Source organism: Marmota monax, unplaced genomic scaffold, assembly GCF_021218885.2.
Source record: "Marmota monax isolate L192 unplaced genomic scaffold, Marmota_monax_Labrador192_F-V1.1 WCK01_AAM20220418_F8-fsc00024, whole genome shotgun sequence".
Lineage (NCBI taxonomy): Eukaryota > Metazoa > Chordata > Mammalia > Rodentia > Sciuridae > Marmota > Marmota monax.
In genome coordinates, this window is record NW_026695224.1 from 36389649 (window position 1) to 36529264 (window position 139616).

A 139616-nucleotide genomic window follows, 5' to 3' on the forward strand; every position below is an offset into this window, starting at 1 on the left:
GTTGGGGGTTTAGCTCAGTGGTAGAGTGACCCTGAATTCAGTCCAAAGTACTGAAATCAATCAGCCATGCCACTTTACCAGACTCTTCCAGCAGAGACAATGACCACAGTGATGTTAAAGACACTGAGGGTGACCAGATGCCAGTAAGAATGTGCAATGGCATGACCACCATGAGAGGGTTTTAAGTTTTTTAGAAAATTGATCACACTCCGTATGATCTACCTATTCTGCTGCTGAGTATTTTGCCTAGGAGAAATAAAGGCGTATGTCCACACAAAGACTTGCACACAAATGTTCTAGCAGTTTTATTTGTAATATCAAACAGTGGCAACAGCCCAGATGTTTATCAATAGCAATAAAAAGAGTCAACAACTGCTCCCTGCACAACATGAATGAGTCTCAACACATCCCTGATTAGTTTGCTTCTTTGCTTAGTGTCTGTCTGCCCTCCTGGGTGCTGGGATCTTGTCTGTCTTCTCAGCACCATATTTTGGTGCTCAGTCAGAACATGGTACACAGTTGGTGCTCAATAAATGCATTGTTTTTTAAAAAAATATTTATTTATTTATTTTAGTTCTCGGCAGACACAACATCTTTGTTTGTATGTGGTGCTGAGGATCGAACCCGGGCCGCACGCATGCCAGGCGAGCGTGCTACCGCTTGAGCCACATCCCCAGCCCAGTAATAAATGCATTGTTGAATGAGTGGAGATATGGTCATGACATATACCAGTTAGAGAGAGGCGGACCTTAAATTGTGAGTCAAGTATGGGGTTATCTGGCTCTCCTTGGAGCTGGACCAGGACTCACTACTTGCACAAGTGCAGGCTCAGGTCGACAGTTGGTACTGACATGTGCTAAGCGCACGGTCTTCCTCTCAGCCCTGGCCTTGCCTGGGCATTCAACCCTTCTTCAGTCCATGAAACTAGTGGTCTGTGTCCAGGGCCCAGGACCAGTGAAGGAAGACAACAGATAGCTCACCTGCAGCTCCTAGCTTCTGGTGGTAGTGGGAAGACAGACAATAAGTGAAAACATACAAGATGGGGGGCACCAGACAGTGCTCAAGCTGAGCGTGAGGGAAGGATCACCACAACCAGTGCAGGAGGAAGCCGTGGAGGAGACTGGGGAGCAAGGGCTGAGGGTGCGGCCTGGCCTGTTGGGAACCAAGGAGAGAGACTGGCGAGGGAGCCCTGAGGTGGAGTCTGCAACAGGCTTCTTTCTCCCAGGATGGCTGTGGCTGCTGAGCTGAGAGTGGACTTGGGAGGAAAGGGGTTGGGGACAGGTGCAGCTGCCATTCAGGGTGGTACAGCTTTGAAGAGGCTGAGTGCCCACTTGGACATGTTGAGTGTGAATGGCTGATCAGACATCCCAGGGGTGATGTCAAGAAGAGCGCCGGATGTCAGCCTCCGAGTCATGAGGAGTGAGTGAGGCAGCACTGGGGAGCCATTGACAGAGTTGTTTCTCAGAGTCACCTGCCTGAAGGCATCCAGAAAAGGAGTGAGCAAGGACAGAGGGGTAAAAGGGTCCAGGGCACAGTCAGAGCACTACAGGGTCCAGAAGCAGGAGACCTGAAGGAGCAGCTGGTGGGGTGGCTGAGCAGGAAAAGGTGCCCCCTGAAGGCCTCTCTGTTCATTCTCCTTGGTTGTGGCCCAGTCCTGGGCTTGCCAGAAGACCACAAGGGCAGGCAGGAGAGAAGCAGGGAGAAGGGCCAGGTGGAAAAGAGTCTTCAGGACAGGGGCCAGGGAGGGACAATCAGACCATCAGACCAGCAGCCTGAGAATCCCAGCTCAGTGAATTCCCCTCCAGTATGAACAGGTCTGGAGAGGATGAGCACCAGGCACCAAGTCACCCAGAGCGGGGTTGCAATCTTGCTTCACTCCTTATTGGTGATGTGATCTTTGTGAAGTTGATGGGCCACCCCACCTGTAGACCACCCACCTCCAGGCTTGGATAGGGTTAAAAGAGGTGGTCTGGAGTTCCCACTTGCGAGCCCCCAGTTATAGGCTCTATCATCATGGTGCCCTCTTTGAGCAAAGTGGCCATTTCCAGAGTCTTTCCACAGAGACCAGAACCAGGGGCACCATGCCCCACAGCTGCCCTCCTCGGTCTCAGTTCCTCCCGGCAGGGATAAAGCTCATCCCTGAGCTGGGGGGCAGGACTGTGAGCTGGAGCAACCCTGCTTCTGTCTACAAACTACCGGAAAGCAGTAGTAACTCCAGCCTCCGCGGCAGAGGCTGCTCCCACTGCTGCTGCACTGAACAACCCCAGCCTCCCTGGGTGGAGGGTGGACTTGCGAGGGAACTGGGGTAGATGAGTGAAGCTACCTGCTCTCCACGGAGAAGACCGACGAGGTCCAGCACAACGTCTGCTGCCTGTAAGGCCGTTCTCGCTTTTCCTCATCCGAGAGGGGTCCCCGCCCCAGGCCGGGTCTTGCAGTATTGCCCAGGCTCCAACTCCTGCTCCTCTGGAGTCATTCCGGAGTGACTGGGACTACAGGCTTGCCCCTCACACACACTCTTCTTTTTTCTCTTTTCTTGTCTTTTCTTTCTTTCTTTCTTTTTTTTTTGAGAGAGAGAGAGAGAGAGAGGGAGAGAGAGAGAGAATATTATTTAATGTTTATTTTTCAGTTTTGGGTGGGCACAACATCTTCATTTTATGTGGTGCTCAGGATCGAACCCAGCGCCCCGCGCAGGCCACGGGAGCGCGTTACCGCTTGAGCCACATCCCCAGTCCCACTTTTCTTTTTTAAAGGGATGTGGCTCGGTTTTTACCAGGACTTTTGCAGCCTCCGGACTTACCACGGTGAGCTGACGAGTAGCCCACTTCCCGGGGCGGGACGTGGGGGCCGCCGGGCGCCGGGCAGGGCGCGCCCCGGGGACCTGGTGTCATGAGCCTCCGGGCCGCAGGCGGCAGCAGCGCGCGGCGGGGCCGGACACCATGTAGCGGCCGAGGCGCGACGGGTTACAATGTAGCGGCGGCGGCGGCGGAGTTCTGGTGAGCGCAGAGCGGCCTCCGGGCGGCGGGCCCGGCCAGCGGGCGGGGAGCGGGAGCGCTGGGCCTCGGGCGCGCACGGCCCGCCCGGCAGGACCTCCTGAAGCCCGGCTTCGGACGCGGACGCCGGAGCGCAGAGCCGGCGGGAGGCCCCCGCGCGCCCGAGGCAGGGTTCGACTCGCGGCCCCAGCTGCCCACCCTCTGGTCCTCTCCCGGGAGCGCCAGGCACTTCCATCTGGCAGAGTTTAGGACCTAGACGGAGGGACCTTTCCACCCAGTTAACTGTCACCGTCAGGATGGGACCCTGGAGGCCCAAAGACCCGCATCACTGTGCCTTCCTCAGCGATGCTGGGTTGCTCTGAGCCTCCGGTTTCCCCTCTATGAAATGGGTGGGCGTGGGGCAGACTGAGCCCCACAAGGACCTGAGCATCCCCAGGGTGCCTTCGGGTGGTGGGTGAAGGTGGAGATACGGGTTGGGGGAGGTTTGTCTCTGCAGCCAGCTTCATTGGTGGACAGTCCTTAAAGGAATGGTAACCCTGTCCCCGGGCACACCTGGGTCCTGGCAGGCCTTGTTTAAGGTACAGATGAAGTGCACTTTGTCCCCCTCCAGGGTGAACTCTCAGGACCTCCAGATGACAGCTGGAATGGTAGCCAGGTGGGCAGGACATGGGGGGGTCTGATGCATGTATCCTGAAGATATCCTCAGCTTCAGCTCAGTGTCCCTCTGCCCCTGGGGCTCCTCTGGCTACACTCTGAGGTTTCTTTAATCGCTATGTTGGCAGTCACCTCCACTACAAGAGGGGAGATCTCTAGAGGGCAGAGGATAGAGAGTGGGGTTCTTTCCTCTCTCTCTCTCTCCCCTTTCTTGCCTGTTCCTTTCTAAGTTCAAGCCAGAATAATGGGTGCAGAGCTCTGTGGGGTGACTTTGAAGGGAATGGTTTGCTGGCTCTCTACTAAAGTCAGCAGCCGTACTCTTGCAGCCATGTGCTGGGACATCATCTATCTGCCCTCAGCAGACAGGGAAACTTGATTCCCTGACCAGTCAGGAGAGAAACTAGCACTGAGAGGTCAAATGACACCACTGCTTCATCCATGCACTGCCTCTGTGCCGGGCCTGGGGGGTGACAATGCCACTCAGGAGTTGAATAAAAGATGCTGTTTCCTCTGGAGATTGCAGCCCCAAGACAGTTGCTGGGAAGTGTAAAGATATTGAGTCTCAGGCTAAGGTTTGCAGGGAGAGCTCCTGGGGGTGGCTTCCAAGCCCTCTACTCCAATTCCTTTCTATTGGGCTCATTATCATGTGATAACGTGATAGTTTTCTCAGCAGCAACTTTGGGCTGCTGACTTTAATGTCTATATGAATATTTAACCTCTCATCCACTTAAGGAGGCATGTTCTCCCTGACTATAGGCAATGTGGTCCTGTAGCTCATCACTAGGAAAGCCAGAATTTAAATCAGAGTTGTCATTCTCAACAATAATGGTAACAATGATAATAACAAGTTGTATCTGGTACTTATCATGGGCATACTATGTGCTGGCCAGCACTTTCAGAACTTTGTATTAACCAATATTTACGATAGCCCCATATGGTACTATCATATCTTCATTTGAGAGATGAGAAGTTGGAAGTAGAGAAATGTGTAGGCTTTTACCCAAGTCATGTAGTGGGGAACTGGCGGAGCTGGGGTTTAAATTGGGCTTGCTCATCTTAACACCAAGAGGCAACTAGGGTGAAGAATCAGGTTTTGTTTGAGCTGCAAAAGACAGAACTCTATCCCCAATAACAGTGGTGTGAACGGAAGTTTGTGTCTGTCTCACTTGAAGGAACTTCGCAGTGAGTGCTCAGGGCTCAGATGGCGTCTCCTGCAATCTTGTCATTTGGCCATCGCATTGTGGCTTCTATGTCCCTGCCCAAGGTAGTTGCTCCAGCTCTACTCAGTACATCTTCACCCCAGACAGCAAAAGGGAGGAAGGAAGGACTGCAGAGGGGCAGCCCTCCCTTTAAGAACAATTCCCAGAAGTCTTGTGTGATCTTTTTGTTCATTTCCTATTGGTCAGAACATAGTCACATTACCATGTCTAGCTGCAGGAGAGACTGGGAAATCATGTGACAAGCCAAAAACCAAGACTCCCTACTCAAGATGAAGGCGTCAGTGAACACTGGGAGTGCATAATCTCTCCTGCTGTTCTCTGGGCGCTTGGGAGGTGGGTATCAGATGGCTGCCTCCGACTCTGGTGCCCAGTGTGAGCCACCCATAGTCACCAGGTGATAGTGAGAGGCCAGGCTTGAGCCACAGCACCTTCATCCTCTTCTGTACCTTCCCGTTTTGACCCAGGAGCTGCCTGTCAACAGGTGCTGGCTCCTGCCAGACTAGAACTCTGGCTGCCCAACCCATACTCCCCATCAGAGGCCTAACAAGCAGGACAGGATCCACAGGTGGTGTGGAGCTCCTGACTCCAGTGTAAGGACAGCATGGGGCTGGGGTGGGGCTGTTTAGCTGCCAGTGAGGTGACACTGTGACCCAGGGCAGGGCCTTTCCCTCTGGACTCAGTTCTCTTCCATTTCTTTTGGGTGAGGGAGCAGAGGAGAAGTCACAGGATTGTCTTCGTATTTGAGACTGTAACAGGTATGGAAGAAGCATAACCAGTACCCATGGACTTACTACACAGCTTTGAAAAATTATCTTTTGACTTCCTATGATAGTAAATCTTTTCTGTTTTTGTTTTTTTCTTTCTTTATACAATGGATTTAAACCAGGGTTGCTTTACCACTGAGCCACATCCCCAGCCCTACTTTGAGACAGGATCCCACTAAGTTGCTTAAGGCCTTGCTAAGTAGCTGAGGCTGGCCTTGAACTTGTGATCCTCTTGTCTCAGCCTTCTAAGCTGTGTGCGCCACTGTACCCTGCCTATAATAGTAAATCTTACCAAGAGCTTATTTTGTGCTCAACTTCTGTGAACCAATTTCACCTGGAAAGTGGCTGACTTGTGGATGATGGAATGGAGGCAGAGGGAGACTGTGGAGGGAACAGGGGCAGAGAGGTTGAGGAGTGTGACCCAGCTAATTAAGTGGGAGCCGTATTTGGCTGCCTGTGTTCCTGCCCAGCCAAAGCCCTTCCTTCCTGCCTTGAGTCCTTAGCCCGGTGTGTCCTTAGTTTGTTGAGTCCTGTGACGGGAAAGAACAGTTACTGATCCTTGACTAGGCACTTCCTTCTTGTTACCTTGGAGGACCAGGCACAGAGCTGGGGGATGTCCCAGGTCGTGTGGCTCTCAGCAGGACTGGAACCCAGACCTGAGAGGTGCCAGCATAGTCTAGAACCTGGAGGCCTTCCTGGAGCCGGGGGAAGGTGGGCCCTGCCAGTCACACAACAGACAGCAAAGCAGGGTGGGCCCGGCACTGGCTGCAGTTCCAGGAGTTGTGGTGGGAAAGGAGCGCTTAGGTTGGGATGGAGGATCCCAGTTGCAGGAGACATGTCTCAGGGAAGTGGGCCAACAGCAAGGGCATGGAGGACTTGGCCGAGTGAGGCCAGTTTAGACGTATGGGGGACCCCAGCGCTGGAGCCCTATAGTGTCTGGGGTAAAAAAAACCCTGAGCTGGGAGGGAAGACCTGGGTTCCAGAGCATCTGGCTGGGCACCCTTGGATAAGTCATATACATGACAGACATCAGAAGGGCCTGTCACTGTGGACTTCCCCAGGGGAGCCTGCCAAGGGGCCTGGAGGGGGTCTGGAGGTGGCTGAGGGAGAGTCTGAGGATGGAGGCTGTAGTGTGGGGATGCTTCCTGAAAGAGGCAGGGGTTTTCGGGAGTGGGAATGCTCCATGGTGAGGCTGGGACCTGGGTCCTCATCTCGCCCTGCCTGGCGTCCGCAGGTGGAATGCTATGGAATATGATGAGAAGCTGGCCCGGTTCCGGCAGGCCCACCTCAACCCCTTCAACAAGGAGCTGGGGCCAAGGCAGCATGAGCAGGGACCTAGTGAGCAGGCCCTGGACATTTCTTCTGAAGGTAGGTGCTGGGGGACTCTGTGGGCCCTCTGACCCTTCTCCCAGCCCACCACCTTTCCCCCCACTGCCCTCTCCAGCAGGCTGGCTTTCTCCCAGAGTGGGTTCCCCATGGCACAGTCCTTTCTGCCTGCTCTGCGGATTGCTTCTGCCTTCTTGCCAGCAGGAGCTTTTGAGGGCAGGGGTTTGTGTCTGGTGTGCCACTGCTGAATCCCAGGGCCTGGCACATAGTCCAGGCTCAGAGGACACTTGTGGAACGAACTCAGAGCCAAGACTGGTGGCGAGTTAGCAGGTGGAGCTTCCTGTGCAGAGGCCCCTGCTCACCTAGGGGTCAGGAGGGTATGAATCCAGGAACTGCCGAGGTGGCCTGAGTGCACACCAGAGTGTGGACTCTGTGTTATAACTGTTCAGTGGCTACACCACACACACACACACACACACTTCCTTTTTTTCAGAAATTCAGTTGCTTTTTTGGCTGTGTAGAATCAGTGCAGAGTCCATGTAGTTATACATGAGGTATCTGCTGTAGAAACTGAGATGTTTCTATAAAGCTATCTTGTTGGCCTCTTTTAGCACCATTGAATACCATTCCACCTCATCTTTTTTTTTTTAATATTTATTTTTCGGTTTTAGGTGGACATAATGTCTTTATTTTACATTTATGTGGTGCTGAGGATCGAACCCAGGCCCTTGCACGTTCTAGGCGAGCACTCTACCACTGAGCCACAGTCCCAGCCCCTCCACCTCATCTTTTTGAATTAAACCAAATGGGCGTGCAGAACTGAGCAGGCCCAGCTCCCCAGTGCCTCCTCCCTGTGTCTACCTGCGTCCCACTTCCCAGCTCCAGTGGCCCAGCTTCCTTCCTGGGGGTGAGGAGCTTGAGAGAGAGCAGGCTGACTTTCCTCCCTACCACCCTCCATGCCCACCCTCTCTTCCTCCAGAGGCCCTGCCTGAGCTGCCCCCTGGGGAGCCTGAGTTCCACTGCTCCGGGCGCGTGATGGATCTCGGCCTGTCTGAGGACCACTTCTCCCGCCCTGTGGTGAGGTTTGGGTCTGGGAGGGGAGAGGGGCTGGACCATGAGGTATGAGGTGTGCAGTCTTCCCTCCCCAGGGAACCACCATTTTCAGGTGTTGATAGTCCCCTTCTCAGCCAAGTCCCCTGGAGCTCGAATCGGAGCCTGTTGGAGAGCAGATGGAGAAAGCCTGGGTTTGCAGCTTGAGAACCTGGGCCTTCCGCCCTCCTCTAGGCTCCTAGTCCAGACTCTTGGGGAGCAAGTGTGAGGACTGGTTCCCTTGGGGGTCATCAGGGGTCTTGCAGATATGCAGTAGAGTGACGGTGGATGAGGGAAAGCAGGAGGCCTTCCCTGCCTCCCCAGCCGCCCAGCACTGAAGGGCCACTCTTGCTTGTTCTACATGAAGTTCTACAAAAGCGTTTCTTTGAATGAAAAGTGAATGTGGAAGAGCTGGAATTATTTTAAAAGTTAGAAAGCCTTTAGTTTTATGCAAACTAGCTCCAACTTTTATTTGAGAGAAACACAGTAAAATCAGAATGTAACTTAAAAAGATTTAGCCAGAAGTCACCCAATGCTGATTCATTTTTCATTTTGTATGTGGCCTTAAAACGTTGCCCATGCAGATACATGTCTTTATCTTTATCATAGCATTTTGAATACTTCCTTTTGGCCACAGACTTTCCAAGGAGAAGGGAAGGGTGCCATCTTTCTTTGCCTGGGTCTCTTAGAGCCCAGCATCCCGGTAGATGAGGAAGGCTCCTGAGTGTCAGCCCAACCTGTTCAGCTCCAGGAGCTGCCTCCCTGTGGTCTGTTCTGAGTCTGGGTCTTAGCAAATCCCAGCTAGTCTGGTGGTGGAGGACACCTCCAGGCTCCTTTACTGGCATTTGTCTGGGCTTGGCAATTGAGCCAAGTGGCCATTTCCTCTCCTTTATGACAACAAGTATCATTTCCCCAGCTTTCCTCTAAGGGGAAGTTCTTTTGAAGTAAGTTCTTTTGAAGTAAGTCAGCCACAGTGGTGCATACTTGTAATCCCAGTGACTTGGGAGGCCGAGGCAGGAGAATTGCAAGTTTAAGGCCAATTTTCTCAGCAACTTAGTGAGACCCTGTCTCAAAAAAAATACCACCACCACCAACAACAACAAACCAGCACTGAGGATGTAGGTCAGTGGTTAAGTGCCCCTGGATTCAACCCACAGTACAAACAAACAAACAAACAAACAAATAGTAAGTGAAACAGTAGAGTCAACAAAACAAAAAACAAACCCCAGTCAAATTTCTGGAAAAAAAAAGGAAGTTAGTGTGCTTGTGTGTGGAGGAGTGGGGACCACATCAGCTTCCAGCGTGTCAAGCAAGCCCTGTACACTGAGCGTCCATCCCAGCCCTTGGAAGTTGGATTTTGGAAAGCATCCTGAATTACTAGGTCTTCAGAAGTCTGTGGGTAGACTAGCCCCGTTGGGGGCAGGCCGTGCAGGATGGATTCTGACTGTGCTGCTAATTCTCCTGGGCTTTGAACAAGTCCTTATCTGGGGGAAGGGCTTGAGGTCTGCTCTGTGCCTAACTGTCCATGAGGACCAGTCTGGCCTCCAAGGGAGAGTCCGAGGAGTGGCCATCTGATGCTCCCCAACCCGGCAGGGTCTGTTCCTGGCCTCCGATGTCCAGCAGCTACAGCAGGCGATTGAGGAGTGCAGGCAGGTGATCCTGGAGCTGCCTGAGCAGTCGGAGAAGCAGAAGGACGCAGTGGTCAGGCTCATCCACCTGCGGCTGAAGCTGCAGGAGCTGCAGGTGGGTGCTGGCCGCCTGTGCCACAGAGGGAGCCTAGAGCCAGGGCGGTAGCAGTGGGGACAGGAGCACCAGGGTGGCCTCCAGTTCCCTCCCTGGTGTGTCTTTTTGGGCTCTGAGGGGCTGAGATATAGAGGCGTCTAGAAATGCAGAGTGAGAGATGGGCCCGTATCCCATGTGCAGGCGCTTCCCCTCTTGGTGGCAAGGCACAGAAACCTGACCTGAAGTCGCTTAAACGAGAAGGAACGTCCTGTCTTGTTAACCAACAGGTCCTCAGGAATCCTGCCCTCTTTTGTTCTGCTTTCCACGTTTGACCCCTCCTCGGTCGTCCGCAGACAGGTGATGCAGGCACGAGCCAGCAACGGCAGCCTGGCTTTGCGGCAGAGGAGAGCTTCCTTTACTTTTTGTTTTCTTTTTGGTGGTTCTGGGGATGGAACTAGGGCCTCCTGCCAGTGAGGCAAGTGCTCTACCACCGAGACCACTCCCAGTCTGAAGCTCCCCTTTGTTAGTGCTGAAGGCAGAAGTCAGTCCTGGGCCCTCCTGACCTCTGATGGGCTGGTCCTGCCACATGCCCATGCCTGAAACAAGCACAGCCGTGTGCCAGCTCTGGTCATGTGCCCCCCTGAAGCAAGTGAGTGGGGGCAATACCTCTTTGAGCCACCTCCTTGTATCTGGATGAGGAGGAGGAGTTTCCTGACAGGAGAACAGAAGGAGGTAATGAGTCCCAGAGTCCCAAATCCCTAGATGTCCACTGCAGGCCAGTTGTGTTCCTTGGCTTGGCTGTCAATGTGTGCCCTGCAGTGACCCACAATGTGTGTGTGGCCACAGCCTCACTGATTTCCTAATGAAGACTCCACATCAGGAGACCCTGGGGAATCAGTCAGGCTGTGGCCACACACACATCCCAAAATTCAGTGGTTTAAAGGAAGTTGGTGTGAGATTTTCCTCATGAACAATCCCCCAGGTAGTCCAGGCCCTGTGTGACAGGTCGTGGTGTTGAAGACCAAGTCGTCCTTTTCATGGCTCTGCCACTCCCTGGGGGAGTCCAAAAGGGCTGCACACCACGTCATTTTGGTCTGCACCCAGCCAGCAAAGGGAGAGCAAATCATTCCTGCTCACAGGGCAGACCCAGGTGGCAAGTGGCTGAAAGGGATGCCTGGAAATGGAGTGGGTGGTCTGTGATCTGCCCCTGACTGACCGTCTGTCTATTGCTAATGGGAACTCGCACTCCTGTAAGCAGTGCCTGGAAGAAATAAGTAGAGCGGCTAGAATAAAGGCAAGGAGTTGAGACCTACTCACTGGTGACCCTTTCCTGGCCCTTTGCCTGTAGGACCCCAATGAGGATGAGCCCAACATTAGGGTCCTTCTTGAGCACCGCTTCTACAAGGAGAAGAGCAAGAGTGTCAAGCAAGCCTGTGACAAGTGCAAGACCGTCATCTGGGGACTCCTTCAGACTTGGTACACCTGCACAGGTAGGCCGAGACTGAGACCCACTCCTGCTGGATAAGCAGGGCACAGAGGTGCCACGCTCTGCTTCCAGATGTGGGTCATGTTCAGGTGAATCCTCTGCAGTGCACACAGTGGACCAAGACCTACTGTGTGCTGGAGATACCAGGAACAGTTAGGGGCAAAGACCCTGCCTTCACTGGCTTGCATCCAGATCCAAGCTGTCCAGTCCAGTGCTCACTAACTGTACCTGGCCATCAAATTCAAATAGGAGTACATCAGTGGTACTGTCTACACGGCGAGTGCTCAATAGCCACCTGAGGCTGGTGGCCGCCACACTGGACAGAATAGAGAGGACATTTCCATCACTGCAGAAGGTTTCCTTGGTTGAAATATCAGACTAGTAAGTGACATGGTAGTAAAGAAAGAAGGGAAAGGGAATAGGGTGTATGGTGGGTAGAGTGGGTACCACTTCAGGGTGCCCATGTGACATTTAAGCAAATGCCTGGAGGTCAGGGAGCAAGGCAGGGATGTACCTAGGGAGAGGTGTTCTGGCTGAGGAAGCCATGTGATGAAGGGTCCCATGGCTGAAGTCTTCAAGGAGGAGCAGCAGACAGCGACCGGAGCGTCCTGTGTGAGGAGGTGTGGTGAAGTTGGCTCGTTTGTAGAGCCATAGGTGCTTGACTGCTTTAGACTCTGGCTGCTGAGTTGAGCAGGCGGAAGCAGGGGGCAAAGCCTGAAGGAGAGGTGAGTAGAAGGGGGAGGGTACGAAACTCTGATGGGTACGATGGAGTGACAGGTGGCTGAGGCCATGCCAGCTGGGGGTTTGGGTGTGCAGTGTAAAAGACAAGGGGAGTTGGCATAACTCATGGTGTCTGGGCTCAGCTGTGGATGGATGGAGCTGCTGAAAACCAGAGGGGAAACAGGACTGGGGATGGAACAGAAGAGTGAGAATTCCATTTGGAAAAGCTTGGGTTTGGTGGGTGGAAATGGCAGGTTGGCCCCAGGACATGTGTGTCTCGAGTTGAGAGATAAGGCTCAGGGAACTGTGAGGACCTTTAAGGCACTTCTGGGGCCATGCCACAATAAGGTCTTGGATTGATCTGGACACTGCAGCAGAAATGTGCAGGATGCAGACTGGTCCTGCTGAAGGTCAGCCTGTGCTGCAGGACCCTCCTCTCCACTTCTAAGAGGTCTGGTTGTTCCCACCCAGGGTGTTACTACCGCTGCCACAGCAAGTGCTTGAGCCTCATCTCCAAGCCCTGCGTGAGCTCCAAAGTTAGCCACCAGGCTGAGTATGAGCTGAACATCTGCCCTGAGACAGGGCTGGACAGCCAGGATTACCGCTGCGCGGAGTGCCGGGTGCCCATCTCTTTGCGTGAGTGGTGGCAGGGAGAAGAGGGTGAGGGAGCTGTCCCAGCATGGGTGGTGGAAGGGTTAAGTGAGGGTCTGGGGGTCAGTCCCTGCTCCCCGTCTTTGGGAAGTGACTGACAATTGCATTTCTGACTAAAAGCAAGCTGAGGTTCTAGCTATTTCCTGACTTGCCCACTTCTCTACATGGCTGTGACCAAAGCTCAGCTCTGTGGCCTCTGTCACAGGAAGCCCACCCAGGCAGGGACCAGGAGAACCACAGGCCAGCCACACAGAGTGGGTGTTTTGAGACTTACCAGCATTCATTCATGGGGTCCACGAGCGGTCCTATAGTGGGATCCTCCTGCCCTGTTTAAATGGTGATCAAACTGAGGGCATAAGCCCCTCAGCCTCATGGCTTAGGGATTGTAGGTGTGGTCTGGAGGGTGGGATCACTGACCCTGCTTTCTATTTTCTGTGGGCTGTGGGCTGGTGAGGCAGGCCGTGGCTGCCACAGTGACCTTGAATGGCTGATCCCCACAGGGGGCGTGCCCAGCGAGGCCCGTCAGTGCGACTACACAGGCCAGTACTACTGCAGCCACTGCCACTGGAATGACCTGGCCGTCATCCCTGCACGAGTGGTGCACAACTGGGACTTTGAGCCCCGCAAGGTGGGGGTTGGGGACAGGGAAGAGGGCCTGGGGAGGGAGAGCCAACTGGCAGGCAAGCGGTGGGTGTGTCCCATGGCCAGCAGGCACGTGAGGGCGGGATTTGGCTCCCTGGGCTGGCGTGGTCACTCCACCACCCCGCAGGTGTCTCGCTGCAGCATGCGCTACCTGGCGCTAATGGTGTCCCGGCCAGTGCTCCGACTCCGGGAGATCAACCCTCTGCTCTTCAACTACGTGGAGGAGCTGGTGGAGATCCGGGTGAGGCTAGGGGCGGGCAGGATGCTGTATCTGATGGATTCAGTTTTCTAGCCGTGGGGGGCCACAAAAGGTGTGCGCAGAGGACAGGTACTGCTGAGGTTCAACAGGCCCGCTTGGCTGCCCTGCAGATTGACAGTGCTGAAACTGTCCTGGAGCCATCTGATGCAGGCACGGAGGCAATTTTTTAATTTCTAGTAGTCTTTTTAAAAAAGTAAAAAGAAAAGGGTGAAGATGTTTACTAATATATTTTATGTAACCCAGTGTATCCAAAAGGTGATTTAAATGTGCAATCAATATGTAAAATTATTGATCTATTGTACCCTTTGTGTGTGCCACATCTGAGAATGTCAGTGTGTGTTGTATACTTAGTACAGACCAGCTACGTTCACGTGCTCTGCGCTATGTGGGCTGGTAGCCACTTTCAGCCACGAGGGAGAGCTGGGACTGAGGGCAGACTGAGGCTCTGTCCAGGTAGGAGGTGCCACATTGCCTCAGGCAAGGTGGGGGAAAGGGTTAGTTCCCATGTCACATGGGAGAGGACCAACAGAGCAGGTTGAGTTGCCAACGCCACAGGGCTGATGAGAGATGTGGGATCTCATTGGAATCTCAGTTCAGTGCTGGATGTGGACCAGTATTGCCCTGATGGGTGCATTGCATGCCTGGGGAGCTGGGATAAGCAGAGTGGTGGGGGATTCTGTGGGCGATAGTAAATGAACCTCACGATCCTGACGTGAGTGTGGCTGAAACTCTCGGATCTGGGACCATCCTGGGGAAACTGAGGGTACCTCCCCATTCCCTGCTCATCTTGTTGCCACGCAGACTGTAAACTGAGGCCACCTAGTGGACATGACCCCATAAAACCAGCACAGGGCCAGTCCCTTTGCCTTGCTGACGAGGTCATGGCGAGGGGCCATGACCATCTTTCTGGATCTATGTGCGCCTACTGTGTCCTATATGCCTCCCCTCTGCCCTAGCTGAGGAGTTAACCTGCTCCCTTGTCCACAGAAGCTGCGCCAGGACATTCTGCTCATGAAGCCATACTTCATCACTTGCAAGGAGGCCATGGAAGCTCGTCTGCTACTGCAGGTCAGACTATCAGAGGGACTGGCCCCAAAGAGCCAGGGTGATGCAATCACCTCACACTCGGAACTTTTCAGATAACTTGGTAGTTGTGTATGTTTAGCTTGTAGCAGTCTGGGCCTCCCAAACTGTACCGGAACACCAGGTTGATAATAAGCCATCAGGTAGTCTACCCACAGAAGTGTTCTTTGATTATTTCAGTTTTGGAAACAGATGAGTAAGATGTCCTTCAACCTTCATGTGAGTCTCCATGGAGGTGAACCTGGCCCAGATTCCTCCAACAGGAGGAACACAAGTTGTCTTTTTTTTTTTTTATCTTTAATTTTTATTTATACATTTTTATGTGGTACTTAGGATTGAACCCAGTGCCTCACACATGCTAGGTGAGCGCTCTACCAGTGAGCCACAACCCCAGCCCAAGAGGAACACAAGTTTTATTTTATTTTTTCATTTATTTTTTAGTTGTAGATGAACACAATATCTTTATTTTATTTTATGTGGTGCTGAGGATCGAACCCAGGGCCTCACACATGCTAGGCTAGTGCTCTACCGCTGAGTCACAACCCCATCCCAAACACAAGTTTTAAAATTCACCTGTTTGGGGCTGGGGATGTGGCTCAAGCGGTAGCGCGCTCACCTAGCATGTGTGCGGCCGGGGTTCGATCCTCAGCACCACATACAAACAAAGATGTTGTGTCCGCCGAAAACTAACTAAATAAATATTTAAAAAAACAAAAACAAAAACAAAAAACTCACCTGTTTAGGGGCTGGGCCTGTGGCTTAGTGGTAGAAGGCTTGCTTGGCCTTTGTGAGGCTCTAAGTCCCATCCTCAGCACCACATAAACATAAATGAATAAAACAAAGGTCTTGTGTTCAACTGCAACCAAAAGAAATATTTAGAATAAACCACCTGTTTATTCTTCAACCAACATTCATGACTCTGGTCTGGATTCTGAAAACAGTGAATAGGACAAGCAGGAGAGCTTTGCAGCCTTGGAGAGTGCCCATCAGTCAGGAATTCAAGGAAAATGAGGAGTCGTATGTCAGAGACAGGCACAGTGGGCAAGAGAAAGCAGGGAAGGGGACAGGGCGTGGGGCAGGTGCCAAGCAGGGGGACTGGGACCAGGAAGAGGGACAGCCAGAATTGGGAAGGACTGCAAGAGGGGAGTAGTGGGACCACCGCTGTGGCTGAAGGGGCATCAGAGGGGCAAGGAGAATAGGGGCATATAGACCCAGAAACATGGCCTGGGCTCCGAGACCCTCTCAGGCGTCCCCAGGCTCCTGGATTCTGTTCTTGAGCCCACACACAGGTCCCTTCCTCAGCACCCTGAGCCCTGGCAATGGGAGTGGCCTGGGTGGAGGGGAGGGCCCTTGCTCTGTGCTTGGGGTAACATCTTCTGGCTCGCAGCTCCAGGACCGGCAGCACTTTGTGGAGAACGATGAGATGTACTCCATCCAGGACCTGTTGGATGTCCACGTGGGCCGCCTGGGCTGCTCGCTCACTGAGACCCACACACTCTTCGCCAAGCACATCAAGCTGGACTGTGAGGTGGGTCTCCATAGCCCTCCATGGTTGGGGTCTGGACCAGAGGGACCATGAAGCTGCTCTTTGGCCCTCCAGACTCAAGAGCTGGGATTGGCAGAAGCAGCAGCTGGGTCCAGCATATCCGTGGCCCGAGCTGGCACCTACCTGCCCACCTTCAATTCCCACACTGTTTCCCCTTCCTACCAGCGGTGCCAGGCCAAGGGGTTCGTGTGTGAGCTCTGCAGAGAGGGCGATGTGCTGTTCCCATTCGACAGCCACACATCTGTGTGTGCCGACTGCTCAGCCGTCTTCCACAGGTGGGTGTGGCCTGGACCCAACTTCAAACTGGTTGCTGAACTCAGCTGTGGCTCTGTCTGCCCTCAGCTGTGGCTGGTCTGTGTGAGCCTCACTGCTGTCCCCGAGAGACAGGGAAACAGACCTCTGGGCCTTGGCCGCTTCTGAGATACGTAGTTAGATCCTGGTGTCTGACTAAATTAAAAATCCTATTAGGGATGAATGCCACAGAGCTGGGAAGGGACTGCTACAGCCCAGATGGCCCTGCACTTGCTCCCTTCTGCACCAGTGGCATTCACTCTTTCAGTCAGCACAGGCCAAATGTTCCCAAGCTTTAGTTCCTGAAACCCTTAGTGCCTCAGTTACTTAAACAAACAAACAAACAAACAAACAAACAAACTAACACTTTTGATTACTAAGTACCTATGTCCAAACAGTGTTAGAAGGATTTATGTCCTGAAGATTTATTTAGTGGCTGTTTGGAAAAATAATACACATAAATTAGAAGAAAAGCATTTTGAATTTTGTTATTCAATAAGTATCATTTTCTACTAATGATACATGTGTACATGCTGGGCCCTGAAGTCAAGTGGGACACTATTCCCCATGTTCTGCCCACACTGATTTTTGCTGGGCATCTGCTGTTTATCATAGTAACTGATGACATCTCAGCTCTACACAGCTAGGGAGTCACAAAATTCCCTTGAGCTAGTAGTCTGCATGTGCCTCACAGACTTCAGATATCGCTGTGTTCTCTTCAAAGAAGTAAATGTGCTTGTAGAGCCCCACACACTCTCTGCAGTGCCCTGGCATGCCTTGACACACAGTTTAGAACCATGGGTAGAAGCACCAGAGTGGCATGAACAGGTGGAGACAGTCAAGTTGCTACAAGTGTGGAGCCTAGGTGTGACTGCCTGGCTGAGCCCCACTAACTAGGAGCCTGCAGCGTTGGGTAATGTGCGGACCTTAGCAGAGGCACATTCGTGGGCCTCAAGGTTAGTGACTCCTGGATGAAGACCCTGCTCCTGTCCTGTGGTACTGAACATCTGTGAGCCTGTTTCTGTGTTTGTAGAGGGTTAATGGAAGCTAACTTAGGAGGCTGTGAGAGTCCCATGGTATAATTTTACATGCAGAGTCCAGCCTGTCTTTCTGCCCCCAGGGACTGCTACTACGACAACTCAACCACATGTCCCAAGTGTGCCCGGCTCAACTTGAGGAAGCAGTCACTCTTCCAGGAGCCCGATCCAGACTTGGATGCCTAGAACACTGGGCACACCACCTGCCTATCTGGCACCCACCCCACTGGCATTGTCAAAGCCAGGGTGCTGTTTCTGCCCTGAAGACCCTTTGGGTGCATCCTTTGGATGTCTTCACTCCTGCTGGGCCAGAAGTGGGTGAGCAGTACCCACCAGGACTGATGATCTCCAGGTGCTGGCTGGACTTGGGGCATCTGCACCTGGCTGTTAACTTGGTGTGCTGCTCTGAGGGGTCACAGTGTAGCCCCTACCCTCCACCCCCACTATAGGATTCCTTGGTCAGGGTGTGACTTTCTAGGGGGATAGGGAAGGACCTCTTACTTCCCCAGTGACACAGCATTCCCCAATCCCCTAGGGCCAAGGCTTCTGGGTTCTAGAGATGCCCCTCCCTGCTCCTGTCCAAGCCACTCTGCAACTGGTCAGGTAAAGACCCCCAGAGGGCTTGAGAGGAGTGGCCAGTGAGACCTGAGCATGCCAGCTGCATACACCCAGCCTTGGGCCTGTTCCACCTGCTCTGGCAGAGGCTTTAGATTCTACCTGAAGACCAACCCTTCTGGTCCCTTGCCTCTTTGGGAGCTTCTGATCATCCCTGGCTGGGGCTCGTCAAGGTTGTGTCCATGGCACCACCTGAGGTTCTTCTAAGTCATCCATGGGCCTCAGTCCATTGGGTCCCTGCCCTCCCTGAGCAGGAAAGGGAGGCTTCCTGCTGTGGCGCTTCTCCTTGTGGGTGCGCTTGCTGCTGCTCTTGCTCTGGCCCAGCCCCCTTATCCTGTGCTCTGAGATGAGTGGTGGTGGGCCTGGCCCAAGAAGGGTGTCCTGGCCTCCGGTGTGTAGCAGGAACTGGGTCCCTGGAGGAGGTTCCAGGTCAGGTAAAGGAGTTGGGTACAATAGGCCTGTGTGGCATTCCTTGGGATCACATTTGTCCCTGGAGCTTTGTCTTGCTGCCAGTCTTGAAGAGCTCCAGAGAGCTCAGAGATGACCATCCAGAAAGTTTTGGTTTGGGGCCCGAGGCCTGAGAAATGGGAATATTTGCTGGAGGAAGAATGAAGCAGGAGGTGTAGAGCTCATGCGGGAATGTCCAGACCTGGAAGGTGGATAGGACCCAAGGCTTTTCCGTGGGAAAGCCACTCCCAGCCTTGGGGTTTGCACTTTACAGGTCCTAGGAATGGGGATGTTGCAGGAGGGATGTCAGGACGTGGTCATCTGTCCCTGGACAGCTGGGGTTGCTTTTGTCTGTCCCTTTCCTCCCCACCCTAGACTGTGCTTGGCTTTGGACATACACAGGTGGTGGGCAGAGGGCAGGTGATGGCTATTCATCACCTGTGACTAAGCCCAAGAGACACTTCAGCCAGCAGGACACAGCCCAGCTTGCTGGCTCATTCTGGGGGTGGTGGGGGGGGGTGAAACAGCACCCTCCTTATCCGGCTGTGCCACCAGTTGGCTTGAGGCAAGGCGCTTGCTGTGTTTTGCCTCAGTTTCCCCATCTGGAAAATGGGGAAAGTGGTATTGACCTACCTCAGGGTGGAACAGTGACAAGGGGACACTGTTGAAATTCTTTAAGGAGTGTGACATGAGGTCAGGTCAGTGGTGGGTCCCTATCCTGCTTCCCCTTTCTCTTTGGGATTGAATGGGGGGGCGGCAAAGGCTAAGTGCCCTTTTCCTATACCCCTAAATCTGCATGTCTATCACTACTGCATCACATTTCTGTCACGTGGATATTGGTCATTCCTGAATCTCCTGTGTAGTCAACATCACGTTATTCTAGTTACAAAGTATTATGTCCTTAGAAAACATCTGTAGGCTGGCATTTGTTGGACAAAAGTTGGCTCCCCCTTTTTAGATATTCCCCACTCTTCCCACTACTACTGTGCTTTTTTTAAACTCACCTCTATACCTTGTCCCCTAACACCTCTTCTCTACCTTTCTGGATGACAGTCGTCTTTAATTAGAATCATGTGTGGGACCTTCTACTAGTCACAGCATGATAGGAAGAACCACAGCCAGAAGTTGATTTGCATGGCCAGCATCTTTTAGAAGACTACACCCAAAGATACCCATAGCGTGGAACACGGATGGCCTGAGGAAGGCCCAGTCACAGTAATGCCACCATCTGTGTCTCATTAAATGTGTTCTCTAGACTCTGGTGTGTGTGATGAATCTGGGATAAAGCAGAGTTGTTTGACATAAAAGCCAACATCAGGGGTAGGAAACCTCATGGCCTTCCCCTCCAGCAGGCTTAAATGTACCTGGTTTCGGGTGAAGTTGGAAGAATTGCTTAAGATGGGGCTGGGGTTGTGGCTCAGCAGCAGAAGGCTTGCCTAGCACTTGCGAGGCCCTGGTTCGATCCTCAGCACCACATAAAAATAAACAAATAAAATGAAGGTATTAAAAAAGAAGAAGAAGAAGTGCTTAAGATGGTGTCAGATCAAGACCTGAGCCTTCTCTGGTGGTGTGTGGAGAACTTGCACAGTTTATCTCAGCCTTCATTTTGATGAGCTGGGATGACCACTCAAATCTCCAGGAAGCATTTGGCACTGCGCCTTCCATGTAGAAAATGCTCTGTAAATAGCAGCTATGTTTCTCTGAAGTCCTCAGGACTGGCTCAACAACAAGCTGTGGTAGACTGGCCATCATATAATCATGACATGTTCATCCAGAGTCCCATTCTGGCTCTCAGGAACATCATCCATCTTCACAAGCCAAACCCATTAGAAAGGCCCTCACTGCAGCTCAAGGCCCTTGAATAGGGGTTATTAATGGATGGTCTTCATGAGATTTGTAAATCCCCTTCCAAATTAGATTGAAAACTCTAGGTATGCATTTTTTTTTTTTTTCTGCAGAGATGGGATCTACAGTTTTGAACAGGATCTCAAAGGGGCTATGATCCAGATGACACCAGGACTCTGCTTTAGGAAGTGTCTTTATACATCATCCATATGTAACTGCATCCAGATGGACTAGTATGCTGCAACTCTCTGCCCCAGAGAAGCCCAAGAGCACATCTACTTCTTTCCTTCTATTGGAGACCCTTAGAAGGGTAAGAGGAAGGGCTTCCCAGGGCAATTGTGGACTGGGATGCTGACTATGCCTCCAACAACTCAGTAGCTAAAGTTGCACTTGGGACATGAGATAGAGAGTGCAATTTTCCCCCTTTCAGAATATGCTTTTTTCTTTTTATGTTTTCACTTTGGCAAATTGAAATTTACAGGAAAGTTGTAAAAATCTCCCCATTTGCCACCTCCTGGATTCTCTAAATGTTAACATCTGGCGCCACATGCTATTCTCTTCCTTCACACATTCCGCTCTGAGACATTGGACATCAAGCTGCAAACAGCTTGCTTCTATACTCTTCCTTTTCTGTGCATATGTGTGTATACCCACTCCATAGAGACACTGCCTTTCATGGCCATAGTGCAACCATCAAAGGAAATTAATACTGACACAGTACTATAAAACTTATAGCAGATCTTATTCAGATTTTGCAAGTTTTCTATTTTATAGTCAACCTCGTTTCCTTCTCCCAAATCTCAGACTACATTCTGTTGCCAAGTCTCTTTAGCCTTTTTTTTTTTTTTTTAATTTTTTAATATTTATTTTTTAGTTTTCGGCGGACACAACATCTTTGTTGGTATGTGGTGCTGAGGATCGAACCCGGGCCGCACGCATGCCAGACGAGCGCGCTACCGCTTGAGCCACATCCCCAGCCCCTCTCTTTAGCCTTTAATCTGACCAAACACTGACATTTTTGAAAGGTGCATCAGACTTTTTTTTGGTGGTGGTTGTTGGTAATCACACCTAGGGAACTCACATGTGCTAGGCACGTGTTCTACTACAAAGCTACATTCCCCAGCCCCCAGACGATTTTTTTTTTTTAAAGAAAGGGGGGGAGAGAGAGAATATTTTTTTTTTAATATTTATTTTTCAGTTCTCGGCAGACACAACATCTTTGTTTGTATGTGGTGCTGAGGATCGAACCCGGGCCGCACGAATGGCAGGGGAGCTCGATACCGCTTGAGCCACATCCCCAGCCCCCAGACGAATTATTTTGAAGAACAATTCTAATGATGTCCACTAACAATTGATGATTGACTAATTGTCATTCTACCTACATTTATAAGTTGACTATTATCTGGAAGAGTTCTATTTCTCTTTTTATGTCCTCGAGTTTCTACTTTACTCATTGAGTTCTTTACTGAAATCATAATGTCCCAGATTAGGCCAGTGGTAGCCTTTCAACCTGTTTTCTGTATCCTCATGTGCCTCTTTATTTATTTACATATATATATTATATATATATATATATATATATATATATATATTATATATATTTTAAAGAGAGAGAGAATTTTAATATTTATTTTTTTAGTTATCGGCGGACACAACATCTTTGTTTGTATGTGGTGCTGAGGATCGAACCCTGGGCCGCACGCATGCCAGGCAAGCACGCTACCGCTTGAGCCCCCTCTTTTTTTCTTACTAAGCCACAAAGGGTGGTCTTGAATTCAAGCCTTCTGAATAGTTGGGACTAATGGGCCCATGCCCGTGCCTGGCACACACTTTCTGATATATGCAAGAAGGTAATGAGAAACAATGTGTAGTTTTAATTTGTATTTCTCTAATTACAAGTATGATTGAACTTCTTTTCATATTTCGGAATCTAATTTATGAATTGTCTTTTTTTTATGTGGTGCTTAAGTACCTCACACATACCAGGCAAGCACACTACTACTTGAGCCATATCTCCAGCCCCATGAATTGTCTTTTGTCCAAGTATTTTCCTTCTCAAACTTTAAGAATTCTATGCAAGTTAGGGATTTAGCCCATTTATTGTGAAATATCTTGCAAATATTTTCTTTCAGTTTCTCAATACCTTTTGACCTTGTTTGCATTCCCATGGAAATGTTTTATTTTGATTATACTTTTATATGGCCAAAATTGATTAATATTTTGTTTCACTTAATCTGGGCTTCAAGTCATTGAAAAATTTTCCCTACACCTGGGTAAAAAGGCATCCACTTCTGGGAGTGGTGGTGTGTGCCTCAAGTTCTAGGCTCAGCAGACTGAGGCAGGAGGGTCATTTGAGCCCAGAAGTTCAGGACCAGCTGGGTAACAGCTAGACCCCGTTTCTATAAAAGAAGAGAAATTCACTCATGCACACTTGCATGGTTTCACATTTCTCTTCAGATTCCTGGTCTGTTTTGAGCATATTTTGTGAGGTATAGATCTAATTTTATGTTCCTCCAAACGGTCAACCAGTTATCTTGAACTATCTTTTGCAAAATCTATCTGCATCCATGTCTGAACTCTCTGTTCCCATCCACAAGCCTGACTCTCACACTGCTTTAATTATGGGGCCTTGATCTTGTGCTCTAATGTCTGAAAAGGCTAGTCTCCTTTTTGCAAGTTTTCTTTTTTTCCTGATGTAAATAAAAAAAATGTTTTCACAGATGTAAATACAGTTTTAATGGCAAAATCTGATACTTCCAATTGTCAAAAAGGAAATACCTTTCTGAGTTGGAGCTCAGTGGTAGAGCATTTGCCTAGCATGTGTGAGGTCTTGGGTTCGAGCCTCAGTACCACATAAAAACAAAAATACTGTGTCCGTTCACATCTAGGGGAAAAAAAAAAAGGAAATACCAGCAGAAAGTTTATGCATATTAAACATCTGGAAGCACAGAGGTCTATCTGGATCTCAACGTTGAAGTATATTTGTGCTTTTGGTTTCTATTTTGATAAATAACCTGCTAGTTCTCAAATAATTCCTGGTAGAAGCTTATTGTGCCACTGATTATTCTTGACACTTATTATTATTCTTTTCACTTATCATTAGAGCTGTTACTGGTAAGGACCTGCAAGTCAGCTTCAAAATGTGAAAAGGCTGCAGACAATTCTGTGGTCAGCTGATGTAGGGAGGACCCATTTCCTGTCCTGCTGCCTGCTCCAGTTCCAGCTGCATCACTTGCTCATTTGAAAGATCTTCTTCATGGATCACAGTAACTGGTTCATGTCAGTCTCTACCATCTCTTCCAGGGCTACATTCTTCTTCTTTTTTTTTTTTTTAAGAGAGTGAGAGAGGGAGAGAATTTTAATATTTATTTATTTTTTTAGTTATCAGTGGACACAACATCTTTGTTTGTATGTGGTGCTGAGGATCGAACCCGGGCCACACGCATGCCAGGCGAGTGCGCTACCGCTTGAGCCACATCCCCAGCCCGAGGACTACATTCTTGGCAAGGGTCACAATGTTTTATTGAAGTTGTGCAATTGTATCTGTTTGAGAAAAACTCTGGGAATGAACACACTCTAGTCAAATCTCCCCCACACTGTTCATCTTTGCTAGCTTGATCTTCTCCCAAGATACTACAATATTATCTACAGCATCCATTATGTCATTTCTCCAAAACTCTGATCACAGCTGTATCCTTGCCATCTGCTGCTCTTCGGGTGTACTCTAAAGTCCTTCTCAGGTAATGAGCTTTGAAGGCTGAGGCTACACCTTGACCCATGGGCTAGACTGAGTCAGCTATACTGTCTTGAAGATCTTCTATTCTTACATTATCAGAAAGATCACTCAAATTTACTGGGTGGTATGACACATTGTCTAGAATGAGCAATGCTTTCTTGGTGAGATTATTCTGGGCACAGTAGTTTTCAATAGCAGGGCAAAAAATGCATGTAAACCATTCAAGATGCTCCTGGTAGCCCAACACTTTTTGTTTGAGTGCCAGATTATAGGCAAATTGGGCTTTGAGTACCCCTTCAGAGCCTTGGGAGTTTCTGAGTGGTACACCAGCAAGGGCTTCAACTGTCCCCAGCTGCATTTCCACTAAGCAGCAGCATCCATCTAGACCCAGGGTCAGCTTTCTCTCATTGAAATAAACTTTCTTTCAGACATTCTCTTCCAGTATAGGCCTTTGTTACCTACATCAAAAACCTGCTGGGATTGTATTCACTTTTGATGGTGTTTTCCAGCACATATGGATATATGTCTCAGTTGTTGCTAGGGAGGTGCACTCTTCCTCTGGAAGTGGGGCAGACAGTGGCACTCTTTGAATCTCACAAACCATGCTTTACTCTCTCTAGTTATAGAGTTCCCACCTTGTTGATGCTGTAAGACATGAAACAAACTCAGCCTTCTTCTGAATGATGGTGACATTCCAGCTCATTTTGCTGGCTCTGTTCTTCCAGCCACATAATCAACAAACATTCCATGCTCTATTATGGCATTTTGTCCGGGGATTGAATTCAGGGGCACTCCACCACTGAGCCATAGCCCCAGCCCTATTTTGTATTATTATTAGAGACAGGGTTTTGTGGGAGGCCATCCTCGCACCTGATTTATCTCCCTGGCTGGACGAGAGGCGCTTAGACACAGCTGTGTCAGAGCTATTCCCCATCCTTTTCCAGGTCCGAGGGCTTGCCCGTGCAGAGGCGTGCCTGGCCACTTCCCCGAAGACCCAATCGTCGCCCCTGACCTTGGGATGCTGCCCCCCTTAAGTGTCATTGGATGGGATTTTCCCTTGAATTTTTTGTTCCCCAATAAAAGTCCACTCCCTGGTGTGTTCTCTCCCTCCTGTAAACCTGGATACCGCATTAGGTGGCTGGAGGCAGGAGCTAGGAGAAGCCGTCCTGGAGCTGGTATTAAAAGTAATAGGATGATGGGCTGGGGATGTGGCTCAAGCGGTAGCGCGCTCGCCTGGCATGCATGCGGCCCGGGTTCCATCCTCAGCACCATGTACAAATGATGTTGTGTACGCAAAAAAAAAAAAGTAATAGGAGTCTTGTCTCTTTAAAACTGCCTAGCATTTACTCATGAATCGTACCTTCTTTCATGAAGCCAGCGCTGGTCGCGTGGCAGAGGGTTTCACTGAATTGCTTAGCGCTTCACCCATTGCTGAGGCTGTCTTTGATCTTGCGATCCTCCTCCTCAGCGTCCCCAGCCGCTGGGATTACAGGCGGCGGCACCACCACTCGGGCTCCATCGTGACACTTCAATGGCAAGTCAACAGAAGGGCTTTCAAGGGAGTAGTTATTTGTGAACTGGCCTTGACTTTTTATTATCTCGGATGGCCGCCACTGTAGAGACAGCAAAAGTCTCGCCATTGTAGAGACTTCTGCGTTTTGACTGCAAGTTATATCAACACTTCTAATCTGATGTCGAGGGTAATTGCTTTCTGCTCCTTTTGGTATTAGGGATGACAGTCGCATCCAGGGGCCTTTTCCTAAACCCTTGGGCTTCCAACACGTAACGGAAGCACACTGGTTTCAGGTGCTTTAGAAAGAACCTGGGAAAGGGAAAACGAGGCTGCTAAGAGGGACAGGGCCATGCCCCGGGAGACGCGGTCCAGAGGCCGCCCAGACCCAGGCTGGTCCGTCCCCGGTGCACAGCACTCGCAGGGGGCTCTCTGACGTCAGTCCGAAAGCCTGGCCGCACAGCGGCGGCCACACAGGAGTGGCACGACCACCACCTAACCACCGCGCGGCCCCGCAGGCGCCGGGGCGGTCCTCCTCTCTGGAGGTGCGTCGCCGCCGCACAGCGGCGAGGCAGCCTGATGGGTGTCCGCTCCGGGCGCGGATTCCCGCGGAGGACCCCGGAAAAGGGTGTCTGGGCGGTGCCCGGTCCGCCCTCGGCGCCCGGGCCGACTCGGATGCAGGGCAGCGCGGAATGGCGCCGCGGTCCAACCCTTAACAGTCAGGCGATGGTGCGGACGCCGGCGAGAGGCGGGCCCCGTTGCGCACTGGGGCCTCGTGCGGCGGCGCGCCCAGACCCGTCTGCGTCTGCACTGCGCATGCGCGAGCCCGGCAGCGCCTGGGGACTTGGGCAGCGGCGCTCCCTGACCTGTCTGCGTCTGCGTGCGCCCTGGCGGCGCGAGGTCGCGGGTGGGCGATGTCGCACCGGCTGGCGGCGGCGGCGGTTTGCAGTCGGGCGGTGACCGGGCCGCTTTCGGGGCTGTGGCGATGCGGCGCCACGGCTGGGGCTGGCGCCAGGGCCCTCGGCACCGCCCAGCAGGTGAGCAGGCGGGCGCTGCGTCGGGGCCTGGCGGGGGGCCGCGCTCGCCGTCGAGGTGACGCCATCCGCCGGCGCCGGCCACTGCCCGGACTGTGAGCCCCGCTCCCTCCGCGGCCCCGCGTAGTGCCACCCGGGCCCCTCCCGCAGAGTCGCCCTGCGAGCCAGGTCGATGGTGCACGTGAAGGTGTCGTGAACGGTTCGGGGTTCTCCGTCCCGCGAACCTCGTGGAGCCTCGTGGAGCCCGTCAGACCGCCCTCACCGTGGCTGGTGCTGCGGGAAGGCCGCTGCTGGAGCTCTGCCCCGCGGTCCAGCACGAAGGTGCTGGGTGGCCGTATCTTACAGAAGAGGACGAGCATGGAGCATTCCATGTTTTAAAGTTGTTTTACTTCTGTTTTGTCCAGCCTAGTGGACAGCAACCACATTGAATCTTGATCTAATACACTAAGGCAGTTTTTGGTTTTTGATTCTGGAAAGTTAGGTTTTCAGACTACAGTAAGATAGAAGGATGGCATGGGTTGATTTTTTTTTTCTTTTGTTATGTCTTAAAGAATGAATTTTTCACAGGGCGCGGTGGCCCCCGCCTATAATCCCAGCGGCTGGGGAGGCTGAGGCAGGAGGATCGCGAGTTCAAAGCCATCCTCAGCAACTTAACTAGACCCTAAGCAACTCAGCGACACTCTATCTCTAAATTAGATATTTTTAAAAGGCTGGGGATGTTGCTCAGTTGGTTAAGTACCTCTGGGTTCAATTCCTGATACAAAAAAAAAAAAAAGAACTTCTCTTTGTGTCTATTCTTTTGGGAGAACACACCTTAGTTTTGTCTCCCTCCCTATTATCAGTGTTCCCTCCCTGGAATCAGTGTTTGACCTGTGTTGCATGTCCACATTGTAGAGGGCTGTTCTGGTTGTTAACATGTTCAGAGTCAGTAGTATAGTGAGTATATGTGAATTGGTATAGCACAGGTGAGTCCTCAAGTCACTGAACTGTCGTGGACCTCCGTGTTTTTACATTGAAGAAGGAAGTTGGGTGGTCTTTGAATTCATTCCCAAGCTGAGTCATTCGTGCTTATCTATTAGGCAAACTTATCAGTTGACAGTTCACTAGCCAGAGAGTATGAGGGTGAAAAAGAGAGGTTGTAGCAATCTGCCTTAGAGTTGAAAGATGTACCTTAGCACTCAGTGCTCCTCAAGGGAAGTCTGTGTTCTTGAGGCTTCCATGTGGTCATTTTCATTCTACAAGCTGCCTGCACAGTCCTTGGGCCTTTAGAGTTTACATGGTGTGTAAAAGAGTAACCAGACAATAAACGAGTATACCTTGTTCTTGTGGAGTATATGGAGTATGAAGGAAAAGGAGGCAAAATCAGGGGAATAACGAGAAGGGAATGGAGGAGGGATGCATGTATGTGACTTGCTGCTTGGGGGGGAGGGGAGGCAGGCTTGTCAGGTGGAATAGCCAAGGCATTGCCTTAGGGTAGGTGCCGCTGGTGTGTTCTGTGTGCTCAGAGTGAAGAAGTGGTCAGTGAAAGGCAGTGCAGTCCGAGGTAGGGCCTTGTAAGCCTGGGAAGGTGTCAGCTGTGTGCTGTGTTGTGTAACTGACCTATAAGGGTCACCAGACTTGTACAAGAATGACTAGAAAGGGACCTTGATGTGCCCAGCTTCATGTCCTGGCTTTGCAGAAACCAATTTTAACAAGTTTTCTACTATTAACTGCAAGTTAATGGCAGAAACCAAATTTCAAGAAGGGGCGGGTAGCATGTACCTGTGATCCTAAGGACTTGGGAGGCTGAGGCAGTAGGATCACAAGTTCCAAACCTTGGCAATTTAGTGAGACCCTGTCTCAAAAAATAAAAAAGGCCTAGGGGTGTATTTTGGTGGCAGAATGCACCTGGGATCAATCCCTGGTGCCAAAAACAAATAAAAAAATCTGTATGTTTACATTTACAGTGAGAGCTACATTTGACCTGTTGTTTCCTACCAAATCACAGAACTAAATCATGATTTGAAACAGAGGAATTGGTTGTTTTATGAAGTTTTGGAGGCCCAAAGGGTCATATTTTCTACCTCTAGGGTATACACCTCTCAGTATCTATGAAATTAGTTACTAGTGCCAAAATTGCTTCCTACTTTGAGATGGTCTTAGAGAAACCAGAGAAGATTTGGGAACCAGAATTGTCATTGCACACCTCCTGCTACCAGTTGTCTTAATTTTTGCTTTTCTGCCTACTTTCTTAGGCCAGGTTGTAAGGATTGGATGAAGTCAGTAAGACGTATCTGGCCACTGTCCAGTAGTGACGTCTTGTACCTTTTGTCTGGATTCCCTGTTGACCCGCAGCTTTGGTTCCAGAGTAACGTCAGGGTAACATAGAGCCATTGTTTGTTGTTCAGTGTGTCGTGTACCATCCTCAAAAAAGGTGCTGAGAGGACTTGCTGCAGCAGAAGTCCTTGTCCACCTGACACTCTTTACTCTTGATGATGTGACATCATCACCTTTTCTACCAGTCTTTCCTTTCTGAACTTGCTTGTTTAGGTTTACCCTGATTTTAATATCTTTTTTATGGCTTATTTTATTTTTTAGTCCACTGAGGCTGTTGATAGGATGTTTGGATAAATAAATTAGCACTTTACCAATTGGGGAATGGGTTTACTTTAGAGTGATAGTCTACAGAGCTTGCTTCTTCCTCATGTTGACAGCTGAAATAACATGGGTGTTATCACCTATGGGTCTAGTTTCAGTATAATAAAATATTGGATACAATCCAAATTCTTCAGTTATGTTGGAATTTTGTTGAATACGTTAATACTGGGTTATTGAATGTGCTTAAATTTTTGTTTTTTTTAAAACAGTGTGTTGCCTTTTACTTTGGTAGTTTTTCTTGTGGCTTTTGAATTGAATTAATGAAAAATCTAAATTGCCTCTAGTTTTGTCCTTAACTCATGTATCAGGTAAGGTTAGCAGCTCATGGTAAAAATTGGCATTTTCCTCCCTGAGGGTTGAAGAAATACAGAGGTTCTAGAAAATTGTGTGCCTTCTTGACCTGACAGATATTAACCTCCTAGCTGATCAAACATAAATCATAAGATTCTTTCAGTATTTTTTCCTTATTATTTTGTTTTTTTATAGTGCTAAGGATCAAACCTAGGGCCTCATACATGGTAGGCAAGCACTCTATCACTGAGATATATCCTCCTCAAATTTTCTTTCCCCCCACCCCAATTCTGAGGATTGAATCCAGGGCCTCGAACATGGTAAGCAAGGGCTCTACCTCTGAGTAACAACCTTAAACCTTTTTTTTTTGTTTGTTTCTAGACAGGATCTTGCTAAGTTGCCCAGGCTGGCCTCCAACTTGATATCCTCCGTCCTTCTCCTTCTGAGTAGCAGGGATTATAGGCATGTGCTTTCAGGCCCAGCCTCAGTATTTTAATTTTGTGAGATTTGAGTCTTAGAATCATGTTTGGTTTTGAGCTGCATTAGTTAGGGTTAAGGCCTTATGCAAAAAATGGTGAGCTCCCTCTCCTGCTTTTGGATGCAGTAGCTGTAAAAATTCATCATGCATTTCTGCAGTGAATATACTTTATGTTTGTCCTGTTTCAACTGTTTTTTTTTTTTAATATTTATTTATTTACTTTAATTGGGTGCTGAGGATCGAACCCAGTGCCTCACATGTGCGAGGCTGGCACTCCACCACTGAGCTACAGCCCCAACCCTCAACTAGATTTTTAATGCATATTTAAGCAGATAAAGAAGGGCAGCAAGCTGATACTCAGCCCACATCCTGTCTCTTGGAACCACTGTGAGGAAATGCTGCACTGTGTTGCAATGGCAGGTCATCTGCTAATTCTCTGTCCTCTTTCAGTGCCACCAGGGGATCTGTTGTCAGAAGCTGGCTCTGCAGGGGAGACTGGCGCCATTTTCCTGGTGGCTGTGTTCAGAACCATCCAAAGGTACTTGCCTGTCTTTTCTAAGTTAGCAATATGAGGTTTACAGGGACCAGTGAAGCTTCTTCAGAGTGTCTCCTCCCACAGTGACTAAGCAGGGAGCAAGGGGCATGACAACTAGGAGGTTCCCCTTGCCGTCTTTCCTAGTTTGCATATTGAGCCACAATACATCATCTTCATGCCTTTACTGTTTTGATATCTAGAGAGACTGGAAAAAGAAACTCTTTTCAGAAGGAAGGTGCTTGGTGAATCTTTTGGAAGGCGTGGTAGTAAACCGTTATTTTGCATGTCTGATTTTGAGAGCCAGTGAAGCCTCGTATTTGAAAAGTAAACAGATGATATGATATGTAAGCTGTAGTCATCTTGGAGCACATTGAACCAGTTAGATCCCTGCTCTTCAGAGCAAGCTGTGGGCCCTGGCTTAGTGCTCTCAAAAGCACCTAGAGATCTGGCAGGGGCTCTCCAGCCCTATGCCAGTGTTAGGACCCTGGGCTGTGTGTTGAGTGGGGTAAGTAAGGAAGCAAGACTGAAGACAATGGCTCCATCCTGATTTGACTGTAGTGTTGCTTTTCTGAGTGGGACTTTTCTCTCAAAGTACTTCCCCTTCATTTTGTCTCTAAGGGTTTGAAAAATTCTTTAAGAGGAGTGGAAGAAACACAGATTCAGAAAAATCAACAGTGCCAAAAAAAGGTAAAAGGGTCAGTTTGATAAATCAAAATAAAGGTTCATCAACATCTAAAAAAATATTAAAATTTAAAAAAATAAATTACATCATGGCTTGATGATGTGGATTGGTTTTTGGGATCAGTGTAGTCAGTATTTGTCAGATTTGTTTCTCCTGCAAAAAGTTTCCTGCTGCTGGATGCAAGACAGGAGAATCACAAGTTCAAAGCCAGCCTTGGCAATGGGCAAGGCGCTGAGCAACTCAGTGAGACCCTATTTCTAAATAAAATATAAAATAGGGCTGGAGAGTGGCTCAGTGGTTGAGTGCCTTTGAGTTCAATCCCTGGTACCAAAAATAAGTGTTCTGCCTAGGTACCTGTGAGCATTAAGTAGGAAGAGATGGGTAGAAGCATTATGGGAGGTGTGCCGACATGTTTTGCTATGAACAGAACATTGTTTGAAAACTTGTGTTTTGTCCTAAAATTTGTGCAAAATTTTACTCTCTCATGATTCATTCTGCCCTTCCTTGGGTCCTCCTGGCCTTCTCTAGTCTTGCATGGAATTGTTTTGGATTGTTGGTGTGGCAGTGTATATGGAAGGGGGGCTACCTGTGTCCTGGCTTGTTTTGTCCTGGAACTTGTATGATTGCTGTAGAAGGGGCTCACAGGAATCCACCTCTAATGTTATCTACTGTCACAGAATGTACCCACGGGTCCAGGTTTTCCTGAGAGATGAACTCTGCCTGAGGGGAGGTGGCCTGTGTTCTGGTTCTCTGGAGTAGGGACTACCTGTGCCAGCCTACCTCTTGCTTTTCTTTCTTCCTTCCTCTCCCCTAATTACAGCCATGTTTATTAGCTAAAAATGATTTGTCATTAAAGCTCAGGTCTGAAGCCAGCAAGGGCAAATTGGAGGGATTTTAGATGTATCGGAAGCTACTTCTCAGCAGTGTCTCCTGGCATCTTCCTTTTCCTGTCTGCTGTTTGTTTCTGAAAGGCGCCAGGGTAATTAAAATTTTATGATGGAAAATGTTACTCTGTTCTCTGAGTCCTCTTTCTGTGAAAAAGTGTATATAATTATTTTCTGAAATCACACTTTGTTTTTTCCTAGAATCTGGTGAACTAAAGAATGCTGAGCCTGGAGGAGATGGAAACAAGAGAGGAGGGAGGCAGGATGACTTTGCCTGGTGGAAACGGATGCAGAAGGTTTGTGTGCATCTGAGTGTGCCAGACCCAGACTCCTGTCACTTCTCCAGGGGTGCTGTTGCTGCATGACTGAGACTGCATCGCCCTTGTCTCAGTCTGTTCCTGCCATGACAAAATACTTTAGATGGGATGGTTTTTAAATAGCTTGAAATTTATTGTTCATAATTATGGAAGCTGGGAAGTACAGGGTCAAGGTGCTGGCAGGTCCAGAGTCTGGTGAAGGCTTGCCCTCAACTAATAGATCGTGGTGTCTTGAACATGACTTCCTTCAGTGGGACCAGTACTGTGTCCTCATGTGGTGGAAGGGACAGACTTCCCTCGTGCCTTTTAGTAAGAGCACTAATCTCATCCATGAAATTGGAGCCCTTGTGGTGTCATCACCAAGTCCCTATTTCTTACTGCCATCACCTTGGGGGTCGAATTCCAACACACAGAGATGAGAAGAAACGAACTTTTTAAAACGTGCCAAGATTTCTGTCTGCACTTTGAGAGTTGCAGGTAAGAGGACATGCTGTGTGATGTTGCAGAGGCAGAGCTCTTGGTGGGTTTGCTGCTTCTCCTGGGGCCTCTGGTGAGCAGCAGGTTTGGTGTGCTGTTCACAGTGTGCAGGTCTTTCCTGCTGAGAGCAGCATCTGAGCTTCCCGCATGCCTGGTCCCCCTTGGGTACCATAGGAGGGCAGGGTTTGGTGACTGCAACATCTGAGAGGAGAGGTTTCCTTTTTCATGATGGCCCAAGGGTAGAGCTCTGGCTTAGCTGAGCCAGCCCTAGGTCTGATCTCCAGTATTGTGAAAAACAAACATACAATCAAAAGAGAGAAACACCTGCATTTAATTGCAAAATTTGTTATCTTTTCTTCCACAGGGCGAGTTCCCCTGGGATGACAAGGATTTCCGAAATCTGGCCATTCTGGGTGCAGGTGTATCTGTGGGATTTTTCTACTTCTATTTTCGAGATCCTGGAAAAGAGATCACCTGGAAACACTTTGTTCAGTATTACCTGGCCAGAGGTCTGGTGAGCGAACTTAGTCTGCCTGGGAAGGTGCTGTGGTGGTATGCCCTTGCAGGAGACAGGTGGTGCCCCAAGAGTCAGTCCTGCTGGTGGGTGTCCTTCATGGCTCAGTTTTGTTTTTCCAGGAGATACCCCAGCAGAACAGCACATCATGATGTCTTCTAAGACAGTCCTGTTTGTCTACTGATCTTTGACTTTTGTTCTCATTCCTGATTGGGGTTTTTTTTCCTTTCTCCTTACTTTCTGCTGCCAGCCACCCCTTGACAGTGGACTGTGGCTTGGTGACTGCAGAGGAGCATGTGGCACCAGCAGAGCCTCTCTTGTGTGTTTTTCCCTTGGGGTGCTGAGTTGGGTGAAGTATTGCTCAGGCCTCAGTGTAAACCCTGTGTGAGTAAGTGCCTTCCCTCTGTTGCCCTCAGAAGAGTGTTGGCTGGACCCAGGCATTATTAAGAGCTGAAATTTTGTTTGATGAAACTCCTGTTTCCCATTAAGGTTTGTGGCCACAGCCTTTGTGTCTAACCACAGGGCACCTGCCTATCTTCAGAGAGGCCCTTGGCAACTCTCCCTATGGTGGAAGGGGACAGAGCTGCTGCAGCCCATCCCTGTCTGTGGATCTTCTACCTGTAGGTGTGGCTGTGAGGGGGGTGAGACAAGTGTGGTGAGCCCAGGATGCCTTTCTGTGCATGGACTGGACTGCTCTCAGCACTTCCTTGAAGTCTTTTCCAAGTGTCTGACCTGACAGTGATGTGTTATTGTGGTGGGAAGGTTTGTAGGATTGAACATGTTCACCTAGTCACATGGCCCTAAGTCCTTGCTTTTGGAGCAGTGACGATATTGTTGCTGCATGTGAGAATACACATTGTGCCCTCAAGTTGCTTCTCTCGGATTGCTTCTCTGAGGGTCAGGCTAGCCTGCTGTGTGGTTGTGTGTGGTGGTGACCACAACTGGGGAGCCTGCAGGACTGCATTTCCACTCTGCTTGGCACTGCTTCCCTGTGCTGCCTTTAGCTGGCTGAACAGGGTGGGTCTGAATCAGTTGGGTTTAAGACTCTGCTGTAAGACTTATTCCTGTTTCTTTTGGGTTTTTAAGCCAGTCTGGCATGATAGTGCTCAGATATACCAGATTTTAGAAACTAGTCTTGAATTGTTTCCTGTTGATTAAAATGGAAATGAATTCAGGAAAACAAAGCTTGTACTGAACTGTGAGTGTGTGTGGGTGCAGATGGGCCTGGGCTGAACTGCCCAGGGTCTGCCTGAATGTCCTGCTTGGCCTAAGCCCTCTGGTTCTCTCTCCCAGGTGGACCGGCTGGAGGTCGTGAACAAACAGTTCGTTCGTGTCATCCCTTCCCCTGGGGCGTCTTCTGAGGTGAGGGCTAGGTTTCAGGCTGGGTCTCCACACATGGCTTCCCCTCCCCCAGTGACATAAAATACAGTTTTAATTTTTTTTTTTTAGTAAGATGCTTCCCCTGGTGTCCAGCAATCCCTGTTGATGTGATGGTTTATGTCATTGACCTGTGCACAGTCTTGCTTTCCAAGCAGGATAGGAACTCTTATGAGACTATAACCATGGTTCAGTTTTGCCAAGTAACATGTGGGAACCACTTGTCAAGGTTTGGGAAGAGGAAAGAATAAAAAGACAAAGACAGAAGGTCAAAGGCAGACCTCAGGCAGTTATCACAGCATTTCATCTAGAACTTAAAGCCTGTAATTTTGTGGGATCAGAAATGAGGGAATGTCTGCTGTTTGTGTAGTTACCATTGGAGCTTGCCACAGGGTGGGATTTGTCCATGTGTGGAGATAGGGGCTAGGAGAAGAGGCTTGGTTGGAAGAGAAGTTGGTAAATGGGAATGCAAGCTGTGGACAGGTGTGTGTGTGTGTGTGTGTGTGTGTGTGTGTGTCAGGGCGAGTCTCAGGGGAACACAGGGGTGCGCCTAAACTTGCTCTTGGTCTCTGCAGAGGTACGTGTGGTTTAACATCGGCAGTGTTGACACCTTTGAGCGGAACCTGGAATCTGCTCAGTGGGAACTGGGGATTGAGCCAACCAACCAGGTTGCTGTGGTCTACACCACTGAGAGTGACGGGTGAGTGGCACGGGTGAGGTGGACATGAGACACTTTATTCTTGGGCCTCTGATTCTGAACACAAAACAAATAGTGTTGAATCTCTTTTGGAATTTTTTTCCCCCAAGTATGTCATAGTATCTGCTAATCTTTACAGTGTCTGTAGTAAAAGAGTATATATTCATTTGGTCTGGCTTAATTTTTTAAATTTTGTGTTTATTTTTTTGAGGTGGAGTCTTGCCCAGGCAGATCTCAAACTCCTGGGCTCAAGAGATCTCCCTGCCTTAGCCTTCCAGTGAACTGTGTTGCAGATGCATGCCATGGTTTAGCTTAGGTCTTTTTTTTTTTTTTTTTTTTAATATTTATTTATTTAGTTTTCGGCGGACACAACATCTTTGTTTGTATGTGGTGCTGAGGATCGAACCCGGGCCGCATGCATGCCAGGCGAGCGCGCTACCACTTGAGCCACATCCCCAGCCCCAAGCTTAGGTCTTAATGAGAAGAGAATTGAAGCAAAGAAATATTTATCTAGGTAACCTTTAAAAAGCATTAAATGGGACGAATAAGACAAAGATGCTATGTGTTGTAGCACATTACTGTAGTGCAGATTCCACTGTGCAATAGAACCCTGTGGGAGTTCTTTGAAGGTGTGCTGCGATCCCTGCACCCTGACTCCCACTGAACCGTTGAGTCAGAAGTCCAGGTGAGCAGTCTCTGCTCACTTGCACACAGACAGACTTGCTTCCCACAGATCCTGCGTCAGCTTGCTCTCTGAACCTGCATTCCGCCCCCAGTGTGTTCCTGCCGTGCTTGTGGACTTGAGGGCAGGCCCATCTCTAATGCTCCTGTGTGCATCCCCGGACAGCACACAAGTGTTGTCCTGCTCTCATATTTACTACACAGGGACATGATTGCTCTGGCCCTTCCTCCAGCTTGGAAACTGAATGGGTAGAGTTTGAGCTCAGGCCCAGCTTTAGCCAGGAGGGTATGAAGAGTCGGTGTGGTGATGGCTTAGTTGGTTTCTTCTAGACAGGGCAGAGTGGGAATTGCAGTGAGGACGAGGAAGGTGAGTGCCTTACCATTTTTTGCTGCTGTGACAGAAAACCAGAGAGTGGGTAATTTGTAAAGAAAAGAAACTGTCTTACAGTCTGGAGTCCAAGGCTGAAGGGCCATATCTGGGCAAGGGTCTTTGCTGCATCATAATGTGCTGGGGAGAGAGGATGAGAAGGAGGGTAGGACTGAACTTTGCCATTTTTATGACTGACCCATCCCCCAGAACTAACCCACTTTTGTTGTGGTGACCTTCATCCCTTCATGAGGGCCCAGCCCTCACCATCAGTTGCCTTTTGAATGGCCTTCGCCTTATTCAGTTAGGTTCCAACGTGAGTGTGGGAGACGACATTCACACCATAGCAGTGAGGCAGACAGGGCTCTGGAGGTGACTTACAAGTGCTGGTGGGAGGCCTGCGGGGCCTCAGTCTCCTGGTGCAGCTCCTGAGTGTTCCTTGGGGTGCTGCGTATGGCTGACTAGGGTTTTGTTCTTACTGGCTCAGTTGCCAGGACTACTGGTTTTATGGGGGCCTATTTTCTTGGAGTTGAGGTGTGTTCTAGGAGCTGACAGTGACTAGAGCCACCTTGAGGGGTGGTGGGATTGGGCCTCTGGAGAGTGTAGGAGCAAGCATTGTGCTGTGGTGGGACTGGTCTGTGGACCTCACCTGTGAGGAGCTACATGGGCTCTGCAGCTCCTCCTGAGGGAGACGTGGGTCGGGGCAGCAGTGCTGTTAGAACTGGGGAGGCCGAATTTATAGACAGACCTTGACACTCTTCAAGAAGAAACTGCCCTTTTGTGCAGCAAATTCTAGAGTGGGTTACTCTTCCTGCTGAAGGTGATGCTGCTGACGTGATGAATGGTCTCCTTGGTTCTCAGCTCTTTCCTGCGAAGCCTGGTGCCTACTCTTCTCCTGGTTGGCATCCTGCTCTATGCTGTGAGAAGGGGTCCAATGGGGGCCGGGCGCAGCGGACGAGGAGGGGGCCTCTTCAGCGTTGGTGAGACAACAGCCAAGATCCTAAAGCACAACATCAATGTGCGGTTTGCAGATGTGGCTGGCTGTGAAGAGGCCAAACTGGAAATTATGGAGTTTGTGAATTTCCTGAAGAACCCCAAGCAGTATCAGGACTTAGGAGCCAAAATTCCAAAGGTACTGATTTCAGAAAACAGTCATGCTCTGAGTTCCAAGTCAAAGCCAAAGATTGCTGTTGTTCAGAGAATGAATATCAGACAAATGATTTTTCCTTGAGTTTATGTTTTACTAATAACAATAGAGGATGGAAATTTGTAGGACAGAACAGTAAAAATCCTCTTATCTTGTATACAGAGATATGATAAATTGTGGTATAAAGGTGTATTAAGAATTGTAATACAAAAAACAATAATTAAAAAAAATCCTCTTATCTGTCAGACTTGAGACCACAAGTCCTAAAATTCTATAACGTTAGGTCTATGAAATGGACATCGGAATATGTGTGATTTTTTTGTTTTTTTTTTTTTGAAATTTAAAACACAAGTGTACATTCCTTTACTGGTCTTCATTTAGAGCCAGTCATTGCTTTGAGTTTAGTTCCAGGGATCAAAATCCTTTGTTAAACTGGGTGTGGTGGCACATGCCACGTGTGGTGGCACTGCAGTCTGAGGCAGTACCTGTGTATTTTCGTGCATTCTGTCATACTTTCTTATCTATGCAGCTCAGGAGGCTGAAGCAGGAGGATCTGAAGTTCAAAGCCAGCCTCAACAATTTAGCGAGGCCCAAGCAACTTAGTGAGGCCCTGTCTCTAAATAAAATATACGAAGTGCTGGGGATGTGGCTTAGTGGTTGAGTGCCCCTGAGTTCAATCCTCCCCAGTTGCACCTCTGTTGAATTGTCCTGTGTGAACCACATCTTTTCTTTTCTTACCAGGGATTGAACCCAGGGACATTTAACTATTGAGCCACATCCCCAACCTTTTTTCTTTTTTATTTAGAGACCGGGTCTCGCTGAGTTGCTTAGGGCTTTGCTAAGTTGCTGAGGCTAGCCTTGAACTTGAGATCATCCTGCCTCAACCTCCCAAGTTGTTGGGGTCACAGGTGTGTGCCACCATGCCTGGCTGAACCACATATTTTCTGCAAGTTTGTTCTTCTCAGTAGAAGCAAGAACTTACTTAGGTGCAGTCTGAGGCAGTATCTGTGTATTTTCGTGCATTCTGACATACTTTTCTTATCTATGCAACTTGAAAACATTTTATAAGACAATTTTCCTTTATTCTTTAATTATTCAGAGCTTTCACCTTACTTTATTTACTTTTTTTTAAAAAAACCTCTTTTTAGTTATATATGAACACAGTGTCTTTATTTTGTTTATATATGTGGTGAGGAGAATCGAACCCAGTGCCTCACACATGGAAGGCAAGTGCTCTGCCACTGAGCCACAGCCCAGCCTTCACCTTAGATTTTGAAGGAGTTTTAAAAACTCTGTTTTGTTATTTTGTGTAATATCAAATTACAGAGTTAAAACAGGTAGCCTCCGTGGTCAGGTTTGGGAGCAGACACAGCTCTCTGGAAGGCTGGTGGACAGCACAGTGCAGGAGTATGCAGCCACACAGTGGTGTATCCTAGGGCTGGTGGCAGCCTGGGTGTCCTGAGAGGAAACCGCCCTGGCAAAGCTGGCTGCAGTACAGAGGGCCAGTCTGTCCACTGGTGCCTTTGTGTGGTCATGGACCCGTTTAGGGCTCGATGGAAGCTTGGATTTTTTTACCAGGAAGATTGGTATCCTGTGTGGTCACAGAAACTTCAAGTCCTCTCTGCTTTTCTGGACCAGGCTAGAAATTCCTGGTTGAGGTGGTGCTTAGATGACACTTAGGCCCTTTCAGTAGCTTTGTGTTCCCCCAATTCCTCCCTACAAATTGGGCACCACTGGACAGTTTGTTGTGATTAATATACAAAAAGATTAGCAACCATTGTGAACCAGGGATTCCAACCAGGACACTGGATGTGTCTGTTTTACAGTTGGTGTGTGTTGGGGCCAGAAAGCATGTGGGTGTGGCAGGTGCAGAATGGTTGCCTTCTGCTTCCTGGTGGAACTTTGCCAAGTCGCCACCCAGCTGCTTTGCACCTCTGTTGACAGCCAGGTGCTAGAGTGGGTGTGTCTCACACTTATTTTATATGGTTTGATCTGGGTGTTTGGATTTACTGGGGAAAATGTGTCTGATGGAAGGAGTGGGTAAAGGAGTCAGGTTCCAAGGGAGGCCTCTCACCCCAAGTATGAGTCCCCCTTCTCGGCCAGGCTGGGCTCCTGCGAGTGGAAGCTTCTGTCAGCCTGTGTGCTACATTATAGGCTGGTTTTCCCAAATCATCACTGCCCCCTGCTGGGAGTCTGTCATGAAGAATTGACTACACTCACATAGATGTGTTTCCTGCGCACAGGAATAGGACATGGCATGCCATGGATATGTCCTGCCCCTAGAATGTTCTTATGCCTGCAGGGATGGCTCCTGAGACTTTGTGTCCTGTCCCATGGCATATAAAAATCATCCATGTCATGGGCTATTATGTATCAGACCCATATGTGCCATGGAAAAGGAAGTGCTCTGTGACCACATTTGGAGGACGCAGGGCTCCACATCTTGTGGGTTTAACAGCTGGATGTGGTGTTCACGCCTGTAATCCAGCAACTCTGGAGGCTAAGGCAGGAGGATCACAAGTTCAAGAGCAGCCTGGGCAACTTAGCAAAACCTTGTCTCAAAATAAAAATGGGCTAGGGGTGTGGCTTAGCAGTAGAGTACCTCTGGGTTCAATCCCCAGTACCACAAAACAAAAACAAAAACAAAACAATAAAAAAAGATCTGATAGCAACCCAGCATTCTTCTTATTGGTACTAGGGGTTAAACCCAGGGCACTTTACCACTGAGCCACATCCCCAGCCCATTTTATTTTTCATTTTGAGTCAGGGTCTCACTGAGTTGCTTAGGGCCTTGTTAAGTTGCTGAGGCTGGCTTTGAACTTGTGGTCCTCCTGCCTCAGCCTCAGAATGCCACCATGCCCAGCTACTACAATCCAGCATTTTTGACTAGAAATGGAGCAGTCCATCCCCACCCTGTAATTCTCCTTTCAGTTTTCAGATATAACTGTAATCCATGAAATAAAAATGGAGTTGTGTGGCAGGGACGTGAATTAGTATCGTGTTTTGTTTTGTTTCCAGTATTGGGGATCAAACCCAAGGAGCTTTACCACTGAATCACATCCCAGCCCTTTTTATGTTGAGATAAGGTCTTGTTAAGTTGTTGAGGCTGGCCTTGAATCTGTGACCCTCTTGCTTCAGGCTCCTGAGTAGTTTTTGGATTACAGTTGTGCCACTGCCCTGGTGTGAATTGAATTTAAATCTTAAGCTTGAATAGAAAAAGGTAAGGAAAAGGTAGAAGAGCACATTGAACACAAAGATGTCCAACCTGAATACCTGGAGAAGTGCCTTTAAAGAGATCTGTGCCCTGCAGACCAACAAGGCAGCACAGCTGGATAGTCTTGCTGTGGCACAGTTCCACCAGATTGCCCTTGTGGTTCACGCCTGGTGGGCGTGAGAGCAGCTTGGTGGTAACCCCCACAGAATGTATTCCGGCCTTTGACCCAACAGCTCTGCTTCTGGAGTTCTTCCTGTAGGAAGCGTTAGGTCACGCAGGCTCCCATGTTCCATGTTACAGATTTCTAGTCAGAGCTGAGTGGGAAGTGGGGTTCATGTTGCATCTGTTCCCTGTGAGAGCCAAGTGTCTCTTGTTTGTTGCAGGGAGCCATGCTCACAGGTCCACCTGGTACTGGCAAAACACTTCTTGCCAAGGCGACTGCAGGAGAGGCCAGTGTGCCCTTTATCGCTGTGAATGGATCCGAGTTCCTGGAAATGTTTGTCGGTGTTGGACCAGCAAGGGTAGGTGAAAGGGTGATCAGCTTCAGAAGGTGCCAGCCACTTCTTGACGAGGACTGGTCACCTTGTTAGCAACAGACTGTGTGACGCTGACAACAAGCTGAGTGCATCCCACCTGTGCGAGCAGCAAGGACAGGGTCAAGGATGTGTTGCCACGCTGTGTGTGTGTGAGTAGCAAAATAGACTCTGGGTTCCTCTTCTAGGTTCGTGACATGTTTGCAATGGCCCGTAAAAACGCTCCTTGTATCTTATTTATTGATGAGATCGATGCAATTGGCAGGAAGCGAGGCCGCGGGCACCTTGGAGGCCAGAGCGAGCAGGAAAACACGCTGAACCAGATGCTCGTGGAGATGGATGGTGAGTGGACCCTTAGCAGGAGGCCCTCCTCTAGCCTCTTGTTTCTGGAAGGGTACTCCTCGGAAGAGAATCCCCAATGCCTCTATTTTAAGGAAGGCTACTCTCAGGCACACAGTGGAGAAGGCCGTATGGATCCATGTAGCGGCCCCCACTGTGCAGGGGCAGAGTGAGGCAGATGCGCTTCTCTGGGTGGGGGAAAATCAGCTGAGGAGACCAAGCAGACGAATGTCAGTCACACCACGGATGGAGCAGAAACAGCCGTGCTCTTCCTGCTTGGTGTCTTGTCCCCCCGACTACCTGGGTGTTTCCTTCTCGGGAAGGTATGTTTAACATATAAGCCAGGTGTTTCTTTTTCTTCTGTTTTGTTTTTTCATACAACTGGGGCATTCTAGTACTGAGCTACATCCCCAGTCCTTTTTATTGTTTCATTTTGAGACAGGGTCTCAGTAAGTTGCCCAGGCTGACCTCAAATTTGTATCTTCCTCCCTCAGCATCTTTGGGAGTTTTGGTTACAGGGTGTCACTGTGCCCAACTTATGCCATTTTTCTGAATTTGGAAAAGCTTTCATTGGCTCTTTGGCTTCAAAGGTTAGAGGGTCAGGTTGGGTCCCTAAGACCACCCCTGACTTTGATTTTTTTTCCAGAGTCACAAGCTGATCCTGTAGTTGAAAAGCTGTGTTTCTTCACAGTGAAAGTACGTGCAACAAAACCAACCAGGAGGGCCAGGTGCGGTCAAAACCTGTAATCCCAGCGGCTTTGGAGGCTGAGGCGGGAGGATCAAGAGTTCAAAGACAGACTCAGTAATTTAGCACAGCCCTATGCAACTTAGCGAGATTCTGTCTCAAAAAAGGGCTGGGGATATGGCTCAGTGGTTAAGTGCACTTGAGTTCAATCCTTAGTACCAAAAAACAAAACAAAACAAAAAAAAAAACCCAAGGCGGAAGGTACATAGGGCAGGTCTAGGGGAAGCCAGGCACAGCTTCCAGAGTCCTCCAGAATGTGACAGCACGTTGAAGTGGTGTTGACCTGGGAGCCGGTGAGAGACTCAAGGCTCTAGGGTTTCACTGGGTGCTGGTCATGTGGGTACCCTTTGTCTGGCACATAACAGGATGCTCCAGAGGAGGGCAGGTGTTCATAGACCACATTGTTGCAATTTGGGTACAGGGAACTTGTCTTGCCAGGGGATGGTGGGAATGCTCCTAGAGACCCATCCCCCAGGGATCAGCTATTTGCTGATGTTAGAGGTGGCCCTGTCTGAGGATAGCAGTGACGCCTGGGTTCCTATTTTTCTGTGTAGGCCAAAATTGCTTCCAAAGTCTTTTATTGTCTTCAGAGTCTAACAGCAAATGTGCTCTCTTCTGGAGGGCTGGACTGGAGAGGACTGTGGGCAGGAGTGGGTGGACGCCTTGCCACCATCCTGTGCCTTCTTCCTTGGTTAGCATCCCTGTTCTTTGCTCCTCCTCGCCCACCCTTGGGTAGTGCTGCACTGTGGTCTTGCTGAGCATCATGTGGGGTTGGGCAGGGGGAACCAGGAATGAGTGGTGAGGAGATCCAGGTGCTGGGACTTCCCACAACCCTGAGGTGGGCTGTAGAGTCTTCAGTTAGCTGAGGCATATCTGGCTTCCTGCTGGCAGAGAGGCACTCAGCTGACACAGGAGGGGACAGACTGCCAGGAGCCAGGGTGAGTGACACTGCCCAGGAAGCAGAGAGGATCCTCAGTCAGGTTGGGCCAGCCAGCTGGGCAGGGCCTCCTGCCTGCCTGATAGCCCTTGCAGTGTGGTGTGGAGTGAGCAGAGGGAAGCAGCAAGGGAAGGAGATGTGTTAGCCTGGGTCTTCCTTGGGCTCACCTGGTTCTCTCTCCAGGGTTCAACTCTACCACCAATGTGGTGGTGCTGGCTGGCACCAACCGCCCTGACATCCTTGATCCAGCCCTGACGCGGCCCGGCCGGTTTGATCGCCAGATTTACCTTGGTGAGTTGCTTAGGTACCTGGGTTTGATCCTCAGCCTCTGGGGTTAAAAATTGGGTAGATTGTTCGCTGCATATTTGGAGACAATTTTGATGGGGATCCTGAAGTAAGTAAGATAATATTTTGAAAATGTGGAGATACTCAACTACCCCATGGTGCTGCTGTGTTATTATGTCAAAATGTCACTGCAGTGCATGTAGGTGGGCATTATGTAGCAGATTTGTACTCTCCAGCTTTTGTTTTTGTACCAAATTATAAAAAATAGTTTAGAAGACAAAGAGTTTGTACCTCGCCCTTCACCCTGACAACACGCTGTCTTTGTCTTCCCTGACACTTTCCCACTGGGACACTAGTCCGTGTGGGTGCCATGGGCAGCAGGGCAGTGCTCATTTTCCTTGCTGTCTGGTTGGTTACATGGCCTGGAACTGGATTTAACATTGGTCAAGGCGGTTAGGGTGTTTCATTGAGCTGAAGAGCTAAACACACATGCACTTTGATCTGTCCTGCCATTGCACCCTGGCTCCAGCCAGATGACAGTGGCAGAGTGTGCTCCTGGCTGGCCTTGCAGTTGTGTGAGGTGACTGTTGGGGACCCGACTCTGAAGTCCAGTGAACACAGAGCTTGTGTGTGTCTCCCTATTTCTTCACTAGGCCCCCCTGACATCAAAGGCAGGTCCTCCATCTTCAAGGTCCACCTGCGTCCTCTCAAGCTGGATGAGAGCCTCAGGAACGATGCCCTGGCAAGGAAGCTGGCAGCACTCACTCCAGGCTTCACTGGTGAGTGTTGCTGGGCTGAACTGCACCCGCCAGGAGCCAAGTACGCCCAGAACTGATGGCAGTTGGCAGGTGTTTTCTGTGCCTTTGTATTTGGTCCTGGCAACTGTCCACTCTGGTCTGTAGAACATTGAACCTGTTAAGACATTCAGAGGCCTTGGGGATCTTCTCCCCACAGCCTATTGGTGCCTGCTTGAGTTTGTTTTTAATTCTGTTCAGACTTAGTAAGGAACGAAAACTGGAGTGAAGACACATCACACTTTGGGATGCTTCCTCTATGTTTCTGTAGCAGAAACCCAGTCTCTTGTGATAACATTCTTATTTTCCTGCCAGAGTGGTCTGAACCCTAGGCATGGGTGCGGACCTTTCAAAGGGCTTCCTGCCTACTCACCCCTGTGAGCAGCCTTTTGTAAGCTTTAGTGCCTCATCAGATTTGAGCAGTCAGAGGAGAACCAGAGAAATTGGAGCTACGGCAAAGGAATTTAACCACTCCATAGAGCGGAAAGGAACAAGAGTGAAAAGCAAAGCCTAAGGGCCTGTGGTGCATTGCTGCAAGGACCAGCATGCGTTGTGGAAATTCCAGGACAGTCGAGGGCCTGGGGCAGAAAGAAAGTTCAGAGCAATAGTGGTTCAGAACTTCCCAAGCTGGATAAGACCTGAACCTGCACATCTGAGAAACTCTGAACTCAGAAGTATGAATAGGTTCAGAAGAGATCCAGAGAGACACATCATAATCCATCTGTTAAAAGCCAAACATGAGAGAGTCTTGAAAGCAATAGGAGAGACAGACATGGAATGAAGGAGTCACAGCCAGCTTCTCTTCAGGAACTGTGTAGGCCAGAAGGCACTGACAAGAGGTACAGGGTGCCAGAAGAAAATGTGTCATGGGGCTGGGGTTGTGGCTCAGTGATGGGGCATTTACCTAGCACGTATGAGGCACTAGGTTCAGTCCTCAGCACCTCGAAAAAATAAATTAATGGGCTGGGTTGTGGATCAGTGGCAGGGCGCTTGCCTAGCATGTGTGAAGCACTGGGTTTGATTCTCAGCGCCACATATGAATAAATAAAATAAAGGTCCATTGACAACTAAAAAAAAAAATTAAAAAAATAATAAAACTCAGGTTTTGTGTCCATCTACAACTAAAAAAAATTGAAAGAAAAATTGGTCAGCTGAGAATTCTATATCTATATCAAGAATGAAAGAGGAACTGTTACGTTGTAGATTTTAAAGACAATGAAGGAGTTTACTAGTAGGCCTCCCCTGTGAGAAATGTTGGAGGAAGCTTCAGGCTTTAGGTTAGCAATGACAGTGACTGAAGTCATGTGAAGAAGTGGCACTAGCAAAGGAGGATAATCAAGGCCAGTATTGTTAGGGTTTATAGTTTTTTTATAGCATTTAAAAAACAAATGCATGAAACTCATTATAGATGAATGCTAATGAGCACACAGTGTATAAAGATGTGGTCTGTGAACATTATGCACAGGGGGAAGGAGGAGATATAGCGGACAGAAGTTGAAATTCAAGTAGAACTATAGAGGACCCCTTGTAAAAGGACAAAGTGGGACTCTCACTGCCCTATTTCAGAACTTCTCATAGAAGTGTGGCAAACAACACTGTGGTCCTGGTACAAGGATAGACATAGACCACTGAATGGAGTTAAAAGTCCAAATAGAGGGTGGGGAAAAAGTCCAAATAGAAACCCACCTGTGCATTTATGGTCAGCTGGTTTTTGACAAAGGTGCCAAGAGCATTCTGTGGGGAAAAGATTAGTCCCTTCTACAGAAGTCCTGGGACTACTGGATTTCCAAGGAGGTGTTAGACCCCTACCTGACATCATATTGAAAAACAAGCTCAAAGTGGATAAAACATATTTAAGAGCCAAGAGTGTCGTAATTTGTGACAGCTAAAAAGCAGAGCCACCTCGGTGTCCACTCATGGTGAGCAGATGAAGAACAAGGGCATAGGAAAGGACGCTTTCATCTGTAAAGAAATGAAGTACCCAGCTGGGCACAGTGGCACACGCCTATAATCCCAGCGGCTGGGGAGGCTGAGACAGGAGGATCGTGAGTTCAAAGCCAGCCTCAGCAGTGGTGAGGCTCTAAGCAACTCAGTCTTTAAAATAAACACAAAATAGGGCTGGGGATGTGGTTCAGTGGTTGAGTGCCCCTCAGTTCAATCCCCTGTATCAAATAGAAAAAAGAACAAGAAATGAAGTACCCGTATTTGCTACAGCATAGACGGAGCTGTAAAATGTGCTCAGTGAAGGATGCCAGGCACAGAAGAGCCACATCTGACATGACCCCAGTGATAGGAAATGCTGAGAATGCAGATCCGTAGGTGGGTGGGTGGGAGTGGGATTAAGTGTGAACAGGCATGGGGTGTCTCAGGTATGGGCAGTGTCCTATAACTAGATTGTGCCCTAGTCGCACAATTTGATTTTACTAAAAACCAGTGACGTGTATGCCTAAAATACACACTTGTATGGTATGTGAATTATTTATTAGTAAAGTTGTATAACCAGGAAATTTGGCTAAAAATAATGACGAATGATGAAGTGGTTCCCGTTACCTTGCAGTTTTCCTCTAAAGTTTAACCCTGGCCTCTACCTTTAACACACCTCATCTGGGTGTCACTGTAGCTGTCAGGGAGCACTGACCATCTCTTCTTCCTGGTCAGGTGCTGATATCTCTAACGTGTGCAATGAAGCAGCCCTGATTGCTGCCCGCCACCTGAGTGCTTTTGTGCAGCAGAAGCATTTTGAGCAGGCCATTGAGAGAGTCATCGGAGGTGAGCCCATCTGCCCCTGGGGAGGAGAGGCATTTCCAGCTCTGCTCCTGGCAGGCCCCCCCCAGCCCAACCTCACTTTTGCATAGGGAGACATGATTAGTTTTCTAAGCCAAAATTTGGGTCTGTGGATCTCCCAGCAGCTTTCCTGCCCTTGGGACTGTGTGCAGTCCATCTAAGGGTCAGTCTTAGATGTGGAAGGCAAAGCAAGTCCTCCCTGAAGGGAGGGGAGGAAGACAGAACGAATGGCAAGTCTTGGGAAGCCTTTGGGAGCTCTCTTGGCACAGCACTGCTGAGGAGTGAGTGTCAGTGTCTTCTTCAGCTTGGCGGGTAACTACCATCTTCAGCCAGCAGTGGGTGAGACAGTCTCCTGCAGTTTGGGGAACCCCAGGACTCAGCTGGGCCAGGCAGGTGGCAGCTGGAGGTAGCAGTGGGTCAGGGTCTTCTAGGGCCACCAGAGTTGCCAGAGGCTGCATGGGCTGGCCTGGCTCTTCTTGGTGCTGTTCCTGGAAATGGAGATTATAGAGGCAGCAGTAGCACATCCTTATGGTCCTGCCCCATGCTGAGACCCACATCAGCCAGCTGGGAGGTTATCCTTGAGCTTCGTTTTCATTTGTTTTTTTTTTTTTGTTTTTTTTTTTGACACATAATATCTACTAAATAGCTCAAAGCAAAACCCAGAATTTGTCAAGGGCATTCTGGGGGCTGATGACCCTTGCAGCTCAACATGTGCTGCTCTTGTTTGCTTCTCTGTCCTGTCACTGTGGGGCTGGGCTGTGAGATCTTTGGGAACTGCCCTCTTGTTCCACCAGGCTTGGGTTTTGCCTCTTGTCATGCCCCAGAAAGGACACAGCACCTCTGACTCACATTGGCTCACAGCTGCTGCTTGAAGCAGCCTGTGCCTGAGGAGTGGGAAGTAGGGTGGGGCCTGGAGGTTGGGTGGGAATGTCCCCCAGAACTAGGACATAGCATGGAGCTACAGTTTGGGGCAGCCCAGGCCTCTCTGCCACCTTCTGCCCTAGAGGGAGGGACTCCCAGGTGGGTGTTGGGAATCAAGTGTGGCAGCAGATCCAGGCCCTCAGTCTGGTGGGGTGTATGTTGGGCTTTTTTCCCCTGCCTCTCACTCACCTGGGAATGTGATTTGTAGGCTTTGAGAAGAAGACTCAGGTCTTGCAGCCCAGTGAAAAGACAACCGTGGCCTACCATGAGGCAGGGCACGCAGTGGTAGGCTGGTTCTTGGAGCATGCAGACCCCTTGCTGAAGGTGGGTCTCTTGTGCTGAGTGTGTCTGCCCGTGGAGCCTAGGTGTTACCTGCTCGTGTGCCTGGCGATCCAGCCAGTTCATGTGGGCACAGCCCTCCTGGGGGTGACCCTTTCATTTTTCAAGGCATGTGCTGGTCTTGAGTCTGTTAGATTCCTTGTGGGGGCAGGGGGAAGAAGCATTAGGAAGGCAGAGCAGGGTGTGTTGGCTCTAGGTTGGGCCTCAGCCACTGACTCCGAGAAGTCAGTCCAGAACTTGCTTTGCTCCTGAGTGTTGGATTTGATCCCTGTCAGAAGAGGTTTCCATAGCAACCTCTTGGGCTGAGCCCCTAGGCAGGGCCAGTGCATTTCTCAGGGTGACACTTCCTGTCAGTGGTGGGGCTGAGGCCCAGGGCTCTCTTCTCCAACTTGTAAGGGGTGAGCCCCTGGCCAGGGCTGTGAGAGGGTGTGTCTGGGCTGCACTGGGGTGCTGCTGGGGGACTGACGAGCTTGTGGCCCCTCTTTTGCAGGTGTCCATCATCCCCCGGGGCAAGGGGCTTGGGTACGCCCAGTACCTTCCCCGTGAGCAGTACCTCTATACGCGGGAGCAGCTTTTTGACCGCATGTGCATGATGCTGGGCGGCAGGGTGGCTGAGCAGCTGTTCTTTGGGCAGATCACCACTGGGGCTCAGGATGACTTGAGGAAGGTTACCCAGAGCGCCTATGCCCAGGTAAAGAGCAGCTGTCCTGTGAGTGGCTCTTGGTGGCTGTGTTGGGGGCGGCTCACCCTCTGCTCCTTTTGTACTTGCAGATTGTGCAGTTTGGGATGAGTGAGAAGCTGGGCCAGGTGTCCTTCGACTTCCCCCAGCAAGGTGAAGCCCTGGTTGAAAAGCCGTACAGTGAGGCCACTGCCCAGCTCATTGATGAGGAGGTCCGGCGCCTCATTGGCTCTGCCTACGACCGCACCCTGGAGTTGCTGACTAGGTGCCGGGAGCAGGTGGAGAAGGTGAGGGGAACCTATGGCCAGGGAATGGGAGGGAGTCCCCTTGTAGCAGCCTGACAGATGGACTGTCATCTCCAGGTAGGCAAGCGGCTCCTGGAAAAAGAAGTGCTGGAGAAGGCCGACATGGTGGAGCTGTTGGGCCCTCGGCCCTTCATGGAGAAGTGCACCTATGAGGAGTTCGTGGAGGGCACTGGTAGCCTAGAGGAGGATACATCCCTTCCTGAGGGCCTGAAGGGCTGCAACCAGGGACGGGAGGAGGGGGCACAGCAGCACTTGCAGGAGAGCCCTGCCTAGCCTGTGTGCAGCCACCTGCAGTCACGATGGCTGGGCTCCCAGGCAGCAGCTGCTGCCCAGAGCTTGTGCAGAACAGCTGCCAGAGTAACGGGAAAACAGATTAAAATAAGGGACAACCCCAGACAGACATTTAGATCAGGTGCTCACAGTCTAGAGAGGAGAGGGAGGGGAGTTGGCAGCCACCAGAGAGGAGGTGGCTGGAGGGGCAGAAGCGGTTCTCCAGCCCTTGGACCTCATTCCTAGGGTGACTTTGGTCAGAGGGAGAGACATCTGGGCTCTGACCCATGGGAGCCAAGGAAGGACAAGAATCTTCCTGGGGAGCCCTGGGTGTAGTGGCCACTAGGAATCTGGATCTTGTGGTGGAGACAGGCCCTCAGTGTCCTAGTGAGCCTGTCCGTGGGGAGATGTGAAGGTGGGTTGTCTCAAAATGGCTTGGAGGAAGAGTCTGGCCCAGCACAGACACCCCAAGGTTTGGTGAGGTAAAGAGAAGGAAGTGGTAAGCCAGTTAGTTACCAAGGACATCTGGGTCCACAGTGGCCATTGTGTGGGGGAGAGTGGTTGTTTGGTAACCAAAAAGGAAACGTCACCACACTTGCATCCCTGAGTTGAAGGCAGGGGTCATACGGCGCCATCTGGGGCCTGGGCCCTGTGGCAGCAGCAGCATCGTTTAAGCTTAAGGGAGACTTGGGCTCTCACCAGAGCCTTGCCCAGGGTGGGCATGCCTTACTGACCAAGATGAGTAGAGACTCTGCTTTCCCCAAAATCCCTTGTGTTGAGGTTTAGGGGAGGATCTGCGCTGATCCCCCATGGCCTCCCCACAGCCCTGAGGGAGGGTTTGTAGGGCCTTGAAGCCTCTGCAGATGCCTCCTCTATTAATCCTCTTCTGTGTTTTTCAATAAAAAGAAGACTGGTTCTGGGTCATGGGCTCCAGACCTCATGATGCCCTGAATTGAAAGTGTCCCCCTCTTTCCTTGGTCCTGGGGTTTGAGGACCCCTACTGTTGGGGCTCAGCGTGACTGAATGGGCCTTAGTGAAAGTGGGCTTCCTCCTGTATCACAGGTGTGGGTGTGAGCCATTCCAGCTGGCAGGCGCATCTGGCAGGCACATCTGGCGTAGCTTGGCTGTTGGCCAGTGTCCTGGGTGCCCATCTGAGAGGAGGTTCCGCTTGCTGCCCCACACTCCAGACCCTGGCCAAACTCTGACTTTCTAGGGACTGGCACTTTCAGCTTTCATAGATTGTAAAATGTACATTGTTGAATTTTTTAAATCTCAGGCTCCACCTAGATCATGGTCTTCACCAAACCCAGATGAGTTGAGGCATTTGGGGACTTCTTGGGTTCCCTTTGATGGAGGCCAAGGGTGCTCCCTCAACTCCAGAGGCCCCCATGGTAGGGCCTCCAGGGTCCAGTCTGCCTTGTGCATTCAGGTCCTCAGGCCTCGGCACCTCTTTCTAACCACACCTGAGCTGCTCCTGGTAGAACACAATCGGGCCAGCTCCTTGGTGTCTTCCTCTACCCTCTTTACCTGTTTGGTCCAGTCCCCCACCCCCGTGTGTCTTTCACAAGGTGTTCAGTAATTAGCACAGTCTATGTACAGGGTGGTGCCTTGGCAGCAGAATAGATACTGTCTTCTTGTCCACCCTGACTCAGTGAGGTCATCCTATAGTCCTGTGGGTGCTGCTCTTTCTGCCACAGAAATCTCATGCTAAAGAGTTGCCAGCAGATGAATGAGCCTATAGGAGGCGGGAGCCAGCAGCCCTTTTCCCGGTTAGAACTGGGAGCAGGTAAGGCTAGTAGGGCCTGTGCTTGACCAGGGTCTGCATCCAGGTCCATGTCCTCAGCTGCCTGAGGGAAGGGAATTTAGAATGGGATGTGTCAGAGAGTGTCAGGAGTCACCCCCTTCCCAGAAAGCACGAGTCTGTTTCTGAGTCCATAACATAGAAGGCCTGGCTTTCTGCTAGGGAGGGTCCAGGCTTCCCTTCTGGAGCCTCACAGGGCAACTTTGTGCTGAGGAAGAATGCAAATGTATGGGCCAGGCAGAAAGCAGGTCAGACCTGGCTGGGCCTCCTCCCTGGCCTGCCAGCGGCCTTACTGTGGCTCTCTCAGGACATGGCCCCGCTGGGAAGGTTGATCGCCAGGGAGTGCCTGCTCTTCTGGTTTGGACCACCTTTGTGGGCTTATGTGGGCAGGACATTTATTCCAAAGAATTCCTTTTGCTGTCTTAGGGGATAGGAATCAGGGCACTGTCCTTAAGATGCAACCCAGCAAGCAGCCTGGCGCACAGGGCATCTGGAGAACGGCCAGTGCCCTCACCACAGCAGGCCTGGTGTGCCTGTGGCATTTGGAAGGAAGAGCCTGGCTCAGGCCTTCAGAGGGTGGCGGAACTTTAATCCCACTCAGCGTGCCCCCCCGTGGCTGCAGCAGAAAGGGTGGGAAGTGGGGAGGGAGACCCTGGGGCACACAGCTGCCTTTATGAGGTGAAAGAGATAGCTGCTCAGTTCTTTTCCACTGGAAATCAGAGACCTGGTCAGGCAGGAAGTGGACTTTCCTTCAGAGGCCAATAGTACATGGAGGTGGGGTGAAGGATCGGAAGTGGGAGCCTCCTGGATGTCCCCAGCACATGGCAGAAGACCAAGGGCCTGTCTTCCTTCCCCAGAAACACTTCAGTGTGGAGCAGGGCAGGGCAGGTTGACTGGGGGACACAGAGCAAGCTTACAGTTTTTTTCAAAACCAGTCTTTGATTCACACTCAGACCAGAAGACTATTCTGGGTCTCTTCGCACATAAAAAGGAATTTTGGGAGCAGCTGGGTTGGGTGCCTAGGACATCCCCACAGCAGAGAGAGTAGGCCTGTTGGCCCTACTTCCCCTGCCCCTCCTTGGAATATTCCCAGGATCCAGTCCCAGGGTCACAGAGTGTGTTTGATAGGCTGTGCTGCGGCTGGGCAGTGGGATGTGGAAAACAGACAAAACTAGGTGCCCTTGTAATAGATGTGGGATGGGAGAGGGCGAGCCGCTCCCCCTCGAGCAGTCTGGGAGGTGGTGCTGAGGTTCTGAGGCAGTCTGGCAATATTTGGTGTTCTAAGCTAAAGAGGAGGTGGGCCAGGCCCTCAGCCCCAGGCTGTCATACCCAGGGACAAGAGAAGCAGGCACAAGTTGTAGAGGGTTACCTGGGCCGGGGGGACCTGGTACCAACATGCCTTCCTTGGACAGAGGGGAAGGGACAAGGTTGAAATCAAGGTGGAGGTTTTCTGGACTGAGCCTCCCCCCATGTTTGGCTGGGGGCGGTGTAGTGACCCAGGAGCCACTGCCAAACCCACTGTGGCTTCCAAGCATGGTGGCATGAAGAGATGCTGAGATTGGAGACCCCAGGGGGTTTTGGAGTGGCTCTCACAGGCTTGGATTCCCCTCACCCCAAGCATACTGGGGAATCTTTTGACAGACAAAGAGCATTGCTCCTATAGACGGAAGTTTCCAGAAGGTTTAGGCCACCATTGTTCATTCTTTGCTTCATCCTCAAGCAGTGACTCCAGGTGGTATGGTCCCTGTTCCAGGGTCCAGAAACCAGCTGGATGTAAGGCCACTGGGCTGTGCTTGTGCTGGGGTGACCTGAGGCCTGCCCTGGCAACCCTACCCTGACCTGCTGTCAGGAGCCTTATGGGGAGGGTGGAGGGGCGGAGCGTGTCCTGGGTCTGAAGTGTCTTGCTTTGCCACCCTGGTGGTGGTCGAGCCTCAGCCCTGTGGTGTCTCTGGAGCAGATGGAACTGGCCTAATCCTCCTTGGGTCCTTCCACGGTGAGAAATGTGTCCACAATGGCAGCCTGTCGCTCTGGGTCGCTGAGGGGCTGCTTCTCACGGTTCTGCTCAGCCCTTGTCTTCGTCCAAGAGGGGGAACGCAGACAGCCAGCCCTAGGCAGCGGGTGTAGACCTGATGGAAGCAGACCAGATGCTCTGGTGGGCACATGTGGCTGGCATCTCTGCCAGCCCAGAGTCACTGGCCGCAGCTTCTGCCCTGGACCCCTGTGCCTAGCACATGGAAGTCTCTAACACTGGGTCTGCCACTGGGTGGGTTGGGGGGGGATGTGCACAGAATACAGAGATGTGGACAGATGACTCCTCTGGTGGCCTCAGGAGTCACTGCATCTCTGCCATGTCTGACCCCCTATTATGTGAACCTAACTCTGGCCCCCTCCTAGTGAACCTGGCGGGGCCTCCCCAAAGCTCCCAGTGTCCCAGTGCAGCCTGGGGCCAGAGGTTCAGGTGGGCTAGCCACAGCAGCCACAGGCCAACCTTCACCCCGCACACACCTTTGGGCTTATGGGTTGGAAGGGCCACTGCCTGGGACACATTGAGCCTAGTGGGAATTGGCTGGGATCAGGCAGGTGGCTTGTCTTAGAAGTAAGCTGGGACAAGCTGTTCACAAGGACAGAGCCAGGGTCACCCATCTATTGCACCCTGCCCCCCTCCCTGGTGCCACTGTCATGCTTAGGAGCCTGGACTCCCCAGGGAGACACAGTCTGCCCCTCCCCATAAACCCTTCCCCCATAAGCCCCTCCAGGGAACATGTGGGTGGCTGGTCACTGACAAGATCCTCAGTAGGGCTTGTCCTTAGTGAGGCCCCCAGGGTGTGTGTGTGTACAGGTTTACCCTGAGCCATGGGTGCAGTGTGTAGGTTCCAGCCTGGGCCTGGGAGTGGAGCAGGCGCAGGGTCTGGGCCTCTCTGGGAGCACTGGGTGTAGGTCATGTCAGTGACCTTCACTGTTAGGGACAGACTGAAGGACACTTGTGTCCCCCTAGGGTGGATCCCGAACTCTGATGCTGGGCTTGGGGTAGAGACAGGAGGATGGCATGCCCAGGAGAGTTGCTCGGGAGGTGGGCAGAGGGAAGGGCCTGGGATCTCCAGCCAGTGTCAGCACCTCCTTGGGAACGGGGGGGGGGGGGGGGGGGGGACCCAGTCAGTGAGCCAAGAGGAGGCCAGGCTGTCAGATGTACCCCACCCCACCTTGTGTTTAGTCTAACATTAACATTTACATTTAATAAATACTTTTTAAGTGACTGTGGCTTTGGCTTCTTGTTGCTCATTTGAAAGGTAAAAGTGAGCAGAGCCCTTCTGACAGGAGGGAAATCCGTCCGTGCTGGGAAGCTGGTGTAAGGCCGTGTGCTGGCCACACATTTGTTCCTGAATGCAGGGCCTGCCCCTGCTAGGCACGTGCACTACCGGTGGCCCACACCCCCAGCTCTTGGAGATAGGGGCTTGCTAGGTGGCCCAGGCTAGCCTTAAGCTTGGGATCTTCCTGCTTCAGCCTCCCAGACTGTTGGATTACACATGTGGCCGCTGCACCTGGCAGGATTGGGGAGAAGTCACCTTCCCCCGCCCTGCATGCCTCACCTGCTGGAGCTTCACTGGTCAGGTTCTCATCATCAGAGTCGGCAAAGACCTCGGCCAGCTCCTGGTCTGACATGTCTGTCAGCTCGGTGAGATCCAGAAGGTCAAAATGGACCTCCAGAGAGGAGACGCTGCTCAGGGGCTCTGGGGTACAAGAAGATGGTCACCTCACAGTCCCTCCAACAAGGCTCTTCAGAGCCCAGGGGGCCTAGGAAAGGGCACCGCCTCTTTCCACAGGCCGCGAATGAACCGGAGCTTTCTGCAATGCTAGCCCAGGACGCGCCTGGGGCAGAGCAGGCCCGGGTGCTGTGCTCTGCAGTCAAGGGTGGAGCGCTCTCTGGGGTCTTCCGTCTTATAAATAGCAAGACAGGCCGCAGAGCCAAAGTCATGAGAGCTCTGCAAGGGCTCAGCATGGCCAGACCGCCTCACACCGTGTCCTTGCCCTCTAGAGCCAGGCTGCTTTGTGCCCTGTGGAGCGAGGGGTCCCCAGAGAGGATACTGGGCTGGTCAGGGATACTTACGCCTCCTCTCTGTGACCTGCAAGAGCCCTGGTGCTGGTATCGGGATGCCCACCTCCTCCTCAGCCACAGGAGTATGGCAACTGCTCTCTGTTCCCTGAGCTGGGACACCCAGGGCAGCCGGTGGCACCTCTGCCTCCTTAATGATCTCTGCAACCAAGAGAATTTTACCATCAAGACTTGGAGAGTCTCCCAGGCCCCTGGGATTGGGCCTGGGAAGGGGGGCGTGAGGACCTGGTATGTTGAATCTTACATTGAGGCTTGGCCAATGGCCACAGGTATCCAGGGGAGGCTTCAAACAAAAGGGGGATAAGTAGGGGACATTTCAAAGCAGATGTCTGCACAACCCCAGGGCCCCAGCACCAAGCTGCTCCTGCAGTGGGAATTCACCTTATCCTGTCAGCTCAGCCCTCAGGGGTCCCAAAGCCAGCTCTTTACTGTCTTTTCTCTGTAGACTTTTTCTATTAAAAACCCAGGTTATATCTGGTTTCAAAATGAAAAGAAGGTTACAAAGTAAGACAGGAAGTGCGGTCTGTCGTCCTAGCATTCCTTGGCCAACAGCCTCACTGTACAATTGGGTAAATGTTCTTCCAAGTTATTTCTGTGCGATTTTTTTTTTAATGTATTTTTTTTTTTAATCCCTGTCAGATGGGAACAGGAACCCCCAGGGACCTGCTTGGATGGAGACTGTGCCCTGTGGTCCCATGCAGCCACCAGCTGCCCCTTCTGGTCACTCGGGATTCATTTCTCCATCCACACATCCCCTCTATTCCTCTTTCAGAATGTACCTGAACCCCCTGCCTGCCCCTAGCTCCTCCTCTTTGGCCACATCCCAGTGCCTTCCCTCCTCACTCCCACACAGCCAAAGGAGCCTGCTCACCAGTTAGGCCTGGCCCCACAGCCCCTCTCCCCCAGAGAAGAGGCAGAGTATCCTCCTCATTTTCTTCCCAATATGTCCCCTGTCCCCTGGAGCCCTAGCCCCTTCATGAGGGCTTCTCTGACCTCTGACACCCACCCAAGCAGGTGCTTGTTGTGCGCTTGGATAGGAGTGGCCTGCACGGGGCCTGGAAGTGGAGGCCTTCCTGCAGCCTTGGCTGTGCACATGGAACCAGTTGGGGAGCAGCTGCTCCCAGGAGGCTGCCTTGAGGGGGCCTCACTGGGGGCTCCCAGCACTGACAGCTGCCTGTGAGGGGCGGCCTGTCTTCCCTAATGACCCGGGTGGCAGTGTGGATACTGCTAGGTGAGACACCTGCACCTGATGACCCTACTTCCATCTCCAGCTGAGCCAAGGAAGATAAGAACATGGAGAGACCGATGCAAAGTGAGGACCACCTGTGCAGGCCGGTGGGGGTCCCCACCTTTCTCTGGGCCATTGCCAGTGGTAAAGAGAGCTAGGCAGAGTGTAGGAGATAGGGGGGTCTGGTAGTAGCTGATGGCAGGATGATGGGCAGCCTGTCAAGTTCTGCCTGGGATGCAGCCCCTTGGCCTGACTGCTGTCTCCTTGCCAGGTTGCCTAGGACCTCCATTTAGTGGAAAACCAGCCTGCTGTCCCTGGTGCCCTTAGGTTGCATCGCTGCATGGCCTGTCCCAGGCCTGGGGACTGGTCAGTCTGGAAGGGCACAAGGTATCCTGTTTCTACTTGTATTGGCATCTGGAATGTGGTATGGTTTCCAAGTGTCCTTGGAGGGTAAAGTTACATCTGCTGGCGTCCTGGCCCCCAACCCAGCAAGGAGGCCTTCCACTTTCCAGAGCGCACACAGATGTGATTTAGATCTTAATCTGATTAGGGGAGCTGGCACTCCCCTCACCAGTAAGTAGGGGGACAATGGCCCAAATCACTGTCCACAGGGTTGAAACCCAGGGAGAGGACACATCACAGGAGACGTCAAGGTCCCCTACCTTAGGGTACAAGTGTATGATTTCTATACCACGGGCCTGTACTGTGGTCACCATTCCTCAACACTCCATAGAGCTCAGAGCTGCACCCCCTGGTGTGGCAGGAAGACTCCACTATGGCTAGAAGCTCAGGAAGGAGCTGCCATCTGTCTGGAGAGACATGTGACCAAGAGCTAAGAGGTACAGGTAGGGAGACTGAGGCGTGGAGGGCCTGGATGACTCGCCGGGAGTCCCTGCTCTAGAGAGCCCCTAGCTAAGGAAGCCACAGGATGCTCTTACCTCCCCAGGCTTAAGGGCCAGGCATGTGGCCCAGGGCTATCCTTATGCTACTGTAGGTGGCCCTCAGCTCCACCTCTGCCCCCTTTTGTCCCAATGGCCGCCCCCTCGCTAACAGCTTCCCTGAAATCAAGGAAAAGCAGCTCTGTAGAAAGCCACCTCTGGGAGACAGCCCCCGCCTGGGCAGTGGCTCAGGGATTTCTAGTGCTTGTGTCAGGCAGTCTCCTCCTCACAGCCACCTACGGGGGGGATAAGGAGACAGGCACAGGGTGGCGTCTATCGTCAGCACGGTATGAGGACCAGCTCTGATTCCGGGGTAATGGTGCAAGGCTGAGAGCAGGGGATCTCTGTTCAGAGCCAGCAGAGCGGGAAGAACCCTTCCAACTCAGGTGGGAAGTAGAGAGAAGTGGGGTCTCCACTCGCAGCTGGCCTCTTGCTTGGTGGGGCCCTCACCTAACGCGGAGGCACGGAGGCACGGAGGCACACATCTGCCCGTCCAACAAAGACTGCTTCCACGCCATGCTGTTCTGGAGATGAGGAGCAGGCTGTATGCAGGAGTAAAGGGGCCTTTCTTTCATTCCAGGGAAAGGCCAGGAGGGCTGTCTACAGAGACAAAGGAAGGCTCTGAAGGAAGCCATGCTGTACCTGGGCACAGGCCCTGGCACTGGACTGCAGAAGTCCTGAAGGGCATGTCACTGTCATCTGAAGCACAGCCAGGGGCACTGCAGTGGGACCAGGAGAGCAGGGTGAGGGTGGGCAAGGGTAGGGGGAGATGGTGGGCTGTGTGAAGGTCATGTGGACAGTTAGTAAAGGGTTCTAGGCTGAGACGGACAGCGTCTGCCTGCATGTTTATGGTGGTACAGTGAGGACACAGTCCAGGCAAAAGGGAAGAAGTCTGCTGGCACTGTTCCCACCGGCTCCATGTGCCAGTTCCCCTCCACTTGTGCAGAGATGGGCTACCCTGAGTAGGACTCAGCCAAGGGCCAAGCTCCATTCCCAAGTCTTGCACTGGGGAGGGTTTGTGAACACCATCATGCCTCATTACAGATCCTGGGATCTCACAGGGTCTTGGTCAGCCCTGGAGAAACCCAGCTCCCCAGGCACAGCCTGTTAAAATGACTCTTAAGATCTTTTCGAATTTTAACAGTTGATGGTATCTTCAAGTTAGCTGGATATGGGGCAGGCAGTACCCATTTCTTTCTTTCTTTCTTTCTCTCTCTCTCTCTCTCTCTCTCTCTCTCTCCCTCCCTCCCTCCCTCCCTCCCTCTCTTTTTGTGTGGTGCAGGAGATGAATCCAGGGCTTCACACAGCTAGGCAAAGGCTCTATCACTGAGCTATACCACAACCCCCTGAACTTTTGAAGTTGCCATCTGTCTAGTTTTGATCCTTTGGTCATGATCTGGACTTTATTCTGTAAATCCTGGTCCCATGGTCTGTGCAAAAATTGGGGGAGAAAAATGTAGAAGATGCAACTTTTGCCATCAAGAGCACAAATCTTTTGGTTGTAAGAACACAATGAAAACAGAAAACTGAAGTCAAAATGCAAGGGACAGATGAAGCCTGAGCCCCCAGGAAGGGGCAAGACTGACCTTGGCATATAAAGTGGTGTGGCTGCTGTGGAAATAGTCTTCCAGATTCTCAGATCAAGCCTAGAGTTACCACAAACCCAGCATTTTCACTCCTAGGCACTACCCAAGAGAAATGTGAATCTATATCCACACAAAGACTTGGACGTGAATGTTCACAGCAGCATGGTCCCTGAAGTGGAAACCCAAAGTCTACTAACAGAGAACGGTAAACTAAATGTTGATCATGTGGACTATCCATAAGTGGAACATTAACCAACAATATAAAGCAACGATACATACCACACATAGGTGGACTTCAACATTACAGGGAGTATAAGAACAGTCACAAAAGGTCACTTATTGCATGGTTCCATTGTATCAAATGTTCAGAATAGGAAAATCCATAGAAAGTAGATTGGTGATTGCCAGGGCTGTGGGATGGGAGTGGGGAATGAACATAGTTGTTTGGGGGAGGTGATGAAAATATTTTAATATTAGTGGTGATGACTGCACAATTTTATTGATGTAACAAAAACACTGAATTGCATGCCTCAAAAGGGTAAAATTTAAGCTGGGCAGGTGGATGGATCCATCACTGGTGGACTTGCACTGGGGAGGGTTTGTGAACACCATCATGCCTCATTACAGATCCTGGGAAGCCCTCCGAGTGCCAGAGGAAGGCATAGTATGTGGCTGTGGGGGTGCATGCCTGTAATTCCAGTAGCTTGAGAGGCTGAAACAGGAGAATTGTGAGTTCAAAGCCAGCCTCAGCAAAAGCCAGGCACTAAGCAACTCAGTGAGACCCTGTCTCTAAATAAAATATAAAATAGGGCTGGGAATGTGGCTCAGTGGTCGAATGCCCCTAAGTTGAATCCCCAGTACCAAAAAAAAAAAAAAAAAAAAGAGGAAAAAAAAAGAAAAGAAAAAATTTATGATATTAGAATTATATCTCAATTAAAAAACAATCCTCAGTAGTAACAAATAAGGGTTGATCTTGGCCGGAGTTGATGGGCAAACCCAGGGTGAGAAGTGATACACACCAGTGTGTTGTGTGCATATGATGGCAGGCAGCATGCACAGCCCCAGGGGAGGCTTGGATTGGGTGAGAGGTGTGAGGGAAGCAGCTCCCATTTAGTTCATGTGATTTCCCAAGACCTATGCTTGGACCCAGAGCACAGCAGGCCCACAACAATTGTGAATGAATGATCCCAAGACCACTCAGGTCTGCAAGAAGAATCAGAACCCCTTCGGGGCAAGGCCCTTGGCTATTTCCAGGGTAGTAAGCAGAGTCACAAGTCAGGCAGGCACTGGGTGGGATCCTGGAAGCCTAGCTAAGCCATGACTTAATGGGCTGGAAGCCCCTGGAATCGCCCTGGCCAGGGCAAGTGGGTGTTTTCTTGTTGCTGCTGTTGTTTTTGCAGTGCTGAGGATTAAACCCAGGTCCTTTGTGTGCTAGACAGGCACTCCCACACTGACCTGTACTCCCAGCCCTTTTAATATTAAGACAGGGTATTACTAAATTGCTAAGGCTGTCTTCAAACTTGTAATCCTCCTGCCTCAGCCTCCCAGGTAGCTGGGATTACAAGTATGTGTCACCCATGGTGCCTGGCCATGTGGGTGTTTCCAGTGCTCCAGGAAGGACCCCAGGTATGGGGTCACAGCAATGTCGTTTGCTGGCAGCTGGAAGCAGTCATTGACCCAGCAGACCCATGTCAGTGTGGGCAGGGAGCCCCTAACCCCCTACAGAGATTGCTGCTGCCTGGACCTATGGGTGGGGACTTGAGTTGGGGAGCCACAGTCCTGCCCACCAGTTTTCCCCCAGGGCCGACTGCTGACACCTGTGCTTTGCTGCTGACCTATTTTCCAGCCCATTTGTGCCTGGAAAACTTGGCCCAAATCTCATGTCCCCTGCTGTACTCCCAGGGCCTTGCCACTCTACATACCACTGAATGAATGAACAAGTGAATTAATGAAGTGAATGAATAAATGCAAAAGAAAAATGGCTGCAGAGAGGAAGAGATGGTCAGCAGTAGGAGCCACTTCTGCCCTGTTTCCCCAGCACCTTCATCCCTGAATCTGGTCTCCCTCAAGGATTTTAAGGAGGCTGAGCTGCCCCGACTAGACTCATAGGCTTCTAAGGGTAGGGCCATGGCCCCTCTCTTTGTCCCTGCTGATCCTCAGACAGACTGAAGTGGGATGGGATAGAGCCCTGCTGTCCAAAGATGCTAGCTGTGCCCCTCAAGGAATGCCCACTTGGCATTCCTGTACACAGGTCTCACTTCTATGGTCTGCACACTTTGATATTAAGACATTGTTATTAATTCTCTTAGGTGCAAAGTATATTTTGTTACTGGAGACCAAACCAGGGTTGCCTTATCACTGAGCTACATCCTCAGCCCTTCTAATTTTTTTATCTCGAGACAGGGTCTTGCTGAGTTGAACTTGTGATCCTCCTGCCTCTACTTCCCAAGTCACTGGGATTACAGGTATGTTCCACCATACCTGGCAGGTACAAAATATTTTGATGATGCTTTATCTTATATTTTAGAGGTGATTTCTTAAATGAGTATGGATGAAATAATAGGCCTATATTTGCTTCCAAATACTACTGAAGGTAGGCTGGAAGTGGTCTGGATAAGCTGGCCTGGTTGTGGTCTGTGGGCTGAAAGGTGGCATGGAGCTTTAGTTAATAGGGCTCACTACTTTGTGGATGCTCCATATGCCCCCAAATAACATTTCAACAGTGAGAACTCAGATATGGGCATCATAATCACCAACATGAGGCTTCACGAGGTCTCACGAAGTAGAGCTCACTAGCCCAGGTGTAGACAAGGGAACAGGGCTAAAGGTATCAATGACATGAGCCCCATCTGTTCCCTGGCCAGGTCCCTAACTGTAGGCACAGTGCCTGCACAGAACAAGCACCTGGAAGAAGTGTCTGTGCACAGACTGAGTTAGGATCTGAGAACCCAGTCAGTAAGTGATGCACTTAGAAAATCAGCCTGCTCTCTGCCTTTAAACTACTGAGAAGTTCTTTCTTTCCTCAGAGGAGGAGAGAAAAAAAGCTCACCTCTTCTCCCAGGTGCCTCACCTCTTACCTCACCCTGGCCTCCCACAGCCCTATAGGGTAAAGGGGCTGCATCCTCTGACATGGAAATGGAGGCTCTGGGTGCACTAGCAGCTTGCCACATGTCACAGTTCAGAATTAGCTCTGAGTCCCCCAAGCCATTGCATTCCGGTCCTCCCCACTTTTGGTGGCTAGGAGGCTGCTACTGGGAAGACCCAAGGTCCTGGGATGTCAATAGCAAGAGAGCTCTGATCCACCCCCCATGACAAAACAGAAAACCCAAACCCACTAGCTTCAGGGTGTGTCTCCTGCTTAGAGAGAGTGTCAAGAGACTCAGACAGGACCCCCACCCCCATTACCAGACACAGTGGCAGGTGGATGGATCCATCGCTTGTGGACAGCTCCTAGGGGCAGCCCTCCGAGAAAGGCGCAGTATGTGGCTGCGGGGTGGGGTGGGGGGCTGGAGGGGCGGGGGCAGACTGGCAGCTGGCCTCTCCCCCAGACACTGGCTGGCTCCCTGGGATGGGATATCCAGGACATCCAGGATGTCTTAGGCCTGGGCAGGCAGCCTGGAGATCACTGAAAACCGGTCTGGAAGAGATGTGAAATGGAAGGGTTCTGACAGTGCCCTCAGATCTACAGCCACCACCCTGTCCTGGGCTTGAGTCAAGGGAGGAAGACCTGCCTCAGGATCTCAATCCTCAAGGGAAGGGTCCCCAAGAACTGACAGGAGCTGCGAGCAGAGGGCATCCCAGGCAGCCTGCCCTCCCAGACGTGTGGCCATTAGGCCGCGCGGACCCGCCAGCCCTGCAGCTCGGGAGCCCCGGCGCAGCCCCCACGGCCTCACTGACCCCGCCTTGCTCCCGCGCCCCTCGCAGCCTCCAGTCCCCCCCGCCCCCCCCCCCGACCCCGTAAAAGCGGTTGCGGCGAACAAAGCCGACCGAAGACAAGCCCTCACCGGCGCGCCCATGCCTCGCCGACCCCGACCCCAAACTCCGGCCCCCACCCGCCCCATCTCTGCCCCTGGATCCCGGCTCGGCTGGGAGGGGGCTCAGGACGAAACTCCAGGCCACCTCCCGAGGAGGGCGCCGGGCCGGGCTTCCCGAGTCGCGAGTGCAGAGGACCAGGGGGCGGGGACGCAATCCGTGCGCCCCTAGCCCCGCGCAGGGACGGTTTCCGGGAGGAGCCCGGACCGGAGGGCCCCCAGCTTGGGGCCCGGCGCGGCGGGAGCCCGGAGCTGACCGCGGGTCTTCGGCCCCGGGCGCAGCGGATGGGTGAGCTGGGGGAGGGGCTGCGGCTGGCTGCGGGCCAGGAGCCGCCGGAGCTCCGGGGCTGGGTCCGCACTTACCTCCAGGACCAGCGCCCTCCGGGGGCTCCATGCGGCTAGCGGGGTCTGGGAGGGGCGCAGGCGGAGGCGGCGTCACCCGGCCGGGGCGCCCCAACAGCTGCAGCGGCGACTCGGCCCGGGATCCAGGCACAGCGCATCGGGGCAGCAGCCGGGGGGCCGCGGCGGCGGGGAGGAGCCCGCGGGGCGGGGCGCGCAGCTGCTCCGGGTCCCGGGTCCCCTCCCCATCTTCCCCAGCCGGGCAGGACAGGTGCGGCCCCGCCCTTTTCCGCGCGCGCCCCCTGTCGGCCCAGGGTCCTGCAGCCCCCCTCCCCCGCAGACTTCACCCCTTTCAGTCCCCAACCGGATGGGGCTCCCGTTTCCCATCCTCTGCCGGGTGCCTGGGGCTCCTGGTCACTCACTCGGCAGCTGGCAGCCCCGGTGGCTTCCGTGCATTTGTTCACCCCCAGGTATTTATGAGGCGCCAACTACGTTCGGCGTCCGGTGGTGCTGGGGCGGTGGGGATCCAAGAAGGGGTCAAAGCAGCATTACCCTCGAGCGGGGTAAACCAGGAATTGCAGATCGTGGTTAATGCAATGAATCTACACTGAGGGTGGGTAGGGGTGAGAGCCGGGCTGGGGGGAAGGCAGGGCCTGGCTCAGTCCAGTCTCATCTCCAAATGCTCGTTCTGTACCAGGCCTGTCCACAGACCCTGGATGTGGGCAGACCCTTGAGCGCTCATAATGTAACGACCTGTTTTTGCACAGTGTTAGGTCGGTGGAGGCGACTTGGTGGCGACTTAGTGGCAACTTAGAACAAAGCAGCCCCCGCTGGAAAAGAACATCAATCAGATGCCGGTGGAAACGCCTGTCAATCAGCCAGATCTCCTGACTAATGCCTGTCAATCAACAGGACCCCCTCTAGCCAATCCTGGAGTTCAGCCAACTCCCCTGACCAACTTCAAGGGGGCAAGGGACCCTAGAAACACCTTTTCCTGTCCCAGGCCCTTCCCTTCCTGCTGTAAGCCCCATAAAAGTCCAGTCCGGTCGAGCTTCCACACGGTTTCTCCTCAGACCCTTCCCCTGTCCCCTCTGTGGGTCTGATGAGTTCCACCCAGGAATGATATCTCAATAAAGCCTGTTCAGGGGCCCTTTTAAATATGCCTCCTTTGGCCGCTGCCTGCCCTGCCTGATCTGACACACAGTATCTCATTACTTCTCCTAGTGATCCCAAGAAGGTGGTACCCTGAGTTTTCAGATGAAGAAACTGAGCACAGAGTGGTAGGTAGTAATGTGCCCAAGGCTGCACAACCAGGGCTAGAAGTGAGAAGGACTCAGCGGGAACCCTTGCTCTGCAGTTCACAAAACAAAAACAAATTAAAGAAAACTTTCATGGGGGAGGAGTAATTTGTCCCAGTGGAAAAGACATTGAAGGAAGGAATATGAAGTGACAGAGGGACTTTAGTTGTAGATGGAGGCTCCAGGGAGGGTGGTCCAAACAGCTTCAGCCAACCAGAGTCAGATTCCAGGATGGTTCTCAGGCCAGTTTCACCCGGTAGCCAGCCCCCTTAGTACTTGGTGAAGGTCAGTTCCACAGGCTAATAGTTACTCATTTTCTTTAGTTTACAAGGCAAACGAAAGTAGCTTTAAATAGCCCTTTAAAGTGATTTCAGGCCCACAGAATGTGAGCTGCTGGCCTCTCTGATGCCTCTAGAGGCAAAGCTTCCCTCCCAGGGACAAAGCTGAGCTACAAGGTAGATGGTGGAGACTTAAACACTTAAACAGACCAGTGACCCCCCTGAAAGTGGGGGCAGTGGGTGTGCATGGTCCATCCCAGGTTTTTTTTTTTTTTTGGTACTAGGGATTGAACACAGAGGGGTTTAACTCTTTTTTGAGACAGTGTCTCACTAAGTTGCTTAGGTCCTCACTAAGTTGCTAAGGTTCAATTTGAACTCATGATCCTCCTTGCTCAGCCTTCAAGCTGCTGGGATTACAGGCCTGCATCACTAAGCCTGTCATCCAAAATGACTTTAAGAAAGGCAAGGTAGGGGCTGGGGTTATGGCTCAGTGGTGGAGTGCTTGCTTAGTGTGTGTGAAGCACTGGTTTGATCCTCATCACCACATAAAAATAAATTAAGGAGCTATGGTTGTGGCTCAGTAGTAGAGAGCTTGCTTAGCATGTGTGAGGCACTGGGTTTAATTCTCAGCACCACATATAAATAAATGAACAAAATAAAGGTCTGTCAGTGTCTAAAAAACTTTAAAAACTAATTAATTAATTAAAGGTATGGTGTCCATCTACAACTAAAAAATAAGGTAAAGCAGTATTTCTTCCAGAATCTTCTACTCCCATAGAGATATTTCTGCTTATGATGTCTGGACATGTACCTTCTCCTGCCAATAGTATGTGGCAGATGTGACGTCAACTAACTTCTGAGCCTGGGCCATGAGAAGGATTCAGCTCTCCTGGAAGCCTCCTGTTAGAACCAGGCCACATGGCAGGCGACCTGCTTGGTTCTGGCTGTCTGTACCACTGAGGTCCCAGCCAATAGCAACTTCAATTGCTTTTAAGTGAGTCCCAACCCTGCCTTTGAGCTGCCCTCCAGTGGGGCTGAGTGAATTGTCCCCTAAGTCATTGTCAGGTTGCACATTAATGAGCAAAACAAATGAGGTCACTGTATTAACTACAGCATTTTATGCAGTTGCCTGTATGATGTCAAATTGTTATTTGATAGTGAATCCCACTTCAGGGACAAATAAATGATACAGAGGGGTTCTTGTCAAAGTCTTCCCAGCTGGTAATTGACAGGTGATTTGGCGTCAGAGGCCAGTGTTTATTTTCTCTTTAACTTTTCCTTAAGGACATTCTCAAATACACAGGTGGGGAGAATGGCACAATGAGAACTCACCAACCTGATCTGACAACTTCTAGCTCATAACTCGTCTTCTCTGTCCTCAGTCACCTCCCTCTGCTGCTGGGTTGTTTTGAAGAAAATTCTATACATTATATCATTTTCTAACTACTTCAATATTTACCTCTAAGATATAGATTCATATTATGCCAACATCCAGGCCTGCAGTCAGTTGATGCACTAGGTAGCCTGAGCTAGTTTACTTGGATCACCAAGTGGTTGTATTAGGAAGGCCCAAATTTTAGACAAAAAAGTCAGTTGGTTTGTATGTATTAACATTTGCCCTTGGACTTTTCAGGAAGCTAAAATGCCATTTGTTAGGGTTTCTAAGCTGCACAGCTTGATACTGAATCAAAGTTTTGAAGCCATATATGTGAAGAAAAGACCCTTCTAAAAATCAGAATTCAGAATTCAATATGAAAAACCCAGATGACAGTGGGCCTTATTAGGAGTGAAGGAGTGTGCACCCAGGGCTCCCTGAACTATTCATCTTTGCCCATCCACAATGAAAATCAATATGTCTCAACTTTCCTGATGTAACCATCCTATTCTTACCCCTTTTGTTGAAAGGAGTTATGATAATCCACTTATTTAATTCAAGGCTCCATGCCAGACTTCTAAAGCAAAAAGCCAAGCATGAAGTACCTAGCGTGTTGGGTCTGTTAAGTAAGTGTTAAACAACAGTAATTACCCCACTGGGGTATCCAGCTGTAGTCTTCCCTGCCAAACCTCAGTTGGGAGACTCCTACCCCCACCCCAGCCTTGGAAAGGAGGTTCCTGTCAGGCATATAGACAGGCACAGTGGTGCTGGTTCCTTGTTGCCTAGGCTCAGTCACTGGGCCAGACCTTATTAAGACTTCAGGGCTTGCTATGAACATAGCATCATGGCTAAGGATCTGAGTTTAGTAAGTCAATGGTCTTTCAAACGACTGTTCCTTTCCAAGAACATTCATGGTTTGGGTGGGCAGACAGAAGCAGCTCATTGCTGTGACTCTGGTTGCCTACTAATGAGCATCACTCTCCTGGCAGATTGGGAATACCTGAGCCCACCTGTGCCTTCCTTCATTACTCATACACTGCCCTCAATACAACTTTCTAGGGGGATTAGATTCTGGAATCTTCACTTCAAAAACAGATGTGAAGGAAGATGTGCTGCAAGATCTGACATCCTCCCTGCACCCGGTCCTGGGGATTGAATCCAGGGTGCTTTACCACTGAGCTGGATTCCAGCTCTTTTTATTTTGTTTTTGAGACTGCTTTCACTTAGCTGCTGAGGCTGTCCTCAAACTTGGGATCCTCCTGCCAAAGTCGCTGGGATGACAGACATGTGCCACTATACCAGGCTGCAAGATCACTTTTTAAAGAAGATAATAGGGTCTGGGGCTGTAGCTCAGTGGCAGAGCACTCGCCTGGCATGCATGAGGCACTGGGTTCAATCCTCAGCACCACATAAAAATAAATAAAGATATACTATGTGTTCAACTACAACTAAATAAATATTAAAAAAAAAAAAAGAAGATGATAAAGTCGAGTGCTTAGGCAAAAGCAAAACAACCACTGGCGAATGAAGACAGACGCCTGCTTATGACAAAGTCAGCCTTCTGGGTGACACAGGTCATCATGCGGGTGTAATAGATGGTTGCAGGGACTGGAAATTTGCTTTGGAAATTATAAAATGCTTAGCAGTATTCAGAGCAAGCGGTTAGAAAAGGAAACCGACTGCCTCCTTTTCTGCAGTGCTTGTTTGGGAGAGAACAGTGACAGGACCACCGAGGCTGCCTCTTTAGGCAGAGGTGGTTTAAAAATGATAATTAGAGAGAGAGGGGTCACTTGTTTTCAAAACTTTGGAGCTCAACTTGAACTTAATTTTCTTTGGTGTTTCTGCTCCCCACTGAAGGTTTCTGGAAACCTGCCGCGCATATTCAAGCCTCTCTAGGGCAGCAGGTGGGAGGGCTCTTCCTGCCGGGCGAGGTGAGTCCCAGGAGCAGACTTTCCAGTTTGGGTACTGTCTCCGAGCCTTGGGAGGACGACTGATCCTTCCTTCAGCCATTCGCCCATTCCCCAGCTCATCTTCATGGAGCACTTGCCATGTAGGCGCTGTAGTACGGAACGAAAGACACAGTTCTCCCTCCTCATGGAGCTCGAGTTTAGTGGCGGGGACCAGCGATCGACGACAGGCGCTAGTTCAGGGGCGTCAGGTAGTCAGGTGTCTCGGGGACGCCCAGCAACCAGCCAATTTCCGCCACTCCGGCAACCTGGAACCTTCCCCAGCGCGTTGCTAGGGACGCACTCCCGCCGGGCTGCCGGCATAGTCTCGCGAGAGTCTCCGAGATTTCGTGCGGGATCTCGCACGGTTGCCGGGAGACGGCGCAGCCTCGGCGGGGCAGGAGCGCTGGGCGGCGGGTCGCGGTGGCTCTGGTCAGCCGGCGCCATGGTGAGGCTGGCGGGGTCCTGGGCCTCGGTTGGGAGGGCGGGCGGGCCTGCGCTCAGAGACCCCGGGACGGGCTGTTCCTGGGATCGAGGACTGGATGCCCTCGTGGGGTTCCGGGGAAAGCCCGGGGTGCGGGGGTCTGCGCCCTCGGAGCTGAGAGGCTTGGGTTCTTCGGGATGCCGTGCTCCCTGGTGGGCTTAGAACTGCCGAGACCTCGGGCGCGGTGCGCGGTGCGTCCAGAAGACCGAACCTGGGTGTCTCCGATCCTCGGATCCCGTGGTTTCACTTCCTAGGAGTTCTGGGGCACGCAGAGGCCCCATGGAGGAGAGCCGGGGACAGGGGTACCTTAGGACCGTCCCCCACCTGGAGGCTCCTCTCCTCCAGCACGCCCTGATAGAAGGCCGGTGCCCAGGAGTGCCAGGGCATCAGCTCGGGGTTCAGAATCTGTTCCCTTGGAGAGCCTGGTCGGAGCCAGGCCCCTAGTAGGAGAAGCCATGCGGGACCTCGCTGCTTCATCAGGGCTCTCTCCCTTCTTATCTCATGGAACCAGACCCGCTCCTTTGTAATTTAGGAGTCGTCAGTAACCGAGTTTTTGGCAGCAGCGTGGGTATCAGCTGGTTGGGAGGATGCCTCACCGTGGGAGAGCTCCAGGAGCCCCACTAAGCCCCTTCAGCTGACTGTGAACATCCCAAATGCTAACTGGTGCTGAATCTGCCTCCAAGGCTTATGACCTTCCAGGGCGGTGCCATTCCTAGAGTAGAGAGGAGTACCTTAGGAGTTAAGGTTTCTGCGTGCATCATTTGAAAACCAACTGGGAAGGGGGACCAAAGTACTTATCATGAGGTTGTGGGAATATTGGTGATTTTTTTTTTAAGAGACAAGGTCTTGCTATGTTGAGTGTTCTGCCTGCCTTGCCTCCCAAGTTGCTGGGACAACAGGCACCTGCACCACTTCATCTGGCTCTTTTTTCCAATTGTTTTCTAAGATTTTTATGTAAAACTGATTATCATAACGTGAAAGCACAAACAGGAGAGACTTGGCAGAGGATAGGGCTTGGAAAATTGTATCTGTTTGAACGCATGCATGAAATGAATGGGGGTAGAAGCTACCTCTCTCAGCCTTGTAAAAGCTGTTAAAATGAAACATGACCCCATGACCAGTCCTTCTGCTGACCCCATTTACAGATCATCCATAGTGGAAACCTTTTGATCAATAGTTCTTGGTCAGTGTTCCTTGAAGGAGTTTTATATTTTGAAGAAAAAAATCCTTATATTTTCAGGATTAGTTATTTGTATGGAGTCATTTTCTCCCTACATTTATTTAACAGTTTTTTTAAGGGGTGGTTACCAAGCATTTAGGCAACATGGTAACCTTTGGCAGAGTGGTATTGTGGGCTTCCTTTCTGACTCTTAAGTAAATTTTCCATTCTCATCAGTGAAATCTGCCATATACCATGGAGTGAATGGATTTGGAACAGATTCCTCCATTCCTTTTATAAAGAGAAAATGAATTTTTCTGGAAAGGGAGATGTCTCCTTTGTGCTTATCCAAATGTGTTGACAGGGTTGTGTGTGGTTAATGGTGGGAAAACCCAGTGCAGAGTGATGTGTTCCAGTTGAGTGCTCTTGTGGCGGGGGAGAGGGGGGTTAGAATGAGCCTTAGGGGTAGAAGTTCCAAACAGATATTCACTTTCTCCTAAAATGCCCCATGGGAGCAAATCAGAGCCAGCCAAAAAGGGAAAGCCATTAGAGTGTCCTTTACTTACCCAATTGTCTCTTCAACCAAAGGCGCCCAAGAAGAAAGGGAGGAAAGGCAAAGCCAAAGGCACTCCGATTGTCGATGGGCTGGCTCCGGAGGACATGACCAAGGAGCAGGTGAGCAGGCCTGGGCTGTCCAGTCCTGGCTGGGGTGGATACCGCTCCAGGTACCTTGGTGTGCATTTCATCACTACCCGATTCAGTCATCTCCCCTCAATCTGGAGCTTCCATTTCTGTCCATGATTCCCATCAACTCTGCAGTTGCAGGTGCATTATATATTTTAAAACAGTGAAATATAGCCACATTAAGGAACTTTCTAATAGAGTGGTTGGAATTTGGAAGAAAATATTTTTCTGAAATAATAACTTTTAACTCTGTTATCTATCAATCTTGCCCTCTTATGCATCTGATGTTCATAGGGCTATTAGTATACACATGTATGCTATTCTCCTTTATTTACCATTAAGCATCATAGCAGAAAGAAAGTTTTTGAAAGGAACATGATTTACCTAAAATCACATTTTCTCAATCTTATTAATTATTCGTCTTTTTTTTTTTAGAGAGAGAGAGAGAATTTTTTAATGTTTATTTTTTAGTTTTCGGCGGACACAACATCTTTATTTTATTTGTATGTGGTGCTGAGGATTGAACCCAGCACCCCGCACATGCCAGGCGAGCACACTACCGCTTGAGCCACATCCCCAGCCCCTTATTCGTCGTTTTTGACAAACATTCTAATAAGGAGTAACAGTGTCAGGGCTTACTCTTTGATATTGTCTGTGCTTAGTTTGGAGAGGGAGTGAAGTCTTTATAGTTTCTTTGTAGTAATTATTATTTTTTCTTTTATTGGTACATTATAGTTGTATATAAGAGTTGAGTTCATTTTGAGTTAATCATACATGTAGTAATCATTTTAAGTTACTTGTTTATTTTGATGTAAAGGGCTAGTGAACTTAATTATGTGATGACAATTTCATTAAAAAGGCTCCTGACAACTATAGCATGAGGCAAGCATGGTGGACCTGTGGCCTCTTGTGTTGATGGATCATGGCCCTGTGAGCATATGACAGGGGACCTGTGTGATAGTATTAATAAACCTTACTTTCTTTTTTTTTTTTTAATATTTATTTTTTAGTTTTTTCGGTGGACACAACATCTTTGTTTGGATATGGTGCTGAGGATCGAACCTGGGCTGCGCGCTACCGCTTGAGCCACATCCCCAGCTCCTTACTTTCTTATGATAGTTTTAAGATTGAAAGATAAAGAGTCATGTGAGCTGAAGTGGTGATATGTGCTGTATTTTAAGTGCAAGGAAACCATTGGCAGTTTAAGCAGAGGTGTGGTGGGATCAAGTTGTGTTTTGGAAGGATCAGTGGGGTGATGGGTGGAGAGTGGATTGAATGTTGTATTGCCCCAATGTATAAGTTGTTTCTTGTAGAAGTGGAACTTTGATGTAGCACTGGTCCTAACTGGATGGTCTGCAGAGAGCGGGCTGGCCATGTATACTGAACACTTGAGCACAGAAGCCTGCAGGGTCAAGCAGGAGGGTAGAGACTGGGGTGATCTGGAGAATTGTGCCCTCCCCTGGCAGAGAACATCCGCAGTCACTTCACTGGGTGGTTTCCTTGAGGCATTAGACTTCCTTGCTCTTTGTTTTCTGATTTTTCAAGAGAAGCTTGAAATTGGATATTTACAAGAAATCTAAATATTGAGTGATGGCAAAATCTAGCACCATGTGAGCCCAACAGAGCAGATTGGTTTCGGCTGTTTGAGTGACACTGATGGTCTGTGGTGGAAGACATTTGTTTTTTGCTGAGGCAGTAGTCAGAATCTGTGATGCCATACTTCCTCGTGGGTCCCAAACTCCTTCCCAGTGTCTTCACCTCAGAGGCCCCTGGTTGGCTCTCTTGAAGTAAGAAATGTGCTTTCCCTGTGTTTTGGGACAGAAAAAAATGTACAATAAGTAGCCTGGGGTTGTGCTCAAAGATAACCAGTTCTCAAGAGAAATGAGGTCCCAAGAAAGCTGTAAGCCTGACCTGCTTTTCTCCTTAACCTATTTGCTGATTTGTGATTGGCTCTGGGCCAAAACCTGTTGAGTGTTAGAAATCTACTGGTTTTGTGTATTTCTGCTTAACACTGTATCTTTAACGGTGAAGTTTTTTTATTTTCTAGACATGTTTACATGCTGCGATATTATTTTCATATGTATTTTTTGCCATATGAGATTTCTTCTACTTGATTTACTCTAATTTTCCAATTATTTTTCTGTGTAAAATTGTCCTATCTCATTTTCTTTTTAATATTTTTGTAGTTCTAATAATGGCAAGGCTAATATCTTTGAGCAAAAAGCTTTTGTTTCTTTTCAGAAATTTCTTTAGTATAAATTCCCGGGAACTGCTGTAAAGATAGAATCATTCTGTGAAGACTGACCAGATTTGAGAGACTTTTGCCATATCCGGATGTACCCTGTCCTGATAGCCCCTAACATCATGGTCTACCTTTTACAGTTCGTGCTTATTATTTTGGTCAGCGGCCCCTCCCTCTTTCTTCCTTGCCCTTCTTCATCCACCTGCCTCTGCTGTGGGTGTGTGCCTGGTCAGGTGGAAGAGCATGTCAGCCGTATCCGTGAGGAGCTGGACCGCGAGCGGGAAGAGCGCAACTACTTCCAGCTGGAGCGCGATAAGATCCACACATTCTGGGAGATCACACGGAGGCAACTGGAGGAGAAGAAGGCTGAGCTTCGAAACAAAGACCGGGAGATGGAGGAAGCTGAGGAGAGGCACCAGGTGGAGATCAAGGTGAGTGAGGCTGGCCTGCCTGGGCCCATGGGACTCACCTGCAGCAAAAGAGCAGCTGAGCCAGGTGGTGGGGTGGGGACCTTTTCCCTGGGCTTTGGGATCTAACTTTTTTACACTGGAAACCTGAAGGTGTTTTTTCCTAAAAGAGCTTCACCTGAAGGGAAAGAAGCTTCATCCTCCAGTGGCAGGAGAGGCTCTGCAGAGCCTGTGTGTGAATCCCAGCCTCCCTAATGTGGAAGGAGCACAGGCTCTGGGGAAGGTCGACCTCCTTGCAGTTGGTGTTCCCTCTCAGCCCCCTGTGAGCTGGGCAGGATCTCACCCACTGGCTGTGGTGGTGTCCTGTTCTCTGCCTCAGAGCACGAGTGAGCAGATGGCATCCCCATCCCTTAGGTGTACAAGCAGAAGGTGAAGCACCTGCTGTATGAGCACCAGAACACCCTGACAGAGACGCAAGCTGAGGGCACTGTGGTCGTGAAGCTGGCTCAGAAGGAGCACCGCTCGCAAGAGGGCGCTCTGCGCAAGGACATGAGGACACTGAAGGTGGAGTTGAAGGAGCAGGAACTGGCCAATGAGGTGGTGGTGAAGAACCTGAGGCTGGTAGGTATGAGGAGTGAGCACCAGAGTGACAGACTATGGGATTAATGAGCCTAGGGCTTCCTGAACCCCTCATCTTTCAACAACTGGGAGTTTAGGTTTTTGTATAAAAACTCCCACATCTTTTCAGTTGTGGAAATACTTAAAAAAAAAAAAAAAAAGAATGCAGCCCAACAAACCATATTTCAGGGCTGAGTGCAGATTGCTGTCTTAAGCCCAGTCAACAGGGTGTCTTCTCCAAAGGAAAATCCAGCTCAGGATCTAACCCTAATACTGCTAATCTCTGCCACACAGGGAACAGTGCTGGATGCTTTAGAGAACCAACCCTTACATGCCTGTGATCCAGTGACTGGGGAGACTGAGGCAGGAGGGTCTCAAGTTCAAGGCCAATCTGGGCAACTTAGTGAGACCCTCAAAATAAAAGTAAACAAATAAATAAAAAGGACTGGAGATGTACATTAGTGTTAGAGCATTCCTGGTTGCAATCTCCAGTCTGCGAAAAAAAAAAAGAAAAGAAAAGAAAAGAAAAATCAACATGTAAGGTATCCTGGGCAGCAGCTCTTCAGTAACTGCTGGCCTTTGCCTCTTGGGGTTTCCAGGTAGAGACTGAAATTCATTTGCTGAGTGTCCATTAGGTGTCAGGCCCTGATCATGATCTCTGTCGGAATGCCTTCCCAAGTGGGGCTAAATGTTCAGGAAAGAGAGAGTCAACACATAGGAGAGAAGACAAAACAAATGTGCCAAGTGCATACAGCAAAGCTGTTAGGGGTGAGCATTACAGGAAGAGCAAAGTGGGGTGAGTGCAGGGAGCTAGAGTTGCAGGGAGGCTGCAGTTTTTATAAGAGTTCTAGCATTACCTCATTGAGAAGGTAACATTTGGGTAAAGGCTGGAAGGAGTTAGATGTCTGGGCTGGGGAATTCCATCCTAGAGAAGGGATGGGCCAGTGGAAGACCCAGAGACTAGAGGAGCACGGAGCAGAAAGGCTGGAGGGATGACCCGAGCTTGTTAGCCTGGAAAGCCCTGGGAGGATGGGGCTTTGGTACAGGTCAGTAGGGAGCCCTCTGAGAACTGGGGAGAGGAAGGGTGTGTCTGACTTTAGTTTTCAGAGGTGCTTCTGTATGCTGGGTAGAGAGGCCTTCTAACACATCTGCCTCATGCTGGGAGCAGCCCAGCTTCAACTGTAGGGTGTACCTCAGTGACACTGCAGACTGCAGCAAAGCACGGGGGTGCTGAGGGCCTCCAGAATTGCATGGTCTTTCCTGAGAACCACAGAGTGGCTGGTTTCAGATCAAGTCAGTGGTATGAGGCTGTGTGCTTAACCTGAAGTGTGGGTATGTGTTAGGTGTTCAGAATGCTCCTTCATGTAAAAATACTGCCTTAAAAATAATTTAAGTTTGTAATTAAAAATTGTACTATATAATAAATTGTTTTTAAAGAATATTTATTTATGGGCTGGGGATGTGGCTCAAGCGGTAGTGCGCTCGCCTGGCATGCGTGCGGCCCGGGTTCCATCCTCAGCACCATATACCAGCAAAGATGTTGTGTCCGCCGAAAACTAAAAAAAAAGTAAATATTAAAAATTCTCTCTCTCTCTCTCCTCTCTCTCTCTCTCTCTCTCTCTTTAAAAAAAAAAAAAAAAGATGCTTTAGAATATTTATTTATTTCAATACTAGTAATTGAATCCAGGGATGCTGTACCATTGAACTACATCCCAGACCTTTTTAAAGATTTTTTTCTTTCAAGACAGGGTCTCACTAAGTTGCTCAGGATAGCCTTGAACTTGTGATTGTCCTACCTCAACCTCCTGAGTCACTGGGATTATAGGTGTGTGCCTCTGTGCCTGGCATAATAATTGTTTATGAAAATAATTTTTGAATGTTGCTCTGAGCAACAGTGAGGTGGGTTTGCAGGAGCTATTTGAGGCTCCTGGAAAGAGCTGTAGCTCTGTGTAGAAGTGGCTGTTCTCCAGCCTATGGGAAGGCACCATGAGGAAACCAAGCTGTCCAGTACTCAGATCTGTTATATCTTCCAGGCTCAGAGGTGATCTTGCTCAGGGAGGAGACTTATGAAATGTGGAGGTGACCAAAACATGTTATTCTGGGCAGGTTCCATGAACTTAGAGGGGAGGGGAGCCCAGCAGCCAGTAGCATGAGCAGCATGGGGTTTACTGAGCTCAACTTTTCTTAGGGGGGAGGAACAGGGTTGGCCTGAAGGGTGCGCACGCCTGTCTGCTTCACTGTCTAGTAACTTGTTATTCTTCACCTGGCAGAAACATGCCGAGGAGATCACCAAGATGCGGAATGACTTTGAGAGGCAAGTTCGAGGTCAGTTCCTAAGATGCACATTGGTAAGATGGTGTCAGAGACCTACCTTCATCAGAAAGTAATTTGCCTCCAGAGCTTGTTAATTCAGAGCCTGATAAGCAGATTAAAATAGCCCCCCACACAGGGAGAGAATGGACCCACTCAGAGTCCCAGAACAACTATTTCTGTGTGAGTTTGGGAGGCTGTGAAGACCTCACACTTCCCCACTCCTGTCTCAAATCAGTAGTTAACAGCAGGCGTGAGTTGTTCAGTCTGTGGGCAGCATTTTTCAAATAGGCTTCTGGCCGAGAAGCCTCAGATTTCAGAAGTCCATGAAGTTGCCTGAGTAAGCCCTGCAGTCTGTAGCTAGGTGCTGAATGCCATTGGGGTCAGCTGACAGTGTTGGGAGCCCAGTGCAGGCACTGATGTGCCTGTCACCGGAAAAGGAGGGCCAACAGTGGCCCTTGCGCTGAGTGTGTCCCCTGGAGCCTCAGCAGGAAAAGCTCACCTAAGCCTTTCCTGTCCTTTGGCAGAGCTTGTTTGCACAACCGTTGTTGTGACCATCATGGCAGTTCTGGGCCCTGTTTTCAGGTTTCATCTATTCTTGTAGCCACATGGCACTTGTTTTTCCTTTGTTAAGCTGCTGTATGTGCTGCTTCCTTTCAGAAATCGAGGCCAAGTATGATAAAAAGATGAAGGTGCTAAGGGATGAGCTTGACCTGCGCAGAAAGACTGAGATCCACGAGGTGGAGGAGAGGAAGAACGGCCAGATCCACACGCTGATGCGGCGTCATGAGGAGGCCTTCGCTGACGTCAAGAACTACTACAACGACATCACGCTCAACAACCTGGCCCTCATCAGCGCCCTCAAGGTGCTCACCTGGGTTGGGCCCGTCGGCACCCTTTGCCGGTCCTTGCTGTGGGCTGCAGGCTCCAGCTCTCACAGTCCCCTGGACCCAACACCCCTTTCTGTAAATGCACTGGACAGAGCCCCTCTGCTACCCTCAATTGAAATATGTGAGTAATGTGACTTATCTCCACCCATAATTGAGAATAAGCAGGCCAGGTGTGGTGGCGCCTGCCTATGATCCTAGCTACTTGCGAGACTGAGGCAGGAAGATCACAAGTTTCAGGCCAGCCTGGACAATTTAGCAAGATCCTGTATCAAAATAAAAAATAAAAAGAGCTGGGGATGTAGCGCAGTGGTGGAGCACCCCTGGGTTCCATCGCTAGCACCACAAATAAACAAACAAAATTCCAGTTTCCCTAACTGCTGTGAAGCAGTAACAGGCTATCCTGACACATCAACACCCAGGCACCATGCCATGGCTGCAGTGTGGCCAGAGTGGGCCATTGTCATCGTCCCTCAGATGCTGGCAGTGGCAGGGTTTCCATGGTGAAGAGCAGCCCCGGTGGAGTCCTGAACAAAGTGCAGGCTCTCATTTTGCATGGAAGCTGCATTCCTAGAAAATTCAGAATAAGTTTTGACTTTGCAAAATACAGTTTGTCCACAAAGCAAGCCCAAGTCCCCAGCGTGTGTGAGGCTGGAAGGACATGTGTGGTCAGGAGAGCACCCAGTCTATGCTCCACAGGCTGAGCTCCTCCTGCACCTGAGCCCATAGGAGCAGATGGAGGACATGCGGAAGAAGGAAGAACACCTGGAGAGGGAAATGGCAGAGGTGTCTATGCAGAACAGGCGTCTGGCAGACCCTCTGCAAAAGGCACGGGAGGAGATGAACGAGATGCAGAGGAAGCTTGGGAAGTATGAGAGGGACAAGCAGATCCTGGTGGTGAGTTCCCTGCTGAGTTCCTCCCTCCTTGGCACATGCGTTCCTGGCCTCAGGAAAGTGGGCACATCTGGGGGCATCTCCTGAGGGCGGGAAGGGAAAGGGAGGCTGGACTCTTTACTTCCATTGAGGGTGCTAAGGGAGATGAGGCCCTAGTCTTCCACTGTCCTACCAGCCAGCCTAGGTGGGGCCCGGCTGTTGGAAGTTTTCCACCAATTGTTCCTGGAGATTATCTCTGGCCTTGCTGTCTTCCAGAAGCTTGTGGTACATGGATACTTGTGCATCTGAATGCTGTCTGTCCCCACTCCCTGTGCTCTCTCTAGAGCACAACAGCACGCTTGAAGGCTACTGAGAAACAGCTGAGAGACCTGCAGTGGGAGCACGAGGTGCTGGAGCAGCGGTTCATCAAGGTTGGTGAGGCTCGAGGCCCTGGCTGTCTCTGGGGCTGGGAGCTGCACATTCTCTCGCCTGCTTCTCAGTCCACTCAGCTTTTATGAGTCAAAAGACTGTGGTGCTGTTGGTGTGTGTCACTTGTCTGCAACTCTGGAGGCGGCTGAAACAGGTTCAGGTTACCCTGGGCAGCTTAGTGAGACTGTGTAAGAATAAAAATAAGAAGGGCTGGGGGTGTAGCTCAATCATCTCCAGCACCACAGAATACAAAAAGAAAAACAAAAAGCCATCCTGGCATTGTACAAGGCCTGGGGCCTCAAGGGGAGTGCCTGCCGGTCCCTTCAGAAGCTGACTTTGCAGTACATAGAGGAGGACTGGCTCAGGCAGCAGCTGTTTCCCGCTGCATGAGTGTGTTTCTGAGCATTAGCCTGTTACACGCTCGTTGTTCAGAAATACTGGGATCCTGAGGGTAAGTGAACCAGCTGCTCAGTGCTGTCCCCATAAGAGCTGATGGTTTTGTGAGCCACCTTCCAGGCTTCTTCCTGCATCCGTTAGCATAGATGTGGCACCATGGTTTACAAAGTGGGAGCATGTCAACAGCAACCTGCATTTTAATCTCACGGTTTGTCCAGGCTGCACACACATAGCAGCCTTGTTCTTTGTGACAGCTGCATCTGCTAGTTTATAGTTCCTCTTGAGGAGCTGTTCTTTGTTTTCAGTCCTTTGTTCTTACTACATTGTTGTTGCAATTACCCTTTCCATTTCATTCTGCGCTGTGTGATCAGTCCTTGCAGTGGAGTGCTGGGTCAGAGGGGTCTGTGCTAGAACGCTGATGAGTCACTAAGAGGGCTGCTCTGGGTGATGCTCCTGACAGCACTGCCTGAGGGCCACTTCCTGCTCCTTCCTGCCTACTCTAGAGCTGATGAACTTCCTCCTTTGCTGATAGGATTGGGCAGACACTTCTCATGGATAGTGCAGGTCTGATGTCTCTTGCAATGTTACTTCCTGCCTCTGTGGTTTGAAGGTCTGGCCAAGGATCACCCTGCATCACAGGACCCTTATGCTGTGTCTATGGCTCACGTGGCTGAGCATTTCATCATGAGCCATAGTCACTAGAGAGTTCACAGATGCAGACCAATAATGAATTGGCCCCATCTCCCCGTAGCAGGCCTCTCAGGAGCCTCGCATCTGTGGCAGGTCTGTTCACCTTCAGAGGTGCTGAGGGTTTCACAGGGTGTAGATCACTGGGCTCTGCCACTGGCAGCCAATGACCTGCACAGACAGTCCCTTGACCCCTAGGCTTATCTGAGTCCTGCTGTTCCCTTCTTCCTTCCTGTGAATTTGGTGGCCAGCATTAATGGGAGGTACAGAGCAGAAATATGTTTGGATTGCATCCTGTTCTCTGCCGCATCTTGCACATGAATATAGCTCATGATGTGTGCCAGTCAGTGTCTCAGAGAACCAGGAATTCAGATTTGTTGGCAAAATCTAGAGACTAATGATCCACAGGTTTGCTGACAGGGAATTGAATATAGGCAGATCCGTGGGACTCGGCACAGTCGTTGGGGAGGATACAGTACTCTCTGCTTGGAAGGCTGTAGGGTATGCTGCTATGTGGAAAGTTGCAATGATGTAGCATGATCCTCCTTCTTTACTAACAGTGATGAGAACATTCTGGAAGGAGTCATACCAAATGATCACAGTAGTGGCCGCTGGGAATTGGGGTTAAACAAGTGTTTACCGGGGCTGGGGTTGTGGCTTAGCAGTAGAACGCTCACCTAGCATGTGCGAGGCCCTGGGTTCGATCCTCAGCACCACATAATAATAAATAAATAAAATGAAGGTCCATTAATAACTAAAAAATACCAAAAAAAAAAAAAAAAGTGCTGGCTCAGTGGCTCAGTGGTTAAGTAACCTTAGGTTCAATTCCTGGTACCAAAAAAAAAAAAAAAAAGAAGAAAAAGTAGGGGAGAAGAGACATTTTTACTTATTGGTTGACAGACTGCTGCTGCAAGGCTTGCTTTAGACCTGCCTTGTAGGACATATTGATGGCAAGGAATCAATATGTCAATCTGTAGGAAACTCCAAGGGCTCTCCCGCAAATATTGCCTGCTTGCAGATGGACAGGCTGTCACATGGGGGCAATCAGGGGTACATCTCCTCTGAGCCCACAGCCCTAACTCAGGCAAAGCTGGGCCTGACCCACCCATGGAGCAGGTTTCAGGGTGGGGCTATTCCTGCTCTTAGCACACCCCACTACTGCTGCTGCTTCTGCCTCCTCCTCCTTCCTCTCCTCCCTTCCCCCTCCTTCCCCTTTTTGACTCCTTTTTTTTTTTTTTTTTTTTTTTTGCAGTCCTAGGGATTGAACGCAGGGTGCTCTACCACTGAGGCACATCCCTAACACTTTTTATATTTTGAGACAGAGTCCTGTTAAGCTGCTGAGGCTGGCCTCAAATTTGTGAACCTCCTGCCTCAGCCTCTGGTTACAGGTGTGCACCACTGTGCCCAGCCCCATTGCTTCTTGAGGGGGTTCATGCTGCTATTTCTCTCTTGCATTCCTCTGTGTAGATAGTTGCATACCTTTAACTCTGCACAGAAGATGGGGTTTTAGGCAGTGGATGGCACATAGACCATGTATTCTAGGTGTGGTCACCAGTGTAAGTGACCTTTTGTAGTAACAGTGTGCTCCACAAAGGGGCAGGGTAGGAGGTGGCTTCTCCCCAGTGAGATGTCCCAGTGGGGGACTTTGTCGCTCACCCCAGTCTCCTTCTTGCAGGTACAGCAAGAGCGGGATGAGCTCTACCGGAAGTTCACTGCAGCCATCCAGGAGGTGCAGCAGAAGATAGGCTTCAAGAACCTGGTGCTGGAACGCAAGCTGCAGACACTGAATACTGCCATGGAGAAGAGGGAGGTGCAGTTCAATGAGGTGCTGGCGGCCTCCAACCTGGACCCTGCAGCATTGACACTCGTGTCCCGCAAACTTGAGGTAGGCCTCCGGGGGCAGGGCTGGTGGCTGCCCCAACTCTTACCTACAGTGGGCAGCCTAGTCTCCTGTGGTGGGACCCTTTGGTCCTGCGCTGTGCCTCCTGAACCAGGGGGCGACCTCAATTACCCACGGGGGGCGGGTTTCCTGCAGGCGTCTGTGCCTCAGGCCTGCATGGGCCTGCAGTTTGCTTTGAGGGGTTTTGCTTGTGTTGCTGTTGGGTCTTGCTTGACCCTCCTTAACCTCATAGCACCTCATAACTTCTGAGCCTTGCCATTCTAGTTCTCCTGTGGCTCATCATGATGCACCAAGTAGAACTGAGGATATTCTAGAAACAGAAAAGCTGCTCTGGGAATCTGCAGGACTGAGTCCCTCAGTCACTTGACAGTGGACTCAGAGACAGGCCTGGGGTCAGCCTGGGGACAGCCTGGGAGTGGAAAAGCCATGCTCAGCACCCATGCGCCTGTACTACAGGCAGCTCTTCTACGATGGCTCATCACAGTTTAAAACTCTAGGCCCAAAGAATTAGCTTTGTGTCTAGGTACCTCATCTCTATTTATGACACTCCGTCCTGATTTGCTTCACTGCCCGTCCCCCTCCACATCCTGACCTGAGGCTGCATGCAGTACTAGGTCTCACACTGAGCACCCCAAGCTGCCTAGGGAGCAGGAAACCCAGAAAACCCAGGGTTTGTTGGAAACCCAGGACTAACGGCAACTGCAGGCTGTCAGCTGTACCCTGGAGTGTAGGGCTGGTCAGGAACCACAACTCTGTTCTGGGCACAGAGGCCTGATCACAGAGAGCCCCCTCTGCCTCACATGGGGAATGCATGGCCAGAGATAGCAGATAATGTCAGTGCAAGACAAGGAACTGAGATCCAAGAGCTACTAAAGACCAGCTCCACAGGACTTATCCCTGATTTCGGAGGGGCTGGGAGGGTCCAAGGTGACAGGCTATGTTTCTGGACAGGGAGACCGAGTGTTTACAGGAGAGCAGCAGGGCCCTGGTTGTACCTGTGGGACCAGGTTACTGGGATAGGCCGGATCTTGGGCCTGGGGTGGTGTAGCAACACAGGAGGGGAGGGGCCATGTTGGGACTGGCGATAACCTGTCTCTGGGTTTGGAGGCTCACCTGCAACATGGGTAGGTGTGAGAAGTGAAGTCCTGCTGTTTGGTCACGGAAGAGGGACAGTTCCACCTCTGTGGACTGGTAAGCCTGAGATGGCAATGATAAGAATCAGTCCTGGGGCTGGGGATGTGGCTCAAGTGGTAGCGCGCTCGCCTGGCATGCGTGTGGCCCGGGTTCGATCCTCAGCACCACATACAAACAAAGATGTTGTGTCTGCCGATAACTGAAAAATCAATATTAAAAAAAAAACTATTTAAAAAAAAAAAAAAAGAATCAGTCCTGTCCACCACAATCAGGTGAATACTAACTAACTGTGGGTTACAGTTGGTACTAAATGTGGGTTAGCTCTTGTTTTCCCTGATTATTCTTATCCCAATTTATAGGCAAGTAGCCTTGCAGTGAAGTGACAGCAGTGCCCATAGGATCTCTCTCAAGAGAGGCGAGAGAGGGTTTGGGGAGCTTCTCTGGAGGCAGGCTAGGTCCAGCTCTTAGTCTGGCACCTTACAGCACTCCTCAGGTGGGAGCATCCCAAGGGGCTTGGGCCCTGCAGATCTGGGCCCATTACTTTTGGTTCAACACTTAAGGTTTTGAAAGTTACACAGGCTACTCTTTCTGTTTAAAAATTGGATAATAATGCCACGTGATTCAAGAAGTTTAAAAGTGTAAGTTTTTTTGTTTAGTGCCAGGCTGTTGCAAAGTAAGATCTTTGCTGTCCCTGGTAACCCATGTTTATTACTTACCATCAAGACAGTTTCTCCATGGGGTGTGGATGGCACTGGGACATACTCCGGTTCTCCCCTTCCTCCCATTCTGTTTTCTCTCAACCCTTGGGGACCTTCTTCTGCCGACATACCCTTGTCTAGATGCATACATATATTGAGCCAGGACTTTATTCCCTGAGCTTCTTGGGACCCCCAAGGGAGCTCCCAGACCATCATCCACCTCCTTCACCTTGGCCAAAAGACCTGTCCCAAATTCACCTCTGCCTCTGTCCTCAGGATGTTCTGGAGTCAAAGAATAGTACCATCAAGGACCTGCAGTATGAGTTGGCCCGAGTCTGTAAGGTATGCACCTGCCTCCCTGCCTCCTCCCTTGGCTATGACCTGGCATCTGGCTTCAGCCTGTAGACAGTGTGACTGCTGACCATCTCTGAGGACCCATCCATTTCCCATTCACATGTCATTTGATGAGGCTGGTGGACCATCCCCATGTGAGGGGCAGACACAGCACGAGGTCATCTGTACCTGCCTAGGACTGAGCTGACTGCTCTGTCTGCAGAGGAATTCATCAAGAGCAGCTGCCCCACCAGTGCAACTCAGTTACACCCTTAACTCTGAGGGATGGATATCACTTCTTGGTTCTGTTGTTTGGGGACATGTCCAGATGTTTCTGTCATCCTGTTTCTTTAAGACCCCTGGGTGCAGGCACTGTCCCCCACAGTTCCCAGGTTCCATGGCACCCACATGATCCTGGCTTCCTGACCCTTCCAGCCCCTTGCCTGCTTTTTATGCACATGCTGGTATTTGTGCAGAGCTAGGGCCATTTGCTGTGAACCTCAAGGGTCTACACCCCAGTTCTCTCTAGAGCCTGTCTTTGCCCACACTGGAGTCATTTTTGAGCCATACTGAGGACAGCTACCCTTTTGAGCATTTGCGGAGTCAGGCCAGGCCTGAAGCATTTCACACACATCAATTCATTGAGCTTTTACAACCACCCAGTGAAATATGAACCCTTCTAAAAATGTGCATTTTCTACAGTTGGAAGCAGGGACCTCTGGCATGGTAGCTGTGTTAGGCCCACCAGCACTGTCTCCCAGGCCTTGTCTCTTGGGACAGATCAGGGGTGACCAGGACTCTTCTCCAGGCAGGCCCTGCCCCTGGTGAAGATGCAGGGTGCTGTGCCCATGGGAGCAGGGAATAGAGGCCATTGACAAGGGTAGGAGGGAACAGTGGCCCTCGCTGAGACATGCTTGCTGAGGAGCCGGGGGGCACACTCAGGCCACAGTTGTCCTGAGTGCCTCCCTTTGCCTCAGCACACCTTCGTGTGGTAAGCCCCAGTCAACACATGCAGCTGTGTTAGCACGGGGCTGGCCTAAAGTGACCACTGACCGATGCTTGCTCTGTCCCTCCTCACAACATGCTGGCCCTGCCCTCTATGGAGTAGGGCTCAGCTCTGGGTGGGCCAACTCCTTGTTCCTCCCTGACACTGCCTTGTTCCCACAGGCTCATAATGACCTCCTGCGCACATACGAGGCAAAGCTGCTGGCCTTTGGAATCCCTCTGGACGATGTGGGCTTCAAGCCTCTGGAGACAGCGGTGATTGGGCAGACGCTGGGTCAGGGCCCTGCAGGACTTGTGGGTACCCCAACCTAGCTACATGCTTGGGGCTGCAGCCCACAGAACTGATTAGGGACACTCCCTAGGTGACTCCCTCTTTCCAGGCAGTAAGTTTTTAAATTTTAGATTATCATCAATGAATGAAAATTTTTCCACATTTCCTTTGTGTTCTCTTGCTGGGCTCTGTAGGGGAGAACCACCTGCAGGAGAATCTCCTTCCCTGGGGCACGTCCAGCTTGTGCCACACCACACCTGAGTCCTCCAACTTCAGCAGCACTTTCTCTGACAGCCCCCTTGTTCACCTGGGGGCCAAGGTGGCAGAGATCTAGCCACCCATAAATTGCTCCTGTCCCAAAGATGGGAGCAGTTCTGCAGATGCAGCGCTGTCATGAGAGACCTGAGTGAGTCATAGCTGCCCACTGGAAGTAGCTCTGCAGATGTAGCACTGATTTTATTGACCCAAGTCACAGCTGCCCACTGAGAAACTCCAGAGGGGGGCCAGAACCTCCCCAAGGAAGTGGGTGACCACTGAGTGTGGCTGGGCAGGCAGCCTAGCCAGAGCAAGGATAGGTAAATAGCTCCTCCAGCCAGGCTGGGCTCTAGCTCCCTCTGTAGGTGGTGTAGGACCACGGGCTCAGCAGCAGAGGCACATGGAACTTCTGGGTCTCCTTTGTGATGGTGAAGACAACCTGAGAGAAGCAGAGAAAGCACCAGAAGACAGTGAGGGACCACAACCCGGGAGCCACCTGACCCCATGACTCCCTGGGAAAGCAGCCCGAATGGTGGGGCAGGGTCAGCTGGAGCCCAGTGGTGGACTGCAACCTCCCTGAGGGCTGAGGATGGGCAGAAATCCTCCTCTGGGCATGCTGGATGTGGCAAAGGCCAGATGATCGGAGAGAGGGGGGAGCAGTCAGAGAAGGCCAGGAGTTGGAGTGGGGCAGATGAAAACCTGTCTATGAAGAGGAGATGAGTCACCCCCAGCCTGCCTCCCCCAAGCCTGACTGGGACAGCTCACGGATGGGCATGTCAACACGGAGTCTCATGACGCCCCAGGTCAAAGCAGGCAAGCTCAGGTGCCTGCCACCTCCCTGAGAGAGGTGGGACCAGTCTGTCCTTGAGGCCTGGCCGAAGACCTGGCCTGCAGGTCAGTGAGTCAGGGTCTCCACCCTCTCCATCCCCCATGGCACTCACCTCTATGTATGGATAGAAGCTCTCCTGCCCCCTCTCCTTCCAGTAGCCCTGGGTTTCGAAGGACAGCTTATAGGTGCCAGGCTTCATCTGGCCTGGCCTCAGGAGCCCAGGGCAGCGGCCGTCCAGGTCTGTGTAGCTGGGGAGAGGATGGGCTGCTGAGATCAGATGCAGAGCCAGCTTCCCTCGGCCTTCCTGGGTCTGACCCCCACGGGTCAGACGTGGCTGAGCAGGTAGTGGGGCAATTGTAGGGACACTGCTACACTGCCTATTTAGAAAATCAACACAGAAGCAAAAAGGGAAAAATTCTTCCATAGTCTACCACTTTGTATTTGACATATTTTTCTAGATTTTTTTCTATGTTTATGTTTGTTTACAAGTTTTGTTTGTTTTGTTTTTTTAAAAAATGCACCATAGATTATGATTCATGAGGTTTTCTGTGTTTTTAATATAATTTACTGATCATGGCTTTCTGGGTCAATAACAATACATCTATGTGGTGGCCTGTTTCCAGCTGGATGGAAGGTCCATGTTGAGTGGGCTGATCCCTCATGGAGTGTTTTGAAGGCCTGCAGTTTTGCCTTATCACCTCTAATGCCCCCACATTCTTCATACCAGCTGGACCTAAAGAGTGTCCCACAGCATTTGGGAAGGGAACTGCATGTATGGCGTGCATGGTTCCCTCTAACCCTGCAGTGGCTCCTGGCCAGGGCAGCACTGTGCTCACTCAGTGGGCCTGGGTGCCTCACGCCCAGCTTCTGTGAAGAGCTTAGCAGGGAAGCAATAACCACACCCTAGACCCTGAACCTTTGGGTCTACCTTCCCTGGCTCCCCATCCTGCCACAAGACATGCCTGCCTTCCTCAAGATGGAGGGTCATGGGGATGAACCTGCTCACAGGGCCAGCTCCAGGGCCACAACTCTGCCAAACTGGGTTTGCAGCACCTGGGACTGGAAGCCCCCATGCCCCCACCCAGCAGAGTGTGTGTGTAGTCCAGGCTGAGGATCACAGGCCTAGCTTGGAAGCCTTTTACCTCATCCTGCCTCTGTCTTCCCATCTGTAAAAGGGTATTATGGTTCCTGTCCAGAGGAGGTATGGAGAATAAAAAGAGCAGAAAGTAAGTGGTATGCTACCTCAGGCCATGGACTTGGTGGAGAGACATACTGCTCCCACCCCAGCAGGCCTCAGCAAACTTGAGTCCCAGGACACTCACACCTGCTAGGATGGCCCTGTTCCCACATGAGGAACTGAGGCTCAGAGTCAGTAGGGAGGGTCCAGGCTGGGAACCTGTGTGCCTCCAAGGCTGAGGGGCTGGTGGGTGCCAGTGGGCAGCAGTCAGCTCTGTCTTCCAGCCCCTAGTGTCTGCACTCCTTGGCTGGGTGGGACTCAGCAAGGGCTGGTGCTGGGGGAGCAGGAGCTCTGGATTTCCACCCAGCCCCAGGGCCTGTCTCATACCTTTTCTTCAGTTCTGTCCACTGCTGGCTGAGGTCCTCAAGCCGAGACAAGTGGAGGCGCAGGCCGCGGGCTGGGAGCCCTGACGCAGTATCGAGCACGTGTGTGGTCAGGGGGCTGTTCTCAGGCTCCATGCCAGTGCCCTGGATCACAGGAGGGGCAGGGTGAGCTCCTGAAGGCCTGTGCACTCGGTCCCCAGCCCTGCATCTGCACTTCTGAGACTTCTGTTCTGAGGGTGAACAGCCCCACTGCCCTGAGGGCAGGCTGAGTGCAAGGGTCACTGGAATTGCTGAATTGCAGGACGATTTGCCAGGTTGCAAACAAACTAACCCATGTCCTTGTGGATCCCCACTGTCTCCTTCCCCCAGCCAGAGTTCCAGCTCACAGATGGCCTTGTTCTCTCGGAACCCAGCTTCACTTTTGCGTCTGTGGTTCGCAGGTCCCTTGGAGTTTAGCCCCCCAGGCAGATGAGGGAACAAATCCTGAGGGTGCAGGCCTGCCCCTTACCTCAGGCGAGTCCAGGTGTCCAGCTGGAGGGCAGCAGCTGCGAAGCTGGACTGTGGGATGCCCGTGTGGCCCTAGTGGGAGGTTGCCCCAACAGGCCCCTCGGGTTAGCCCAGCCTGTGTGGCCACCCCGGGCCGAGCCGCTCCTCGTCCTGCCGGCGTCTCCCTAGCTGGCGCGGTCCACCCGCCCGGTCCCCAGGAACTGCCCAGCCGCCTTCAGGGGCTCAGGGCTTCCTGGGGGGCGGTGGAACGCCTCCGGGGCAGGGACTCGCGGGGCTGGGGCTGCGGACGCGGGGCGGGGCGGTGGGTGCTGGAGCCGGGTGGAGTGGGGCGGTGTGCGCTGATCCCGTGTCCCCCGGACGTCCAGACTCAGGCACAGTTGTGATGGAATCCCTCTGCCAGCCCCGTGAGGTTTCTGACAGGCCACCTGACCTTGCCTCAGTTTCCTCATCGGTAAAACGGGAGCAGTAGGACTCGGGAGGTGATGGAGAGGGTGCCATCGGACAAGGAGAAGCTCCTTGGCACCCCTGCTCCCTCACCTTCCGGTGCAAAGGACCGCTGTGTGTGCAGCCAGGAGTGCTGTGGGGCTGTATTTCCTAGTGTCACGATTATATAACATACGCATCGTGAACATAGCATCCACCATGTAAAAAGAAAGGGCACTCTGTTTTTAAAATCTGTATGTTCTATATTAAAACCACCTTGCCGCCTGCTGGTTGTCTTGCTCTGGCAGAGGGCAACTTTTCTTTCTCTTTGCCAAGTTGCGATTCTAATTATGCAACCGTGATCGCGGTTGTTTGTAGGTGAGGAATCCAGGCCCTTCAGGGTGAGGCCAGAAACCTCTCCGCAGTGGCTGGGGGTGTTGGGTGGAAATCCTCTGGAGGTGATGAGGAAGGTTTATTCAAAGTCTAAACGCACCCTCTCCCCTCTCGCGCCACCTTTAGCTCATGCCTGTTGTGGCAAGTGCTGGTGGGTTCCAGAGACAGAAGTAACCCTCCTGCCCCACGGGGACCAATTGCATAAGAAGCCTCTCAGGCACCAGCATGCTCTGCAGCGTTTGGGAGGAATTAGGCCGGTTTGTAAAGCAGGCACCATCTCCTGGAAGCAGGTAGTGACAAGTCTGTAAAGTGGGAGGGAAGGCTGTAAGTTACGACCTCCCTGTTTGCAAAGATCCGCTCACCTGGCCCTCAAGCACCTCATAATGTGTCATTATCCCCGCTGTCCAGAAGGAAGAACAGGCACAGAGAGGCCATTATTAGAATATCGCCTCACGTTGGCACTTGTCAATGGTGGATGCCTCTTGAGACCAGTGTTTGTGGCCAGGAGACTTGTTTTCTCTCCTTAGTCTTTTGTGCTCTTGGGAATTAAAAAATATTGGCTTGTTTCACTTTTTCTAAAGTCTCAAATGTTATATGTTAAAAACAAGTAGACCTTTTTTTTCTGGGGGGTGCTCTTTAACTGAAACTGTACCCCGGAGTGTACCTTGCTGGAGGGTCTGCAGAATCAATAGGCAGCCAGCACAGGGCTTGGCCAACACTCCTTGGAGTTCAGCATCTGGAAGTCCATCACACTGCTCACCTGGAGTCCAGCTCACCCCTGGCAGTCCTCAGGCCTGGAAGAAGAGGAGGGCACTTCAAGGAAAGGATCATATTCCAGTTTGGGTTTTTGAAAACCCAGCTTCTACCTCAAGGCCTGTCCAAAGGGAGGGGGCCTGACCCTTGTCCTTGGAAAAACCCACAGAGCACTCCTAGGTACACAGCCACCCTGCTGAGTTGTTTGTCTATAAATAACTGGAGAGATCTGCCATGCCAGGTGTCCCTGACACCCCCTAGCAACCACCAATTAGCATGAGACAGGAAAAATACCTGGGATGCCAGATGACCCCTCCAGTAGTCTTGGTGGTTGATAACATGTTAGGAAACCATATAGTTTAGCATGTACACCCAACACAGATTAAACCAATCAGTTCAAATGAATCCCTCTCAACCAATCACCCCTACCCAACTTGTTCCTGCCAGTGAATGTGCTAATCAATGTTAAGAGCTGTTGTTTGATTTTCCCGCAGTGTGAAATGATTTGCTGTGTGATGTTGTGACACATAGGGTATCTCCAAAAACCTATAAAATCTCGCTGAACAAAGGACCAGGACTCACTCCTCAGGACTGCTGTGTCAGAAACGGTTGTGAGTCCAGGCTCGAGCTTGCAATAAAGACTCTTGTGTGATTGCATTGGATTTGGCTCCTGGAGGTCTATTGGGGTCCCACGAATCTGGCATTTCAGCTAAGGAAACTCAGGGTCCCTTTGCCCTGGACAATGGGCAAGGGCTCCATGCTGTTTCTGTCACCATGGTAACCGCCTGCCGCCCCTCTGGAGGAGCAGGCTTCCTGGTCCCATCTTCCGCATTTTCATGGGCTTCCCATTGGTTCTTCCACTGTCACTCAGGACTTCTGCTCCCGCCTTCCAGCCACTAACCTGTACTTCCTGTTTCAGACCTGCTACTGGGAGCTACCCAGAGCCTGCATTTTTAAAAATGCCCACCTGTAAATGCTAACGAAAGATATCTTTTTCAGGCAAAATCTATTCCAAAGGTTTCTACGTTGCAGCCCTAACTTTAAGTTATTTTTGAGTTAAATAACCTGACTTTTCTCTATGGTTGTGTTACTAAATAATGTTCTATTGATGAGAGATATCAAACATGCTTCTTTATATTTTGCTTTTAATTTTGGAGGTTATGGGGATGCATTTACATTCCACAGGAACAAAAGCTGGCAATGTTCCTGGGATGACCAAAAAATCCTTATTCTCATTCCTGACTATATAATTACAAAAAATAAATAAATGTATACACAAAGATCTTATTTCATCTACATTACATGATGTCACATATAAGAATGCACTTCTAGTTAAAATTAAATTGAAATGGATCCAAATATCTAAGAACCACTTGGTTACATGAAGTTAATACAATGATAAGTTATGCCCTTATTCTTAGTATGTATTTTCCTAGATAACCTATAGTTATTCATCTAACATGTCTGATTGTTTAATTAATGTATATTTATCTAATTGTTTTTCTTCGATAGAAAACCCATAATTTGTACATTTTATACATGCATTTGTCTGATGCTCTGCCTTTTATTTACAGATATTTGAGATAAATGTATTTTACTATAAATTTGCTTTCAAGAGAGAATACAATTTTCAAGTAATTTCTAATTCTCAAAGTTATTGCACAAACTTTTAAAAAATATTTATTATTAGTTGTAGTTGGACACAATATCTTTATTTTATTTTTATGTAGTGCTGAGGATCAAACCCAGAGCCTCGAACATGCTAGGCAAGCGCTCTACCACTAAGCCACAATCCCAGCCCCTGCACAAACTTTGATAAGATGATAAACAAGTATAATTCTGTCTATAATAATATCCAAGGACCTTAACTATATTTTCATTGATATTTCTTCTTATCAAAGTACACAAATTTATTTAGATTCTAAGGTTTTCAAAAATCATTCCACAATATAAACAGGAAAAATTCTAAAAGAAAAAGACAATGTTCAACAAAGAGGAAGCACACATTGGCGGTCCTAAGAAAAAGAAAAAATAATAATAATCTTTGGGTAAAAAGAAAAAAAATCATCTTTGGGTTAAACAAGGTCTTTATATTCTATTTTTTTTTTTTTTTTTATAATTGTAATATTTATTTTTTAGTTTTCGGCGCGGACACAACATCTTTGTTTGTATGTGGTGCTGAGGATCGAACCCGGGCCGCACGCATGCCAGGCGAGCGCGCTACCGCTTGAGCCACATCCCCAGCCCTATATTCTAGATTTTAATGATAAAAGTATTTTCCTAAATAAAAAAATCTTTATATCATTATCTAGATGATGATTTAGAAAGTTAAAAGAATTAAGAAAAAGATTTATATGTACTGGACTGATTGTAAGGATATTTCAGGCCATTTCCCTGATTTTACTATGCTGAGATGAGCTAAGATTTGCCCATATTTTGACATGATAAAGACCTATTAAAACATTAAGTTTGTTTCCTGTAAGGAAGGTCTTTATTGCCTAATGATTCTTACCGTTTAAGGCAAGGATTAATTTTGATGAATACATTCACATCCTTAATTAAACACTAAATATATTAAACTGCTGACTTAGATCCTAATTTTGACAATTCTCTTTGGAGTCTAAATTTGATTGATTCAAAGACACTGTTGATTCTTACATATTTTGTTTGTTGGATAATTATGAGATTTGGAAGAACATTTTATTAGAACTGAGGTTCTCCAAATTAAAGTTGTGTGTTAGTTTTGAGCAATAAAGGTTGCAAACCTTGTTAAAATTTTATTGATATATATAAGTTCCCTGACTGGACCTATTATCCACAAAAACTATGGTAATATTTATATATTACTCTCTATATTGAGAAGTAACCTTAATCACATTTTCTAAAAGACGATTAAGAGACACCTATTTAAAGGATACTATTCTAAAATATAGAGATATTTTGAGACCTTCTCTCAAAGAGAGATTGAGGGGTATTTCTAAATTGTTAGGATGAATCAACTAGTCTATATTAAAAAAATTACAATAATCAATAAAAGATAAATCTATTTTTATCATTTAAATACTTGTACCATTATCTGTAACTTAAAATGATGATACTATGGCTGACACCAACCTTTACTCAATTTTATTAAATAAAGAAAAGGGGGAAAATAGGACCCCAGAGACACCCATTAGATCTTATAAAATATTTAAAAATTTTTTTCTTTTCTTAAATTATAATATTGAGAGTCTTATTGTGACTGAACATGATTCAGTAAATTAAATCAGATTTCAAAGGAGAGTTTAAGCCAGTCATCATGAAGATGACTGAGAAACCTGGCACAGGAAGGTAAATTTCCAGCTACAGAGTTTATAGCCATGTAGCTTCATGGGCTTATCAGGTCAGTAAATATTATAAAGAGACTTCTATTGACCCATTTCTCAGGTTAATTTTTAATGTACATTGTAGTGTGGACTGGAAAGTTATACCTATATATCAGTCCAATGGAAAATGGGCTGCCTGGAAGTATCTTTTGAGATAAAGACAGCATGTGAGAAACCTAAACCAGCCAATTATGCTGGTCTAGAAATTAAGACTATATCTGGACAATTGTCAGAAAGATTATTAAAATAGATTTTTTCCTATACAGGCTAGTTATTTACATAAAATATCCACCAATGTATTATTGCCCTAGTTATTCTACAATAAAAATTAATACTTTTTCTAAGTGGATGGATTGTACATGTCTTGTCAGTACAACACAAGATGTCTAGAAATAGTGGATATATTTTAGGCTAGTCTCCTGGAATGAACAAGAACAATACATGAGGATGCCATAACTCCTAGAAACTTTAACTCTTAGTGAGATGGCATCCAAAAGAATGTTTGATGTTTGACTTCTACCTTCAGAGTATTTACATTACTGATAGATCTAGTAGACTCCTTAAATGTGATAATTAAGAGAAAAAGATGATAAATATTCTGAGCCTGTAAAAATACAACTTATTGTATCATTAGTTATTGCCAGCTAATATCGCAGAGCTATAATATGCTGAAGTTAATGTTCAGGCTTTGAAACAGGCACATGTCAATTAACTAGACCTAGGCAAGCTGCTGGTCTCATGATCCTTAAAGTGACTACTTTAAATATTATTCCCTGCTTCTTCAATTAAAGCCTTTGTGGCTATATCTTAAAACTTACAAAATATGGATTTTCTTAATGTTTGACTTAAATTATTTCCAAGATCCTTCATGGTCAGATAAGTGCTGAAGGAAGGATGACAACTAAATTACAATGCTCTAGAAGACAATGTAATGAATAATGTGAATGACCCCTCTGCTCTATGGTTTATGGAAAGGCTTAAATGCCATGCCAATGAAAATATCTATGTTACTAAGGCCGAACACAATTCTTCCCAATGAAATTGGGAAAAGATTAAGAATCTTCTGATGAGTGTTTGACAGAATAATAATAATCACCTGGATCTTCCAAGTTAATTGTGTTACTGAAATGATACGTTTTCTACTAATTCCTTTTGTTTCAATAGTAGATCATGGGGCTGGGGTTGTGGCTCAGTGGTAGAGCCCTTGCTTAGCACATGTGAGGCCCTGGGTTCGATCCTCAGCACCACATAAAAATAAATAATATAAAGGTATTGAGTCCAACCAACTACAACTAGAAATAAATATAAAAAAAATAGTAGTTCATGATGACCTCGGACCAGTGACTGAAAGATATAATTCCCCAGTTGCTTTCATATATATATATAAACAAAGGGATAATATGTGGGGAGCCAGTCTGAATGATTCAAATTCTCCTTCCCTGAGCCAGAGAGGCTTTGACTGGACAGTGCCCCAGTCCCAGAAATTTGAGGATACGTCTTCAGACATAGGCATGTTGCCCCATGGATTGAGCTACACTCATCTGTTTCTTTGTGCTATTACCCCTTTGCCCTGTTTGGGATAGAATGTTCCATGGAAATGCCCTTTGTGTGTGGCCCTTTCTCATGCTCTGTCTTTGGGCGTGGCCTTTCTAGATGTCAGTCAACCTGCAGACATCAGGAAGCTAGACTCACCCCCTGAAATCTGATCTCTTGCCTCATTTGAATGGTATGCTCTTTCTCTCTGTTTCTGTGGACCCTTAAGGTCAGAGGAGCCATCACAGGGTCCCAAAGAAAAAGGTATCTCTGTCTCTTTTGTGGTTATTTTGTGCAGCCCAGTTCTCCTGGAGTGACCCTGAGTGTTTTAGTCGTGAGGAATGAGACACTCCACCCTTATCAACAACTTGCCCCAGCTCCAACCTGTTGCTAAGGTAATCTGTCCCAGGAATTGCCCCTTCCTACAGGGAGCTATAAGGTTGTTAATTAATGTGTCCTGGGCTGCACCATCCTGCTCTTTCTCCTTCAGGCCATCTGTTTCCCATCTTTTGGCCAGCCCACCAATCATTTCCTAGGCCTAGTCACATACAAAGTAAGGAGAGAAATAAGGGGAAGAGAGCAGGAGAACAAAGAAAGCCTGAGACATAAAAAGGGCAGAATGCTTCACTTCGTGGGATAACAGGATACCAGCTATGGCATCCCCTTATTATCCCTTTTAAAATAAATCCTGCTTTAGACGCTTGCCTCAGTGTGCTTCTCTAATGTTCAAACTTCAACATGTGAGGGAGCAAAACCAATAACTGGTGGTATCAAAATGACAGACTGCACTATTCATAACACTATTCATAACCCTCAGGGACCTGCAGCTTGCAGAGACCTCTGCAGTGAGGGCTGTATTGACAAAATGACAAACTATGTTATTCATTTTTTTTTTTTAAAGAGAGAGGGAGAAGAGAGAGAAAGAGAGAGAGAGAATTTTAATATTTATTTTTTAGTTGTCGGCAGACACAACATCTTTGTTTGTATGTGGTGCTGAGGATGGAACCCGGGCCCCACACATGCCAGGCGAGTGAGCCACATCCCCAGCCCCCTATGTTATTCATTACCCTTGGGTGACTGCTGTTCCCAGGAGCCTCTTAAGGGCTCAGAATCCCTGGGGGTGCCTGCATATCCTGTAACCCTGTAACTCCCAGACATTTCTGTGGTGAAGTTGTATTGGTAGAGCACACTACATAGACCCTTCAAGTCCTAGGGAAAGCATGGGGTCTGCGCTTCTACGGTTCTCCCAGCAGGAATGTGCAGGCAAAGCACTATCCTACATTACCCAGAACCCTCAGGGGCTGCAGCTCCCGGATTCTTCCTGGCAACTGAGCCGAAACACTACACTACATTACCAATAATCTCAGGGGCTACAGCTCCCAGAACACTCTGTGGTGAGTGGGCAAGCCATTGGACTGCATTACCCACAATCCTATGGGGGACTTTAGCTCCCAGAATCCTCTGCAGTGAGTGGGCAAAACACTGGGCTACATCACTCACAACCTTCAGGAGCTGTTGCTCCAAGGATCCTCTATAGTGAGAATGGTAAGGCAGAGAACTTAACTATGTTACCCAGAATCCTTGGGGTGAGGTGTTATCCTGGTAAGTGTGCAACCTGAAACTCCCAGAGACTTCCACAGTGAGGACTTTGCAGGCAGAAGGCTAGACTACACTACCCAGAATCCCTCGGGGACTGGAGCTCCCAGACACCTTCCTTTTGAGGGCTGCAAGCTTTTTATTGAGTACCCAAATTCATCTGGGGTCTCCAGGCAAATCCAAGAAGCCTTGATGGTGAACTCCACTTAGATAGCATGGATGGTATTACCCAGAATAATCAATGGCCCACAGCTCTCAGAGACCTCTGAGGTCAGGGCTGCCTGAGTAAATGGACTACAATACCCAGAATTCATGGGGGGCTCAGCGCTCCAAGGTGCCACTATAGTGTGGTCTGCACCAACCTAGCACCAGATTACAATGTCCCTCATCCTTGGGGGCCTCCAGCTCCCAGAATCCTCTGTGGTGAAGGCTGCAAGGGCAGAACATCAGACTACACTTCCCAGAATTCCTAGGGGTTCCTGTGTGATGATGTAGCCTGCAGATCCTAAAACCCCCTGCACTGAGGGCTATGTTGTAGAATACTGGACTAACTAGCCAGAATCCTGGGGGTATGTGCTACTTTCAGCCTCCATAGGCTTCTGGGGTGAGGGCTGTATGGGCCAAACACTAGACTACACTGCCAGAATCCTCCAGGTTGCCTGGAGCAACACGTGGCACACAGCTGTCAGGTCCTTATTTGTAACAAATTATTTATTAAAAATGTATTCCAGGGCTGGGGCTGTAGCTTCCTGGTAGAGTGCTTGCCTAGCATATGCGAGGCACTGGGTTTGATCCTCAGCACTACATATAAATAAATATAATAAGGGTATTTGTTCAATGTACATCTAAAAATATTAAGAAAGTTTTTCCCATGGCTTTCATGGAATTAAACTCATGAACCACATTTTTCTTTGGTTGAGAAAAATGCAGTTTATTTGTCAGTATATGTGCATTTCCCCCTCTTTTGAAAATGTTTTTATTAATGCATTTTACTTATACATAATAGTGGGGTCCATTTTTTTAACATAATTTTTTAGTTGTAGATGGACACAATATCTTTATTTATTTATTTTTATGTGGTGCTGAAGATTGAACCCAGTGCCTCTCACTTGCGAGGCAAACGCTCTGCCACTGAGCTACAGCCCCAACCCCATGGGGTCCATTTTGATATATGTGGACATGCATGGAATATAATTTGTTCAATTTCATGCTAGTATTTCCATTTTCCCTCTCCACTTCCTTCCTCCTTCTCCCCTTTTTCTAGTGGTCTTCCTTCTGTTTATTTATTGTTTTGATAAGTTGGTGTTTTATAGATATACATGAAGGGGGGGTTCACTGTGGTATAGTCGTATATGTACTTATGTCATTTGGTCAGTTTCATTCTGCAGTTCCTCTCTTTTCCCATCCCTCTTCTTTCCTGCTACATCCCCTTCTATTCCACTGACCTCCCTTTTATCTTCATGAGGTCTCCCTCTTTTGATATTTCCTTATTTATCTCTAGTTTCTGTATATAAGATAAAACATTTGACCCTTGCCTTTCTGAGTCTGGCTTATTTTAATTAGCAGGATGTTCTCCAGTTCCATTCATTTACCAGCAGATGCAATAATTTCATTCTTCTTTATGGCTGAGTAAAACTCTTTTGTGTGTATAAACCATGCTTTCTTTAACTGTTCATTTGTTAACTGACACCTGGGGTGGTTTCATAGCTTGGCTACCATAAATTGTGCTGGCTTAAACATTGGTATGCCTGTATTACTATAGCATGAGAATTTTTGTTCTTTTGGATAAATACCAAAAACAAAAAGTGTGTGTGTGGGGCACCTGGATCATGTGATGGTTTTATTTCTAGTTTCTTGAGGAATCTCTGTACCACTTTCTAGAGTGGTTGCACTAGTCTGCAGTCCCACCAACAACAGGTGAGTGTACCTTTCTCCATATCATCACCAGAGGTTTTTTTTTTCTTTTGTATTCTTGAAGTTTGCCTTTGTAACTGGAGATAAAATCTTAAAGTAGATTTGATTTGCATCTCTCTGATTTCCAGGGATGTTGAACCTTTTTTTTTCCCATTTTTTTGGCCATTTTTATTTCTCCTTTTGAGAAATATCTATTTAGTTTTTTCACCCATTTTTTAAATTGAGCTATTCATTTTTCTGTTAAGTGTTTTGAGTTATTTATATTTCTGGATATTAATCCCTTGTTGGAAAGATTTTCTCCCATTCTGAGGGGCTGTCTACATGATCCTATTTCCTTTGTTGTGCAGAGCATTTATATTTGAAGGCATCCCACTTATTGGGTCTTGGTTTTATTTTTTGAACTTTATGGATCTTGTTGAGGAAGTCAGTGCCTGCACTAATATCTTGGAGAGTCAGGTTTCTGTGAACCCAATCTAGCTTTTCACTGACTTACATCTTCATTTTAGAAATAATTTATCTTGAATTGATTGATCTATAAATACCATCTTAAATTTTGGTTTTCAAGTGCTCTACAGCTTCTTCCAAAACAGTTCATTGTCCATGAACACTATAAAGCATTGAAATGACGATAAAGACAAATGTAGAATAAAAAAATTGGGTTTTATAATAACAGTGTATCCATCTCCTTAAAAAATATATTTTTTAGAACTGGGGTTTGAACTCAGGACTTTATGCATCCTATGTAAATGCTCTACCACCTAGAAGTGCGCATCACCCTCACTTTTTTTTTTTTTTTTGAGAGAGGATCTTGCTAAATTGCCCAGACTGCCCTCAAATTTAGGATTTTCCTTTCTCAGTCTCCTTAGTAGCTGGGATTATGGGTGTATACCACCATGCTTGGGGCCTCTCCTCTTTCTGTGGAATACCTGCTGTCGCGACCCCTTGCCCGCAAGGAAGACGCAACTCAGGAATCTTCTTTCAGCAGTTTATTCAGGCCCTTGATATTTCTTCTTCTCTCTCTCGGATGCCCCTCCCAGCCTTAATAAAGCATCTCAAGCCCCAATGTGAAGCTGCCACGTGGAGCTTTCTCATAGGGTGGTGAAAAACCATGTGCCAACTCTCCCAAATAAGGAGTTGTTTGTCACAGACCACAGCGGAGCCAGCGCCATCTTGTAATGGCGACCATAGTCTGCAGAAACGGCAGAAGCGGCTCACCACAGTTCCCCCTTTCTGTTTTCTTAAAACAATACAGGCGAGAGTAGAGGTCCTATCCCACTGTGCAGAAGTGGCTGCATAGTATGGCTCAGTCCTAAGGAGGGCCCTTCCCTAGACCTGGTCCCATATCAGCCGACGCCTTTTTTCGTGGGGCGGGGCGTGGACGCGTCTAACCCGCATGCAATAGGACATGCTCTCCTTGAGGTCCACGTCAAGGATCACTGAAGTGCAGTGCCTTGCCTCGCATCCTGTATCGTGATGATGGTGGACGAAGGGGGATAGCTGAGGCTGAACTGTGGCTGTTTATAACGACAAACAAGTTGACAGCACCCTGAAAGAAAGGCACGGACTTTAAGGCGATAGAAAAGCACTAGTGTGGAAACCCATCTGCGTGCAATGGCAGTAAGACCGGCAGAGTGCAAGGGCTTTCCAACACTAAGAGTATAACAAGGAAAGTCATGTTGATCCCAGTGCAATGTTATAATAACTTGGGGTGTAACGACCATGTCAAAGGTTTACTGTTTAAGATGCGCAAGCCAGACTTGAGGTGAGTTGCCATTTTCTAAAGCTGCAAGAGCTTGTATGATCATAGCCTTATCGTGAGCACTGCAGGCCTTAAGGCGACAGAGAAACCACAAACAGAGGAACATACCGAAGCAACACATTGCACCAAAAATGCCTACCCCCAACCACTCCTTAAAAAAGGAAAAGGCAGAGGATAGCCAACTGGTGAATTGACCCAAAGTCACTGGTTTGACACGAGTACTGTTCAAGACAGCTATCTAGGTTAGTTGAGACTGGATCATGTCTTCGCTGCCATGGACCAATTTCCGGCCAAATATTCGCCAATGATGCGGGAGGCATTCCTGGAATCATTAAATCTGACAGAGGTTATACATAAATGTGCACGTTGATCAATACAACCCAAATGTACTAGATCAGACAATTCCTCAACTTGAGCTTGAAGCAGATCTATCCTTTGATTAGCAGCCAGAATCCCAGATAAAATATATTGATTAATTCTACTTTGAGATTCAAGTATGGTGGATGTTTGTTGAATAACCTGATTAATAGTGGCAGCAGTTTGAACCTGGCTGGCCATGGCTACTCCGGCCGTAACCGCTGCAGCAGCAGACACTGCCACAGCTGTCACTATAGCTGCCGTAATTCCAAAATCCCTGCTCAGAAGCAAAGTCAAGATCTTTGCCTAATTTATCCCAACTAGGTACAGTAAGGCTGCCCGAAAATGCAAACCACGGTGGAGCGATATCTATCTTCTGTAAAAATCTCTGTAAAGTACTATGTTTCACTTCCAGGCCCTTGGAACGTAACAGGCCATCTAGGGCCAGGAGAAGCGGACTTGAAGATGTGGCACCCATGACACAACAACAAAAGAAGCACAAAAAACAAAAGCGAAATGACACAACAAAAGAAACACAGAAAACAAAAGCGAAAGTAGAAGCAAAATTACACAGTGCAGCTGCAATAAAATGTAATGCTCTCTCTTTCTTTACAGAGGAGCTGCCCCGCTTTTGTCGCGGATCCCACTTACCTGGGACTAACCCCGCTTTGATCGCGGATCCCACTTATTGGGACTAACCCCGCTTTGGTCTCGGATCCCACTTACCTGGGACTAACCGGTGCACCACCCCTGACTGCTGAAAGTTCTGGTTCCCGGGTTTCGGCACCACTTGTCGCGACCCCTTGCCCGCAAGGAAGACGCAACTCAGGAATCTTCTTTCAGCAGTTTATTCAGGCCCTTGATATTTCTTCTTCTCTCTCTCGGATGCCCCTCCCAGCCTTAATAAAGCATCTCAAGCCCCAATGTGAAGCTGCCACGTGGAGCTTTCTCATAGGGTGGTGAAAAACCATGTGCCAACTCTCCCAAATAAGGAGTTGTTTGTCACAGACCACAGCGGAGCCAGCGCCATCTTGTAATGGTGACCATAGTCTGCAGAAACGGCAGAAGTGGCTCACCACAACCTGCCAATTCCATGCACTTTAAGGTGGCTGGTACAGAGCAGGCAGTGGTGGTGGATGGCCCAGGTACTTCTGCCCTAGATTCAGGGAAGCTGTTGGGGCCTACTGTAACAGGTGGAGGGTGGTGGGTCAGGCAGGCTGTCACTGCCTCCACCTAGCTCAGATCAGTTTCCCTGGGGTAGGTTGTTGGGAAGGAAGAAGGCTAGAGAAGGAGGGACTCTGAGCTACTGACAACCAAGGCCACAATTCCTCACCACTTGTTGTCCCTCCTGTTGGATTCAACCCTCCTCCAGACCTCCTCCAGGCCCTGCCTCCCTCTCCTGACCCCCATCCCATCCTCCAGACCACACCCTCCACAGGCTCTGCCCTAGACCTCTCCTCCAAGGCCCTGTCCCTTCTCCAGGCTGTGTCTGTTCTCCTGACCCCTGCATTGTTCAGACTATGGCTCTCCTCTAGACCCTACCCTGTTTCCAGACCCCACTCTTCTTCAGACCCCACTCTTGCAGCTGCAGCTCAGTGCACTAATTGACAGTACATTTGCAGTGGTGCACAAAATAGCCTGTTGTATAAACATTGACATTCTACATTGGGTGAACTATCTTGACTATATCAGGCTTTGATGGAACATAAACTGAATTTAGGAAAGTCACCTCTTTTCTCTAGATCATAAACATTTGAAATAAAATCAGAATTTGTAAAGGTCAGGTAATACTCAGCTGTGAGCCCTAATGATCCTGGAGTCTTTTCCAGTGGGAGATCTCTAAGCAGCAGTCCAAACTTTTCTATACTAATTGATTGATTGAGTTTTCTTATTGTTTTGCAATGTCTGTATTTACTAGGAAATGCCCCATGTCCTTCAGGTTTCCAGTTCTGTGCAATAGGTTTCTACTATTCAATTTTTAATTTCTTCTCTTTTTAGTTTTCTATGTAATTCTTAATCCTGTGAACTTCTGCTATTTTCCATCAGCAATATTTTAAAATATGCTTTTAGGGGGCTGGGGATGTGGCTCAAGCGGTAGCGCGCTCGCCTGGCATGCGTGCGGCCCAGGTTCGATCCTCAGCACCACATACAAAGATGTTATGTCCGCCAATAACTGAAAAATAAATATTAAAAAAATTCTCTCTCTCTCTCTCTCCTCTCTCTTTAAAAAAATTATTATAAAATATGCTTTTAGCTTTCTTGGTTTTTCATTGAGAGAATTGTCTTGTTTGAAAATTCTCATGATAATCTTAAATGATTTTAATTATTTTCTGCTTATTAAGATGTCTTTGGGGGCTGGGTATGCAGCTTAGTGACAGAGAACTTGCCTAGCAATTGAGAGGCCCTGTGTTCCATCCCAGCATACACATATACACACACTGTCCTTTGACAGAACTCAAGTATCAGAGGCATCCAGAGATATGTTTGAAAACATTATGTATTTACACATATACACCACAATATCTCTTCCAGATTTAGATGAAATTATTCTAAGAAGAAATTTCAATGTCAACTATTATATTGCATGATTCTTAAAACCACTATAGATGAAATTTCCTCAGGACTCAAATAATTACAATGTGTAAGAGACAAGTCAATAGCTGACTTTGTAATTAAGAAATATTTTTAATAAAACTAAATTTTTTAAACAGACATTTTCTTTTCTACTTTTCAATTTAGAAAGCATATCCCTATGTCTTATTAAAGTTCTACATTTATTTGTTTATTTTTATGTGGTCCTGAGAATCGAAACCAGTGCCTCACACATGCTAGGCAAGTGCTCTACAACTGAGCAACATCCTCAGCCCCTAAAGTTTTACATTTATAAAAAGTTAGTTCTCTTATTCATTGCAAGCAAGGGATTGGGTCTTCTGATGAGCATGATGCTTTGTATATTGCCAGGAATTCTTGTTGGAAAACTCTATTTGTATTTTGTATCTGTTCAAAGTATCACTTAAAAATATACCATTATGTTTTGAGTTCAGAAATTTTAATTTCTTCTTTTGAGGTTATATGTTTATTAGCACTTAGAGTTATTTCATGTGACATGCCATAATTACATTTTATCCTAATGTTTGTGCCCCTATGTGCTTATAAGTTGGCTTTTAGAGCAGAGTATATTGTATATCTGCTGGGTTTATTAGAAAAGTACATACACTTTTTATCATATTTAAAATGTTATCATATTTAAATTAGTAGAAGCAGAGGTTAGATATGTTAGTATTGTGAGCTGAACAAAGTGCAGGTTTACTTTAATTACTTTTGGGAGGTTGATATAATGGCTTCTTCCCATTCTATTCCTACAATGGTTGTCTATGATCATATGTCTGGCCTGGAGAATTTTTTTTTTCATGCTGAGTGTCGAACTCAGGGCCTTATATGTGCTTGGCAAGCACTTAGCTTCATACATCCCCAGCCCTTTTTAAAATTTAATTTTGAGACATGGTCTTACTCTATTGCCCAGATTGGCCTCAAATGTATGATCCTCTTGCCTTAGCCTCCCAAGTAACTGGGATGACAGGCATGTGCCTGGCATGTCCTGGAGGAGTTTGATGCCAGTATCATGTTTCCAATTTGTTAATAATTTCATAAGCTATATTATGTACATTTTTCTTCTCAACAGTCAATAAAAACTTTTTGTTTTTTCAATGGTATGCTTTAATATGAACATGCTTTATGATGTGTCCCTGCTGTTCATGATAGTCTAAATATGCAATTCACAGCAAGAGTGTTTTGATTCTGATAGTCTCAATGGTGTTTCAGGTCCAACATATTTTCCCAGAAGCAGTGATCATTCATTTACTATTTGATTACACAAATAAGATACAAATTCTTTTTTTCTTCTTTTGTGGTGCTGGGGATTGAACCCAGGGCCTCCTGCATGTTGGGCAAACCCTCTTTCATTGAGCTGTATTGACAGCTCCATAGATCCTTTAGTTATGATTAGCTTCATGACTAGCTAGAGTGATAATAAAATTACATAGAAGTTCTACTGAATTTGAAACATTCAAGAGTCTGGACATCTAATAATTCTTTGTGATTTCTAAAGAGTAGTGTTTTTTCATAATGCAGCAGCATCTAAGATAAGGCATGGATGGAGCTGCCACCTATGCTCCTTATGTCTCATCATTTCCTTCAGAATGTCATGGAGGAAATGAACCTTTGTGTCTTTTTAAACTCTTCTGCTCACAAGGCAGATTGGTTTCTAATCTTGTTTACCTTTTTCTTGTTTACCTTTTCAGTTTGGGCATCTGATAGTTCCTTATGATTTTTAGAAGGTAGAATGTTTTCCCATAACACAGAAGCATCTAAAGTCACTCTTGGGCTGACTGCCACCTGCTCTTCTCTGGGCTCACCACTTATTGCAGAGCATAATGAAGATGGACACTGATGTCCTTTTAAACTCTAATGCCCAGGGGCTGGGGATGTGGCTCAAGCGGTAGTGTGCTCGCCTGGCATGCGTGCAGCCCAGGTTCGATCCTTAGCACCACATACAAACAAAGATGTGTCTACTGATAACTAAAAAATAGATATTAAAAATTCTCTCTAAATAAATAAATAAATAAATAAAACTCTAATGCCCAGAAGGTGTCACTCATCATCACTGCCAGCGCTGTTACCTTTTTCTTTTCTTTGACTATTTGTCCAGGGCAAATATTTCATTTTATTATTGCTAAAGTGTATGCATAGAAACAAAATAAAGACAGGGATTCTTTGGAATAACTAATCCAAAGTTGAAGTGAATCAATTTGCCATTGGAACATATATTTTTACAAAGCGGCTCTTTTGATAAAATTCAGCCATGAATTGAAATAGAATCTCATTTTTTCCTCTAGTCTAAAGTGATCAAGTTTTTAGAAGTACCTAGTGACAGCACAAAAAGATAACAAGTTTACATGTGTTGTTACTTCAACACAGAACATAACAGAGGCACTTGTCTTGAATTAAATATTAGCTTGAGTTATTTGATTTTTTGTTATAATAAATTTTGTGTTCATAATAAAATATAGAACTAGCTAACAATGTCATTTACCAGTAACTAACTATAGAAATATTTAAAAAAACAGGTGTTTCTGAAAATATAGCCATGTTCATTTATTTATTTTTTAGTTTTAGGTGGATACAACATCTTTATTTTACATTTATGTGGTGCTGAGGATCAAACTCAATGCCTTGTGCATGCTAGGTGAGCTCTCTACCATGGAGCCACAACCCCACCCTGAAAATGTAGCCACGTTTAAATTATTTTGAGTATCTTTATCTTTATACAGAAATTTCAAAGAAAGCCTCAACCTGAATTTTCCCTTGTGATGACTTATGTGCACTATCTCAGATGTATTAACATCTTAGACCATTTGTCGTGAAGAATAAACACTAGTATGCTATAATTAACTGAAGCTGTATTTCCTTTAGATTCTCAGTTCTGCCTCTTTCTGTTCCAGGACCCCATCCAGGACCCCAAATGATATCCAGTCAACACGTCTCTGTAGACTCCTCTTGGGGTGACAGTTTCTCTGAACTTCCTTGTTCCAGTGACCTCAGCACCATGGGGAGGACCTGTCAGGTATTTTTTGGATTGTTCTACTTTGGGGTTTACTTGTTTTTTCCTCACATTTCCTCCTGGGGGAAGCAGTCACAGAGGTGGAGAGCTGCTCTGTCATCTCAAGCCCTCAAGGTGAATGTCACCTTAGTACTGAGTGTGCTCAGCTGGCTGGGGGAGTGCCTTTCAAGTTTCCTTGTTGTTCTCATATTTAGCCTGGGGCTGTGAGTCTGGGGGAAGCAGGTCACAGAGGTGGACAGCTGCTCTGTCATTTCAGACCCTCCAGGTGAATGTCATGTTAGTACTAACTGTGCTCACCTGGCTGAGGCAGTGCCTTTCAAGTTTCTGACTGTGGAGATACTGTTCTCTGTATGTCCACATTGTCTGTGTTTTCTGGAGGAAGTCATTATACAGGGCCCACACTTAAGGAACAGGGAGTAAGCTTCACCTCCTCGATGGTCTTGTCTGCCTTAGTTATCTGGTATGCTTCTTCACAAGAGGTTTCTGCATAAGAGAATTGCATATTATAAATAATTTATCTCATTCTATAGCTTTTCTTTTTGTTCTCTCTTTCACAGAGTATAAAATTTAATTTTTTCATGAGATGTTGGGGATTGAACCCAGGGCCTTACATATGCCAGGCAAGTGCTCTACCACTGAGCTATACCCCATCCCTTTAAAAATCTCCCAGGCTGGCCTTGAATTTGCAATCTCCCTGCCTCAGCCTTTTGAGTAATTAGGATTCTTGGCATGCAACACCACACTTGGTAAAAATTTGATTTTATAAATTCCATGCTATCAATGTTTTCTTCTGTCAATTTACTTTTAGTATTGTGTGTTAAAACTCATCACCAAGGATTAGGGATGTAGCTGAGTATTGTAGCTGAGATTGTATGTAGCTGAGGTTGTTCAACATGTGTGCAGCCCTGCATTTGATCCCCAGTTCCAGAAAACACACACACACACACACACACACACACAGTTACCACTCTCTAAGATCATGGATCTTCTTATGTTTCTCTTTAAATTTTAGTTATGAATGATTTTGAGTCAATTTTTGGGGAAATTTTGGTTTGCATATACATTAATTTCACTGAATATAGTTTCCAAAGCTTGTTCAATCATCACTTTTTCACAAATAGTGTTTAATGGGTTTCATTTCTGTTTGAATTTCCAAAATCATGTGCCGGGTTTCTGTTCTCATGACTTAAAGGCTCAGGGGTCTAGGCTAGGTAAACTGAGTAACTGGGCTGACTGGGCTGCACAAAATAACCACACTAGAGACACAAATACCTTTTTTGGGGGGGCACTGTGATGGCTCCTCTGACCTTAAGTATCCGCAGGAAGAGAGAGTGAGCGAGAGCATGCGCTCACCCCTTTTATTGAGAAGCTATTCAAATGAGGCAAGGGGTCAGGTTTCAGGGGGCTGAGTGTATCTTCATGATGTCCACTGTCAGCAGGTTGACTGACACCTGGGTAGACCACACCTAAGGACACAGTAAGAGAAGGGGACACACACAAGCTATTTCCATGGAAGATTCTATCCTAAACAGGGCAAGGGGTTATATCACAAAGGAGCAGGTGAGCATAGCTTCACCCATGGGGCTGTAGCAAGACACACCCATACATGAGAAATCGACCCTCAAACCCAAGAAGGGTGGAGAAAATTCCTCCACATTTCTGTGACTGAGTGCCTCAGCACCTAGCTGGGGAGTGTGACTCAGTCACGTGTGTAAGACTAGAAAAACACCACAACACAGGACACAGATTACCAAAGAGTTTTCTGCTTTATTACAAAAGGCTGTGTGTTTATATAGGTCTAAGAAGAGGTCGCAGGGCTGAGGTAGATAACAGGTCGCCCGTTTATTGGCAAGCTCTTCCATATGTCAGTTCCAGAGCCTAAGAAGTTAATTCTAATTGGGGCTAAAGCTTCCCACCAGCAGGGTTTGAACATTGGCACCGGTGAAAGAAACAAAGAAGAGAAGGAGGGTCGTTAGATGCCATGCTGGGGTTTTTCTCTGGGATGCTGCTGCCCTTATATGTTTACCCAACAACGTGTAAGGTTGGTCTCCCACATATTCCCCCATTCTTTATATATATATATATATATATATATATATATATATATATATAAATGTAACTGGGAAATTTTATCTTTCAGTCTTTGAGTCTTGGTCCAAGGTCATCATGATCTGCTATTGAAACACAAAAAGAATTAGTAGAAAACATATCATCTTTATAATACAATCAACTCGGAAGATCCAGGTTATTATTATTTCGCCAAACACTCATAAGAAGATTTTTAATTTTTTCCCAATTTTATTGGGAGGCATTTTGTTTGGCCATAGTAACATAGACATTTTGACTGCCATAGCATTTAGGCCTCTCCAAAAACCATAGAGCAAATGGCTCACTCACATTATTTACTATATTGTCTTCTAGAGCATCATTACTTAGTTGTCATCCTTCCATCAGCACTTCCATCTTACCATGAAGGATCTTGGAAGTAATTTAAGTCAAACATTAAGAAAATCCATACATTGTAATTTTTAAGACATAGCCACAAAGGCTGTAATTGAATAAGCAAGGAATAATATTTAAAGTAGTCACTTCTAGGATTATGAGACCAGCAGTTTGCCTAGGTCTGGTTAACTGACATACACCTGTTTTAAAGCCTGAATATTAACTTTAGCATATTATAGCTAAATGTTGAGAGCCACAGCCGAGTCAGAATGGCCCCTGGCATTTTGCCAGAAGTAATGGTTGAGAGGCCAGCCATTAAGATGATGATAATTAAGTTAAGCTGTGTATAATTGCTGTGACTGGATGATGCTGGATTGAAACAGGCTGTGTATTCAATTGTATATAGACCCCTGCTGTCCGCTACTTTGGAGTTCTCGCAGGGATTCCTGGGGAGTTCGCATTGGTTGGGGAAGTTCTGGTGGAGGGAGTTCCGGTTGGTGTGTGGTGTCGCTGGAAGGACCTCGTGGGTGGCGTTCAGGGGGAGTTTGGAAAAAAAGTTTGTTCCTGCTTGAGTGGCTCGTGATTTGTGCCCAGCCAGACTGCAGCAGCTAAAATATTAGCTGGCAATAACTAATGATGCAATAAGTTGTATTCTTATAGGCTACAGGGTATTTATCATTTTTTCTCTTAACTCTCACATTTAAGGAGTTAATTAGGTCTGTTAGTAATATAAATACTCTTCGAAAATTCTATTTTAATAATCTTTCCAACAGTTGTCCATATAGGTAAATGTAGTCTTAGTCACTAAAGTCCAGCATAATTGGCTGGCTTGGGTTTTTTATCTGCTTTCTAGCATATGTTCATTCCTGTCATTGGTGTGGCCAATTAGTTGCTCAGCTACCTCAGTCATGGGAGCTGTGATAACTGGCTGGTGACAAACCTCAAGTCGATGTCCTGTAGCTCAGTTTATTTTTGGAATGCACACAACTGTTACAGGGTTTAAGTGGGGCATGGCCCTCAATCATACATAAGGATGATAATACCCATAAACCAATCATCTCCTGCCTAATGTAACCACACTGTGAGGAAACTCTAAATATTGCTGTCTTGGTGGAAAGCAATCTGGAAGGGTCTTTGTCCCTAAGGGAAGGGGCTTACTGAGTCAGGGTAGTTTGGCCTGTTAGTTTGGCAATGTTAACCACAAGTGCTGAGCACGTGGTTTCATTGATGTCTTGCTAGAGCAGAGCACCCCATTCTAAAGGTATTTCTGTCAGGCCTGAAGGAATGTGGATTCCACAAGCACTCTAAGCTGTTCATAGCTGCTAGTTGCTACTGAAGGCTATTCCAACATTTCCTCCCCTTTTATTAAATTTATTGCCAAAGGAGAACCCTGATGAAAGGAAAAAGGAAAAGGGAAAAACAGAAAAAAATGGGAACCAAGAAAGAGAAAAGCATCCAGACATGGCCCATTCTTGTAGCTGCAGTTGTTTCCTGCTGTGGTGAGCAGGCAGTCACTGTTGACTAGGTCTCTGTCTGTCACTTGGGTTCTGGATGTGGGGAGCAAAGCAGTCATGGGGCAGGAGACCTCTCTCAGAAGGGATGAAGAATTAGGCCTTTGCACAGATGGGGGGGTGAGATTCTGTGCCTCACCTCTGTTGGCCCCCAAGCTTTCTCCTGATGGCCCCTCTGTGACTGTGCCTGTCTTAGGTGGTCCCTCCCTTGAGGAATCTTACCCATCATTGACTAACCAGGGTGATGTGGAGTGGGCAAGGCATTGTCCCCGAGAGGGCTCTCTGTTTTCTTGATAGATAATGCTCCCATGGCCTCCATACCAGCATTTACCTTAGGATTGGGAAACTTAGGTTTCTTCTCCATGGAGGGCCCAGCTCATCACACTGGACTGATGAGGCTGCATTCAGGAAGGAAGGAGAAAGGCCTTAGACAGACAAACAGTAATATTGTGACAATGCTGAGAGACACATATAGATGAAGGGGAGAGCAGTGCTAAGACTCAGGGCATGATCACTCATAGAGAACTGGCCCTTAGTTGGTGTTACTTACATCTGGTCCATAGCCGCCATCCATATGGATGCAGAAGAATCCATTATTTCATCACTGTCTTTTTCTCAAGAGATACTTCCAGACAGTCTGTTTACCATAGAATCAGTATATAGGTATAACTGACCATTACAGTCAGGACAATTATTCTAGTTTTAAGGGTGGACTTTCCAGTCCACACTGCAAGACACATTAAAGGTGGGCCTGGGAAATGGGTCCATACGTCTTTTCATAATTTTACTTACCTGACAAGCTCATGAAGCTGCATGGTTATAAACTCTAGCTGGAAATTTACCTTCCTGTGCCAGGTTTCTTAGTCATTATCATGATGACTGGTTTAAACTCTCCTTTGATATCTGATTTAATTTACTGAATCGTGTTTAGTAACATTAAGACTCTCAATATTACAATTTAAGAAAAAAATTTGAAAGTATTTTGTAAAATCTGGTGTCTCTCTGGGGTCCTGTATTCCCCCTTTTTTTATTTAATAAAATTGAGTAAGCTTGGCATAAGTTATAGAATCATTAGTTTAAATTATAGATAATAGTACAAGTATTTAAATGATAAGAATAGATTTACCTTTTATTGATTATTATAATTTCTAAATATAGACTGTAAGGGTCCGGCGAACATCGGAGGAAGAGACCACCAAGAGACTGCGGTTCATGCAACAGCAAAAGGGGTTTATTGAGGATCCAATCCAGCGCGCTGGGGCTCCATGCTCACTCAAGAAGGGAGAGCAGCCCAGAGCCCCGAGCAGGGGCTGAGCACTGCTTAAGTACACTTTTTGGGGAGGGCGGGGACTTTACATACATCACAGTCTCCTTTAACAAATCATCATACACCGTGGGAAAATCAAACAACAACTCCTAAACATGATTAGTTCATTCACTGGCGGGAACAGGTCGGGCGGGGGTGATAGGTCAGTTCTAAAGCGGGGTACACATTCAAACTGATTGGTTCAGGCCCTACGATGCCTATGTGCCAAGTCACACAAGGTCCTAGGTTATTAAACAACCAGGCGGTCAGGGGGAATATTTACTGGGCAGTTCCAGTGAATTGTCCTAACAGCTACAGGAATATCAGGTTTTGCGTGTAGCATAGGAACTTAACAATACCTGGTCCTTTACTTTTTAACTCAGGCCTTGCAGCTTAGAAACTTTACAATGTCCGGTCTTTTACACTTTAACTTCAGTTTCTTTTACCCTTACAGACTAGTTGATTCATGTTAACAATTTAGAAAGAACTCTTAATCTCTTTTTTGAGAGAGAGAGAGAGAGAGAGAGAGAGAGAGAGAGAAAATTTTAATATTTACTTTTTAGTTTTTTCAGCAGACACAACATATTTTGTTTGTATGTGGTGCTGAGGATTGAACCCGGGCGCACGCATGCCAGGCGAGTGCACTACCGCTTGAGCCACATCCCCAGCCCTCTTAATCTCTTTTTGAGAGAAGATCTCAAAATATCTTTTTACTTTAGAATATTATCTTTTAAATAGGTATCTGTTAATTGTCTTTAAAAATATGATTAAGGTTATTTTTTAGTGTAGGGAGTAGTATTTTAATCTTACTGTATTTTTTATAGGTCTAATCAGAGAACTTATATAATATCAATAAATTTTTAAAATTTGTAAGCTTTATTGTTTAAAATTAATATGTAACTTTAATTTGGAGAATCTCAGTCTTAATAAAATGTTCTCTCAAATCTCCTAATTATCTAATAAAATATGAAAAAATCAACAGTGTCTCAGTGTTTTAGAGTCAATCAAATTTAGTCTCAAAGGACAATTGTCAAAATTGGGATCTAAGTTAGCAGTTTAATATATTTAGTGTTTAATCGAGGATATGAATTTATGTACTAAAATTAATCTTTGTCTTAAATAATAGGAATCATTAGGCAATAAAGGCCTTTCTTTAAGGAAATAAACTTAACGTTTTAATAGGTTTTTTTTAAAGAGAGAGAGAGAGAGAGAGAGAGAGAGAGAGAGAGAGAGAGAGAATTTTTTAATATTTATTTTTCAGTTTTCGGCAGACAAAACATCTTTGTTTGTATGTGGTGCTGAAGATCGAACCCGGGCCGCACACATGCCAGGCGAGTGCACTACCACTTGAGCCACATCTCCAGCCCTTTAATAGGTTTTTATCATGTCAAAATATGAACAAAATCTTAGCTCACATCAGTATAGTCAAATTTGGAAAAATAGCCTGAAATCTCCTTGAATTAATCATTTAAAATTTTTATAGTCAGTCCAGTACATTTAAATCTCTTTTTAAATTGTTTTAACGTTTTTTAATGAGAGAAAATGAGATAAAAATCTTTTACTTAGGAAAATAGTTTTATCATTAAAATCTAAAATACAAAGACCTTGTTTTACCCAAAGATGAATTTTTTATCTTCTTTTTAGGATCCAATGTGTGCTTTCTCTTTGTTGAAGCATCTTTTTTTTTTCCAGTTATACTTTGGAACAATTTTTGAAAACTTTAGAATTTATAAACAAATTGTACTTTGATAAGAAATATCAATGAAAATATAGTTAAAATCTTTAGATATTTTGTAGACAGAATTATATTTGTTTATCATCTTATGAGTTTGTACAGTAACTTGAGAATTAGAAATTACATGAAGATTGTATTTTCTCTTAAATGTAAATTTATAGTAAATACATTTATCTCAAATATCTGTAACTAAAAATACAGAGTATTAGATAAATGCATGTATAAAACATATAAATTATGAGTTTTCTGTTGAAGAAAACAATTAGACAAATATATATTAACTAAACAATTAGACATATGTGCTAATTATTTTATAGATTAATAACTATAGGTTATCTAAATATCTAGAAAAATATATATTAAGAATAAGGACATAAATTATAGCTTTGTTCCTGTGGTGAGCAAATGCATCCCCATAACCTCCAAAATTAAAAGTTATATACAAAGAAGCATGTTTGATATCTCTCATCAATAGAACATTATTTAGTAACATAACTATAGAGAAAAGTCAGGTTATTTAGCACAGAACTAACTTAAATTTAGGGCTGCAACATAAAAGCCTGTGGAATTAAATTTTGTCTGAAAAAGACATCTTTTGTTAGCATTTACAGGTAGGCATTCTTAAAAATACAGGCTCCAAGTAGCTCTGGTAGCAATCTGAAAGAGGAAGTACAGGTTAGGGGCTGGAAGGTGGGACCAGAAGTCCTGTCTAATTGACTGTGGAAGAACCAATCGGAAGCCTGCGAAAGTGTGGGAGGCGGGACCAGAAAGCCCACTCCTCTGGACAGGCACCAGGAGGTTACCATGGTGATACAAACAACATGGAGTCAGCTGTCCGTTGTCAGGGGCAAAAGTTCCCCAAGTTTTTCTAGCCGATTACATTTCATTTGATTTTGTCTGCATTTCCCCCACCTGCCAAGATCCTACTGCTCGCTTTGTCTCGGCAACCTGTGGTTGCAGCCTGTGTACTCCCGCATCCTGCACTTTTTTCTGTGGCACGTGGGTGCTCCAAGTTTTTTAGTGGCAGATGCTAGCATTACCATCAAATATTAGGTTAGTCTGTGTCAAGTCATTTAAGGGTTAAAAGCACTGCTGGCTGTAGGGGCTAGGACCCCATAGTTCAGCGAACAGTGGCTAAAGTCTCTTGTCCCCAGTGGCTGAGTTACAGCCATTCTGATTCATAGGACAATCATGTAGCAAAGAGGTCACTACAAACATTCTGAGTATTCACAAAAACAATAGAAAATTGAAATTTGTTTTTCTCCAGGTAAACATCATATCATTTTCTCTCCTTTCTATAAAGATTTACAAAAACAATTAAAAAAATTCATAAAAGTGCTCTTTCTGTGGAGAGGACTCAACACAGCCCATTAATCATCTTAATAACTATATTTATTTAGGGCATCTAGAATTATACTCCAATATTAAAAATTTTAACGTCACAAATTTTCTTTCTATCCAGTTTACTTACTTTCTACAATTCAGCCCACAATACTCTGCAATCCTAAGCATGCTTAACTTCTGGAAAGAAATACCAAACTCACTCAACTTTCTTTAATATTTAAATTGGAGTTCCCATATGAGCCAGCATTTGTCGCTTTTGTCCTGGTGGCTTAAAGACTCAGACCTTTCGGCCCACGTTGAATGCCAATTGCCGGGTTTCTGTTCTTGCAACTAAAAGACTCAGGGGTCACTCCAGGTAAACTGGGCTGACTGGGCTTTGCACAAAATAACCACACAAGAGACACAAATACCTTTTTTGGGGGGGGGCACTGTGATGGCTCCTCTGACCTTAAGGGTCCGCAGGAAGAGAGAGAGAGCGAGAGCATGAGCTGACCCCTTTTATTGAGAAGCTACTCAAATGAAGCAAGGGGTCAGGTTTCAGGGGGGCTAAGTCTATCTTCATGATGTCCACTGTCAGCAGGTTGACAGACACCTGGGTAGACCACACCCAAGGATACAGTAAGAGAAGGGGACACACACAAGGCATTTCCATGGAAGATCCTATCCTAAACAGGGCAAGGGGTTATATCACAAAGGAGCAGGTGAGCATAGCTTCACCCATGGGGCTGTAGCAAGACACACCCATGCAGGAGACACCGACCCTCGCACCCAAGAAGGGTGGGGAAAATCTGCCACATTTCTGTGACTGAGCACCTCAGCACCCAGCCAGGGAGTGTGATCTGTGATCAGTCATGTGTAAGGTTGGTCTCCCACAATCATGGCCTTGAATAATTTGGATATAGTACTGAAGTTCATCTATTTCCCAGGAATGCCAGAAGGGGACACAAGTGCACCTCTGAACTGCAGTGTCCTGCACTGAGTCCCAGCAGCCACCAGAGGGCGTGTCACCTTCCCAGACCCGGTGGTAACATGCTATTGATATGGCGATGTGATAGTGCTAATATGTTATTTGTATGCAGCCTCTAATGTTAATGCATTATCCATAGTGACTTTTGATACTAACGTGTCCACATGTGGCCTCTGATAGTAATATAGTGCCCATAGCTATATTACATTCAGCCCTATCATCTTTAACATTAGCATAATGTCCACACTGTGGCCTCTAATATTAATGTAATGTCCATACTGTGGCCTCTAACAGTAATATAATATTCATATGATGGCCTTAGATGCTAATATAATATCAGAATCAAATCATACTCTCTAACAGTAATAAAATATGTACACTGTGCCATCATAGCAACATAATGACTGCCCTGTGGTTTTTAATATTAATATAATGTCAAATCTGTGGCCTTAATTCTAATAAAATACTACATTGTGACCTCTAATATTAATATAATATTAACACTTTTGTTAGTGGAATATCCATATTATAGCATCTAAGACTTATGTAATATCTGCCCAGTGGAATTCAGTGCTAATATAATCTCCATAGTATAGCATCTAAACCTGATGTAATAGCTGTCCTGTGGTCTTTCATAATAATGTTGTATCTATAATATACAATCTGAAACTAATATAATAGCTGACCTTTGATCTTTAATACTAATATAATATACATGCATGGCCTTAAACTTCTATAACAGCTGCCCTGTGGACTTTAATACTAATATAATATCTACATGATGAAATTTAATTCCAACATAATACCTGAACTTTGACCTTTACTACAAATATAATCTCCATACTATACCATATAAAACTAATAAAATAGCAGCCCTGTAACCTATAACAATCATGATATTTACACCATAGCATACAAAACTGTATAATAATTGCTCTGTAGCCTTTAACATTAATATAATATTAATACTGTGACCTCTATAATGTAATAGATGTTCTTTGGTCTGCTAATACCAATATTGTATCCATACTATAGCTTCAATAACTGGCATAATAGCTGCCCTTTGGCCTTTAATAGTAATATAAAACCCATAATATAGCATCTAAAACTGATATTATAGCTGCCTTGTGGCCTTTGATACTAATATAATATTTATACTGTGGCCTCTAAAATTAATATAATAGCTTCCTGTGGACTTCAATGCTAATATGATATGCACTATGGTACCTAAAATATTATAATAGATGCCCTGTGGTATTTAATAATAATAATATCCATACTTTAGCATCTAAAACTAATACAATAGGTATCTAGTTGCTGCCCCCGACCCGTGTGGGCAGCTGAACTCAAGGTCACTCGTGTGAATTTCCAGGGACACCAAATAAAATGCAGACACACACTTTACCTTTAAACAAGCTCCAGGATGGCTCCTCCTCCTCCTCTCAGCCTCAAGCTCCCCAAATGGGAGAGTGAGGGAAAGTCATGAGAGGCTGGTGAGAGAGAGTGTGCAATTTGGAAGTGGGCTTTTATTGGGGGGACCCTTATTTTTAGAAAGTTCCATCCAAAAAAGGTCAGAAGGGGCAGGGTTACAAAGGACAGGTAAGTGTAATTCAACCCAAGGGGCTATGGGGTGACACACCTATGTCTGAATACATGTCCTCAAACTTCTGGGACCAGGGAAATGTCCAGGTCACTATGAGATGTAGTAATGGTCAAAGCTTCTCCATTCTGGGATGGAAGACATGTATCATTCAGAGTGGTCTCCCACACCCAGTGGTTTTAATACTAAAGATATTTATATTATACCCTTTATAACTAATATAATGACATTCTTGTGGCTTTAAAACTATTATAATATCCAGACTCTGATGGTCTGTTGTATGCCCAGACACTTCCTTGATGACCTGAGAACCTCTGGGAGATAAGCATCAGGACAAGAAGCAAGTCCTAAAGTCACTGTATGCATGTGGAGACACCCCTGTGGGTCTCAGGAGGCTTGCTGTTTCTGTACTCGGCTGACTTTTCTGTACCCCTTTGAACTTGGGTGTTGGACATCCCCTGCCGTGGCCCACTGCTGTCACATCTCTGTCCTCATCTCTGTCCTCATTCCTCATTCTTCTCAAACAGAATACTGTAAAGAGGTAGAGGAGGAGGTAGAATGAAAGTCCACACAGACCTCCAGCACCATGGTGACATTCCAGCTGCCTTGCCACAGCCCAGTTCCCTCAAAATGTATTTTTCCCCAGAATTATATTTTTTCCTTTTAAGAAAAGAGAATTATTTTGAGAATTTATCTTTTAACAAAAGAGAACATTGTGGATGACAGCAAGTCAGGGAGACCTGATAGCTGCAAGGCACCACCATTGAATAAGAATGTGAGGCTCCTGAGTGCTCCCTGTGGAAGCAGTCCCATCCAGCCTGCCCTTTGGACCAGGGAAACAAAGCAGAAATGACCAGGCCTAGCCAGGCACAGCACCCTCCACCAGCCATGAGCCAGCAAGGGTGTAGTGCTAGACCTGGATCCTTCATTTAGGGACCATCTGAGGAGCTACTGGGCATCTTAGCAGGCCCATGACCTCAATTCCAAGTTTTCAGAGGGCAGCAGCAGTCAAGGCCACTGCTACTACCTGAGATTTTCCTTCCTATCCTGGGGAGGAATTTTTCCCCTCATGTCTTTCTTTTTCTTAATGTTTTAAAATTTAACTTATAAAAGCATTTTTATTACTAATTGTCACATAGTAATTGGACATATGTTGGTGTTATCCTGAGAAGTTAGAGCAGAAGAGTTCAATCAACATGTACAAGGTCAAAGACCTTCCCTCTTTGCTTGGTGAAGGGACTCATGTAGATGGAACTGTCCTCACAGGACTGGTGTTGATTAAAAAGTCCTCACAGGATTGGGATAAGTTAAAGTGGCTTTACTGGATTGGCATAGATTAACATGTCTTTATTGGATTTGTAAAGATTAAAGTGTCTTTATATAATTGGTATAGATTAATGTGGCCTTACAGAATTCATATTGATTAAATTTTCCTCACAGGATTGTATAGATCAAAATGTCCTTACTACATTGGTATTGATTAAGCTGTCTTCACTGGGCTAGGATCACATAACTTCTTGCAGTAGCCTTTTGTTTGAAGTTGAATCAGCCCTGTCTGTGTGAAGGGCTGATTCCTAGCCCCTCACAATTCTTACTTTGAAGTCCTAACCTAGTAGCTCATAATATGCCCATATTTGGAGACAGTTTTTTTTTCAGTTATTATTAAATTTAATAAGGCTTTATGGGTGGCTCTATTCAGATGCGAGCAGTGTCCTTATAGCTGAGAAAACTGGGCACAGGTTCCCAGAGTTACCAGTATAAGGACATAGGGAGGGAGGCCATCTGCAAGCTCAGAGAGAAGACACAGAGGGTTCCAGTCCTGACCACACTGGCTATCAGTCTCTGGCAAGCCCTGTGATGGGGCTACCTACCCCACATGTAGATGGCTATCCTGCCTGTGTACTGGGAGATCTTCCCATATAATGTGGAGCAAAGTGCAGTGACAGCTTGACCATCCTGACCACCTGTCTCTGACACTTCATAATCCCTCCCCAGTGTTGTCCCTGAATCTCTCTCACCTCTTCCTCTGCCCTCCACACCTCTTCCTGGCCTTCCAGATCAATTGTGAGGACAGCCCTCTTGGAAACTTCCCTGAAGGTGGATCCCCAAAGTGTCATCTGGGAGCTCTGAAGAGCTCTTGTCCTGTCACATTCTGGTTAGTGGAATAGAACTCCATCTCCTCTTCCATAATCTAAGATTACTCAAAGGTGACTTCTTGCCAACTGTGCCTAGAATTTTGCATCATATATGAGAATGTGGTCTGTCAGCAGCCTCTTGCATTACAGCCTGAGCCCCCAGGCTCTGTCCCCCTGAGGCGATTATTCATGCATATGCTGAGAACCTCTGACTTTGGTCAGCTAGTGCAAGAGGATGACACTCCACCCCCCCATACTGAATTTCCTGACTTTCCATTTCCACTGAGTGAGAATTCCATTCTACCAATTTGATCTGTTTGACCTTAGGTCTTTAAGGTACATCCCAAGGCCTTTATGAATTCCAAAATTCAAGAGTGACACAAGTACATTTAAATACCTTTCAGAATGTTTTTTTTTTTAGAAATGTCTAAAAGTATCCCCTTTAAAGTAGCAGTAAATCTATGAATATGTTTAAATTCTCATAGATAGCAGTCTATGTAAATTTTTTCATTAAGCTGAATTTCTGAGAATGAGTCATTGTGACATTTTCTTTTGTCAACCACTTATTTATGAATGTGCCATATCTGTGCACTCTCAGGAGCTGGGTGGCAGTGATGGAGAGCCACAGACCTCATCTTGGGCTAAGGGTCAACTATTTTCTCAGAGGAAATGACAATTTTTAGAGAGTCTGTCCTTTCAGGGTCACTTGGGCAGAGTTAGCCCAGCATGCTTTGGTTTTCTGGATAGTGTCTGTTATGGTAGCTGCTAGTTCCATGTGGCCATTAAACTTGTGAATTGTGGCTGGGGAGACTTAGAAACAGACTTTTGGTTTTTATTATTTAGAATGCAAAAAATTACATGTGGCTGATAGCTACTTCATAGGACTCTGGGAATGTGAAGAGATTTGGACATCATGGATGCCTGCTTTCCTAAAAGAAGTCCCTGAGGGCCACCTAGGCCCACATGGGGCAGGGATGCTAAATGGAGACAGATGACTTAGGATCTGGGAGAAACATGGAAGACAGGAGGACAGGACCATAGAGTGTGCTGTGTGTTGCCAACCCAAAGCCATCCTCACTGTAGAGGCTGCTCTGTGGAAACAAGACCAGCCTGTCAGAGGTGGGGGTAGAGAAGATGCAGGGGAATGGTGTGCTGGGTGCCCAGTGTTGAGAGCCACAGCCGAAGGGGCCCCAGCAAACTTGCAGACTGACAGCTGATGACTGGCTCACAGTGCCCCAGCAACATCTAGCTGATTGGCTCCTCTGCGGTGATGCTCATTGGGCTGTTTCCCCACCCTTTCAGACTGCCAGCTGATGATTGGCTCACAGCGGCCCCAGCAATATCTAGCTGATTGGCTCCTCTGCGGTGATGCTCATTGGGCTGTTTCCCTGCCCTTTCAGACCACGGAGCTGCTCATTGGGGGACTCTTTTGGCTCTGCCCACGTGACCCAGCCAATCGGCCTCAAGAGCAGGAGGATTGTGGGAGGTGGAGAGGCTTGTGGTGGTGAGAGAGGCTTGTGGGAAGCTGGTGGTGGCAGTTGGGCTCTGAGGGTTTTTCCTGAGGAGTGGTTTTGTTTGGCGTGTGTGGTTCTAAAAATAAAGTTCGTTTCTTTTGACAAGTGGCTCCTGAATTGTGCCCAGCCAGACTGCGGTACCCAGGACCTGTGGTCTCAAGGCCATATTAGGTCCTCAACCACTAGCAGTAGGCCTTTCTATGCTAAGGACATTGCAGATAAGTGGTGTAAGGCCAGTGGCTTCTCAACAGCAATGATGGGCACCCCGGTTCCCTGAAAGCATGGACACTGGAATACCCACCAGCCTCAGAGCTTGGGAGTAATACCTGAAGAAGCTGCTGGAAGGCCTTGCCCACAGGCAGAATGTCATTCTCCTGATTATCCTGCAGCACTGAACACTGAAAGCAAATGCTCTTCTCAGTGCCAGTTCCATGAGTGTGCCTGGCACAGCTCCTGAGGGAAGCAACCAGAAGTCAAATAGGTAAAAAGAGGTGAACTGGCAGAAGCAGTCCCAGGGTAATGACTGGTGTCCACAGTCATAGAAATAAAGCACAATGGATTCTTCCTCTTATTTCACCTGTAAGAGAAAATGAATGAGGTGGAGGGAGAGGAGGAGGCAGGGGAAGAAGACAAGGAAAAAGAGGAAAGAAAGGTAAAAGGGCATAGGATAGAAGGAAAGGAAGAGGAGGAGGAGGAGAAGGAAGGGAAAGTGAAAGAAGATAAAGAAGGAGGAGGAGAATTATTTCACATTGTGGACTACAGCAAAACAGAGACCCACTCTTTGCAAAGCACCACCATTGCATAAGAATATGGGATCCCTGAGTACTCCCTGTGGAAGGAGCCCCAGCCAGCCTGCCCTTTGGACCAGGAAAAGAAAGGTTAGAGAGGAGGCTTCATAGGCAGACCTGGCTAGGCACAGCAACCTCCAGCAGCCATGAGCTAGCCAGGGTGTGGCCAGTCCTGTTTCCTTTGCTTAGGGACCATCTATGTAGCTGCTGACAGTATAGAAGGCAGGTGACTCTGACTCAGTTTTCAGAGGGTGGAAGCAGTCAAGTCCACTGCTGCTATCTGGGATTTTCTTTCCTATCGTGGGGAGGATTGTTTCCCCTTAAGTCTGTTTTTTTCCCCCAGATCTTTAGTTGCAGATGGACACAATACCTTTATTTTGTTTATTTAGTTTTTTTTTTAAGGTGGTGTTGGTGATCGAACCTAGTGCCTCATGCATGCTAGGCAAGAGCTCTACCACTGAGCCATGACCCCAGTCCAAGTCTGTCTTTTCCTTAACATCCTAAGTGGATTTTTTTTGTTTAATTTATAAAAGTAATTTTATTCCTAATTGTCACATAGTAATTGGACATATGTTGGTATTATCCTGAGAAGTTAGAGCAAAAACAGTTCAACCATGTACAGGAGCAATGTCCTCCCCACTTTGTCTTGATGAAAAGACTCATGCCAATGGGATTATCCTCATAGGAGTGGTGTTGATTAAAAAGTCCTCACAGGATTATAGATTAAATAATAGATTAAAGTGGCCTTACTGGATTGGTATAGATTAAGTTTGCCTTATTGGATTGGTATTGATTAAAATCTCCTCACAGTATTGGCATAGTTCAAAATGGCCTTACCATGTTGATATTGATTAAGCAGTTTTCACAGGGCTTGGATCATGTAACTTCTCACAGTGGCCCAATGTTTGGAGAGGAATGAGCCCAATATGTGAGATGGACAGACTCCTAGCTCTCACAGTCCTTATGTTGAAGTACTAACTCAGTAGCTCAGAATGTGACCATATTTGGAGACAGGATCTCTGCTTACCCTGGAGTGAGTCCTGAACCTGTTTTCTGAGCCCTTCCCTCCTCCCTATGCTCAGTTACAGACCACAGCTGACCCAGGACTGTGTCAACACCCTACAAGGAGCCTCAGAGTCCAGCTTCTGGAAGGCCATCACACTTCTCACCTATGTCCTGGCATGCCACAGGTAATCCTCAAGTCTGGAGGAAGAGGAGGCACTTGTGTTCTCCTCCCAGGTTCCCTGAGCTCAGCAGGGTGTGTGGAATTGGGGGAACAGCTATCTGCCTGCCTTCCACAGCAGCACTGGGCCCCAGTGACCCCCCCAGGAAATGTCTCCCAGAGTCAGGGCAGAGGGAGTGACTACTGTGTTTTAGGCTGCTATAGGGTGTGGCAACTCTCAGCCCTCTCAGGAAACATTCAGTGCCCTGGACTCAAACCAGCCTCAGTTTGTGTCCTTTCCTGAAGATGGGAGGGTCTAGAGTGCCAGTAGGATGAAGTCTGTGAGGAGCTGGTCAATTAGAGACAGGGACTGAGTGATGACCTCCAGGTCATTTTGCTTCCTATGCTGGACAGGCAGTGGGTCCAGTCCTGAAATGTCCAGAACCCTGGAACTTCATCATCCGGCTTCATCATGTCCATTTTGTGGAAAATGGACTAAAGTACCTGCAACTGACCCTTGACTAGGACAGGACCTCCTGGGAAGGGGTACCTGTGCAGTGTCTAGAGGTCATCTGGATGGAGGCAGGAGGTCCCTCCTTAGTCCCTGTGCTCAGCCTCTATGGGGAAAGGTGTCTACTCTCAGTATACTGACAGCCAGCCCCCCTTTCCTTCCACTCATCTGACTTTATCTTGGACCACTCTTATGGGTGTGGCTCCCAGCCTGTTCTATGCTCACTCCCTTAAAGGGTCAGGTGGGCCCAGTGGGCACAGGTGAGACACCATGACCAAGTGAAGTATTCCTGAGGTACTCTCCCTGCTGAGATTAAAAGAGATATTTTTTTAAAGAGAGAGAGAGAGAGAGAGAGAGAGAGAGAGAGAGAGAGAGAGAGAGAGAGAGATTTAATATTTATTTATTTAGTTTTCGGCAGACACAACATCTTTGTTTGAATGTGGTGCTGAGGATCGAACCCGGGCCTCACGTATGCCAGGTGAGCACGCTACCGCTTGAGCCACATCCCCAGCCCTAAAAGAGATTTTTTTCTGTTCCAAAATGTGGATGGCAAGAGGGAAGCTGAAAGAGAATATGAGGGGTGGTTTGTTCAGCCCTGGACTTTCTGGGCTCCAGGGCTTTGGGGGCATAAAATATGGGTGGAAAATATTCAAACCATAGCACCATCCTTTTGGATCAACATATAGGATGATGGGCTCTATTTTAGCTAAAATATGCAAACGTATGTTGAATAACCAGAACAGTGAATTTCAGAAGTTGTGCATCAGGACTAGGTAGTGGCACAGCTCTCTGCAACACTAAACAAGCTAATCAATCAACAGAATCCAAGCTCAGGATGCACTTGCAATCTGTGGAAAGAGATGAAATTAAAAGTTGGGATGGGAGTATGAAGCTGTAGCATAATGTCCTCTAAGATAACCAGAGGTGGGGCACATGGGCCCTAATGGCAGCCACCTTCAGGTTCTCCCCTAGATGTGGTTCTGTTGGGGATACTGGAGAAGCCTCCATGTTTGTCTGTTGTTCCCCAAGAAGCTCCTATGGACAAAGATGCAGGCCTGGGTTGTTGTGCTTGCATTTTTCTGAGTTTACCACCCACATCCAGAATTTTTAATCTCTTTCCATAGGCAGCAACTGCATACTGAGCCTGAGTTTATCAGCTGCATATACAGGTGTTTCTATTCAGAATTCACTTTTCCCTCTGTGAGGTGTGCAAAGATAAGGGCAGTCCAGAGTCCAGACCAGAGTAGAGACCTGGGGGAGCTCAGAGACACCAGGGCCTCCATGGCATGGATTCATAGCAGTTATGGTATTTGTTCACCCATTGAAGCACATCCTGATTGCTTAAGGTATTGGGGCATTGTGAATAGAACTACTATATGTAATGGCATGCTGTTATCTAGATATACATTTTTGAGGCAGTTGTCTATATTTTTAGGATCATGTGGTGAAACCATGTCTAACTTTGGGGAAAATGGCCAGTTTTTTGATAATGGTGAGCTGTTGTGTGCTCTACCAACAATGCACAAGAGTGCCTGTAGCTGCTCATCATCCTCATGGTTGATACTACACTTAGTAAAGACCTTAGCAGCTTAGTAGGTGTGCAGTGCACCTTGGGGTCTTAGTTTGTGCTTTCCTCATGACAGGTGATACTAAGAATCATTTCTATGCTTCTTTGCCATCTTATATCTTTCGTGTGAGTTGTCTATTCAGATCTTTACCCATTATGTTGTCTTATTGTTGAGTGTCTTACTATGTGTTGTACACAAGTTTGTTTTAGACATATAGTTTCCAAAGTTTCCCCCAGTCTTTGACTTGTCTTTTCTTTTTTTTTAATTTTTTAATATTTATTTTTTAGTTTTTGGCGGACACAACATCTTTGTTTGTATGTGGTGCTGAGGATCGAACCCAGGCCTCATGCATGCCAGGCGAGCACGCTACTGCTTGAGCCACAGCTCCAGCCCCTTGACTTGTCTTTTCATTTCCTTAATATGATTTTTTTACAGAGTAATTTAATGCAGTCCAAATTATCAGGTTTTTCTTTCATGGATTTGTTATTATTATTGTTTGTTTATTTGGTAACAGGGATTGAACCGAGGGGTGCTTAACCACTGAGCAACATCCCCAGCTTTCATGGATTTTTGGGGGAGCGGTATTTAAAACCTCATCATGAAACATGTGGTCATGCACATCTTCTAGAGTTTTACAGTTTTCCATTTAAAATGCAAATCTAGGGAGTATTTTGATAGGTTCTGGCATCCAGATGTGTGGTTTCTTGAAGTGTGTCCTTTTTCAGTCAGTGTTGTCTAGTCTAGGTTTAAAAACAGCTTGTTGGGAATTTATGGAATGCACTGAATCTTCAGATCAGGTTTGAGATAATTTCATCTTAATTATATTGAGACCTGAACAAAGAATATCTCTGCATTTATTTATATTTCATTTGATTTCTTTCTAAACATTTCAAGATTTTCTGAAAGTATGGTTGTACTTTAAGACTTACATGAAAGTACTTCAAATTTGGGGTCTCTATTTTAAATATTAATGCTTTAAAATTTTTCTTATTCCAGTTTATAAATTTCACTGTTTCCTCTACATGATTGCTGAAATATAGGAAATCAATGAAATTTTGTCTATGGGCCCTGCACTTTGCTGCTTTCTATCTCCATCCATTCTGATCAAGACATAGGATGGTAGGCTCTATTTCTTTTTGATTTCCAAAATCATGACCTGGAATAGTCAGAACTATGAATTTCAGAGCTTCACTGTGCTTAGCACAAGGGGGTGCAGCTCTGAACAGTGAACACCCAGCATCCTGCATTGCCCACAGTGGCCAGCAGGGGGCACTAAGAACAACTTTCTCTGATCAACTGCTTTTGGGGGCTGTGTTCTGTGCTCTAATCAAACTTCCTTCTCCTGGGGACCCATCTGAGAGATGCCACATCTAGGGACTCCTAGGGGCTCTATCTAAGGTGTAGACCAGAGGTATTTATTTTTATTTATTTATTTATTTTTTTATCCTGGGGACACACCTGGAAAGATACCATGGCCTGGGGATGCCTGGTGGATATGTCTATGGTGAAGACCAGAGCTTCCTTCTCCTTGGCCTACACATGGAGATTCCACTGTGGATTCAGGATGTCTGAGGTCCATGTGAGGAAAACATGAGGAAGAAACTTCCTGTGCACTGCCTGGTGTGCTGAGAAGGAGGTTTTGCCATGCTCTTTACTTTCTCAGGTAATATTTTAGAGAACTTATTTTACAACAGTATTTCTTACTGAGGCTTTGGCTACTCATTATCATGGTATGTCAATGTATTTTGTGTGGCTTGATGTCTTAGGACACAAACGCCCCCTCAAGATGATGCAGGGAGGGCCCAGTGCCTGGAGTCTCACTGGGGCCTGCAGGTAAGGTCTCATGAAAATGCAGCAAGAGGCTCACAGGAGCATCTAGGGTGAGAGGTGCAAAAATTATGATGGATTACACTACCCAGAATCCTGGGTAACTACAGTATCCTCATTTTGCAGTTACCAGAGCTTTCTGCAGTGAGGGCAGCATGGGTCAAATGACAGACTGTGCTACCCATAATTCTTGGGGACTTGCAGCTTGCAGAGATCTCTGCAGAGAGGGCTGTACTGACAAAAAAAATCAAACTATGCTACCAATTACTTTTGGTTTCCTGCACTGCCCAGGAGCCTTTGGGGTGAGAATTGCAAGGGCAGAATACCAGACTTCAATGCTCAGAACCTCTGGGGATGCCTACATACCCTGTAACCCTGTAAGTCCCAGAGATTTCGTTGGTGGCAGTTGTATTGGTAGAACACACTTCCTAGAATCTCCAGGGTACCAGGGAAAGCATGGGGTCTTTTGCTCCTATGATCCTCAGCAGGAATGTGCAGGCAAAACACTAGATTGCATTATCCAGATCCCTCAGGGACTGCAGCTCCCCAAATCCTCTGTGGTGAGTGGGCAAACCATTGAACTACATTATCCATAATTCTAAGGGGGAATTTTAGTTTCAGAATTTTCTGCAGTTAGTAGGAAAAACACAGGACATATTACCCACAAATCTTGGTGTCAGCAGCTCTCAGGATCCTCTGTTGTGAGGACTGTTGGACTGAGAGCTTAACTACAGTATCCAGAATCCTTGGTGGGGTGTGTTGCCCAGGTGAGTATGCAGCCTGCAACTCCCAGAGGCCTCCCAAGTGAGAGCTGTGCATTATGCCGGTCAGACTACACTACCTACAATTCCTGGGGACACACTGGTGACTGTGCTGCCTCAATTCTAGGAGGCTTCAACAGTGAGGTCTTTCATACCATGGCAAGCATGTGGCCTTCAGTTCTCATGGCCCTTGCAGTAGGCGCATGCAGGCAAAACACTGCACTACCTTATCCACAATCCTCAGGGGGAATTGCAGTCCTCAGGATCTGCAATAGTGAGGGTGGCTGGGTAGGGAGCAGAACTACACTTCCTAGAATTCTTGGAGGTGTCCTGTGTCCATGTGGCCTGGAAGTCTCCACAGTGATGACTATTGTTGAGGGCCACAGACAAGTCAAGATGGCACCTGGCACTTTGCCAGGAGGAGTGGTTTGAGAAGTAATGCCAGTGAGCCATTAAGATGATGGAGATTACTTGATGACTGACTGCTGTGTCTAGATTATGTTAATTAAGTTAAGCTATGCATAATTATTAAGATGATGAGGATTCCTTAATGACTGATTGCTGTAACTAGATGATGCTAAATTGAGTCAAGCTGTGTATTCAGTTATGTATATATACCTCTGCTGTCCTACAATAAAGAGGCTCCTGCTGTTTCAACCTTCGCAAGTTGCTTGTCACCCCCCGGTTATTTTGCCCAGCCAGACTGCAGCAACTATGGAGGCAGAAGGCAAGACTATACTACCCAGAATCCCTAGGGGCCTGCAGCTCCCAGAGCCTTCCTTTTGAATACTGCCAGGGCAAACTTTGTATTGCACTACATAGACTCCTCAGGGGTGTCTAGGCAGGCTTGTGCTACACAGATCCCAGAGCTTTGATGGCGAAGTCCACTTAGGTAGGATGGACTGCACTACCCAGAATAATAAATGGCCCACAGCTCTCAGAGACCTCTGTGGTCAGGGCTGACTGAGTAGAACTGACTATAATACTCAGATTTCCTGGGGGCTCTGAGCTCTAAGTAGTCACTGTACAGTTGAACATAGCACCAGGCTATAATACCCATGATCCTTGCGGGATTGCAGCTCCCGGAATCCACTGTAGTGTGATCTGCATGGACAGAACACCAGACTACACTGTCCAGAATCGCTAGGGATGCCTGAGTGACTGTGTAGCCTGCAATTTCTAGAGACCTCTGCAGAGGGGGCTGCATTGTAGAAGACTGGATTGCACTACCCAGAATCCTGAGTGGGGGTATGAGGGTGAATGTGCTACTTGAAGTCCCCATAGGCTTCTGGAGTGAGGGCTGAATGGGAAGAATGCTAGACTACACTGTTCAGAATCACTAGGGGTGTCTGAGTAGCCTGCAACTCACAGAGACCTCTGCAGCTGGGCTGCCTTATGGAATACAAGACTGCACTACCCAGAATCCTGGGGGTATGAGGGTAAATGTGCTACTTGCAGCCCCTAGGCTTCTGGGGTGAGGAATACATGGGTAGAACACCAGATTCCACTGCCAGGGTCCTCCAAGGTGCCTGGGCCAGCACATGGCACACAGCTTCCATGGTCCTGAATGGCAAAGACTGTGGACAGAGCACCAGACTACACTGTCCAGAAACCCTGAGAACCCTGAATCTGTGTAGCCTGCAGCTCCAAGAGGCATCCATGGTGACAGCTGGACAGGCAGGACAGACTGAATGACCTAGAATGCTCTCAGAGGCTACTGGGAATTTGGTCTGAGCCCAGGTTCTTCTACCCTCCAACCATGGTCCCCCGGGCTGGGAATTAACAGATTTTCTTAAAACCCCTGATTCTAAAATGGAGCAGTCACTGGCTAAGTCACTCTGTCTCAAAGACTACATGTCCCAGAAGCCTCTGAGGTGGTCTGTTTCTGGCCTCGACTCCCTGTAGCTGCCTCCCTCTATGCCTCTGCCTGCCTGGCTCAGGCTGCTGCAGCAATTGGCCTGGTAGAGTGCAGGGAGGGAGTTTCCTGGACTCCATTTCTCCTCTCCTGAGATGCCACTCCTCATGGTGCCACAGCCAGACCTAGTTAGAGCAGTGGGAACCTGTTTTATTATTCAGTAACTGCGGAGGGTGGAAGAAGGCTCTGACATTCACTAGAGAGCCAGAGAGGCCCTGCCTCTGAGCCATGAGCAGCTCATGCACGTGTACATGGCCAAAGGGGCGTAGTCAACCAGGGGCAGGGCCTCGCCTCCATCTTTAATGCCGCCTCCTTGAGAGTGAGGAGAGCTGGCTTCCCCCTCAGGACCCACCCGGGAGAGCCCCAGTCCTGGGAGTGTTGGGTCCATAGGGAGGAGCAGAGCTCCCTTCTCAGGGATTGAGAGAGACACCCATATTGGGGACTCTCATGGGTCATGCCTCCAGGACTCCCGGAGCTCCCTTCTCCTCAGAGCAGCCTCAGCAGACTCTTGGCTTAGGGACGTTCGTGAGTTGTGTCTCTAAGGATACCTGGTGTTCCCTTCTCCTCAGCAGCCTGAGAGAGACACCTGGTGTGGGCACCCTCATGCGTCATGTCTCTAGGGACGCCCTGAGATCCGTTCTCCTCAGAACAGCCTGAGGGAGACACCTGGTGTGGGGATACTCATGGGTCACATTATAGGGACACTGGAGGGCTCCCTCCTTACAGCAACCTAAGGGAGATGCCAGGCCTGGGGACCCTCATGGGTCATGTCTCTAAGTAGGCCTGTAGTTCCTTTCTCCTCAGAGTGGCCTGAGGGGGGACACCATTGTGGGGACCCTCCTGGTTCATGACTATAGGGATGCCTGGGGCACCCTTCTCCTGAGTGGCCTGAAGGAGATGCCTGGTGTGGGGACCCTCTTGGGTCATGTCTCTAGGGATGCCCAGGATTCCCTTCTCATCAGAGCAGCCTGAGGTGGACGCCCGGTATGGGGACCCACGTGGGTCATATCTCTACTGGGAGGGGCTTATTCCCTCCTAGGAGGGTGTCTCCAATCCCAGGGGCTGGCTCCATTCCCAGGGGTGTCTCCCATCCCAGCAAAGTGTCTTTCTCTGCTGGGGAGGGCATCTGGTGTAATGGGGGTGGGCATCTCTCCTCCCAGCAGTGTGTCTCTCCTCTTAGGGGGCATCTCCACTTCCAGCCAAGATTCAGGTGAGTTTTGCAGGCAGAGGAGCTGAGGGTGGGGACTTGCCATCTTGGCATCTGTGTCACCCTCATGCTGAATAGGGAGCTTTCTTCTCAGAGCTGAGCAGAGGAACCCTGACTGCTGGACAATGTGTGTCATTCCACAAGGAGGGCAGAGCTCCCCTCTCATCAAAGCAGCCAGAAAAGATGACAAGGCAGAAAACCCTCTCGGGCCACATCTCCATGGGGGTACCCATGGAGAGCAGCCTGGGGAAGATGCCAAGCCTGGAGGCCCTCTTGGCTACATCTACGGATGCCTCTGGTTCCTCTCCTCAGACCAGCTGAGGAAGATGCCTCACTTGGGGACCCACTAGGCCATGTCTCTAGGGACACGTGGGGTTCCCTTTCCTCAGAGCATCCTGGGGGAGATGTCAGGCCTGGGGACCCTGGTGGGCCTCATCTCTAGGGATGCCCGGGATTCCTCTCCTCAGAGGAGCCTTCAGAAATGCCAGGCTGGGGATCCTTGTGGACTCAGTCTCTAGCGATTCCCGGGATTCCTTCCTCAGATCAGCCTAGGGGAGATGCCAGGCCTAGGCATTTTGGTTGGCTATGTAGGTCTCTTGGGACAGTTGAGGCAGGGGCAGGTGCCACCTGCAGCTCCCAGAAGCTGCTGGGGCTTGGTCTGAGTTTAGGTTTTTCAACTCTAGACTGGCCACCATGGGCTGGGGTTTCACTGCTTTTCTTCACATCTATGATCCTAAAGTGGGCTTCTGTCACCCTTTGTCAAAGAACTGAGGTTAGAGGCCTCTGTGGTGGCCTCTTACAGTGGCCTCTGTGGTGGCCCATTTCTGGCCTCTGCCCTTGGGTGCAGGAGTGAAGAAGGGCTCACTGTGGCTGCCTGGATTCTGGCCACAGCAGGCCTGGCCTGGTGGGAATAGACTGGGGTGCAGGGAGATGGCTCCTGGACTCCCTTTTCTGCTCTCTAGAGATTTCACTCCTCCTCATGCCACAGACAGCACAGCCAGACCTAGTGACAGCAGTGGGAACACTCCAGGGGTGGAGGAAGAAGCAGAGTCCCCAGGAAGCCCAGGATGTTCCCCTTCCAATAGGAGCTTCTCCCCTCCCAGTAGGGTGTCTCCCTATCCCAGGGAGTTGTCTTCCCTAGAGTGGGAGGCTCTGCTCTCCTAGCAGGGTGTCTTTACTTCTAGGGGGTTGCTCCAGTCCTATGGGTGTCTCCCCTTCTATCCTGGTGTCTCTCTTCCCTAGGGGGTTATCTGTGTTGGTGGGGGCAAGCATCTCTCCTCCCAGCAGGGTATCTCCCCTCCCAGGGGTTGGCTTCCCTCTCAGCTGGTGTCTCTCCCTTAGGGGGAGCATCACCCCTAGAGGGGGTGTGACTCCCTTAGATGGGGTGTCTCCCCTCCCAGCAGGGTGTCTCCCTTCCCATGGGGCCTCTTCACTCTCAGCAAAGCTTCAGGTGAGTAGCATAGTGGGAGGCTGAGTTGGGGGCCTGGGTGCCACCTTGGATGCTTTCTGGCCCTCAGGCTGAGGAGGGAGCTTTCTCCTCAGAGCTGAGCAGAGGAACCCTGACTGCTGGACAATGTGTGTCATTCCATAGGGAGGGCAGAGCTCCCCTCTCCTCAGAGCAGCCCTAGGAGTGGCCAAGCTGGGAAACCTTTGTGGGCTTCGTCTCTAGGCGCAACTCTGGGTTCCCTTCCTGAGCAGTCTAGTTGTCTAAATGTCTAATTGTTTAGTTAATATATGTTTATCTAATTGTTTTTCTTCAATATAAAACACATAATTTATACATTTCTTATACATGCATTTATCTGATGCTCTGCCTTTTAATTTCAGATATTTGAGATAAATGTATTTTACTATATATCTGCTTTCAAGAGGTCAAACAACAACCTAGTAATCTCACATTAGTATACAAACTGTATAAGATGATAAACAGATATAATTCTGTCTACAAAAATTTCCAAGTACTTTAACTATATTTTCATTAAGACATTTCTTCTTATCAAGGTATGATAACTTGTTTTGATTCTAATATTTTCAGAAATTATTCCAAATATAACCAGGAAAAGTTTTAAAAGAAAAGAAGATGCTTCAACAGAGAGGAAGCATACATTGGAGGTCCTCAGAAGAAGAAAAAAATCATCCTTGGGTAAAACAATGTCTTTCTATTCTAGATTTTAATTATAAAGATATTTTCCTAAATAGATATTTATATCATTATCTAGACAGACAGATCATATAGAAAGTTAAAACAATTGAGAAAAAGATTTATATGTACTGGACTGACTATAAAATTTTAACTGATTAATTTAAGAGTATTTCAGGCTATTTTCCTGATTTTACTATGCTGATATGCACTAATATTTTGTCTATATTTAGACATGATAAAGACATATTAAAATGTTAAGTTTATTTTCTTTAAGGAAGGTCTTTATTGCCTAATGATTTCTACTGTTTAAGGCAAGGATTAATTTTTTCAATAAATTCATATCCTTAATTAAACGTTAAATATATTAAACTGCTGACTTAGATCCCAATTTTGACAGTTCTCCTTGGTTCCTAAATTTGTTTGATTCAAGACACTGCGGATTCTTACATGTTACTTTGTTTCTTGGATAATTATGAGATTTGAGAGAATATTTTATTAGGACTGAGGTTTTCCAAATTAAAGTTGTATGTTAGTTTTGAGCAATAATGGTTACAAACCTTGTTGAAAATTCATTGGTACTTTATAAATTCTCTCACTGTACCTATTATCTGTAAAAAAATATGATAAGATTTATATATCACTCTCCACACTGGGAAGTAACCTTAAAGACATTTAAGAGACACCTAATTAAAGGATAATATTCTGAAAAATAGAGATATTTTAAGACCTTGTCTCAGAAAGAGGTTGATGGTTCTTTCTAAATTGTTAGAATAAATTAACTATCTATATATTGGGAAATAACAATAATCAGTAAAAGGTATCTCATTTTCATATCTAGCCATAATTTCTCTGAAGAGAAGGCCTTAAAATTTTACCTACCAGAAACTATAATCAAAGGAAACCTCTCAAACTTAATAGAGACCAAAATAAATTCAGGGAGATTTCCAAGAGATCCAGATTCATATATTAATTTTAGAATTTATACCAGGCCTTTAATCAATTTTATTAAATAAAGAAAAGGGGGAAACAGGACTCCACAGGCACACACTACATCTTACAAATATTTCAAAATTTTCTTAACTTGTGATACTGAGAGTCTTATTGTTACTGAACATGATTCAGTAAATTAATCAGATTTCAAAAGATAAAGTTTAAACCTGTCATCATGATAATGACTGAGAAACCTGGCATAGGAAGGTAAATTTTCAGCAGCAGAGTTTATAGCCATATAGATTCACGAGCTTGTCAGGTCAGTAAAAATTATGAAGAGACTTCTATAGACCCATTTCTCAGGTCCATTTTTAATGTACATTGCAGTGAGGACTGGAAAGTCCACCAATGAAACTAGATTAAGTGTACTGATGATATCTAGTTATTAGGTGACAAGTCCTGCTTCCCCATGAAGTTTGAATATTAGAGAAGCATGCTGAGGCAAGCATATGAACCAGGGTTTATTTAAAAAGGGGTAACATTGACTTCTCCCACGAGGGAGAAGGGAGTCATAGCTGGTATCCTGGTATCGCAAGAAGCAAGGTGTTCTGCCCTTTTTATATGACCTAGGCTTTCTTTGTTCTCCTGCCTTCCCCCCTTATCTTTCTCCTTCCTTTCTAGTGACTAGGCCCAGGAATGCTCAGTGGGTGGGTCAAAAGGTGGGAAATAGGTGGGCTGAAGAGGGAAGAGCAGTGCAGAGTAGTCCTGGACATATAAACAACCTTATAGCTCCCTGTAGGGAGGGGAAATTCCTCGGACAGGTTACCTTGGCAACAGGTTGGAGCAGAGGCAGGTTCTTGATAAGATCCCTCAGGGGACAGTCTCCAACTTCCCAGACTCACTCAAAATTGGCCTCCTTGACCTGACCTGACTCAATGTACCTATCTATATTGACTGCCTATCTAATTCTGGCTTTACTGACTGTAGTGGTCAGTTATACCTATATGTTGATCCTATGGTAAACAGGATGTCTGGAAGTATCATTTGAGAAAAAGACAGCATATAAGAAACCTAAACCAACCAATCATGCTGGTCCCTAAGATTAAGACTATATTTACTTATCTAGACAATTGTCAGAAAAATTAATAAAATAGATTTTTTCCTATTCAAGACAGTTATTTACATAGAATATCCACCAATGTATTATTGCCCTAATATTTCTACAATAGAAGTTGATACCTTTTCTAAGTGAATGGATTGTGCATGTCTTGTCAGTACAACACAAGATATCTAGAAATAATGGATATATTTTAGGCTGGTCTCCTAGAATGGACAAGAACAATTACATGAGGATGCCATAACTTCTATAAACTTTAAACTCTCAGTGAGATGGCATCTAAAAAGATGTTTTGATGTTTGACTCCAACCTTCAGAATATTTGTATTACTGACAGACCTAATAAACTCCTTAAATGTGAGAATTAAGAGGAAGGATGAAAAATACAATTTATATTATTATCTCTAGTTATTTCCAGCTAATATTTCAGATCTATTATATGCTGAAGTTAATGTTGAGGCTTTAAAACAGGTGCATGCCAATTAACCAGACCTAGGCAAGCTCTTGATCTCATGATCCTTGAAGTGATACTTTAAATATTATTCCTTGCTTCTACAATATTTCTTGCAGTTATATCTTAAAACTTATATTGATTTTCTTAATATTTGACTTAAATTACTTCCAAGATTCTTCATAGTCAGATAAGTGCTGCTGGAAGGATTGGAACTAAGTTAAAATGCTCTAAAAATCCACTGTAATAAATATTGTGAATGAGCTCTCTGCTCTATGGTTTGTGGAAAGGCCTAAATGCCATGCCAAATAAAAATGTCTATGTTACTATGGCGAAACAGAATGCTTCCCAATAAAATTGGGAAAAGATTAAGAATCTTCTGATAAGTGTTGGCAAAATAATGATAATAACCTGGATCTTCCAAAGTTAATTAAATGACTTTAATCCTAAATATGTTGCAACATTCCACATGGTGTGTCATTGAGATAATATGTTTTCTACTAATTCCTTTTGTGCTTCAATAGTAGATCATGATGATCTCAGACCAAGAATCCAGTGACTAAAAGATATAATTCCCCAATTGTATTTAAATATTAAGAAAGAGGGAATATATGGGGAGCCACATTGAGCTACCATGCCTTCCAGTCCTGATGCACCACAAGGATCTGAAAGATCACTAGTCTGGAGTGGTAGTGCCATGACTTATGACTCCATCTTTCACCCCATCCAGATAGCAAGGCCAGTCTTCTGAGTAGGCATACCCCTGAGGTAGAGCTATACTCACCTATTCTTTTGTAACTACCCCTTTGCCATGTTTGGGATAGAATGTTCCATGGAAACTCCCTATAAATGGCCATGCCTTTGAGCATGGCCTTTCTAGCTGTCAGTCAACCTGCTGACAGCAGACATCATGAAGCCAGACTCAACCACCTGAAACCTGACCACTTGTATCATTTGAATGGCTTCTCCCCAATTAAAGGGTTCAGTTCATGCTCTCTCTCTCTTTTCATGAACCCCTAAAGTCAGAGGAGCCTTCACAAGACCCAAAGAAAAAGGTTTCTCTGTCTCTTGTGTGATTATTTCATGCAGCCCAGTTCAGTTTACCTGGAGTGACCCTAAGTGTTTTAGTCATGAGAAATGCAACAATTATGGGTAATGTTATTGTGAGTTTTGCCCTCTCACCTCTGTCAGGAATCCAATGGAAACTGAAAGCCATATACCCTGGTGCCCTGAGGATTCTGAGTATTATTAGGGCCAGTATTAGAGCTATGGTAAGTTTAGGTTTTGTTTTGGTACTAGGGATTGAATCCAGGGGTGCTTAAGCACTGAGCCACATCTCCAAACTTTTTATTTTTTGAGATAGGGTCTTGTTAAGTTGCTTAGGGCCTCGCTAAATTGCTAAGGCCAGCTTTGAACTTGTAATCCTTCAGCCTCAGCCTCCCAAACCACTGAGATTAAATACAATGTTTAGCATTTTGATGATTATCTTCTAGGGATCCTGGTGGTTTCTTCCAATTAGAATTGTGGGTAATGTAGTCCTGTGTTTAGCCCACTCAATATGAGAGGAGGGCTCTGACAACTTCTGCCCCTGGGCATCATGGTTGATATAATTCTGAGTTTTGCCCACATACCTCTGCTAGTAGTCACATAAAGATGGATGCCTCATGCTTTCCCTGGTACCCTGAGGATTCTGAGAAGTTAGGGTTAGGGCTAGGATTAGGCAAGGGCTAGTGTTTAGGTTAATATTTGCCCTTTGCTGATTTCTACATGGGATCCTGGCAGTATCTGCCACTTCAGATTGTGGGTAAGGTAATCTGTGATGTGCCTGCTTCTTGTGGAGAATCCTTGGAGCATTGGGTGCTCCCTAGCATTTGGGGTATAAGGAGAGTAAAGGGTGAAAAAGGACTGAGGGAATCTGGGGGCAGGTGCCCACTGTGCTTCTAGGAGAGATTGAGGGTGACATTGAGGTACAAAGAGAGTGAAGTGCTTATAATCAGAGTCAGGGTGAACCACAGGCAAGCTCGGTTCAAGTGGTCAAGAGCCAGGGTGACAGAAGGGAGGTCACTGACCTGATGAAAAGTAGGGTTCTGGAGGCTCTTACCATGTGGTAAGTAGGGGTGATGCACCTCAGCCAATCTCTGCACAGGGGGCAACTGATCAATGATCCTCTTTCTCACTGGAGATTTGGGTAAATGAGATAAAGCCTCTTTTCTGCAGGATCAAAACAAGGATGTCTGATGTTGCCCACAGATCTGGTCATTGTCCTAAAATTCACCCATTGCTGAGCCATTAGGACCAACAAAACCTGTCCCACTCAACCACAACCACTAATGCCAGATGACCCCAAGTAATAATCTACAAAACCACAATCCCCAGGCATATAGCATTTCCAACACAGATCCCCTAGGACAAACACAATTTCAAGGCCCTGGCTGCCAGGTGCTGTCATCCCCTCAGACAGTGGGTCCATCCCTTCTGCTCAGTTCCCCTCCTTCCTTAGTTGGACCAGGGTTTAGAGAGGGAGGCTGGGGCACAGCAGTGATGAACTTGGCTCAGGTGGCCTGGGATAGCTGGGCTGGATGCCATGTCTGCCTCCCTACTTAAGGTTGTATTATACTGCATGTGGACTGTGTTCCCTCCTCCCTCCAGTGGGTTGTGGAATTTCTTTCCTTACAGGATTTACCCACCCATGCAGCAGCCATCACCTTAGTGTTCCTGGAGAAGGGTCCAGGCCCAAGTGATGAGCTGGCAGAGGTGGGCAGCTTCCTGGTGACAGTGCTCCTACCATAGATTCCTGATTTATGGTCCCCAGAGGTAGGACCCAAGAGCCTTAGGCCTAGATAAGCATTTCTGCAGGACATGAGGTTGGATACTGCCTGATTTATAGATTTGCCATCTCAGAATATGCAGATAAAGCCTTCCTCAGGGATTTCTGAGAAGTCTAATAGTTCCTGCCTACATCTTTCAAAAATAGCAGTTTTGCCTTCTAATAAAAGAACAGGCTGGGGAGAATCTTGAACAGCCTAGGTAAGAAACTGCTCTTGATGACATCAAAGCTATGTACTATTGAAGATGGAGCAGAGATGACCAAGGTCTCTGGGAAACTGCAGAGATGGGGTGAAAAGTGTGAAGGTGTCATCTGGGGTCCCCTTTGGAGAGAGAGACCAAGACTTCAAAGATGGGAAAACAAGTAGGAGACCACAGAGACAGGGTGGACATTGTGGTGGAATGGTGTGGGGTCCTCTGTGGAGAGATTATGACCAAAGCCTCCACACTGGGAATACAGGTTGGGGGTTGCAGAGAAAGGGGGTGGGATGGAGAAATGTGACGGGGTGGTCTGAGGTTCTCCAGTGCAGAAAGGATCACCTCCACCACACTTGTCCTATCTCCATTAGTGGCCACCAGGACTAGGTCCCTGGGATAGAGCTAAATATCTGGGGACCCAAGGCAGGTGCTCAGTGAGGGCAGAATTAGGGAATATGAGGAAAGGGTAGTAGCCCCCACATCACATGCTCTGCTTGCTGAAATCATACAATTATTAGAACACAGATAAACTTGCTGTTGCCAGGGTAGGGCAGACACCTCAGAGCCACCTGTGTCCCTGTGGGTGGCTGACCATTGCTTACCTGTTCTTCTGTGGATGACATTTGCATGTTGGTGGTTATGTTGTGGGGTAGGTCACTCAGAAAACACACCAAGTCCCAGTTTTGTCCAAATTGAAGAGTCTTTATTCTGACTGGCTGGGACTACTTCCTACAGGACCAAGTTGTCTCTGCAGAAAACAGCCTTGAACTTCAACATTTTAGGGTATTTAAAGGCAAAAATCACATCCGGGTTGATGTAGATTCTAGCAAGCAGGGTACAGAAGCTGAATTGAGCAGTTAATGAGACAATGCAATGGATGTTCCATGTTGCCATAGCAGCAAGCAAACAAAAGGGAAGTGGGTCAAGATGACCCCAGTTGAGTACAAGTTAGAGAATAATTACTAACGGTTACTACTAATGGTTACTAGACAATCTCTGTCAGGGTACATTGCACAAGAAAAATGGGACAAAAAGAGAACAGTTTTACTTTGTATAAGAATTGTCATTTTTGTGTTGAAAAGTATGCTATGCTAGGTAAATATTAATGAGTACAGAGGCAGGTCTTTCCCATAGGAGAAGTATTTCTTACAGGATATGGAGTCTCAGGATAAAATGGAGTCTGTTTGATCATTGCCCGTATAGCCTGATCCATAACAGAGCATTACACAATAGGCTGCTGTGAACATTCCTGTGCATGTGTGCTCTGCAAACACCTTCACTTTCCCTGGTGCACAACTGACTGCCAACATGGAGGCATGCATTGACATGTTTAGGAATAACTGTTGTCCTGGGTGACTATGTTTGCCCATTCTCTGCTCTCCCTCCTCCTGCTCCTTAACTTTGTCCTGATGGCCTCCCATCTCCTCCATAACTCACGCCCATCCTTCACC

At 47.7% G+C, this 139616-nt stretch overlaps 5 protein-coding genes and 1 long non-coding RNA gene across 22 annotated transcripts; 3 read left to right on the top strand and 3 right to left on the bottom strand.

Annotated features, from left to right (window-relative positions):
- Positions 1-281: 281 nt before the first annotated feature.
- Positions 282-2892, bottom strand: LOC124086490 (uncharacterized). Its single transcript, XR_006849816.2, has 3 exons — positions 2798-2892; positions 2324-2542; positions 282-1475 (listed from the first exon to the last, which is right to left on the bottom strand). It is a non-coding gene; the product is annotated as an uncharacterized LOC124086490 (long non-coding RNA).
- Positions 2893-2895: 3 nt separating this feature from the next.
- Positions 2896-23114, top strand: Def8 (differentially expressed in FDCP 8 homolog). Of its 10 annotated transcripts, XR_006849815.2 has the most exons (14): positions 2978-2993; positions 3601-3645; positions 6863-6996; positions 7934-8031; positions 9637-9786; positions 11114-11255; positions 12443-12607; positions 13123-13250; positions 13392-13505; positions 14511-14591; positions 15994-16134; positions 16318-16427; positions 17564-17798; positions 20501-23114. XR_006849815.2 is itself a non-coding variant. In XM_058575966.1 (13 exons), the coding sequence occupies exons 2-13, from the start codon at positions 3623-3625 to the stop codon at positions 17664-17666; spliced, it is 1383 nt and encodes a 460-aa protein (XP_058431949.1). In that variant the 5' UTR covers positions 2977-2993; positions 3601-3622; the 3' UTR covers positions 17667-19798. The 10 variants fall into 10 exon arrangements, 9 of the variants coding, with proteins under 9 accessions (XP_046290710.1, XP_058431949.1, XP_058431950.1 ...); XM_058575966.1 differs by lacking the exon at positions 20501-23114 and having other exon boundaries at positions 2977-2993; positions 16000-16134; positions 17564-19798; XM_058575967.1 differs by lacking the exon at positions 20501-23114 and having other exon boundaries at positions 2977-2993; positions 14514-14591; positions 16000-16134; positions 17564-19798.
- A 3376-nt stretch (positions 23115-26490) lies between these two features.
- LOC124086244 (AFG3-like protein 1) lies at positions 26491-50848 on the top strand. 5 transcript variants are annotated; one of them, XM_046434267.2, is made up of 17 exons: positions 26491-26670; positions 30524-30611; positions 31227-31295; positions 32376-32470; positions 33333-33482; positions 34776-34844; positions 35435-35559; positions 37466-37736; positions 41349-41486; positions 41687-41840; positions 43703-43810; positions 44458-44583; positions 47257-47367; positions 48512-48627; positions 49133-49333; positions 49414-49608; positions 49684-50848. In XM_046434267.2, exons 1-17 carry the CDS (start codon positions 26548-26550, stop codon positions 49897-49899), a joined length of 2355 nt encoding a protein of 784 aa, XP_046290223.1. In that variant the 5' UTR covers positions 26491-26547; the 3' UTR covers positions 49900-50848. The 5 variants fall into 5 exon arrangements, with proteins under 5 accessions (XP_046290223.1, XP_058431946.1, XP_046290224.1 ...); XM_046434268.2 differs by lacking the exon at positions 26491-26670 and adding an exon at positions 28072-29025; XM_058575962.1 differs by lacking the exon at positions 26491-26670 and adding an exon at positions 28073-29915.
- Positions 50849-52265: 1417 nt separating this feature from the next.
- Dbndd1 (dysbindin domain containing 1) lies at positions 52266-64106 on the bottom strand. The gene is made up of 4 exons (XM_046434271.2): positions 63955-64106; positions 55803-55949; positions 55285-55425; positions 52266-53823 (listed from the first exon to the last, which is right to left on the bottom strand). The coding sequence occupies exons 1-4, from the start codon at positions 63983-63985 to the stop codon at positions 53666-53668; spliced, it is 477 nt and encodes a 158-aa protein (XP_046290227.1). The 5' UTR covers positions 63986-64106; the 3' UTR covers positions 52266-53665.
- A 5086-nt stretch (positions 64107-69192) lies between these two features.
- Gas8 (growth arrest specific 8) lies at positions 69193-85506 on the top strand. 3 transcript variants are annotated; one of them, XM_046434681.1, is made up of 11 exons: positions 69193-69275; positions 71059-71145; positions 73537-73827; positions 74218-74424; positions 76692-76746; positions 77392-77597; positions 78348-78515; positions 78836-78922; positions 81679-81888; positions 84012-84077; positions 85236-85506. In XM_046434681.1, the coding sequence occupies exons 1-11, from the start codon at positions 69273-69275 to the stop codon at positions 85383-85385; spliced, it is 1530 nt and encodes a 509-aa protein (XP_046290637.1). In that variant the 5' UTR covers positions 69193-69272; the 3' UTR covers positions 85386-85506. The 3 variants fall into 3 exon arrangements, with proteins under 3 accessions (XP_046290637.1, XP_046290640.1, XP_046290638.1); XM_046434684.1 differs by having other exon boundaries at positions 73630-73827; XM_046434682.2 differs by having other exon boundaries at positions 69255-69275; positions 73396-73827.
- Positions 85507-85775: 269 nt separating this feature from the next.
- On the bottom strand, positions 85776-89033 carry LOC124086459 (5-hydroxyisourate hydrolase). Of its 2 annotated transcripts, XM_058575837.1 has the most exons (4): positions 88497-89033; positions 87993-88132; positions 86541-86805; positions 85776-86038 (listed from the first exon to the last, which is right to left on the bottom strand). In XM_058575837.1, exons 2-4 carry the CDS (start codon positions 88121-88123, stop codon positions 85949-85951), a joined length of 486 nt encoding a protein of 161 aa, XP_058431820.1. In that variant the 5' UTR covers positions 88124-88132; positions 88497-89033; the 3' UTR covers positions 85776-85948. The 2 variants fall into 2 exon arrangements, with proteins under 2 accessions (XP_058431820.1, XP_046290641.1); XM_046434685.2 differs by lacking the exon at positions 88497-89033 and having other exon boundaries at positions 86541-86676; positions 87993-88240.
- Positions 89034-139616: the final 50583 nt, after the last annotated feature.

Coding starts and splice junctions, on each gene's coding strand:
- Dbndd1 (XM_046434271.2), bottom strand. CDS start 63,985: ATGGAGCCCCCGGAGGGCGCTGGTCCTGGAG. Junction 55,950..63,954: donor GGAGGGCGCTGGTCCTGGAG/GTAAGTGCGGAC, acceptor TCTTGGTTGCAG/AGATCATTAAGGAGGCAGAG. Junction 53,824..55,284: donor GACCAGTGAAGCTCCAGCAG/GTGAGGCATGCA, acceptor TGCTTCCATCAG/GTCTACACCCGCTGCCTAGG.
- Def8 (XM_058575965.1), top strand. CDS start 3,623: ATGACAGCTGGAATGGTAGCCAG. Junction 13,506..14,510: donor AGGAGCTGGTGGAGATCCGG/GTGAGGCTAGGG, acceptor CCTTGTCCACAG/AAGCTGCGCCAGGACATTCT. Junction 16,135..16,317: donor ACATCAAGCTGGACTGTGAG/GTGGGTCTCCAT, acceptor CCTTCCTACCAG/CGGTGCCAGGCCAAGGGGTT.
- Gas8 (XM_046434681.1), top strand. Junction 71,146..73,536: donor AGGACATGACCAAGGAGCAG/GTGAGCAGGCCT, acceptor TACCTTTTACAG/TTCGTGCTTATTATTTTGGT. Junction 77,598..78,347: donor CCCTCATCAGCGCCCTCAAG/GTGCTCACCTGG, acceptor CTGAGCCCATAG/GAGCAGATGGAGGACATGCG.
- LOC124086244 (XM_046434267.2), top strand. CDS start 26,548: ATGTCGCACCGGCTGGCGGCGGCGGCGGTTTGCAGTCGGGCGGTGACC. Junction 35,560..37,465: donor TACACCACTGAGAGTGACGG/GTGAGTGGCACG, acceptor CTTGGTTCTCAG/CTCTTTCCTGCGAAGCCTGG. Junction 44,584..47,256: donor ACTCACTCCAGGCTTCACTG/GTGAGTGTTGCT, acceptor CTTCCTGGTCAG/GTGCTGATATCTCTAACGTG.
- LOC124086459 (XM_058575837.1), bottom strand. CDS start 88,123: ATGGAGCCTGAGAACAGCCCCCTGACCACACACGTGCTCGATACTGCG. Junction 86,806..87,992: donor TGGACAGAACTGAAGAAAAG/GTATGAGACAGG, acceptor TTTTCTAAATAG/GCAGTGTAGCAGTGTCCCTA. Junction 86,039..86,540: donor GCTTCTATCCATACATAGAG/GTGAGTGCCATG, acceptor TGCTTCTCTCAG/GTTGTCTTCACCATCACAAA.